The 111,302-nt window shown below is 36.6% G+C and overlaps 4 protein-coding genes across 19 annotated transcripts in view; 3 read left to right on the top strand and 1 right to left on the bottom strand.

Annotated features, from left to right (window-relative positions):
• Positions 1-1,799: 1,799 nt before the first annotated feature.
• On the bottom strand, positions 1,800-29,524 carry SRPK1 (SRSF protein kinase 1). 2 transcript variants are annotated; one of them, XM_034414705.2, is made up of 16 exons: positions 29,080-29,524; positions 28,561-28,621; positions 18,184-18,302; positions 16,161-16,269; positions 14,996-15,083; positions 14,329-14,416; positions 13,834-13,940; positions 12,027-12,192; positions 11,423-11,448; positions 10,083-10,296; positions 9,217-9,624; positions 8,393-8,493; positions 6,371-6,478; positions 5,808-5,877; positions 4,851-4,943; positions 1,800-2,179 (listed from the first exon to the last, which is right to left on the bottom strand). In XM_034414705.2, the coding sequence occupies exons 1-16, from the start codon at positions 29,390-29,392 to the stop codon at positions 1,995-1,997; spliced, it is 2,256 nt and encodes a 751-aa protein (XP_034270596.2). In that variant the 5' UTR covers positions 29,393-29,524; the 3' UTR covers positions 1,800-1,994. The 2 variants fall into 2 exon arrangements, with proteins under 2 accessions (XP_034270596.2, XP_034270598.2); XM_034414707.3 differs by lacking the exons at positions 28,561-28,621; positions 29,080-29,524 and adding an exon at positions 21,049-21,348.
• Positions 29,525-31,049: 1,525 nt separating this feature from the next.
• Positions 31,050-62,812, top strand: MAPK14 (mitogen-activated protein kinase 14). 2 transcript variants are annotated; one of them, XM_034414711.2, is made up of 12 exons: positions 31,050-31,631; positions 38,322-38,451; positions 40,387-40,445; positions 43,213-43,324; positions 45,043-45,072; positions 45,482-45,529; positions 45,921-46,035; positions 47,084-47,155; positions 51,534-51,613; positions 55,552-55,630; positions 58,403-58,576; positions 60,724-62,812. In XM_034414711.2, exons 1-12 carry the CDS (start codon positions 31,516-31,518, stop codon positions 60,789-60,791), a joined length of 1,083 nt encoding a protein of 360 aa, XP_034270602.1. In that variant the 5' UTR covers positions 31,050-31,515; the 3' UTR covers positions 60,792-62,812. The 2 variants fall into 2 exon arrangements, with proteins under 2 accessions (XP_034270602.1, XP_034270599.1); XM_034414708.3 differs by lacking the exon at positions 51,534-51,613 and adding an exon at positions 54,457-54,536 and having other exon boundaries at positions 31,498-31,631.
• A 2,771-nt stretch (positions 62,813-65,583) lies between these two features.
• On the top strand, positions 65,584-94,716 carry MAPK13 (mitogen-activated protein kinase 13). The gene is made up of 12 exons (XM_034414704.3): positions 65,584-65,924; positions 69,530-69,659; positions 71,409-71,467; positions 76,730-76,838; positions 79,767-79,796; positions 82,855-82,902; positions 84,907-85,021; positions 86,453-86,524; positions 88,289-88,368; positions 89,765-89,843; positions 92,265-92,441; positions 94,219-94,716. Exons 1-12 carry the CDS (start codon positions 65,806-65,808, stop codon positions 94,296-94,298), a joined length of 1,098 nt encoding a protein of 365 aa, XP_034270595.1. The 5' UTR covers positions 65,584-65,805; the 3' UTR covers positions 94,299-94,716.
• A 3,855-nt stretch (positions 94,717-98,571) lies between these two features.
• Positions 98,572-111,302, top strand: part of BRPF3 (bromodomain and PHD finger containing 3) — a 46,632-nt gene continuing 33,901 nt past the window's right edge. For 11 of the 14 annotated variants that reach the window (XM_034414699.3, XM_034414698.3, XM_087889563.1 and 8 more), the window contains exon 1: positions 98,998-99,337. The gene's annotated coding sequence lies outside the window, so the exon portion shown is untranslated. Of the gene's footprint in view, positions 98,647-98,997; positions 99,338-111,302 lie in introns of those variants that run through there. The other 3 variants (XM_087889565.1, XM_034414690.3, XM_087889566.1) reach the window with 3 other exon arrangements.

Raw genomic sequence — 111,302 nt, 5'->3', positions numbered from 1 at the left:
TCCTAAATCTTTTTACAGACAGGCACAGAAGTGCTTTTGGGAGGCAAGATACCCCAAATAATGTGGATGAAATTAAAACTTTTGAAACATTTCTCTTTTTCCTTTTAAGATTATGCACAGATAACTTTATTTAAGCTTTTCTAAATGGAAACAAACATGTTGCTAAAACCCCAGTCTTGTTACATGACTAAATTAAAAAGGAGATATGGTGCTTTGATAACACATGCTAACCAGATTTTTTTTTTTTTTCAGCAAAGGGATGCATCTTAAAAGGAGTCTAGATCGGAATTTGCCACACAATGAAAAGAATGGTCTTGCTACTGGCATGTGAACTGAACCGTCCCAAACAGTGCCTGAAACATATCAGTTCTCTAGCACTATCCAGCCTTGGAGAATTTTCTAATCTCAAAAGTCTATTTGGTCCATTGTTAGGAAGGCAACTGAAGTCCCAGCTACCCCAAATCTATCATTACATCTGAATACAGAAGACGTTTAAAAGAAAGTAACCAGGGATAGTCTAGGAGATGCTTACTGTAAAACTAACAAGTGTTTTATACTCTTCTAATTTTTAAAAAAACTGATAAGGTTCAGTCATAACCAGTTCTTCTTAGAGTTTAAAAATTACAATATATTCTGTTGAACAGTATATTTGTAATGATTTTGAAAACAGAATTGTCACTTTATCTCTACTGGAAGAAAATTAAGACTATTTGTCCTGAAGTTAATATATAAGTAAAAACAGCATTCTATTTAAAAAGGTACTTTCTAAAGTCTAGCATTTTAGACTAGTTAACACAGTTGATAACATTACATTCATTAACATTTGTTGGTTCTAGATCTGGGCATATAGCAAGGCTGAAAAGATAGCACTAATACCACCTTTCCTTATTTTACAGTAAGGATATAATCTATCTTTCTGAGAACTGCTCTCTAAAAAAAATACAATTTCACACATGGCCAATATGACACCAATGGCATAAAGCAGACCTACGTAACAAGTGGACTGCCACAAACTTGGTATATTCCTACTTTTGAACTCCAGGTTGGGTTGCAGAAATGTTTTATCAAGCACTCTTGTGCCACATTATCAGGCTGGCAATGACATATTGCCCAAGGCTATGTATTGGACAGACCTGGCATAGAATTTGGGTACTCTGACTCCCCTCTGCAGGCAATAAATGCATAGATCCATACTGCAGAAATTGTTACTTTTACCACATCCTTTCATTTTATTTCCCTTGTGAAACTTATTCAGGTTTATATGGCCCACCTTTGGAGAGCAAAGTTCATTGGACTCAGAACTACCCTGAGCACCAAAGATCAAAAATGCATGTGTGTGTATGTTATATATATATATATATATGTAAATAATTTCAAAAGGTTCAATGGCTAAAGAAAAGTATGTCCAAAAAAATAAGAAAAAAAGTTATCCAAGCAGCAGAGCAGACACCTAAGGATTTAGTTGAGTCTAGTGCTCCTCATGGAGCTACCTCCTTGGTGCCATCTGCTACTTTTCCTCTTACTGCCAGCAACTGAATATGCACTAAGAAATGACTCCCAGAGTCAGTGAGCTAAGGAGGGATTCACAAGCTCTTCACATCCCCCTTGGGATGACTGCAATATACTTAAGGGAGTATATCCCCATGAAGGTTTCCTTCAAGGTAAGGTATCTGTGTAAGGAAGAGACTATGCAATAATTTCACATTCCCATAAAAATTCTTTGGCAAACTCCAATCACTGTAAATCATATTGGATGTCCACTGGCTAATAATAGTCCCCACCAAGTCAAATACACAATCTCACATGAACAGTTAGATTTATCTAAAATCTAAAAAGCCTTCAAGGAGAAGTTTCACTCTGAAAATCAACAAGGAAAAAGTTGACCTGGAAGAAGGAAAAGGGACAGCTGGGACATCTAGGTGTGTGTGTGTTTGTGTGTGTTTATATATTTTATGCCGTAACCCAATGAGGGCCACCGTATCAGACTGGAGTGTTTAGGGGTTGAGCCAGGGATGCCTGAGACACTGTGTTGCTGTAGCTCTTTTTTCAGGATTCAGCTCCAGCATAGGTAGTAAGAAGTCTGTGAATGCAGCTGCATCATCTTGGGACCATTCATATTTTTCCACCAATACTTCAAAGAGACCCCATGGCTTTAATTTAGTAATGTGCTTCAGATCACCTGTGAACAATAATAGAAAGATTAATACAATATGTGCAGGAAGGCCAACCGAACAGTTCACGGAACTCAGTTAAAAGATGCATTTAAAAAAAGAAAAACATTTTTTTCTGCTTCAAAATTCATAATTTGCATTATGGAGGCAGGCAGAGCAGCACTGCATAACAGAATATGTTTTAAGCAATCTAGATTCCAAAGCATGGCTAAGAAATTTGGTATTCTAAGTTTTCTTCCTTATCTTCAAAGAGACCAAATAAAAATATAACCCAAAATAAAAGCTGATTCTTTTCAATATAGAAGAAACACGTGCAGAAACATATGAAATTGGACTTGCTGTTATACAGGATGTCATTACATTAGTGATATTATACACTTTTGGAACATTTAGTTTTCAGGTTCATTTGGCATAATTGCCAGCATAAGTTAGGAACACTTTTCTCTTCATCTCAAATTTTCTTATTTCAATAATAAACTCTGGTAAGGTTTCTGGCCAGGAAAAATATATCTATCAAATTCTATTAGCAGCTCTATTTCCAGGAATAAAAAATGCTGGTTTAAACCCTTCAGGGTGGAATAGGGCTATCTGTTTCATATACAGGTTGTCCTTGTCTTAAAATAGTTCATTTAGTGACTGTTCAAAAGTTACAATGGCACTGAAAAAGTCATTTCCAGTGACTGTTTTTCACACTTACGACCACTGCAGCATCCCCATGGTCACGTGATCAAAATTTGGACACTTGGCAACTGACTCATATTTATGACAGCTTATGATGGTTACAGTGTCCCAGAATCATGTGATCATCTTTTGCAACCTTTTGATAAGCAAAGTCAATGAGGAAGCCAGTTTCCCTTAACAACTGTGTATTTAACAACAACAACAATTTAACAACTGCAGTGATTGACTTAACAACTGTGACAAGAAAGGTTGTAAAATAGGCAAAATTCACTTAACTACTTAACAACAGAAATCTGGGGGTCAGTTGTGGTTGTAAGATGAGGACTACCTGAGTAAGAAGAGAGAAATAAAAGACCCTGACAATTATAGGAAGTTTAGCTTGCTATCTATCTTGGGAAAATTCAATAGTACAAATTACTTTTCTTTGTATTGGCTTTTCCTAGTGGTGCGAAAAAGAATTTGCACACCAAAGTGAGTCTTTGGGGCAGTGAACTCTCATTGCTTCAAGGCTCTTGTAGGCGTGCAAACACTTTCCCCCTGGAGACTGGAACCTTCTGGGTGCCCTGATCTCGCGCAAATCACTCAGTTTCTAAGTGCTCCATAGGTGCTCAAACACTTTTCAACGGGACGGAGACCTGACAGAGCCTGGAAACTTTGTCTGCCTGCAAATGGGGTGCTTGGAAACAGAGCGATTCATGTGAGATCAGGGCACCCAGAAGGTTCCAGTCTCCGGAAGAAAAGTGTTTGCATGACAACAAAAAGTTTGAAGCAACGCAAGTTCGCTGCCCCAAAGTCTCACTTTGGCATGCAAACACTTTTCTATGGCAAGACCGGAAGCCTTTGGAGGAGATTCACCAAGGCTGCCTCCCGCTCCAGAACTGGCAGGCAGCTTCGGTAAGTCAGAGAAGCAGAGCAGGACGTGCTTGTTCTGCTCTCCCTCTGCTCCTGGAGAGGAGACAACTTGCTAGATCTTCAAAAAGTAAATGACTTCCCACAAGCAGGCTGGTGTGGCAGGATGGGAGGGGGAGCAATTACATGAGGTATCTGTGGATCGGAGGCAGCCTTGGGTGCTCTGAACCTGTTCCATCATTAGCCTCCCCCCCATGGCCTTCTCCACTAGCCCCCCCTCCTGGCCTTCTCCCCTTATGGCCTTCTCCACGAGATACGTCATGTGCAATTGACCCACGCATTTGGTTAGCGAATGCATAGGCGAAAGGAGGGAGGGATCACGTCAAGTTACGTGATTCACTCCTATGAATCCTCGGGTTACGAATGTAATTGACAGGCTCCATTACATTCGTAACTCGAGGACTACCTGTAACAACAACCCAACTGCAGGTGATTTTTAAGATTTTTTTTTTAAATGTTCCAAATTGTGTTTGAAACTGTTATTCTCCTGGAAACAGACAATGCACTTTTAAAACAAAAACCTTGTTAATTGCTATTAAGTTCTAAATACATGTTTTTAAACTACATAAAATCCCAAATGATTCTTTTGCAAATTCATGGTTTAAACAGTTGACCAAAGAGATGTTCAGATTGGCATTGATCCTGATTATTTGTATTCCAGGTTTAGATCTCAGGATTTTATTGTGTTAAGCAAAAATTATGGAGTTATTAAGTACAAGAATTAATAGAAAAGCCAAAGTTCCATGTTCATCTGTGACGTTTGGAATAAATTACAAATTTATTACACTTCTCAGCTCCCTATGTATCTTAGTTGTTTACATTAAGTAAATACAGAATATTCTTTTATCAATAATTTTATTTAGCAATAAAATAATAATAAAAAATCATCTAATATCAAATTTTATACTATATTTAGTACTTTGTTATTTGGGGCCTCTGGCCGTAAATAAAACTAGACAGACAGACAGAAGCAGGCTAGAAACAATTTTCATTGCACTTTGAAGTTCAATGTTCTTGAAATGTCTCAGAAACACAGTACAACTTTACAACAAACTTTACAAAAAGTAATGAAATTATTTTCCCACTTGCCTTTTTTGGTGAAAAACTCCTTGGAATATTTTCCAGCTACAATGAGCTTACGAGGTATTTTTCCCAGAAGTTCTATAATCAATGCAATATGATCTGTGCTTCCAGGGAGAAAATAAGGAAGAGACTATAAGAATTAGAATCAACTCATACTGACTTTATTGTGAACTTGGGACTAGATGTATAGTTTTTAGAAATTCTATGGATGAAAGAATGTAGCAAAAAGATCTACCTCCATTTTTCTGGGATATCCTAATGTGCAGAAATCTCATAAACACGGCTTTCCTGAGGACTGAGAGAGATATTGCTCTGGATTGCTTAACAGTTTGTTTTTTTAGTAGTTGTGAGTCATTTTAATAAGTAAAACATAAATTATGATTCCCAGTTAAATATCCTTCTGCTAGAATAACTCAATGTCCTTGTGTGGTTTGACTTTGACTGATGAAATTTCTACTGCATGGCCTTCAAATTTAGCAGCAAAAACTTTTAAGCAATATACAATGATCAATAAATTTAAATCAATTGAAATCCTGGGTCTGAACCCATTTAATTGTGTCCTGAAATGTAGTTTAAGGCATTTTTGTAAACTTGATGTCTATGAACCTCTGAATTTGTCTCTTTGTGGTTCATGTCATTTTGCATGGCTCTATTTTATAATTTTGTCCCAATTACTCTGCAATGTAAAACAAACTTCGCAAAATGCTTATGGAAATATATGTGTCAAATTTGTGTCCTTAATATAGATACAAATATAGCTGAGATCATTATTGCAAAAACAGAAATTGATTCTGCTATCCATGCTTCTAATTTAATGTTAGAAACTTTAATATTCTCCATGAAAAAAATATAGGAGAATCTAAGATTGACTTTCTTTTTTAAAAAAAATCCCAACATATTTCTCTGCTGATTTTCTTACAATCCAGGTTCTGCTACTTAACACAGTTCTGGCATAGCTCTCACCTTCATCCCGAGAGTAATCTTCACCAGAGTGAGGCTCAAACAAATAGTCACCTGTAGCCAGTTCAAAGGCCTGAAGATGAAAATGACAGATAATTTTCAGAAAACCTTTTTGTAACTGTTCTAAGTGCTAAAGCATAATTCTAATTATTCTGTAATGCATAATGACTCTGTAATTTAGATGTGTCTTAGACGTGCTTTGCAACATACTTCAGATTCTCACAAATTTGATTTAAGGCAGTGTCTCTTGCTTACTCTTTTGTTAACTAGGAAAATTACTAACTGGATTTCAGACTTATTAGTGGTTTTGAATGTTAGATCTGAGTACTTCTCAGTTTTAAAGTTAAAATTTTTAAAATCATTTTCATTAAATGAAGTGGTCTGTTAAAAAAAGCATTTAAAGTAATCCAAATATTGCTTTTCAACACATCAGATTTCACGGTGATATACAACATAAAATGATCCAACACTGTAGAAATTCAGTTTTTTATGAGTGGACTTACAGACTCCTACCAAATTGTGAATGAACATTGTACAACAGGTTTAGGTAGTACAACCAAGCTTACCATGCAGGCAGTGCTCCAAACATCAGCTGGAGTGCTATATCCTGCTCCAATCAGTACTTCCAAAGCTCTATATTGCCTTGTCTGAATGTCCTCCGTAAAATGCTTATGCTGTAGAAGAAGAAATGTGTTACAACTTGAAGCAAAGGAAGTTTTTCTATGATTGGTAAGAAGCGTATCTCTAATTTCTAGTTTTTAAAATTTAAGAAGGAAGTTAGGATGATCTGACTCACTTGTAATGTAAACCCTAGAGGGAGCACTAAGATTCTGATTCTGATACACATCTGGGAAAGCCTTGTTCTGTATATTTATAGACCAGTTTTATACCTTTTTAACAAAACTAAATCCCACAAAGTTCACTGATGACATCATAGTATTACTAGCAATGTAGCCAGGGAGAAAGATGATAAAGAATTACCCGTTTTTTATTCTGTTTGTTTTCTCTCATAAATGTATTTCATTCTATCTACTATAGCTTCCATTAAGATGCTGTTTTAATCATTTACCCAAACTGTGTCCTTCTCTTTTAAAATAAATTGCAACTACTTAACATTACAATTTTAAAAGCAGAACAGTTTGAAGTTATTTGTTTTTTTTAAAAAAGCCACACACTAGAGACAGCAAGCAACCAGTGTCCTCTTCCATCATTTTTCAAGGACTAGAAACACAGCTAGAGATGCTAAAGCAGGCCATCCCACTGCTATGTCTTAAACTAGTATTTTTTCAAAACGAAATATGCTATTATTGCTTTCTGATGTCTTGAAATCCTTTCATGAACACTGAATCTGACTAACCATCCCTAGAATCCGAATCTGCAGAATAAAAGGAAGTTAGAAAAGCAATACAAACAATGGGATCGAAATTCCCCATCCTCATTCTATAAAAACATAATCTTCTCAAAGATCAGTGGAATTTCTATGACTAAATTAGATTATTAAAAAATGATTCAATGCAGAAAATGTGCTGAGATGGCATAAACCATGAATCTTGGGATGCATGCTCTGTTCATTAACAGTCAAGAGCAGCTTTCTCGTATACCTTGATGAAGGTGGGCTGCATGGATCAAGACCATGGGAACTGTGGGGCAAGGTTGGGGAAGGCTATCTTATATAAATATTCATACATTTAATTATTAGTTTTTTAATATATTTTACACATGTAATCTTACAGATGCTATAACATTACATATCTTTCCTAAATTAAATGATTGGATATAACATTTTTGTATGTTTTACATGTGAAGTATAACGAAAAACAAGTAACAGAATCAAGTCCAATTTGCCTTTTCTTGTAAGGGCATACATCATGCAAACATTTAACATATTAATTAACTGGCTTAAAAAAAAAATCTCAGGATGCTTTCATATGAATGGCTTTCAGCATTATCCGTGAAAGGGAAAATGGAAGATACTACATCTTTTCTTCCTTCATCTGTGTAGGAAAACTGAATAGTTTCACACAGATAATAAGCAGAATATTGCCTCATACAAATCCAGAAATGATGCAGGATAGCTATACAACAACTGCCTTCAGAAAAGCCATACCTTTATTTATTTTCAGTTCTGAGTAAAAAGTTAATATTCTTCGGTCTAAATATAGACCAAAATAAAAAGGGGGGAATGATCTTCCACCTATGCTATCCATGGAACTAATACCTCTTTGCTTTATAGCAGCCAGAATAAGCTGGTTGCTAGCAGAGATCAGATACTTTTTCCAAATTGAGGGCACTGATGCTGGAATTCGCATTTCTGGATTGAAATTTGGAGTCATTTTAAAGTACAAATTTAGGGTGAAATTCTAACAGTTCTGCTTACATCCTGCCCAATAAAATCAAGTCTTTTGAACATTTGAATGAGAAAAAACTGTTCTTTCCAAGGGAACAAAGAACAATTTAAGAGCTATGAATAATTTAAGTTTGCATTTGTAGAAATATGTTAATATATTTTAAATGATAACTATGTTCATTCCAGCAAACTGCAAAATTAGCAATGTTGGCATTCAGTAGGGAAAGGAAAGTAAACTTACCACCCAGCAAGCATTTCCTAGATCAGCTATCTTCACTTTGAGTTTATCTGCATTCCCAGGTTCAAGTGGATTAAGGAGGAAACTTCCAGCAGCAGCTTTTTCTAGACTCAGCATAAACATTAGTTAGCTCAACCATTATCTATCTATCTATCTATCTATCTATCTATCTATCTATCTATCTATCTATCTATCTATCTATCTATCTATCTATCTATCTATCTATCCATCCATCCATCCATCCATCCATTCATCCACCCATCCATCCAATTTCTACATTGCCCATCTTATTTAAGTGACTCTGGGCAGTTTACAATAAAAAATGCAGTTTGGAGATTCTTTTGTCAAAAGAACTTTGGAACATCTTTCATAAAATCCATGCCAATGAGATGGTTTAGAAATTATAATAAACAGTGGTTTAGCTATAAACCATAGTGGGAATCAAGCTTGCTTAGGTGATCTCCTTGAGACATAGAATCCCTTTCCATTTTTGATTAACTATAGATTTTGTTAAATTCAATAAAGTGTAATTAAACTTAAAGACGATTTATTCAAAACATTTCAAACTGAAATTATGGATTATAAATAGTCTAATTTTAAAAATATTAATGTTGTATAAGATCCTTATAAGATTAATCTCATGGCAAGTGCTTAGAAAAATCTATATAACTATGAAATATTAGGATTTTTTTGTATTAAATGTATATGCCACCCATCTCATACTTTGAGGCAATTCTGAGCAGCTTATTGTTACATATTTTTTTTAAAAAGAATATTCTCCTTGAAAATAAACAATTTATTTCTGACAAAGAATCAATGTGCTGTACCTTTACTGTTTTCAGAAGACCCGTTATTTTCATTCTCATCTTCTGAAGGAATTTCTGACCTGATGCTTTCTTGTAATTGGATGATCTGCTGTGCATTTAAATACTGTTCCTCACATGTGGATTCCTGACAAACCATTGAATCCAGAACCTCTGAAATTAAGGGTACAGGAAGCTGTGATATTGCTTCCTGTATTAGGTTCTCTGAACCACCATTGCTTTGGTTATAAGCACTGCTCTCTTCTTCCTGCTCTTGAGACGGGCCAGTGAAATCATTGGCATTATGAACGTCATCCTCGAGTTTCACAGACACTTGATTGATGGATTTCGAGAAGGTAGACATTTGCACCAATCCATTGCAATTGATTTCTGTTACACATTTTTCAATTCCCTCCATTAAGCTACTTTGCTCTGAAAAAAAGAGAAAAAGCAGAAACTATGTTTATGGGTCTAGGAAAGAACAAACACAAAAGGAATCACAATGTACCCTGATAAGGGGCAACTGGAAATACAGGCCAGTCAACCATTTTTTTAAAAAAATAATTATCACTGCTGCTGATATCCCATTTTTTCCCCAAAAATGGTGTAAATAACACTTCCTCTCATCATTTTTCTCCATCACCATCCTCTGAGATAGTTTGGGCCCAGAGATAACGATGGTACTTAGGTTTAAACATCTATTATACATGTTAGGAAAATTTATTTTAGCCAATTAAAATTTGTATCAGTCCAAATGTCTTGAAACTTTTATCAATTCAAATCTCTATTTTTAAGACCTGCTCAGCTTCAAAAGAATGCATAATTACACCAAAGAATGCAGGATTAGAGTAACAAGTTGATCCAAAACATTTTTTTCTAGAGATCAATACCTGTCTTTGCTGACAGCCCCTCATCTGGGGAGCTCTCTTTTAAAATTAGCTCAACTGGCCTATCCCCTTCTTGTTGTTCTTCAGACTCAGTTTGCAGAGGATTCGTTTCCTTCTCCATCTCTTCAATTTCTTGTATTCGCTTCTCCAACAGTTCAGCTTGTCGTTTCTGCTTTTTTTTCAATTTCTTTTTCTTATTTTTGGACATTTTGTCAGCCTAAGAGATAAATGCAAATCAGCTAACTTTTATGGGTCTACTGTTTACTGCAGTAATAATTTAGTAGGCGTTTTTCCAAACTCATATAAATAACAAAAGTGAAATTCCTTACCAATCATTAAAGAGAGATACTACATATACTGAAAACTAGTAATGGCTAGTAAGAAATATCACTGGGTTCAACAGTGATGGAAGTTCAACAGATGGAAGCTGATATTCAACTTCCATCTAAACAGCCATCATTTGGATTGTAAAGTTCAACTTTATTTCAGTCTCTCTCCTGTTCTCATAATTTCATTGGCTATTAAGTATACTATAGCAAAGATGCTACATGGAAACCAGCGACAGCTGGTTTACTTATAGGTGATTTAATGCAGAGATCCCCAAACGTTTTGGCTTTATGGAGTGGCAGGAAGGGAGAGGGGATGATTTGGTGCGAGCAGCAGACATGCGCACCCACCACTCATGCAAATGGAGCATGCACACACATGCTTGCTCACTGCTTGGACAAGTGAGGATGTGTACACAAATGCTCACTCTCTGCTTGCATGAGTGAGTGCGCACGTAGGTGCACTGACCTGCTCCCTCCGTAGCCCAATTCTGAAAGGCTCAAGGCTCGGTAGTTGGAGATCTCTGGTTTAATGCCACCATTTCAAGTATTAACAGTTTTCAATAAAAGTTGAAAATTACAAAACTGTTAAATTGTATCACTATTTCTTTGTTTGTGCCAATTCTCCCTAATGCTTTACCGTCTTCTATATGCCAATTATTACATAAAGAACCATCATTTGTTCATGAAGTAAAAATGTTATAGGGCTGTGCAAATTTTTGAAGGAACATTTCCTTTCCATGAGGATTTAAGTGAAATGCTCTAAAAGAAGCAATGTGGCCTCATTGCTTTAAAGAACTCTGGCTTTAATAAGTGACAGCACAAAAAGAGCTTTGTGACAAGAAAAAGTGTTTCATTAAAATGAAATCCATTACCTCTTTGCTTTTAGAAAGATGCATGGCCCAAATCTTTTAACTCTTAAAATCTAAAATCCCAGCCACAGCTAATGATAACCAAATTATTTCCCACTCTGTAATGTATCATCTAAATATAAAAAGCAGAAATAATCAAACTTACTGGTTTGGGCTGTGGTGCAGTACTCACTGTGAAGTAAAGCAAAAGCACCATTAGCATGTTTCGATCCTAGGAGCAATGATGCAGTACAAGTTGTACAATACACAAATCTTTATTAAGCAAAATATTATTTCTGTTAAGATGCCAGCAGCATAGAATGTGCATTTATGTATTCACATTAAAATGTAACTTTTAGGCTCCATTAGGGTCATACTTCAAAGACTAGCTATAGTGCCATTAAAAAAAAAAGTTTTAAATGAAACCAGTGTCATATTTGCATTTAACTACCTAAAATTATTAATGAAGTTTAAAAATCTAATATTTTACATTTACAACAATTTTCTTCCTGAGCTTTTTTTATAAAACATATTCATTTTATAAACAAACTGAAATATTCAATATTATTTATTTCAAGAATTTATATCTCATTCTTCAGTTTGGGTTATTAATAGAACAAATTAGATCACCAAAAAGAAGTTAACACTTGCCCTCCATCTTCCCATTGGAAAAACCAAGCCAAAAAAGAATTGAGAAGATTAATGAGAATAGTTGAGATTGTCATGAAAATGAACCAAAGTTGAAGTGTAAACAATCGGAAAGCACAAACCTGCAGAGCCAGAAGGCGGAGGGGCTCCAGATCTTTGCCACTCTGTAGCTTCTGCAGCTAGTTTACGGACATACTGGTCATTAACACACAGCAAAATGTTTTCTGGTTTAATATCAGTATGGATAATCCGACATTTAGAATGCAAATAATCCAGACCTTGCAAGACCTGTAAAACACAAAAGATAAAAGAAATCAAGTACTCAGGTTGCATACAACATAGTACATTTAATGGAATACTAAAGAGACAGAATTTAATCGAGATAATCTCCTTTGAATCAAGCTTAATTTCTAGTTGATTTCATGTACATAGCTATTCAATTTGAGGAAAACAGTACAGAAATAATTTCCCCCTTGCCTTCCTCCTATATACTTTTAAACACATCTGTTCCAAAAGCACACTTATACTGTATCTGACCTCCTTTTTGCAACATTTCTCAATACTTTTTGCTTTTCACTTCCTATTAACTCACATTATTCTTACAGAAGAGATGGCATGCTAACAGATAGCTCAGATCTCAATGCTGCATGTCAGAATATTGCAGTGGTGTCTGTGGTTTGTCCTAGTGAGATATTCCATTTCCCCCTGATTTTTTCTACATAAAGCTACTTACAGTAGCAATGGTCCTGCAGCCCTGCTTTGCTTCTTCTTTGCAAAAAAGGAACAATTTCACAGTGAGATAAAATTATAGCTTAGAAGTACCCTTTGACACTTTGGTTGGGTCCCATTAAGTTTCCTGTCCACTTTACTTCTATATTTTTAAACTGCAATTTATATGTAGCTCAATTCGAAGAAGTCTGAAAGCAGCTAACAAAGAATGCAGGAATTAAATTTATTTATTTAACAAAATGCATATGGCTGCCCAACTCACTCTCAGTAATTCCGGGCAGCTTTCAAAGATAAAACAAAAAAAACATAACAACCCAAACAACTAACACCAACCCTCCGTCCAAAACAGGGATAAGAACAATAATTGCCTACTCTAAGCAGATGATTAGTCTTACAAAGCCTCCCGAGGTTTTCCATAATAGCCAAGTTTGAGCAGCTTTTCTCAGTGACAACAACAGTTAATGCTGACCTCAGTCCAAAGGTGAGAGGTAGAGACAGAAGAGACACAATCCTGTTGTCCCTGATAATAACAATCCATCAGAAATGGAATCTGAATGGTGCCCTCCTTACTAGATTTTATTGGATGGGAAGGTATCTTTGAAAGAAAACAATCCTGCAGGTATATTCAGGTTCCAAGCAACATAAGGCTCTAAAGCTAAAAACTAGCATCCTAAATTGTGCATTTAGAAGCCAAATGCCAACCAGTGCAGCTTTAGCAGTAGTGAGTACTTCAGTAAATTGAGAGATACCCTTAACTACTCCAGTCGCTGTTTCTGGGATCCCCCCCACACACTTTGTGGCTGCTTTCTCTGGACTCCCTGAACTCGTGCTATACTACAAGAACCCCAACTCTGTATAGCCTTGTTGGGCCTCCCCCAATACCCCATGACATCCCCACACTATTTAACCGGGACTCCCTGTGCTTCCTGCTTAACAATGGACTTGTTTTGGGATTACAATAACAACTGAGAATGCCTGGGTTCCATCACTAATTGATGAGGCCATGTGATGTCATGCTTTACAACCGCATTGCTTAGCAATGGCAATGCCAATCCCAAATGCCATTGTAACTAGAGGACTATCTATATCTCACCCATTCAAGAGCATGTTTTGCTAATAAACCCTGAAGATGAAAGTATTTTTAATAAATTTTAAAAGCAAAATTAGTACTGAAATATATCAGAGAGATATGAAACTTACCTGAAGGATGATTTGTTTTACACAAAGTAGTGGAAGCCCCTGATAATTTGATTTGATGATCCATTTCAGAAGATGATGCCCTAAAACTTCAAATACCATACAAATATCTGAGATGAGTCAAGGGTGAATTTCTAGACTATACAGCAGATTAGAACCACGTGGGATGAAATTATTAGTTTTTTAAGCTTCCAATTCAAAAATAAACCTCTTTCCACTATAATCTGAAAGGAATTTGACTTTTTCCCCAGTTTAAAAAAGCTATATATTTTCTTTTTTAAAAAATGTACCCTGGCTTCTAACAAGCATGTCGGCATAGTTGGATAAGCTTCGGATGTAAGTACTAATAATTCTGCTGTTATATACCACAGGAAAGTCAAAGCCCCATAAATTGTAATGGCTGAACAATGGACAGAAATGAGTGTTACAATACATTAAAAGCTATGTAAATTTATTGTTTGAACCCATGCTTTGTGATCTGTTCTATTAAAAGGATACGGGAACCATTAATTCCTGAGATTTTGAAGTCATCTAAAAGCTGAACTACTCTGTCTCGATTTGGATCATCTGGGTCAGTGTTGCGGACCTGTATAAAGGAGAGAAAAAAAATCAAATGACAGAAGAAAATGATTACAGGAAGATCCCTCCAAACCTCCTAAGAATTTTTCCAGTTCCTCAAATGTACTCAAATGCATCATCATTTCTGATTGTCTTAAGATAGCTGCATTCTCACTTAGCACTTTTTTTTCTTAACATGCCAGCTTTTTTTTAAAAAAAGCATATAGCCAAATTATCTGGTCTTAGACAATAATTTATATTCCATCTCATGAAATTGCATTTCCCATTTTTAATCCCTTTATAAAATTCTCCTAAAAACATACTATTAGAGAATGTTAATGACATCTGCAGATGATGACATGAGCAGTATATCAAAATTCCCCACTCTCAAGGATCATTTTAACTAAATCCAACCCTATTTTAAGCACACAAAAACTAAAATTTCTCTTATTTCCTACATCTGAAAGGAAACAGGACATGCAAGGTTAGCAAGCTGTGACAAACAGTGCTTTTTGAAAAATAGATCTGAAAGAACTACCAACCACCTCCTGTTTTAAAAATTATAATTTTTAAGCTATATTGTAATAATTTACTTCTGTATACTCACCGATTTCAGCAATTTAATTTCATCCAAAGCTGTTTCTGTGTAATGTTCAGCACTCTTTACAACTTTCATTGCCACAAACCTCTTCCCCCTAATGGACACAAAGTTTAATTTCAAATTGTTCTTAGGAACCACATAATGCTGATAGATAAAAATATGAGAGCTCAGAACTATGTCCTATGGGTGATGAATATGTGCAGAGGGCGGTTGGAGAGACCTTACTCTAGATCAACGACTCCCAACCTTTTGGGCATCAGGGACCGGTTCTGTGGAGAGAGGTTTTTCTGCAGACTGGAGGGGGTTTGGTTTTGTATGCTTCCTGCATCCGTGAATGGGGCTTGTTGTGGCCCGGCAGCGGCCTGCGCGGATTGTGGCTGATCCCGACGAAGAGGAGGCTGATGTGGTGTCGCGCAAGCAGCCTGCACAGCCAGCATTTGTGTCGGATAGCAAGGAGGCTGAAGAGGTTGTGGTGCCAGAGGCAGAGACTCAGCCAGAACCTTCAGAGGTTCCTTCAAGTGGAGAGAGCGAAGTGGAGGAGCCTCTCCTCAATGCTCGAGCACACAGGGCTGCCAAAAGGCAGGAGTGGCTACTCAGGAGGAGGAGGTCTACTCGAGAGTAGGGTTTGAGCATAATTGGCCATTCCCTTAGCCTATTTAAATCACACACAGCTAGTGCTTTCTTGCTGGAAACAACTCGTATTTTATTATCAGAATATTTTGGTTTATCATATCTTGTTTTCTGGGCTGGTTGCCAACCTTCGCCGGTCTTGTTTATTCTTGCTACTTAATAAATTTGATAAGGACCATTGGTGTGTGTCAATATCCTCGGAAATCCGGAGCTGGGGCAGAACAGGGCTTCATTTCTTTGTGCAGCCCAGTTTCTGGCATGCCATGGATTGGTGCCAATCCACGGACCGGGTGTTGGGGACCCCTGCTCTAGATCATTCTTGAGCTAAGTATCATCCCCAAGGACTATGAAACACAACCATGAACAAATGATAAAAAAAATGGGATGAAACATGAATCCTGACAAAATACAGGATTCTGTTTATAAAAAACAGTAGGAATCCTCTGGATTTCAAAATAATAGGATAAAGAAAAAAATGCTGTTTATCTATAATAGTTGTTGAACAATTAACAGAAACTTCAACCAAAGAACAAAGACTTACTGGATGTCCCATGATAACCACACTGTTGAAAAATGTCCCCATCCCAGTTTTCGGATTACATGGTATCTTCCATTGAACAGATCTCCTATTTTTACTAGATGATAGCCACCTACAAAATGTATAATGAATTATTAAATTAACAGTTAAATTGAGGTTATGTTGTAACTTTAACATAAAAAAGTTAAATTTATTTGCATAACTTTATACAGACTCAAATGCAGACAACTCAGAAAATTTTACAATATAAAAACCAATAAATCAAGCTAAATTAATACAATATGCAATACTGCATTTTAGTAAATCATCATATATATCTGAAAGCACTCCTGGGTATGATGAAGTGGGTGGCAGGCCTGGCCTTCAGTGCCATAGTAGTTTTGCATTCACTGGTGAGCGACTGAGATTGGGAAGGACAGTTGGGGGCAATTGCAGTGCCCATGCAGTGAATCAAAAGGGCAGGTGGATTGCTAAGCATCCAAATTTTCATACATGACCGCGGGGGGCACTGCAATGGCCATAACGTCAACTACCGGTCATGTCCCTTTGTTCAGCACCATCGTTAATTTTAAATGGTTGCTGAACAAATGAATGTTAAGCAAGAACTACCTGTATTTTGTTGAGAGATACTAAAATACTGGATTCATGCAACCAGAATTACCATTAACAGGTGTTCCATAATTAATAGATTTTAGAAATTCTTTTTCACTGAAGAGGAAGAAATGCATTTCAGTGGAAATTTTTTTTAATCTTTGCTATATATCACACAAGTGTTTTTTATATTAGTAGTATTAAATATATTTACATCGTAATTTGAACACAAAGAATTCTACCATTTTTACAATATTTTTTTCTAACTGTATGCCTTTTTTCTATGAGGTGACTGAGATTCCCATGAATCCTTCTGCCTTTCCCACTAACTAGAAGGCAAATCAAGAAACACTAGGCACGTAGGCATTTACTTATATCAAACATTTAAAGGCTATTGACTTTTTTTTTTTCATTTTCTGGGCTACTGAACCATTTCTTTAACTGTGTTTTACTTCTAAAATATTCATGTTTATTAAACTATTTTAAAATTATTTTTTCCCTTTTCTAGTACCTTACAGTATACTTTTAATGAAAGCTTTATGACATGGCTCTGAAACTTTAGACTTTAGTGGCAATATGATTTCCTAATTTACTTCTAATATTAATTTCTGTAACCCTTCTGTGAATAAAAGTAATTATTCATTGGGATATCTTCTGACAGTAACTGAATTTTAAATGTGCAAGAAGCTGGAGCCCTTTTTGCCTGGAGAAATTTGATAGTGCAATTTCCTAGGCCTGTTGTTTTCACCAGGTAGACCTGGAATAAATTCTCACTGCAAGCCAGCTTTGCATACACAAAGCACTGTGCACTGAGTCAGACTCCACTCAAGCATTCCTTCAAAGTGTGTCCAAACAAACTAGTTTTCACCCTGACCAAGCAGAGAGTAAAGTCTGGGTCTTGTTGCCCATCAAAGGGCAATAGCAGCTCCTTCTGCAATTTGTGAACCATTTAAATATTTATTTATTTAAATTTAATTTATTTCTATTCCACCTTTATTTTTATAAATCACTTAAGGCAGTGAGCATACCTAACTCCTTCCTGCTCTTATTTTCTACATAACAACAACCCTGTGAGGTGAGTTGGGCTAAGAGTGAGTGACTAACTCAAAATTACCTAGCTGACTTTCATGCCTAAGGTATATCAGGTATATAAAATATACCTGAAACAACCATATTCCTTCATCTTGAAGTTATTATATTAAATTATTTAGTTTAACAAAGACATATTTTAGGATATAACTGCTCTTATTCTAAACAGTTCTAAATATTTTAAGCCATGATTTCATCTCAATAAATGGATCCTTGTTTTCCTTTAAAAGTAAATTCATAATGTGGTTTATGCAAAGGTTTCATCAAGTCATAATATTAGCCTAGTGTTATTGGCCTAAAACAAACATGCTGAAAATGTAGAAAATGTAGAATTGTAATTTCATACCTTTGCAATAATCATTGGGATCTTCTTGCTCATCATCATCTGACCCCAGTATTTCTTCTTCTTGTTCAGGAAGGTCATTCTCTGCATGGGCAGTAGGGCCACGATGTTGAGTTTCAGGCCTAAGATACAGCATAAATGTTTAAGTTGTAAGTTTATAAGGAGAGGAATAAAGAATAAGTAAGGACTAAAATGCTGTTTAAAGATAAGGCTAGATATATAAAAAATAATAAATCATTTTTTTAAAAAAAAGTCAGATCTCATGTTATTGTCTATAGTAAACTACATTTATGATTCAAAATATTGTGCAGTAATTTTGCAGAGAACGCAAACCTTTTCAGACCCACCCATTTCTGAAAAGAAGCCTTTTGGTATCATTCCCAGTTGGTTTCCCTAAAATTGGGCTTACTTTAAAGATTCTCTGTGTACTAGAAAAGATTTTAATTGAAGGCATAGTGCAGATATACACTAGATATCACTTATCTAGTGATAGGCAAATAGAGGTTTGTTTGTTGTTTTAAATTATTTTGTCACACCTAATTCCAGAATGACCTTGAGCGGTTCACAATTTAAAACAGAATTTAGATACAATAACATAAATTTTAAAAAACACACAGAGTGAGAGAAATACCACAATGATAGTCCAGACAAAAACATCAACAATGAAACAATCAACAAAAATTCAATCACTCCTAACAAAGGAGTGTCACATGCATCCCCACCTCAAGGTCTGAGAAAACAACTAGGTCTTTAAGGCCTTCCTGAACACCTCCAGAATGAGAGCTGTCCAGATCTTGGGAGGGCGGGGAGGGGGAGGGGAATGACTCAGAGATTCATAAACGAATCTGTTCTAAGCTTTTTTCCAGTTTTGTATCAAGGGTCACTACCATTAACATAGGTGCTCACTGGTATTTTTACGAGAAATGGATGGCTTCAACCAGAATGAAAACCTAATTTTACCATAGATTGGCATCAATTCTAGAACATGCTCTTGGCTGGGCATAGCTGTAAAAAGACAGTGTGTAGAAGCCCTAATGACTTTCAAAATTGCCATAAAGCCATTACATATAAAGTTCTACGATGTCTACCACTTTGAGAATGCATCAGAAAGGAAGACTGGCAATATCTAATGAATATATGATGAATATTATTCTTAAATAAATTAAGACGACATATCAAAAAAAGAGTGCGTACCTGATTTGCCATTTAAATCTACATTATAAACTATTTATTTAGCCACAGTTTTATCACAATGTTTTTAATCAATTGATTTTCAAAAATGATATTTCTTAATTTCATTTTATATACTCTCAGCCCATAAAAAAGAGAATTTAGAGTAGTTTCAGACATTAAATAGTATTACCTAATTAAAGAATAGAAACAAGGAAAGCAAATTGATGAACACAATAGTTAACAAATACAAGTTAAGAAACTGCCTGAAGCATCTTGCTGAAAATATAGCTGGACTAAATATAAATATGCTGTCAAATAGCTTAAATCTATCATCACTGAATTATTATTTTATTTATTCTGACATTTTAATCTATTTTGGCTTATTGTTAAACTTGAGATGGTGAACATACCTAATATTCCCAGCTTCTATTTTCCCTCATGGCAACAACTAATAAGGTAGGTTGAGCTAAGAGAGTCTCACCCAGCCAGCTTTCATGCCTAAGGGAGGTCTGGAACTAAGTCTCCTGGTAAGTACCTTAACTCCACACCAAACTGGCTCCCAGTATCAATCTCAGCATCAATATTTAAATTAGTGATACTTAAAGAGCTGCAAATTACATCAATGTTACATTATCAACAAATACAACTGTACTTTATATAGTTCTTATATTTACAAGGTTCTATCTAAAGGTCACTGAGGGAAATTCTACTTTGGGGAGCAAATTCCTATGCTTGCAAGTACCAATTCAGAAGAAAAATAGCATTCAAGAGGGAGTGTCAACTACAGAAATCAGACAGTGAAGTATGGTTTCAGAATGTGGTTTTGTCATTCATCCGGTGTATCTTTTTCATGCAATTCTCTAAGTTATAGTATTTATGAATTACATCATTAATTTTTATGCTTCTCAGAATTACTAGAATTAATAATTAATAATTCCTAGACTAGGAATGCTGGCTCCAAATGCTTGCCGAGAAAGCCGCTTGCTGGTGGAATCAATATAAATGAAAAATTCTGGGACTCTGAATTATTTTCTATAAAATCTCCTTATACTAGTAGTCCTCGACTTATGACTGCAATGGAGCCCAACATTTCCACTGCTAAGCAAAAGAGCTGTTAAGTGAATTGTGCCCCATTTAATGACCTTTCTGCCACAGTTAAGCAAATCACCGCAGTTATTAAAGTGAATTATGTGGTTATTAAGTGAATCTGGCTTCCCCCATTGACTTTGCTTGTCAGAAGCCAGGTGAGGTTACAGGTGGTAATCACGTGACCCCAGCATAGTGTAACAGTCATAAATACATGCCAGTTATCATGTGCCCGGATTTTGATCTCATGACATGGGGATGGCGTCAAGGTCATAACTGTGAAAAACAATCATAAGTCACTTTTTTCAGTGCGACTGAAACTTCGAAAGGTCACTAAACAAGAACTACCTGTAGTGGCTTTGGTTCATTTCAGTTACCTTACTGCAGATTAGGCCTGCAAATTCAAACACTGATCTGAAGTCATTCAAGTCACAAAGGCAACCCAATTTGCTGCTCCAAAGCAAACAGTACAATTTGTGTGACCTGATATCATTACAGGCTTATGCTGAAGTAGAAATCTCCTGTAAGCCTTTTTCTACAGGGCTGGGTGAGACTTTTTCAAACCAAGCAACTTTGGGATTGCCTGCAGTCTTCCTAACATTACCCTACCTAGAAGATCTCCAGCACATATCTTCAGTGATGCACACTGAATACTTTGGCCAGTGTGGCAGAATTATCTTCTCAAATGCATTGCCTGAAGGGCTTCCTGGATGGGCATGAAAAAGACTCTTCTCATAAGGCTTTTCTCAACAGGACTCCCCAAAGGCTTTTGGCCCCATTTCATTATTGGTCATCTTCCAATGGAAAAGGCCAGAGGCATGAAGGGATGCATCCTTTCATACCATTGAGCTTGCAACTGATGAGTAGCTGGGAGAATCCATGAACACAATTCTGGAGTATTCTCATCTGCTGACAAAGATCAGAAAAATGCCAACAATGCAAAAAGATGTATGCTGATGGACTGTCTTAAACATATATCAGCTATCAAATAGTTGGGAAAGCCCAGGAACATACAATAAACTCTTCCATATTCTTCCCTCTCTCATTCACTGGCAGTGATTAGAAGGCAAGGGATGCAAAAGAGAAGACATCTCATGAGATGGGCAGCTGTATAAATTTGATTAATAAATAATTATATAAATAAAAGGATGCACGTCATTAGACTTCCTTGATAGCTTATTAGGAGAAAAGCTTTTATGGTACCATTGGCCAATCTCAACATGGCCAAATAGCTCTAGCAAGTAACTCAAGGAGATTCCAGCCAAAGGGGACTCAGCACATGCTGTAGTGATTCAGTTGCTCAGCATATAATCTTTGAATTCCCCAGTTGTACTCATAGTACAACTACATATCCGAGGAGGCCCCTTAGGTGGTGCTGTAGGAAAAGGATCCTCTCAACCTTTTTCCAGAGTACAATCTCTAAAAGATGGGAGGTGCTCTGGAGTTAGTATAGTCAGTTTCATCTTGAAAGTGAAATATTAGAGTTACTTCTTATATAGACAATGAAAAACAGCATAATAGCAAAACTGACATTGCCAAAACGGATGAAAATCAGGCCTCCCATACGAAGAGGGGACCAGATAGTCCATTATATAAGAACAGAACAAAATATGATTACACAAGTTAAATACTGTTTCTCTATATAAAGCTTAGTCTTAAAGCTGTCATTAGAATTCTTGGAATATGATTTAACCTTACTTCAGTACAGAATTATTTATAAAGATCTCATGGTTTCTTGTGAGCTTGCCTCACAGATTACAGCCCTGCCTGTTGAATGAACTCTCTTGTGAGGGAACCATTGTTGCTTTGTTCAAAACTTCACTGGGAAGCTTCATTCAAATCTTTATTGGAAAGAAATGAAGCTTCTTACATCCCTACTGCAGGTACCTTTATGAATCACAGCCTTGAAGAAACTGAATGGAATTCCAGATATGCAACTACTTATTTGGAAGCTCCTCCAATAGCAGCATTTATTGTGACCAAATGGTAATAAAGATTAATAAAATACACTCATTTCTTGCATAGAAAAATATCTAGAAATATAAAAGCTTAAAATAATGAAATATTTAGAACTATAAATTTATACCTACTGTATGTAGCTATTTTTGTAAAAAAAAAACTCTGGAATATCCAATTCTATATCCATTTATGATTTGGTAAAAAAAATATTCTTTCCCTATAAGTAATATCTAGATACATTAGAACAATGAATAAGCTTTCTTTTATGAACATTCCTCTCTGTTACCTCCAGTGGTTGCAGATTTATTCAAATCTCCTATATAAGGAAAAATAATAAATCTACATAGTAGAAGTAACAGAAATTGAACCCACAGATATAAACACAAAATCAAATAATAAACTATGTAGTTTAATAGGAAATTTGACAGCTAAGAGCAATATATAGAAAAGGATAATTAGTAATTCTGGAATCCAGAGATCAAACAACTAAATAAGATTTGTATCCAACTAAAAGCTACACCCATTAGCAAAGCTTTTCTATTAATTATGCGATAAATACTGTAAAATTGAATCGTTAAGGCACATTGAACAATACTTCAATCAATTAATGATTATTTAGCTGCTGTGGCTTTTGCTAAATCTCAGTAATAATGTTTCAGTCAGAATGCTGTCTGATATTCTACAATCATTTATTTCTTCAACATGCACAACTTTCCTGTAGCAAGGAAGTTACTAGAAAGTCTCCATAAAGCATTTGGCTGCCTTTGTTCTTCATCTAAAGGAAACTAAAGAATCATATCATCTTTGCCTTTAAACATGTTACACTTTTAAAATGACAATTATTGTCAGAGAATATAACATAAGTCTGAACATATTCAGAGACCTATCCTATTTGTTATTCACAAAGAGTGTATACTTTTACAATTAATTCTTAACAATGTTCACTGTGATCTTTGTAACTCTTCCTGCCACTATCTTTAAAAATGCATCCAAATTTACTATTGCTATAGGCCAGGAATATAAATCTACATACACTCTGTAAAATCAAATAATACTGTTAAAAGATTTATTTTAAACAGAGTATAAATCAAAGACAGAATAATCTGCAGATAATTTTGCAACTATTACAAATCAAATTAAAAGCTGATTTACAAGTGGAGACAAAGATATTACAATAATTCCAAAGATTTCATCTCAAGTACTATATTTCTGAAAAATTGATTCTTGAAATCACATTCTCCCATGAGTAAGAAAATGGAGGTGGGGGGAGCTTACCTGCATGAAGCACGTACACCCATTGATGAAGGTATCTCTGAAGATGAATCAACAATTTTCAAAAGAGCCATAAAATCCAAATAGTACACTAGTCCTGGATGCATAAATTGTGAATAGGGTGCTGGCCGTCCCTGAATACAGCAAAGCTTTGTGCAGAAGGAAGAAAAAGCAGACTATGCCTCCACCACCTAGCTGCAGATGTACAACACTGCATTGCAGGTAAATGGCTTACAACATCACTGGGGAGGACTGATTTCAGATTTGCTTCCTGCAAAATTTAGCTACACTTTGGAATGACAAAATATTTATTGTATAACGATTGTTGTCTAGTTTTTATTAAAAAAATAAAATAAAGCTTTTAGTTTTTTGCTGAATAATTTACTTCCTTCAAAACTTTTAAAAAATCCAAAGTAGATAATCTGATTACAAGGGAGTTCTGATTACAATATCAGGGAAGGAGGGACATTTTAAAAATCCTAGTAAATGCTTTGTTATTTCTTGCAACTATCCTAGCTCTGCCTAGAATAGAAGATTTTTTCTGGAATGTTACTCAATTTATGTAAACTAAATATAATTTATGTAAACTTGGAAACTTATACTGAGAAATTAATAAGATTAATAGAAAGTGAAAATCAGTTCTGACCACAGAAAATGTTTATAGCACATAACTTCAGTGACATCCCAAATCACATGCAAGTCCCAAAACAGATCTGCTTGCTAAGAATTACAGTATACTTTGCAAGGGACCTGAACAAAAAAATTTATTGTCCCAAACTTAAATATTAATTTTTAATATTAACTAAATACTAATCAATAGCTTAATTATTTAAAGATTAAGATTAATTACAATTAAGCAGTGGAACAGCTTGCCTTCAGATGTGTATGCTCCATCACTGAATGTTTTCAAGAAAGATTGGACAATCATTTGGACAACCCCCCGTGCCTCATTTTTGCCCTCCATGGCCTCCTGTAGTACTCTGCCAGCCGAAAGTGGGTCACATGGCCCGTTTTTAAGCCATTTTCGGCGCAGTTTTGGGCCCATTTTTCAGCCATCTGGGGCCTGTTTTGGGCCCATTTTTTTGGCCAACAGAGTGCTGTAGGAGGCCATGGAGGGTGAAAATGAGGTGCGGGGGGCTGCAGACGGCCCGTTTTAGCTACCAGAGGCACTGCGGGCCAGTCCTTTGATAGTTCCGGGCCGGCCCTGTGTGCAGGATTTAAGTACCCCACGGGCCAGATGCAGCCCGCGGCGCAGCCTTGAGTTTGACACCCTGATCTACTATGTGTTGAAGTATCTATTTACCACTAATTCCTGGTAAACCAAACCAAATCAATACTGCTGAACGCACTCTAACTATACTATAGAATGGAACTGGAATCTGCTCAAACTACTTAGTTGTTCCCCAAGAATTAAAAGCCAAGAATGGTAACGGCATTGATCAATTTGCCAAAGTATATCATGTCTAGGTCTGAATACACACCACAAATACTCTGTCAATCTTTCTACTCCTTTCTAGTCCTCAACTTACAACCATTCATTTGGCAATCTTTCAAAGTCATGATGAGGCTGAAAAATGACTTCCTATCAACTGTCTATGGTGATTCTCAATCATCCAGGTCATAGTTGTCCCATAGGTGCTTTTTCAGGAGGTAATTGGACTTTCTTGTTTTTCTTTGAAAAGGTTTCACTTCTGATCCAAGAAGCTTCTTCATATATGACTGGATGGTTCTCTGATCCTTCCATTCCCCACCATCCAGCCAGAGATGAAGAAGCTTCTTGGATCAAGATTTTACAGCTGAGCCTTGTTTAATGACCACTCCGCGATAGATTGAACTTGAGAGATATTTTGTACTTTAATACTGATAATTAGATTAGAAAGAAATGTATAAGGGATTCCATGTAATCCTGTACATGTATGCATGTACATACTTGCATCAAATGTGTGACCTTCTTTCCAGAAAATAAACTCTCCACAAGAATTTGTCCTTATCAAATATCACGCACAATACTACAATTTACTGATGATCATTTGCTCAAATATGAGCAAGGCCTAATTCCACAGAAGGGAATTTTCCAAAGTTAGTTCTTTTTTCTTTTAGAAGACATAAATAGCAAAAATATGTGTGGGCAGGCAGAGCAATTCTGTGGTTTATTAGCTATTTGAAAATATTAAAATATTTTAAATATTTCTATCAAATTAATCACTATGTTTCAAGTATCTTTCAGAGATCCTGTCTATTTTTACATAATAAAACACTGCACAAAGTAATTTCACAATTATTGCTTAAAACAAATTCTCATAGTGTAAACTTGTTTCTGCTACAGAGAAGCTTATCTGTAAACTTTACAGAACAATCCTTTTAAAGAATTAACACATTTTAAAAACTGAATATTTAAAAAAGCCACAAAATGAATAAAAAACCCCACGCATACATTAGGGTCAAAATACATTCAATATTTTAAGAGATTTTAAAAAGAAAAATTCCAACAAGTGATTTCTGACAACTTCATGGAGGCTGACAATCTCATGTCCAAGTTTTTAAAACATAAAAGCAGTTTTGTCACCGTCTTGTGTTTTCTTTTTTTTCCTTTTCTAGCATAGACTTCTGGTATTCCTTGATAGTCTTCCATCCAAGTAGTAATCAGGTCCAAGTCTGCTTAACTAAAACCCTGATATATTTATTCCTTTTGATAAACTCTTCTGAATAAACAAATAAAAATGACCTGGAACTACTTTGTTGATGCGTATTAATGATTTATAGCTTTTCACACAAAACCAAGCAACATTTTACTAATGCTCAGAGACTGATTGTAATTTCTATTTCTACAAATTACCATGTGCATCCTAAAGGTGGATTAAATGTTGTAAACCAAAAAAACTATTTTAAAGTTCCAACCACAGAACAAACAAATTACTATAGCTTTGCCCCAGAACTTTTGAATATGTCCAAGTTGCATGATTCATTCTTCTGTTTAAATTCTTCTAAATCACAGAAACTTGGAGAAAGCATTAACCAAATTCATCCCTGCTAGCAATTGCCTGGATTAGTTAAATCCAGGCAATCGTACAGGAGTATGACAGTAAAGAAAAATAAAAATAAAAACAAAGATAAAAAGTAACATTGCTGCATGTCCAACAGACACATTTAGTGCTGCAATTGAATTTCTTTCTGTGAAGAGTTCATTGATTATAACATGGTGTTATCACTACACTATGCACTTACTTTTCATGCAGGCTGTCAAATGCAAAACTATATACTGTTATGATTCTGTAGTTTCAGAATGTCAAATGTCAGAATTATGTTTCATACACATGCAATTGGAAACAGCTTCAAACCAACAGCTGAAAAAGTGCATCTTTGCTTTTGTTGTTTGTGAACTGCAGTAAGGAGACCTCATTGCTATTGCTTCTTTGCAGAGCTCATTTAAGAAGATAAATGTGCAGGGTACAGGTCCAGGGTATTTTATATTCTACATTAACATTATATGAGTGTGTGTGTATATACACACACACCTTAATGGAACTTAGATGCAAGAATCTGTCCATATCTAATCACCATTTCCCATATCCCTGATATATGATAATTTCAAATGCCTAATGACTCATTCCAATTTCATGTACATAGATATATTGCTTTGATGGATATCTTTTCACCTTATTAGTGCAGTAAATTAAAGGTTTACTCTGTTCATAAGCTTCTAATAACTGTTCTATATGGCTTAGGGCTGAAGCACATTCAGGATTGTCTACTTCAAACAGTATTAGCCTAACCAAGAAAAACTGTAGTTTTCCATTATCATGAAATCAAAACAACCCAGGAAGTTTTCTCTGTTATCGAACCCATGATGTGAGATTCAGAGGTTAGACTTGTACTGACCTTAGTGGTTTTCTGGAAGCAAATTAAAAAGGAGCTCTTGTGCATGGTTTTTTAAGTAGTTAGGACAGAGCTTGAAGGGTTATTTACATGTCATTCTGATAGCCAATTGATGACACATTTTAATGGTTGCATTTATTACAGTATTATTTGGACCATTGAATTTTATTCATTGTGGTCATCAAGAGTCACACGATGGTAACTTCCTTAAAAATAAAAATCCAGTTAGTAAATAAATTAGTGTGCAATAGGCTTACAACATTTGCCAGTGTGTACATTACAGCCTTAAAAATGTTCTACAGGGTATTAAATCATAGACAGATAATTGAATTTATTTAAATTTAATTGAGCTCCTCAGCATACAAGTAATAATTTTCTGCTATTCAATAGTAAGTCTAACTGAAATCTATCGGAAGTTTTAGAAGGTGGGAACTGAAGGCAAGGTATAAATCAACACTGTTAAAATGTGGAATTCCTGCTTTGCCCATGGCTATAAAATGAAGCTTTAGAATTAAACTGAACTACGGTATTTAAGTTGCATAAAGTAAAGCCTTTAGCTAAACAATAAGCAAAAAGAAGGGGGGGGGGGGAATGGTGCAAATCCAGAAGGAACTTTAGATATTTCAAATCTTTCAGAGTCAGCAGGTAGGGTTTTCCCATAAAACGCTTAAATGGCTATTATGACCCAAATAATAACCACGAAAATTAAAGTACAGTAGCAGAATACCTAGGGCTGGGGAGAACATATAATGTAAGTCTGGCTCTATGTTTTATATGTGATTCAAATATCCTATTTCTATGATTAATTATATTAAACTTACTTTAGAAAAATTAATAAATGTATTAATAGAGATTAAACACATACTTTTAATACACATGGTTCCATAAGGACAGGCTGGTATGAATACTGGGTTACACAGAAATGTTTACTAGACCTTTCTCCCTTTATTTCAGTTCAGAATATACAACTTTCAACAATTACCTTCATTTGAAACCCAATGGGGGAACACTTACTTTCTCTGGGCCTTTTCTTTCTTGGCTTTGGTCCGTTTCTTTCGGGCTTGCAATGCTAAAACTGAAAAGAGATGGGGAAGCAGAAGAAAGCTGAATCAAAATCGGGTACAGAAAGTTTAATTTTTAGCATCCTCTCTGGTTTACAAATCCTTTAATAGAGGCACCATTTATGTTCGATTTCAATGATATAATATGCCCCCTTCAGATTATTTTTTCTTCCTTAAGAACGTAACCTAAGTGGAGACAAAGCATCATACTCTCCACCTCGTACGCACAAAGGGGAGAGCTAAGCAGACGCTTAGGTACATCACTGTCAACATACCTGAAAAATGCAACAGGCATCTATTATTAAGTATACTGAAAAGAACCCAGAAGCCAGACCATTTAGATCAGAGCAGCAAGTTGAATTCAGATTAAAGGAGGACCAAGAAGAGCAACCCCTTCCTGAGGCGAATTAAGCAAGGGGGGGGAGGGGGGGAGGGAAAAACCGGAGCAAAAAAAAAAGCCCAACGCGCTCACCTTTCCGTTCCATGGCGGCCAGCGACGGCAGCCCCGCTGAGCTCCCGCGCGTGCGCTCTAAAGATGTTCCTTGCGCCTGCGCCTGGCGTGGGCGGGCCGGCCGGCGCGTGCGTACGGCCGGTATCTTCGCGCGCCGTTGTGCGCGCCACCAAATTTCTTCGGCGCCGCTGCTGTCACTTCCTTCCGAGCTGGGACTACTAAGGAAAGCCACGCCCCCCGGCTCTTCCAAGCGCGTACGGCACCGCCCCCTCCTCCTCTGCATGGGAGGGCGAAGCCGCGCGTTAGGCTCCTCGGCCGCCTCCCCCTGTCCCATGTGCGGAGCGCATGCGCTTCCCCCCTCCGCAGCCCGCTGTTTTCCCTTTCGGTTTTCGCCGGATTTGGCGGGGTCAGAGAGCGGGGCAAGGGTTAAAAACTCCGCCTGGCGTGCGGTAGCGAGGTGCCGTCGCTAGATAGAGAATTGTGACGTATCCGCCGTCAATTCTGCTTGCGGGCGAAGTTTCAAATCATAGGCACAGCCGACATGAGATTCAAAAGGGCAAGAACGCCTTTCGGGGTCCCAACTGGTTTCTGATGGGTCCCCATCCATCAGCAGGTGGCGTGGCAGGTCGCAGCGTCCTGCAGAATTGCGAGCCGTTTTGAGACGGTTGTTAAGATGCGTTCCTGATGTGTTTGGGGATCGACTTTTAACGTGAGATTTAGGGCTGTGTTATTTTCGCATTCTTCAAGAAGTATCTTTCCGCAGAGCGGCGTCTAATATCTGATATGTAGCGCTCTACATTGCAAAAGGAGTTTTGGTACTTTTTTTTTTCTTGTAGGTCGCCCTCAGTCACTGTGTGACATGGGTGGCTATGTAAATTTAACAAATAAGTTGAAGGTGATATAATGTATAAAGCGTGATTTCCCCTTACAGATCCTGTTCCTAGGGGTGGGGGAGACGGAAACGACCATTGCCTGTTAGTAAGTTGCCCATTTGCCAAGAGTAGGAGGAAATGGGCAAAACACCAACTCGATTCTGCATACGGGTGAATATATGGCATCAAGACCGGGTCAGTACTAGGAAAAGAAAGAAGCACAGTGGGCGCTTTTGATTTCTTGAGTAAGGCTGGACAACACTGTTGTGGAGTAAAGCAAGTTGGATTTAAAATAAACGGAAATCCAGCAGTTTCAGTAATTTAGGCTGGTTAAACTGAGGAAGCTTCTTGGATGAGAAGCGAAACGTCTTCAAAGAAAACTAGTTGCCTCTTGAAAAAGCACCTTTTATTTATTTATTTATTTATTTATTTAATTTGATTTATATGCCGGCCTTCTCCGAAGACTCAGGGCGGCTTACAATGTACTCAGCAATAGCCTTCATCCTTTTATATATTTATACAAAGTCAGTTTATTGCCCCACAAACTGGGTCCTCATTTCACCTACCTTAGAAAGGATGGAAGGCTGAGTCAACCTTGAGCCTTGGCGAGATTCGAACCCTGCAGTAATTGCAGGCAGCTGGTCTTAATAAGCTTAATAACAGGGTGCCTTAAGCCCCTGTACTACCAAGGCTCTTTGGGACAACCCTGACCTGGATAGACATTTAGGCTGGTGGTTAAGCAAAAACGAGCTGGGGGAAAAAAAGCACTTTTCATTACAGGAATTCACGTTAATCGCTGCTAAATCAAAGAGGCTGCCTTAGAAATGCCGCCATGAAAATTACGGCGCTTCTTCGCCTAAAGCTCCGAGCCGCAGCCTTTCCCATAGCAACGGGGAGGAAAAGCAAGAAGATACAAAAGCGGGCTCGCGCTGTCAAACTAACCCCCGCCCAAGGAAGGCAACACCTACGATTGCCTCAAACTCCGCCTTCCTCTGTTTCTCTCCCTCCCCCCCCCTCTCTCTCTCCTTCTAGATCTCGCGAGACCATCCTAGAGGGCTGCGCTCGTATAGGCCGCAAGAATCGGGTTCCATATTGGGGCATTGCCTCTAGCGATTCCGTGCCGTAGATCTCGCGATACCTCTGCGATCGATTGGTCGAGGATCTAGGAAGAGGTTCGGAGAAGTCAGACTGGCGTGACTTCGTCATTGCTCGGGTCTCCGCTCGACTCTTAAACCCAGCTCCGGTCTCCTTAGAGACCTTGCGTGCTCCCTAGGTGGCCTTTCCCGTCAGGGATTGGGCAGCCTGGAGAAGTGAGCGTTTGCGGTGTCCCTCCCCCCACCGCTCCGGCCACTGTTCCTGCAGCGGTCCTTCTCTTTTCCTCCCGAGGAAGGGCTGCAGCGGTGCAAGGCGCTCGGGGCGAGCCGCGGCCAAGCGACCGAAGTTGCAGCTGGACGCGGGCGACTTTCCCACCTCCTTCCCACCGCGCGGGAAACTCCCTTTCGCTGCAAGGGGAGGAGCCGAGGTCCCCGGTTCGAGGGTCTCCTCCCTCCCGGCCCCACTGGGTGGGGCGGACTTGGGGGTCGAGATGACCCAGGAGCGGCCCAAGTTCTACCGGCAAGAGCTGAACAAGACGATCTGGGAGGTGCCCGAGCGTTACCAGAACCTCTCGCCGGTGGGTTCTGGAGCTTACGGCTCCGTCTGGTGAGTTGCAATCATTGCAAGGGGAAAAGGAGGAAACGTCGCCGTCTGCGCTGCATCCAAAGGGCGGAACGCGCATCTTTTTGCAGCGCCGCCCGGCATGCAGTTGTCCGCATTCTCAGCGAGGCCTGTCACCCCGGTGGGGATCCTATACCTTGGCAGTTTGTTCTTTAAAAAAAAAAAAAAAAAGAGCCTCTCGGGATGGTTGGTCTTAGCATGCTTTCACCCCCCCCACACCCCCAAAAGAAGGTTTCTTCAAGTTGCGGTATCAGAAGGAACTGGTTTGGGCTGTTCTGTTATGCTCTCTAAAGTCCGGGCGTGTAGATTTATGCTGTCTTCCTATTGCTTTATTCTACAATCACATTGTGCTGTCAGTCTCGTTTTTCCCTTGTAGACGCTTTCCACTTATTTTGTTCTGAGCAATCATCTGGTAGGTGGGTTACCCTCTTGGGCTAGGACCCAGGGAAACCAAGTGCAGGCCGAACTCACCCACCCACCCACCCACCCACCCATGGAAACTCGTTAGCCAATTTTGGACTTTTCCTTCCTCAGGTTGCTCTTTTGGCCCAGTTTACCTCCCGTGGGTAAGAGGGGGGGGGATGACAAATTGCGCGTTTTGTACTCTGCCTTGAGCTGGAGAAAAGGCCAGATAAAAATTTAACAAATATGCATCAGCTATCTTGCTTTTCTGGTGCCTAAATGATAGGCTTTGGGAGAGAGGAATTGCTTAATTATTCTTGTCCCAGTTTCAGTTTCGAATTGCTGGGCAGGTTGTCTTAGACAGAGATCTGGCTTTGAGGAAAAAGCATGAGTGCCTTGATGACTTCAGGATCTTTCCAGGCAAAAATTGTTTCTTGTTAGGGTGATGTTGCTTTCTGTTGGGCCTACATCAATAAAGCAGTGACTTCAGCCCTGCATGATGTTAGCCAGCCAAATATATTGCTTTCATCTCCTCTATCCTGAAAGAAGCTCGGGGCAGCATATATCCTTTCTGTTCTCCCATTGTTTTTCTGGGTATGTTAGGCAGATCAGGACTGACCTGGATTTGAATTTCAACATTACCAAACTGAATTTTCTGAGAGTATGCACTTTTTAAAATAAAGTTAGCATATTTCAGCATACTCTTGCAAATAGAAGAAGCTGTGGGTTGTATAGGCTGAGCATAAAGACATTATAAAATAGTTGAAAAGGAGTAATGTAAATTAGAAGAGGAAGTTGCAATGTTTCTCCTAAGGACGTTTTGCACTGTATTTTCTGATCTGCATTATTATAACAAAAATATACAGTAGTTATGCCTCATGGAGAAAGAAGGTTCAAGGAAGCCAGATTCAGTGACAAATCACTATAAATAACACCTATGTTATGTTAAGTTAGACAGTAAATAAAGCAGAGGCAGCCTACATTTTTGCTTTTGTGGAAATACGTAGATTTTGCTAACATTGTAGGCATCTGAAAAATGGTTATAATGATTACTGCCTCTAGTCATAACATTTTATTGCAATAGCTTATAGATTCTATAGATTCACTCTGCCACTTCAACTTTTTGCAATGAGTAGGAGGATACATTTCAAATGAGACAGTATTTTTATTTTCCATGAATGTTTATAGAGCTTAAATAAATATTGCAGGTATTGCTTTGTACAGCATGCCTGAATATTCTTATGTTAGAATCTAAAAAAAACATTAAAAGTCAGTTATGCTGGTAAATCTTTCCTTTTTTTCTGATAAAAAAAATCAGAAGGAAGTAAAGTACTCTTGACAAATACATTGCTTAACAAATGCAGTAGGATTAGTCAATAGACATATCAGTGCTTTTAGTTCATACTCTATTGGTCTCTTATGGCTTCTCTAAATGCTATAAATTCAGCACTGAACCTCCCAGATAACATTGTGCCAGGAGTCAAACATTGAAATAGTATACCATTATTCAAAATGCATCATATACAGGTAGTCCTTGACTTGCGACCACAATTGAGCCCAAAATTTCTGTTGCTAAGTGAGAGACAGTTAAGTGAATTTTGCCCCATTTTATAACCTATTTTGCTACAGTTGTTAAGTGACTCACTACAATTGTTAAGCAAGTAACACATTTGTTAAGTGAAATGGCTTCCCCATTGACTCTGCTTCTCAGAAGGTTGCAAAAGGTGATCACATGACCCTGAACACTGCAACTGTCATAAATATGAATCAGTTGCCAAGGGTCTGAATTTTGATTACATGACCATGGAGATGCTGCAATAGTCTTAAGTGTGAGAAATGTTTATAAATCATTTTTTTTCAGTGCTGTTGTAAATTCTAACGGTCAACTGTTGCAAGTCGAGGATTACCTTTATTCTACAGAAAGGACATTGGAATAATATTAAAATGCATTTCATTAAGTTTTTAAAAATAAATGTACATGCCTACTGACTCTACTTGGGTCTATGAATATTTTTGTTCAATCCATTGTTTCAAATATCTCAAATAAAGGCACATAAAGTTATTAGTTTCTTGATACAAATGTTTATATAGCCATTTCAAATTCAGTTTGGACATGCTTTTTTGTTTAGTACATTTTTAAGAGTTTGTTTATGTAAGTTTTTAATGATTTATTTCAGCCAATCTAAAAGCACTACGTATGTTATAGTCATGGAAAGATGTAGAGAGAGTCAGCTTACTTTTATATCTGTAAAAATGTAATTCAGTTTTTAAAGGTTTAGCACCCAAGTTTTCTTTCTAATGTTTATACCTCTAGAAAATATACTCCTAGTTTTGAGAATCTGAGACATTGTTATATACCAAAATTTCATCACATGAGAAAAACAGTATATTTTAAATTCATACAAATGATTATTAAATGTCCTAATTTAGCATTGTATTTTATGGTGCAGCCTCAAAGATTTAAGTTAGACTTAGATTTTAGTTCCTACTCCTTATTCAAAAAGAAGGCATTCAATGGGATTCCATTTCAGTTAGTAAATATGAATAGGATATAGTGTGAGTTCCTTGAGAAACCAATGTAGTTTTGTTATAGTGTGGTGAGCTCCAAAGTTTTAAATAGTTATATTCTTTCCCTTTCGTCCAAACAGTTTAAGGCAGGGAAATAATTAACTATGACTGGATATTCACTTAATCTAAAGATTCTCATTATTCTTTTACTATACATTTAAGGTTGTCTTAGACTTATGACTGTAATTGAGACCAGAAGTTAATCAGGGCTGCTTTAAGTGAGTCATGGCTAATTTGACAACCTTTTTGCCATGATTGTTAAGTGAATCATATGGTCATTAAGCAAATCTGGCTTCCCCCATTGACTTTGATTGACTGGCTGGGAAGGTCACAAATGATGATCACATGGCCTCAGGATCTTGCAACCATGGTAGATACATGCAGTTGCCAAGAGCCCTAATTTTCATCACATGATCTTGGAGATCCTGTGATGGTCATAAGTGTGAAAAATGGTTCTAAGTCACTTTTTTCAATGCTGTTATAACTTCAGTCACTAAATGAATGATTGTAAATTGAGAACTACCTGTGCTTGTTCCGTCTTGAGAACCATATTATAGTTTTTCAGGATAACATAACTATTTCAGCTAATGCTTGTAGCATTAGACATTGCAGTGTGTTATGTGGTCTCAATTGAATTAGAAAGGAGAAAAAGTCTCATTCTCTATATACCTCCAGGTATAAATTGTTCTACAAGTTCCTGCTTTAAACTGACAAGAACATTCATTTTAAGGACTCAGGATTAACTCAAAGTTGCTTTTTCAAGAGGCAACTGGACTTTCTTGTTTTTCTTTGAAAACGTTACACTTCTAATCCAAGGAGCTTCTTCAGCTCTGACTGGATGGTGGGGAATCCAGTCAGAGCTGAAGAAACTTCTTGGATGAGAAGCGAAACATCTTCAAAGAAAAACAAAACCCAGTTGCTTCTTGAAAAAGCACTTTTGGGACAACCAAGACATGGATGACTGAGAATCTTCATAGACATTCAGGCTCAGGATAAAACAGAATATTTTTGTGGATTCTTCTAACAATTTGGTGTGTTTCAAGGCAGCAAAAAGGGACCTTGTTGTGAGATGGTATTGATTTAATCAATTCCTCACCTATCCAACGTATGATTCTTGACAAGAGGGTGGGACATTACTGTTGAAGGAAATTCTTTCTCTCTGATTCTTTTCATTCTTCAAAGGGCTTTTACCTTCATATCTTGAAATAATTCAAACTAAAGTTTGGAGTCGAGTCCTATGGGTACTTTTCTAGTAGCCATAATTCAGACTTTCAGTCTTGGTGGAATGATGAACATACCTGGAATTTTAAAAACACTATTTTTCTAGTGCCATGAAAGTTGCATGGATATATCCATGGGGTCACCCCGTTGTCTTTATAGCGCAGAGCACCCAAGGATTCTTGCAGTTGGTAATTTTGGAGCATATGGTGCTGAGCACTTCTAAGCAGGGGTGGGTTCTAAATTTTTTTACTACCGGTTCTGTGGGCGTGGCTTATTTTGTGGGCGTGGCTTGATGGGCATGTGACAATTATTTAGGCTTTAGCAGAGGTACTGGTCTACCAGGCTTTTAACTGCTTGCAGAGCTGTACCAATGTACCCATTTATTTTTTGCAGGCACTGGTCTACTCATGTATTTTTACAGGCACTGATCTACTCATGTATTTTTGCAGGCACCGGTCTACTCATTTGTTTTCTTTTAACACTGATCAGCTGTAGGGCGGCCCTTTGAAGCCCCGCGGCAAGAGTTTAAACAGTTTTTTTCCCTCTAGCCATCAGCTGGGACTCAGGAGGCAGCAATAGATTGGGAGTGGGGCCAAATAAAAGGTAAGAATAACGTGGAGCGGGGGGGGCAGAACCAGTTCGGTGACGTCATATCGTCACTGCTACCGGCTCGGGAGAACCGGGAGGAACCCACCACTGCTTCTAAGTCATCTAAAATATTTTACAGTGTATTTGTTGCACAAGTTAAGAGAATTCCTGATTGTAGACTAAATTCCTCTTTGTTTTAGTTTGCCAGTATTATACTTGAACAAATACTATAAGGGTGCTAAGCATTCAGAGGCATCTGGTGTACTATATTTCCTTTTGCCTGATGTAAAACAGTGGCTTTGCAAATATTTTAGCATCAAGATTAAAGATTTATCCACTACATTCAGTATATGATTTGATCAGTTAAGGATAATTAAACGCTATAGATAGGTTGAAGAATCCAGGCTAGCATCCAAGTAAGCATCCAAGGTCTCTCTTCATGTAAGATTGTTGTAAGAATCTGAAACAATAGCCAGAGGAAGAAATTATTGGATTTATTTGCAGTAAATCCAATTTCACTATAACCAGGTCATATAAATGCAGTCCATATACCTGCAAGTCACTTTGCAGCGAGATGGATGGTAAACAAATTTAATAAATAAAAATACCTTGCATAGATCTTCTGGATATTGCACAAAGGACACCCACACACATACTTCTGTGTGAATATTGCACTTCGATGCCCACTAGACTGCCTGCTTACTGGAACTGCCCACCTGCTTATATAAGGGAAGAGAAGATGATTAGATATGGACCTTTCCTTGGGACTAGTTTGGCATGATGAGGAATCAAGTCAATTAGTGGTGTATGACATCAGTTCTTCCTGTGCCAATACAGACATTGCAGACATTTTGCAAGAACACCTGCCAGCTTTAAATAATTGGATATCCATTGTGGGAATGTCTCTTTTTATGTTGCAGTTAATAACACATAAGCAATTATTTTAAAATTTAGCGCAGGCATGGCTGACTCTGGGGAAGAGTGAAAAAAGATTTTCCATTCAATTTCAAGCTAAAATGATATGGGTACATTAGTTTTAGGATACATTTTTATAGAAAACAGACAGAAATTCGAGCTATTTGTTGCCTACATTGGCTTGCTATAATGAAATTATGTACTGAAATAATTTTATTCTGACAAATGCTTTTTCTATTCAAATACAGTAAAATTGTTTCTTACTGAACTGTTGGTGTAGTCAGATATACAATATCTATTTCATTTTCAGATCTGATGGGTGGTTCTTTGTACATTTTGCACTTGTTTGCTAGTTAATAACAATTACAATTGCTTTGGATTTTTTTAATATGTGGAAATGAGTATACAGTATCTCTTTAGTGTTGTCTGTCAATCTGATTAGATCAGAAACCATGGCAATAAAATTTCAACATTTTACCGCTTCCAAGTGTCTGAAAAAAACAGTGTCTAGATATTTCTGAGTTAAGTTATTCAATCTAAAGATCTGAGGATTAGTTTGGACTTCTTTTCCACAACTGGATTGCTGTGAGGCATACACCGTGCTTCAAGATATAAGGAGCTTTTGTTTAGGAAATGTCACAATATGTGAATTTTGAGGTTGAAACTTTCAAGGAGTTTACAGGAAGTCGTTGTCATATCTCTGTGTTATTAGTCATATGATTGCAAGATTTTTCATTCTTTCTTTATAAAGCCAAAATAATTCCCAAATTTATTCATTTAATATAGTATATTAAAATGAATATCATATAATCTTTTTCCAAGTTTACTCAGAGAAAAAATTTCAACTTCTTTTGGAGCTCATATTTTAAGTTACAAAAGTTAGTTATATTCTCTCAAAAGAATAAGATAAATGATAATCTTTTCATAATAAAATGCTAACACTGATTACACCATTAATGCTTTTTAAAAATGATTTTATAGCTCTGCCTTTGATGCTAAAACTGGCCTCCGTGTGGCAGTGAAGAAATTGTCCAGACCATTTCAGTCTATCATACATGCCAAAAGGACCTACCGCGAACTGCGACTGCTTAAACATATGAAACATGAAAACGTGAGTTTGACACAAATCATAATTGTATTTGGTTTCAGAGCGAAGTTGGGTATGAACTGTTTGTTAACTCTGGTTCACTTTACGAGTGAAGTCTCTGAGCAGGAAAGGGGTTGGTCGTGCTCATGCAGAACTACTGTCTGAAAGATTTCTTTACAGAGCCACTCACAGGTACAGTGAATATGATCGTGCTGAATCCAAAGCACCTTTCACACATTGGAACTGAACACTGCAATCCATGAGTTTGCATTTGGCAGTTTACATGTCAGCCATAATGAAATGAAAATGACGTCAGTCTTCAAGCAAAGTATGACAATGGAGGGATATAGTAGTGCAGTATTTATTCTCCTTTTAACTAAGAGCATAGTCAAATTTGAGGAAATAATATAACTGTTAATTCTGCAATCTGCAACTCTGGAGCCTGTTGTGAAATGCCTCATAGCTTCTCTGTATTTCTGAAACGCAATATTGCAAAAACATTTCTTCCTCTAGTGTAGTTGTTTTCCAGCTTAAGCAACCCTGTCAGATGAGTTGTTAGTTCTTATCTTGTTTGATTAGAATTTGGTTGATTTTTTTAAAAAACCTCTAGGCACATTTCATTGTATTGTTTGGAGGTATTTATTTTTTGTTTTTTTGCAGATTTTTTTTGGTTTTAATTCCTTGTTCATTTCTAGAGCCACTGATATAAAATAAGCAGTTGCATAAATCAAATGATTATGCCTGTCATTTTATGCAAAGTTCACAATATTTAATAAATAGATCTATCGTACACAAATTTAATTTGAGTAAAGCCTGCAGTATTGAGGATTAAACTAATGGAGATTTTTGAAATACACTACAGCTAATCTGCTTTTAATCAAAATACTTCTTCAGTTATATTAGTAAATAATGAAAGTGTTGAAAAGTTGTTCTATAAAAGCACCTCCTAATTTCCCTTTAAATGCTAGGAAGAGAATTTACAACAAAATTATGCAGATGAGCCTGTATGATCACATTGTCAACTCTTTGAGCATAACAGTTCAAACTATAGTTCCTGTTGCATTGTGCCTTGTTTCTAAAATAATACATTTTTTATACTGAGCCATAGTGGCCCAGTGGTTAGTATGCAGTATTGCAGGCTGACTTTGCCCATTGCTAGGCTCAAAGTTGACTCAGACTTCCCTCCTTCCAAGGTCAGTATGAGAACCCAGATTGTTGGGGTCATTATGCTGACTGTAACCCACTTAGAGAGTGCTGTAAAGTCTTAAATGCTATTGCTATTATTCAAAGACTATCAGGTTTCATTCTTCTGCAGATAATGTCAGAGCACTGAATGTAGTAAAGACTGGTAGTTTGTAACTGCAATTGTGTGTGAAGAAATTATTAGTGAAATATATTGTTGTGACTGGCAAAACATTAAGCTTAAAAAGCTATATTTGCCCATATATTTATTTTTGATTGCTCATTAAGGACAGGCCTACCTTGGTTTTTATTGCTGACATTGAATATTTAGGAACATCCCAATGCACTGATTTTGGTCCCTTAGGGCTAATGCAGACATATCTAATGCAAGTTGGATAGATCACCGCAAAGTCACCATATTGTGTAAGATGTAGTGAACTGTCCTTCACCGGAGTTTGTCAATACATCTCCATACATCATCATCATCATCATTTTGAAATGCACGTTGGATGCCAGTAGAAGTTCTACCCAAATATAAAATTCCTCTTTAGTTGTTTTACTACAGAGTAGCCATTTTTTAAAGTACAAATTGGTGTATTAAAAACATGGCAACAATAGAACAGTGAAAATAAAACAGGATTTGATGCTTTAAATCATGTATTTACATAGCAGGCATAATAATAAAGGATAATAAATATACTTCAGTTGGGAAAATGGATTGGAAAAAAATGGTTTAATGTATATGCTTACTTAGGAATATCTTTTCCCCATTTACAGGTTATTGGACTTCTAGATGTATTCTCACCTGCGAAGTCATTCGAAGAGTTCAATGATGTGTAAGCAACAATTCAAAACTTTGCAACATATACTTTATATTTTTAAAAACACTAATCCAAAATGTATAGCCTTTATATTGAATTAAATTTATAGTCTTGGTGAAAACTTCCTTGCATGTAAGGAGGATTAATGGGGCAAATGTGAGTGAGAGTATGCATCTAAGGACATGAATAGTTTAAGTTCTATACCTGCTTCAGTTTTGTTACTGTAGAAGTATGTGAGCATTGAAAATTCTTGCATTTGGAATGAAAAATAACACAAGGACTGCTTCACACTATAACAGTAAAATCATAGATTAAGTGGCCTGAGTCACTGATATACTTTGTTTGATTTTGTTTTATGTGTTGTTCAAACTCAGCTATTGTAGTTTGTGAATTATAGTTTATAATTTCGTGCAGATGTTCTCAAACCTGATGGTATTGTGTCCTCCCCCCTCCCCCCCAAAAGATAAATAAGCTCATGCTGGCTCCTCCAAACCTACCTACATGCCTACCTTACACAGAGATATATCCTGGAGCATGGGGCCCAGGATTGAAGCCTGCAAGATCACACTCCAGGTCCTCTAACCAGGTTGTAAAAAATGGTCCAACCCCACATGCCCACAGTGTGTTTACCTTGGCTGGAGTCCTGCAGGACAATGCTAATGCCCTGATAGACAACATTCCCACTCTACTGGACAAGCACCTGTCTTTGACCAAGCAGAGGAAGAGAGGTTCAGGCAGCAACTTTAGCCTACATGTTCAAACTCCCTAGAATTTGTGGCTTCTTTTTCCAAAGTCATAACTTAATATGATGTGTCGCACCCAGTCAGTATTTATCAGGATCATAGAATATATAATTTGCTAAATATATTCATGTCAAAGGGAAGATAAAATACTAGAAACTGCTGTACATGTGTTAACAATAGTTTCTAAGCCATCTTCTCTCTCTCTCTCTCTCTCTCTCTCTCTCTCTCTCTCTCTCTCTCTCTCTCTCTCTCTCTCTCTCTCTCTCTCTCTCTCTCCCCCTCCCTCTCCCCACCCCCAACTCGTCAACTTATTGAGCTTTGTATCTCCTTGTTTATGTTGTATACCATTTTGAAGTTGAGGTTTTATCATTCGAATAACAGGTGTTGGCAAAAATATTTACTTTCTGAGGCAGAACTGGCTACTTTTCTTTCTGGGAAAAGGTGGGGGCGGGGAGGATTTAGAAAAAGAAAAGCTGAGCAAAATATTTTGAATGTCTGATAACAGGGAGGAATAAAGTTCCTTGGTTTTATTGTTGAATTTTCAGGCTTGTCTGTTCCATCATTATTTTGCATTAAAGAACTCATGTACTTGTAGCTGTATGATGAGAGATAGTAGATTGAAGTGGCAAACATTTTAAAGAGCTGTGTTTTAAACTTGTAAAACTTGTATGTAACAGTTTTCATAAGCATGTTGAGACAAGCTTCCTGTTTTAATAAGTTCATTTAGATGGATTTTGTTAATAGATACTAGCATGACTAAATGTTTCATATAGCCTGAACTGTACAACCTTTTTACATTTCTTCAGAGAAATCGAGAAACTGAATCATTGTAAAGATCTCCTTAATTCATTGTTAGGAAGAACAACTAGCTTCTGAAAAATCTTATTTTCTTATTATAATTTCTCTGGGAAGTGGTTTATTATGGCTGCAGTGAGTGGATGGGTTGGTTAATAATAAAAGTTATGTGAACACGGAGAATGTCATGAGATGTCTTTATCTTCTCACATTTATAACATACAAGCCAGAACCTATATGAAACAGCCTTTGTTTTTATTATCCTGTTTCCATTTGAAAGGAACAATCTAGAATATTTTAGATATATCTCCCAAATAATAAAAATACACAAAATTTTATAAATACAATTTAATAGATGCACAAATCTCATATTTTTGGATTAAGTGGATAATGGTGCTGATTATGTACTTACAAAACACATCAAAAGTTATATTTCTGTAAAATAAAGTTCTCTCTGTGAAAAAATTGAGATAAAGTTAACTTTTCAGAGCTAAAGAAGCTTCTTGGATGAGAAGCGAAACATCTTCAAAGAAAAACCAGAAAGTCCAGTTGCCTCTTGAAAAAGCATCTTTGGGACAACCATGATTTTGATGACTGAAAATCTCCATAGCCATTTTCTGAGTATACTGAGTTGGAGTTTGACAAAACTAATTTTGTGTACATCAACTTTTGCCATTGATGTCAGAGGATTTGTAGTTCAACTAATGAAGGGTACACTTTACTGTAAGATGGTGATTAGTAGATATGTAAAACATAGTTACATACATATCTTGGATTACACCACACATACTGTTTATAATTAATGATTTTAAGTGGCTCTGCTTACGTTTCTTTAATCTCAGAAATGCTGGATTGAGTTCTGCAAAGCATTAGAAGGGGATGTTTTGCAAAGAAAGTTACATAGGCAAAACTTTCCTTCTCAAATATTAAAGCAACCATGTTTTCTGGAAGGCTTCAAGTCTGCTTTGAAGGTTGTTTTGGGTTGTCTGTGCTTACGTGTACACATGCAACTGCTTTTCTTTGCGTACAGTTCCATGGAAAGTATTGCTTGCGCATGTAAATGCAAAGAACTGGAGACAGTCTTTCAAGAAAGACATGACTGTTTTAATACTTCAAAGAAAGATAGTTCACTCAAGTCATTGATTTCTATGGCGCATACTTCTGGATATTTTTGCAGAGAGTTTTCATATTCGTTTAGGTGTCTTACAAAGAAGTAACATTTTGGTTTGACTTCTGTTTTCCAGATACCTTGTAACCCATCTTATGGGAGCAGATTTGAACAATATTGTAAAATGTCAGAAACTCACAGATGACCATGTACAGTTTCTCATCTATCAAATTCTTAGGGGTTTGAAGGTATTTCCACTTTTATAAGCATAGTAACTCCTCTGTACACTTACTTTCTCTTTTAAAGAGAACTATAGAGGCAAATAATGTATTCAGGCAAAGGCAGTTATTGCATTTTTGCTCTTCTGAATTATGTAAAGTAATTTCCTTTAAATAGATTTGAACATTTGTCCTTTCTGAAATTTGGGATGGAAGCAAAAATGTGGTTGCACCACTATTGAATTGGCTCTGCTTCTTGCACAATTGAATTTGAATTGGCCCAGCTTTGGCTCTACATTATATTCAGAGGCATTAATGTTCTTAGCGCATGGCATTTTTTCATTTGCTTGTACTGCATATGCTGTATTTTTATTAGATATAATGAAGAGGAGACTGTTTTTGACACTTGAAGGAAGGGAGTATAAAAAAGTCTTCACCTAATCCCTTCATCTGCAATATCTATAGGAGAAGAGATCATGCTGTAAATAACATTGTAAAGTACTCTCTCCCACACGCCCCCCCCCGTCATCTAGACAAAGACAGGAAAGATCTCCAACAGGCATGAAAAACATAATTTTATAATGTAGCCAGTAGTAATATTTTCTCAACCATTTTATTAAATTCAGAAACATAGTTTTCCTCCCCCCTAACATCCCATAAAATGAGTTCAGGAAATATTCTACATTTTTTTTATTGACACTGCCCATCATGTGATTCCTGTTTAACTGCACTCAATCCAGGAAGGAAACACAGAGTTGGGAAATGTCCTATATTGGCGCAGATAAAAAGTGGCCTAGTTGAACTACATTATGCAAAGCCAAAATTCAGCTCTTTGTTTTGGTTAACAAAATGGGCAGTCCTAGAAGAAAATATGTTTTCATAGTGGGGGGGGGAATTGAAAATATGTTTTGATTTTGGTTTACAAATTGAGGCATATTTTAAACATGTCTTTGTATCTGGATAAATCTTGATTTGCCCATTTATTTTTTTGGAAACTATAAACTAATGAAAAAATATGGAGTGACAACAAAAGAAATCAGCCAAATAAACCATAACTAATTTGCTCATCTCAGCAACTTTTTATTTTTGATTGATTCCTGGTGACTGCCTGGACAAGTTCCTGCAGGGTTTTTGTTTTGTTTTGTTTCTGGGCATCTTTTCAGAAGAATTTCTAGGCTTAAAGAGAGTGACAGGCCCAATCACTTTTGTGTCTAAGATAGGACCAGAACTCACAGTCTTATCAGTTTCTAGTTTGGTTTAGTACTAGTTATGATAACTCCAAAACACAAACAGTAACAACTTCATTAAGGTGGAATTGGATTACAAGAATTTGACTCTCCTATACAGGCAGGTTTAATTACCATCAACTTTCATTTTATTGAAATCTGTCCAAACTGCCAGACATTCCCTTAAAATTTTATGGTGTGATTTGTGATGAGATTATCTAATTGCTCAGATTCCAAGACACTTTGCACTTAGATACTTTGAATCAAAATGTAACAAGAAAGGATTATATCTAAAGAATGAAAATCTTACATTACATTATTGTTTTTCATATAGGCATTTTAAAAAATTTCTAGTTGCAGATATTTGCTTTCCTATAGAAAAAAGCTGAGAGCAGGGCAAAAAAAAAGTACAATTACTATATCATGAATGCTGTAGTAAATGGGGTAGGAAAAACATTTTTTTTTTCATAAGTAAATTGAAAATATTGCCCTAAATCTAATATTTAAATTTTTATCTTTCAGTATATCCATTCTGCTGATATAATACACAGAGTAAGTATTATTGAATTATTAAAACATACAATATTTATAGTATATTTTATAGTTTTTCTGGAAGACAAAATATTGAAATTTTATAAATGAAAATAATTAAACATATCCATATAAAGGAAGACATTATACATCCAACTTTGTTACAGTGTTGATTCCACTTACCTTTCTCACTCATTTTCTCTGTTAAAATGCAGTATGTCTTTGGTAAATTTTTATAGTAAATGCAATATTGTATTTTTATGGATAATCTTATACATTTTTGTATAACATTTGTTGCTGTTATACAGGCAACCTACAGTACAGGTTATAAAAATTATTACGAATAAGATGTGACTGTATTTAATAGCTTGGTTTTGAACAGCTATTTTAATATGGCGGGCTGATTCTCTTTTTCTCTTTTTTATTTTAGGATTTAAAACCTAGTAACCTAGCTGTGAATGAAGACTGTGAGTTGAAGGTAACTTGGAATTAGTATGCCACATTGTTTATGGAAAATAAGCATTTTTAATCTTATAGGTCAAGACCTTGATAGTGAAGTATAAGTACCTGTGTATATATGTCCATAATGTTCTTCTGGGTATAACTTAATCATTCTTGTGTGTGATTCATTAATGTGATATAGTGTTACTGTTCTTATGCATACACTGTCTCAGATGTATTATAAATCCTTGATATCTGTTGTATTTTAAAATTTTCATTTCTGTCTGCCTGCTTAATCTCAGACTTCTTCCTAGTGTAGCTTGCTAGAAAAGTGTGCTCCTTCTGTCTCACCCTCCTTTTTTTTGTCTTCTCTTGCTCACATTCTTTTTTAATTGTGTCAATATAAGTCTGTTTTTCTTATTTTTCAGATTTTGGATTTTGGGTTGGCACGGCATACAGATGATGAAATGACAGGATATGTAGCAACCAGGTGGTACAGAGCTCCTGAGATCATGCTGAACTGGATGCATTACAATCAAACAGGTATGATGTTTCATTAGCCTAAACCAGTGTTGGCAAACCTTTTCAGCACCGAGTGCTGAAACGGGAGTGCACATGCATGCCAGAAACCAGAAGGCAGCCCTTGCCCCGGGAGGATGATCTTCCAGTTTCTGGTGCACACATGCGCACAAAGCCACCTGGTCTTCCAATGCACCGGAAACCAAAAGCTCATCTTCCTGGCGCGACGGCTGCTCTTCCAGTTTCTGGTGCTTCCGTGCACGTGAAGACCAGCTGGCCAGCGTGCTGGAATCTAGTCATAATGTTACATTAAGCATAATTAATCGTTTTGATTATATTTTTGTACACACACAGTATAATCTGAGATACGAAATATCCCTGATCTCTGTGCTTTCCGCCGTGCCCTCAAAACCCTGATGTTCCAACAGGCGGGGCTAAACATATGAACATGTGAATGTTTTTAAAATGTTATCTAATTTTAGGTTCTATTTAATAGGGTCAAACTATGTTATAATAATAATTTAATTAGCAATTTTATGATGTTTGTGTATCTATATTTTTCTTGACTACACCGCCTTGAGTCCTACGGGAGAAAGGCGGTATAGAAATAAAATAAAATAAAATAAAATAAAATAAAATAAAATAAAATAATAAAATAAAATAAAATAAAATAAAATAAAATAAAATAAAATAAAATAAAATAAAATAAAATAAAATAAAATAAAATAATAAAATAAAATAAAATAAAATAAAATAAAATAAAATAAAATAAAATAAATAATCTAAATGGTACCAGTTCATGGTTTCTGATACCATCAGTTTCATTCATAATTTAACTTACACAGATACTTCTTTCTATACTTGTGTTTCTGTATGCACGCCTCTCCCCCCGCCCCCCCAGTGTGTGTGTATTAATTAATTAATCCTACCTCTTTCCCTTAGTTTTACAACATAATCTGTTTTTTTCATTAATTCTTAATAACTACATGCACATTGTATAGAATTTTTTACCAGTAGAATGTTTTAGTTGAGCTTTGTAAGTATTAATTTACTTTTATTTTATTATCCTCAGTTGATATTTGGTCAGTTGGATGCATTATGGCTGAACTTTTGACTGGAAGAACACTGTTCCCTGGTACAGACCGTATCCTTCAGAAGCATCTATAAGTAAAATAAAACAACAGGTTGAACTAGAAAGGATATATTAATTAATATGAAGCTATGATATTGAACTCCTTCTTGTGCAAATTATTGCAGGGCTATTTTGTCAATCTTGGTTTAGGAAAATTAATTCATCCTCTCTTAAAGAAAGCTCTTTTTTTAGTATGTATTCGAAATGAATTGTCGTGGCCTGGTATTTAACGGTGGTTGAGAAGAGAAAATGCATTGTTGCCATAGAAATTACATCATTAAGAACATCCAGTAATGTTCTATTAAGAAAAATACATATGTATGGGGAATATTCAGTGGGAAGGTAACAGCATTCCGTGTGCCTTGGTGTATAGTCATGCTGGCTACATGACCTTCGGAAATATCTTTGAACAATACTAGCTCCATCAGCTAAGAAATGGAGATGAGCACCAATCCCCTAGAATCAGACATGACTGGACAGGGGAAACCTTTACCTTCATGGGAATATTTATGAGAATAATAGTTTAATGCTTATATTGTTCTTTGACTATTCTCCAAATAGTAAAATATACATTTTTATTTCTAACTAAATTAAAGTGTCTTAAAGTCTCTTTAGTCTTAATGTTTCAAAAATAATGTCTTCCTAAAGAGAATACTAGGCTTCTCAAATGTTAAGTATATCCCGTTAGTTTAGTGATAAAATGGGTTTATCTATTACTTGGTAATCAATCTCTCTTTCATTTCTTCTGTGTTAATGCCCTTAAAATAGTAAAACAATACAAAGCATTTATTTTTATTTTGAAGACTTACACTAAAAACATCACAGTAACTAAGTTATATTTTTTATATACTGTATTTTTCAGACTATAGAACGCTCCGAAGTATAAGACACACCTAGCTTTTGGGGAGGAAAACAAAAAAAAATCTGCCTCTGCCTCCCAGCAATTTGCCTCCTTGCAATAAAAGTTTCTTGAAAATTATTGATTCTCAATGCATTTATTTGTGGTGATAGCCATAGCATTCTTACCGTATGCTATGGCTATCACCACAAATAAATGCATTGAGAATCAATAATTTTCAAGAAACTTTTATTGCCAGCATTTAAAGCCTGATTTCCAGGTACAGTTGAACCTCTGCAGCCTTTTGACGTCTATTTAGTGAATGTGGCTGTTTTAAATTTTTATGATCATCGGATCTGTTCTCTATGGCTTTTTTTCTTTAATATTAGATTTTACTATTTCATTTATATTAGATTTTACTATTATAATTTTTAATAAAAGGAAATTAAGTTGTGTAGATGCAGTTTGTTAATATTTGTTATACAAATCTGGATTACATGTTTCAAAAATTTAGAAGAAAATTGGGTACTTAAATTTAAGCATATTAATATGTTCAGTCAAGTTTGTGTTGAGTAAAATCTAAGACTAAAACTGATGGATAAATTTTAAATATTCCTTCTTCTACCCTGACCCCGTTCAATGTAATATTTCAATTGTGAAGTTGTGTTCTGGGAAGTGTGTGATTAATTTAGTTGAGGTGAACTTTTAGGCTGTGTTTGTACAGTGTAGTAAACCGTTCTAACATATATTTTATTGAGCATAGTTAAGGTGACCGTAAACTGGGATTTACAAATTATTACGGTGGTTTCAAATGTCACACATTAAGCCCAAATTATGTACACTCAAACATGTCTAAGTGTGATGTGTGAACTAGACCTGAATTTAAATTCTTCTCTCAGCATAAAGTATTATAAGTAAATTGTCTACACTGGCACACAATTTATATTATGAAAATAGTCTTTAAGTTATTAAAACTTTTGAAAAGATAATTTCAAAATATTATGTTGTCTTGGTATTTGCTTATTGATTACTCACTCTGATTATAGATCAACAGTTTACTTTATCTGAATAAGATTTGGCTTTTACACAATTCATTGCTGATGATTTTGGCAAGCTTCAGTTTTGGGACTTCCCGGTCCTTAAAGATGAGTCTTACTGCTACTTGCATGTCTTTTAATAAAATTTGTTTTGGATAAATTCTTCTTATTTTAGTTTTACTTCTGCTAATTACTTAGGTGTCCTTAAATTGGGACTTTGATGATTATATGGACAAATGCCACCCATCTCTGCCTGACCGTAATTGGTAACTCTTTCAATGACATTTCAGTGACCACTTAGATCCCTTCATCTACTTTATCCATTGTTTTCTGCTCTTCTCAACTCTACTTAGGCTAGTAGCTTTCCTAGTACATTATCCATTCATAGTGAGTTTATGCTTCTTGGTTATTGTCTCAAGAAAGCAGTTTTATTTTCTCCAGGACTAATTGATTGTTTTTCTTGCAATATGTCTTTCTCTTTCCCCAGTATCCTATTTTCACAGTTGTGGTATTTACCAGCATAAAATCATTGCTTTAACTATTCCTCATTGCTTTGATATATCTTAATTCTGAAACGGACATTATGAAGTTTTGTCAGTTCTATTTTATATTTTATGTTCCATTAAGTCACACTTTTTGAGTCATATAAAACTGATTCACTTATTCTGTTTTCTTTGGCTATTGTTTTAACTTTCTGGTCATTAACTGTATAGTAATTAAATGAAAAATCTTTGTCATAAGTTTTCCCTTATCTATCGTTACCTTGTCTAAGATGCTCGTTGCCTTCTCCAGAATTAATCCTCTTTCCTTCTTCAGCAAGTCTAAGAAAATAAAAATATCTGTCCCCTTATTTCTTTACATCATTTGGTAGTTTGCTAAGCATGCTAATTTTTGTTATATTTAACCCAGATTTTTGCTTTCCATTTTTAATTCGCAATCACCTCTTCTGAGCATTCTTTACTTTGAGTAACAAAATGATACTATTTGCGTATCTCAGATTGTCCATGTTTTAAGATTCAGATTTTATTCTATCTATCATGTCGTTCATTATTATAAAAGATTGATTGTGTAAATTAAACAGATTGATAGTAAAAATTAAACACACTTTGTCTCTCTCCATTTGTTACCCAAACAAATCTGTTTCTTCTAACTTGATTTTTAACAATACATTCTTGTTCATTGTAGCTGCTCCAAAGAAGAAGAATCAGGTATTTTGAAACTGGTTATCTATATTATATTCCACATTCTGCATAAAAAAGAGTTTTACTGTTATCAATAGAGAGAGATAAATATCTGTCCACTGTTTTTGTTGACCATCTTATGACACCTGCCTGTTCATTCATCTCTCTGCTTTTTGTGAAATATGATTATTCATTTGATATTTTTATCCATGTATGACTATAAAAAATGAAGTAACATTTTGATTGCACTTTATGTTTATTTTGACAGTCTAATTTTTGCCTAGTTCATGCTTCTCATATTTCAAGCTTCAATACTACTATACACCCTTGTAAAATTAAAAAAAAAAACCTCTTTCAATTCTGGTACCAACTGTGATTTAGCTTTCTTCCACCATTGATCTGACTACGTCCTTATGAAAGTTTGACATTCTTTGCCAATAATTTAGAGGGATGCCTTCTAAGAAATGGAAAAGTGGAGTAGCTCACCAATTATTTGGCACCCTGGTTGACATTTTTCTTATTAGTTTTGGATAATATATTTGTAATACAAATAATTCACTAGTTTGGGATAAACTGAGGGAGATAATTGAATTAGTGGGCTATAAGCAAAAAAAATTGTTCTGTATTAAAACTAGTCTCAACACTACTTAACGTAGGCTTTAGAAGTAAATAATAGTAATTATTACAATGAGTAGCACCTGTGCATGCCAGTTTTTGTATTTGATGTTGAACCTTCATCTTGCTAATGACTTTGAGCTAAGTACATTTAACTTAAAACCATTTCAGTCTTCAGTATATAAATTAGATATTCTATTGCAGAAGTGCATTGCATTAGGAAATGCTTTGAATGAGGTGGAGGAAACCTAAATTAACTTGGAAATACTTTGATAGCTAATAAAAATGCTTTATAGACCTCTGTTAGTGAAAGGTTGATCTTAGAACTTCAACTATACTCTTGTCATATTTTTAATCCTTTAGACAAAAACCTAATTATGTCAGCTGTACAATTTTATACTGTCTATAAGACATGATTCTCAAAATTTGGAAGAAGGTCTGTATTCTACATTACTGCTATTGTATTCAGAACTATGTGTTACTTTCATGAACAGGAAATTGTGTTGCTCTGATGAGTGGCCACACTTCCAGTGTTCCATATTACTTAGATATATTTGACCAAAGAATTTCCAGGAGGTATTTGGGATATTTATTTATACATAAGAGGTATGCTAATTTTGCTTATAATTATTTGGTTGAACTTTTCCCCTTTTATTTTATTGGGCTGCTGCTTTTTCATTTTATTTGTCCCAGAATTTTCCTTTATGGTCCGTTGTTAGATATTGATCAGTTGAAGCTCATTTTGAGACTCGTTGGAACCCCAGGCCCTGAGCTTTTGAAGAAAATCTCTTCAGAGTCTGTGAGTTTAAAATTTGATTGTAATGACTCCCTTATGTGGATTTCTTTTATTTTATTTGCTCTGCTGTCATGAAGATTGTCTCTATATTTTTTTATGTTTGGCTTTTTTTCTTCTTTATTTCTATAGGCATCTTGATGTTTCACTGTTCTTCCTCTATATTGTTTTTCAGTTAACTAGGTTCCTCATATTATTCATTTATTTTGTTTCTCTGTAGGCTATATTAGGCTTAGCTAAACATTAAATATACTTTATTATGCCATTAGTATACTAATGCCATTAGTATAGACATTTTCACACATGCTATTGAGAAACTACATGCAATAGTGCACGTGCAAACTCTGAAATGGGTTTCCTTTTCCTTTATTTCTCCTATTTCCATGCATGTCCTACATTTGTTCAGGAAAATCTAGCTCTCCACCTAGGAAGAATCTATTTTTTGTTCTATCAACCAAAATTTGTATCAATAAGCCATGGAATAGATAACATAGTGTGCCCTCTCTATTAAATGGATTGTGCATTTCTTAGAGGTTGGTCTTTGTAACTTGAATTTGTATTATCACAGACTTAACAATCCATGAAATGAAGTATTTGAATTGCAATTATTACTTGTTTCAGACCAATCTTCACACACCAAACTTGAGTGTTCTTCATGCATGCAAGAATTCCTTACCAGGGAATTCTGAGAAATCTGAATTTTACCTCATGTAACGATGCTTCAGATTGCATAATCCATTTAAGAGTTCAAAGCATGGTGTCATAAAATTGCTGTCTAATGATTTTAGTCCTTTTGGTAAGCAGAGTTAAAAATACATTTGAGCGTAGTAGCTAACACATTTTGCCTTTCTATATGAGTAGTTTTTTAATATAATTTCAATATAACTACGGTAGGAATGGTTGAAAAATGCTTAATTCATGTGGTCCAGGAAGATTTGATAAAAGAGGAATGTATATATAATGTGGATGTATAAAACTCTTTTTTTAAAAAAAATCTGAATGAACATAAAGGAAATACTGCAGATTGTAAAAAGAATAATGCTCAAGAACTTCCAGGGAAATGAGCGGTTAAGAAATATGAAATATAAGTAAGTAAATAAACTTACTATTTAAACAGGTGAAAACATGACAGTTTGAAGAAAACTATGTAGTCAAAATTCTAATTCTGGAGAGATTTAGAAGAACCGGCTTATTGAGAAAAGGGAAAATAGCTGTCCTCTGAAAAGCATGTGCTTCAGTTTGGTAAAAGCATGAAAACTAATTTTCCCTGTATGTTGTGTAATTAAAAAATACTTGTCTTTGTGCTTGACAGCTTGGAAATCAGGGTCTACTTTTCAGGTAACAGGGTTTTTTTCCCCTTACAGCTTCATTGATTGCAACTGTCACATCAACTCCTTTATGCATGCTGGGTTTTGCTCTGCTAGTTGCCAACTCAAGATCTCAGGAAAGAGCATGCTGAATAGTGCAAAATGTTGTTAAAGAGTATAGCACATCGATAAACAGCATCTTGTTATCTGAAAAAGCTTTCAAACAAATAATTGAGATAAAGATTTTGGTTAGCTTAGTCATTGGTTTGAATAAGTAATGTGACATACAGATCTGATAAACATAACATTAACATACACAAAGTAGAAGACTTATTAGGGATTGATTTTTCTGAGAATAAATAAAAGACAGTATTGAAGATCAAGGTGTTCACAGAACAATTAAAAATTCTAGCTCTCTAACCTGGAATCTGTGTTTCAGAGATAGGAAAGCCAGTTTTTTTTCCCTGTAGCTCAGCTGATCCTTGAGAATAGATAAGTCTTGCTGCTCTTGTCAATATTAGTAATATCTTACAATAATATCATGGTATTTTCCTAAGTCTGGTTAGGACAAAGGATAGATTTTCCTCTTTTCATGCTCACTTTTTATATGGCTAACAATATGAGATCTTGATTGTTAATTATCAGTTGCCTTAACTTGCATTATTTGTTAGTATGGAAATTGGCAATACCAAGGCCTTATTCTTTGATTGAATTTTTCCCCAGAATTGTTCAGTTATACTAGTTGTCCAAAGAAGGATAAAATAGAGTCCCTACACTTTCCAAGATGTGTGTCAATTCCCTTTCTAATTAATCTCATCATATACAGCCTCTTGTTTCTACTTGTCTTATCTGGGAGAAAACAAGTTGCCCATCTTTTCCCATGTGACTTTTAGTTTGATAACAAAAATTCAGCAATGAGAGAGTAATTAATCTGATTTCTCCTTGCAGATAAAGATATACATCTGCCATAAAAGTTAAGGAATTGAGCTTCTACCTAAAGGCAAAATATTTATTGGCTGTCTAAAGTAATGATGTTCTTTAAACAAAATTATGATAATCGCATATTTTCTTAGAGAAAGTAATATTAGATTTTCAAAAGGACTGTACATTGTAGTACCATTTTGAAGTTGAAAAATTTGAAATCCCTTAGTTTAGTTTGGTATTTACAATATCATGACTTCGTTAAAATCTCTTTTCTTCCTTTCCTATACAGGCAAGTTGTGATTTAGAATGAAATGTCATACATGGAATTAAATAGACTAATGTGTGTGTGGTTGTTTTTCTTTTGTTTGTTTTTTGCTAGTCACTTGTGCACACTTGGCTTTAGTTGATACTAAATCTATTTTCTTTTATTCACTGACAAACTAGTATTTTTGTGCTTTTTAATATTGCATGTTTGCTTTGAAAGTTTGTATCTATAGGAACTATTCTTACATGCTGTACCCTCAAGGCATTCTATTATGTAGCAAAAGAGTGAAAGCTAATTTGAGCATTGACACTGTTGTTGAAATAGTAACAAAGCCCTTGACAAGGCATTTTAAGATATTAACCAGCTTCAGCAAATCATGCGTCTGACGGGGACACCCCCTGCATATCTCATTAACAGGATGCCCAGCCATGAGGTGAGATCTTAGGAGGATGTGCACATTGGTCTGCAATTTAAAACATTTGATTATTTTATTCACTTTAATATTTTTTAACTTTCCAAGGGCACCCAAATTTAAACAATCATAAAGGCATTTATAACAATCTACTTCCAATCTAAAAGTACTTACTGGCCTGAGAATCTGGTTCCTCCACTTCTCTCCATGTAATTCCAGCATTTCGTGTTCTAGTAGTAGGTACAATTGAAAAAAAAATCTTTACAATGTATTTAAAGGATAATACATATGGAACTGTGTATATTTTTAAAGGAAACAATTCATTAGGTATGGATAATGGGAAAGATGTTTTTGATACCCACTAGTGTGAGGATCATTAAGGCAGTTTTGAGGAAGCTTATATTAGTATAGCTAGTGCTTCAGGTGAAATCTTGTCCCACTTCATTAAAGGTTTAGTACTAGAAAACCAATAACAAATCTATACAAATTGTAAAATATTAGAGAAAGGTGCTGTGAACATGTATTTCCCAAGAACTTTCAAAAGCTGCATTTTATACCAACTGAGGTTTTCAAACCGTCTACACAAGAAGCTTTACATGTAGGCAAGTTACTGTAGTTCAGTGAAGACGTAACCAGAAGCAAATCTAAATTGATGAAAATCACACATTTTTGTCTATTCTTCTTAGTACAATTGTACATCTCTCATTTAATTGGTACACTTGTCCCATGCAGATGTTACTCTGCTGTAATATGTTGCAATGAATCAATGTTCCAACCATCTAAGATCATTCAAGTGCCATTGCTATCCTCTATCATATCACAGGTATTGCTTATGCAATGTATAGGACCCAAATTCTACCCTTTTTTAATAGCATCACTATCATGCTGAGTATATAAATGAGAAGATAAAGGTAGATAGTAATTAAAAAACTAAAATCAGATGAAATCAAAGTAAAAAAAAAACAGGCCTACATAGAAACTTGCAGTGGTTAAGAAGCATACTGGTAGTTTAATAATATGTTTTATTTTCCTCCAGGCAAGAAATTACATACAGTCCTTGTCTTACATGCCGAAGATGAATTTTGAAAATGTATTTATTGGTGCAAATCCTCTCGGTAAGACTTAACAGTAGTTCCACCACAGTGGAGAATATAAAATGCATTTACACCAAGTTCGTGAACACTGTTTTATAATGGTGATAAAGATAAAGGCCTTGAAGCAGTTTTTCACATACATAGTGAAGATGACTTTGGTTTCATTTGTATGCAGTCATTCAGGCTTATTCATAACACTAAATCTCTCCCACTTCATTCCTTCTGCCAGAAGATAAGGATAAGCAACCCAGATATTCATTTTGTGGTTCCTTTAGCATCAAATATGAACCAAGAATTTTTGGTTTATTTTATTCATTTCATACTGATACTCAGAACTTTAATGTAAATGCTTGTCTTTCAAATGATGATACCAGAGAATTTCTGGATAAAATTCCTTTCTGAATAGAATTTTGAAAATTGCTAGTGCATTTTGTTCCATTTATTTTTGAATTTGTTGTCTAGTGTCATTGACCTGTTTTAATAATTTAAAAATAGATTCTGCACCGTGCAACAAATTGTTTATTCATCAAAACACAATTGTCCATTCAAATGAGAACTCAGGAGTATTAGGACCTTCTATGGATAGAGTCCATAGATAGAGACAATTCCAATTGTAGCACTAAATAATTTGGAGGAAACTAGAATGAGACCAATATATTAACTGAAAGTCCTAAACCCAACCTATACTTTCTCAGATATATTTATTTTTCTTACAAACAAATGCTAAGTTGATAATTTTATTATGGCTGAGACAACCAATCTGAAGGACCCAGAGGGCAGTGTCCCTCTGTCTGTAATAAGCCCACTTAAGTTTTTAATTTGGTATGGCCTGGGGAGGGGGGCAGTTTTCATCTGCAAAGTTCTAATGGCTTTTCAAGGTTTTGAACCACAGTTAACCAGATGGAAGATCCTGTGTCTGAAGTTAGGCTTTAGGAAGTAGTTGAATTGTTGCTGCTGTACCAGCTTACCTGCTACTCAATGAGATCCCTACATAACCTGCTTGGCTTTGTTGCCAGTTAATAGTGGAGTCTCAAAGACTTAAAGTCCTTTCTGCCCACATCTGATGTAGAGTCTGGCGCAGCCTAGTAGTTCATGAACTTCATGGCTACCTCAGTGATGCTGTCAGCATTTGATCTCAGGTCCTGGAGTTGCTGCCCTAGCAAAACCAAGAGGCTAGCTACGTAAAGATTGTCTGGTTCCGGGGATTTTTCATATGTACTTCTAAATGAGGCTGGAGTTTCCCTGATGAAACTTAGGCGCAATTTGAAGGTCTTCTTGAATTCTTCCTATAGTTCCTGATCAAAGAGTTGTCAGCAGCTGTTACCAGGAAGAAATTTGTACAGATTCATATTGTGCAGCAATTGCACATGTTCCTGAAACTTGGAAGGCTTTTTAAATAGCTATTAAGCCATGATTACATCATATTTGGACTACCAGAGTGCACTCTATATGAGGTTGCCCTTGAAGGCAATTCAGAAGGTTAGGTTGGTTCAGAATGCACCATTATGAACAATTAAAGACATGCTATGGGATACCCATGTAACACCTTTGCTTTGCAAGCTGTACTGGTTATTGGTTACCATTAGGTTCCAGTTCAAGGTCCTAGCTATCCTTCAAAATTCTATACACCATAGGGTCTAGTTGTTTGAGGAACCACCTGTCTTCCTTTGTATGTGCACATCCTGTAATCCTGTATTCTACTGTACTTTATGCAAACACTGAAGACTTAGGTCTTTTCTTAGGCGTTGGGTTAGGAGGGGATGTAGACCCCATCCAGGAGAGAGTTTTATATCTATTCTACTAGGATGACCGTTTCCTTTTCTGTTGTCTGGTATTGTTTTGTGTTTAATTTTTTATATCATCCAGAATCATTTGTTATGTATGTCTGTCTATGTATATATGTTTATGTTTTGTTGGAGATTGCTTCACCTCTTTGCATCTATGAGCTGCTTTAACTACTGGGTGAGTGATAAATATGGGGAACAGCTGTCCCTCTTAAGATTTTCATCTGGCCTTTTGTTAATTAAATGAATATTTTTGTTTAAGAGACAAAAGAGAACTCCGCACACTTCCTCCTCTCAAAGAAATGTTTTAGATAAAAGTGATTTTTTTCCCTATCTTCATTTATTTCTTATGTTTTATTTCATATATAATTAATGTCACTTAGTTTTCACTGATAGTTAGGTTAAGCATTCAAGATAACTAAGCCCATAGTTGTGTTCTAAGATAGGTGGCCATACAGATCTTTTAAATAAATATTATGAACATTCTTCCTTTTAAATGTGATGCTCTGCCTCCTAACTACTCAATATTTTCTGGATGTGAGGCAAAGTCGGCAGAAGAAAGCCTGATGACCCGACATACCCCAAACTCTGCTTGCCAGTTGGTGCAAAGTTAGTTTGCCCCCTTGGTGCACTGTGGAATAGTTTGCATCCATGAACTCCCGGTAGTCTTAAACTGCCAGAACTACTTTGTGGTAAAAAGCATTGCAGATTTCCTTGGCCATGTATGCCCCCCCCCCCAGAAGCCTCAATACTTTTACCATTCACCTTTATGCTCAGAAAGACAACCAAGGGTTCCTGCTGAATTCAAATTTTCAACACTTTTCTTAGAAGCACCTTTTTCTTAGACTGTTGTTTTATAGATATTAAACTCATATTCTTCTTCTTGCATATAAACTGAATGGCAGCATATTGGCATTGGGAAATACTGATTTTCTTTAAGTTGAGTTGGGACTTTATGAGGAATTGCACATTAATCCCTCTTTTTCTTTTCTTCCCTTGGCTTCTGAAGCTGTAGATTTGCTGGAGAAGATGCTGGTGCTGGACACAGATAAACGGATCACTGCTGCTGAAGCTTTGGCCCACGGCTATTTTTCTCAGTATCATGACCCAGATGATGAGCCAGTGGCAGATCCTTATGATCAGTCCTTTGAAAGCAGAGAACTTGATATTGAGGAGTGGAAAAGTAAGTTTTCTGGTAGACTGATGCCATTCACCAACATTATTGTTGTAGTTCATGTGAAAAGATAAAGATGTCAGGAAGTAATGAAATCTGGTTTGCAAAATAGGAAGGTTGTGCAGAAACATACCTTATGAATAGAGAAACTCAGAAAAGTTAGTATAGTTGCATAAAATGAGTCAAGGCTTCTATGACTTACCATCAATATTAAAACACTCTTGATGATGCTCAGTGAAAGAACATTTCACAAAATCCTTCTCTTCACTATAGTTTTTGCATTCTACCGAAACGAAAAAAAATAGGTTTTTTATTTTGCATTCACTAAGAATTCTGTAATGGGAAGAGGCAGGTAAAGGAAAGTTATGGGGGAGGGGACAGTTGTAAATAAAGAAAAGAAATGGCTGAAACAGAGACAGAAGAAAGGGAAATAGTTCAAGGCAGATGGGAACAAGCACACTAGCTTTGTCTTTCTCCTCTGGCTGAGAATATGATGAGAGAAACAAGCTGTGGAAAGGAAGCAAACGGGCAGGAAGCTGAAGCTGAGGCAGGAGAGAGGGAGGAGTTGCTTCTATCAGTTAGGAACTTCCACTGTCGAGACTGAGTGAGTGTAGTGGAGGGTCTCACTAATTATGGAGGCTCCATGCAAACAGGATCCAGGAGAATCCGAACCTTCCATGAATGGAGAGTTTTAAATGGATAGAAAGGGAGCCTCAGTTGTTGTAGACACTTGCTGCATACTTGTGGGATCCTGAGCACACTGACTGAAAGTAAGAGCCATTGAATCAATGGGATGTAATACAGAGCAAGTATACTTTGTGTGTGTTTGCACAAGTGTGCTTGCAATCCAATTTAAGGGCCTCTGTCAGCCAGTTTTCTTTAGCAAACAGAAGGGAGAAAAAGGGTATCTCAAGAAACTTTTCCCCAATTTCTATCTAGGTTGCTGGAATAAGCTAAAACGCACGTGTACGCACGCACACACACACAAAACAATAGTCTATGTACATTTATCTGGAATAAGAGCTATTGTTCAATAGGACTTACTGCAAAGTAAGTGTGCATTTTGCTTTATACTTGCTGAGTAGAGATTTTTAGTTTACAATTTTGTAAAACAAAGTTACAATTTTATAATTGCCCACTATATATACAGGTAACCTTCAACTTACAACCATTTATTTAGTGACCATTCGAAGTTACAAGTTACTGAAAAAAGTGACTTATGATTGTTTTTCACACTTAGCACTGCTGCAGCATCCCCATGGTCATATGTGATCAAAATTCAGATGCTTGGCAACTGGCATGTTTTTATGGCAGTTACTAACTTAACAACTGCAGTGATTCACTTAACAATTGTCACAAGAAAGGTTGTAAAATGGGCAAAGCTCACAATAACTGTCTTGCTTGGCAACAGAAATGTGGGGCTCAATTGTAGTCATAAATCAAGAACTTAATGTATACAAAATTTGTATATCTGTATACAAATGGGTTAGAGCCACATATTTGTTAGGAGATTTTTTTTCCCCCATGTTAGTGTTTTCAGTGGGAGTTGACAATGCTGTTGAGAAGATAGGGAGGTTAAGTTGTTCGTTTCTAATTTTCCTTTGGGACAAATACAATACTTGTAATTCAGAAAGGTTTAAGATAGTTTGCACAAAGGTAGTTGGGATGTGGCTGAAGTATACTGTATATCCAGATCCCTGTGTGTATTTCTCTACTCACATGTCCACACTGAATATTTGAATTAGAACTTGAGAGACATCTAATATCATGAAAATAGGACTGTATTTGCTGTTATCTAGTTTGCCATTTTCTTCTAAAAAACATTTGGGTCTTACTTATAATTCTACAAGTCTACAAGGTTTTTAAAAATCTAGTAACATTCTGTCAGGAGAAAGGACTCTTTAATCCATTTTCCAATGTGTTTTAGAAATACAGCTGTTCCAGAGATTAGGGAGAGGCCAAGAAGGAGGGAAAGTCTTTTCAGGCAATGTTGGATGTGGCCTTTATCAGCATCCTTTTCTAAAGAAAACTATGGCTATCTCGACAGATTGAAATAACTTTAGAGTCATTTCTTTTCATCATCTGGGGTAGAAGAGTGGGAAGTAGTTATCTCTGAGCTATTGAAAGCCTTTACCCATCTTTCTTTCTTTCTCCAGGCCTGACCTATGATGAAGTGGTTAGCTTTGTGCCACCACCACTTGACCAGGAGGAAATGGAATCATGAGAACCTGTTTCTCTTTGTCCCATATCACTGTGAGGGGAACATCTTTTTCATAGGAATTCTCCACATATTGTTCAAGTGCCTCTTGCCATGAAGATTCTCCTTGGGGGAGGATGTGTGCACGTGTGTATGTGTGAGTACGTGTGAATGTGCTGAATGAAAAGGAAGGAAAAGAAAGATTCAGAGGGGAATATTTATACAGAACCTGTATAAAATTGCATGTTCTCTTGTATTTTTGTACACAGTTTGGGACATGTTTCTACAGACCTGTTTGATTGCTTTTTCGCCTTTACTGCTGATAATCAGCTTTCATTGCTCTAGGTCTAGGCAGATAGTATGCAGGGAAGCTGAGATTTCAGATGCTCAGTAGAAATTGTTGCCATTAAATGGCTCTTCTACCAAGAAAAGACTTAGAAAATGGAAACTGAACTATTACTTGAACTGTGCTCCCTGCTTTCCAAGGTGAGGGGGTAGCAGATTTATTTCAGTTACTTATTCCCACAAAGTCTCCCCACTATTTTCTAATAGCAGAAAAGTTGACTCCTGAATGTCTGGCTGTCTTTAATATGAAACAAGTGTTGTTACTTTTTTAAAAAAAAGTTCGTGCCTTAAATCAGTGTTTCTCAACTTTGGCAGCTTTAAGGAATATGCCTTCAACTCTCAGATTTCTCCAATCTACATTCTGGCTAGGGGATTCTGGGAGTTGAAGTTACACATTTCAAAGTTTCCGAGGTTGAGAAGCACTGCCTTAAATGACTGAGAGTAAAACTAAGTCTAAGTTCATGGTCTCAACAATGGAATTTGGAGGTTGCGTCTTTTTGAAGTGCAGGCTTCAATATACCTAGGTATCCCCGCCTGACTACTGTAATCAAGACACAGATATTCCAGCCATTCCTCATGAAGCAATTTGGTCATTTCTCTTATTTCTCTCCCCAACTCTGAGATGTCTCACCTCTGCTATGCTACTGTTTTCTATACCATCTTCAGATGAAATGTGGGTTTTTGCATGTTGTAGCTGTACAAGCATGTAGGCTTGCTTATATTATTTTGGAAGAGGCAACTCGGCCAATAAATTAATGTATTCAGTTATCAGAGTTAGAGCCATACAATTTAGCATCCATCTAACTTTATCCAATTTATGGTTTAATATTTTGGGCACTTTTAACAGGAAAGGAACTGATAAATATGCATCTTTCTTTAACTTTCTATCTGTGACTTTAAAAATCAGTTCATTTATCAACTGGTATGTGCCTGAAGAAGAACTCAGTTCATTGTATTCATGAATTCAAGAAACATTTCCCTGCACAAGGATGAGTGGGAGGCCTCAGTTCAAGTATTTTGTGTTCATCAGGTATTCTGAATATCCAAGAACCTATTTTTAAAATATTTCTTGAGATTTATATAATGCAGGCATCATGCATGAATTGTATGCCTATTTGAAAGCTCTGCAATATTTTTGTTTTTTCTGATGGATTTGGGATTTTGTGTATTTATCCCTTTTGTACAGAGAAGCTGTTTTTTTAAAAGGAAAAGGAAGGAAGGAAGAAAGAAAGGGGTATGTGGATAATGAAGCCATCAGATCCTTCCTTTCTCTTCAGTTCAGACCCCTCTGCAAAGAAACCTTAGCTTGGGGTCCAGAGAACAATGTTCCTTCATGCTTCTTGTCCAGAGGCCTTCTGTAAACTAAACAAAATCACCTGTCTGTTGAACCTGCGGTCTGGGAATTCAGATGGAAATGTAGATATATTCTGTCAAATATACAGGAAGTTTATTTTTATCTGTCATTTTATTGTAGCTGTGACTTTCATGCATAAATACTACAAAGGGAATTAAAAAAAACATGTAAGTTTATATGTGAGTGAAACTCTCAAAGCTGAGATTTTAGATGGAGGGGCCCCTGTGGAGTGCACTCCTTGTTAGAATGATAGAAAATACACACTTTAAAGAGGAATTCTGCTCTAACTGGTTTTGCCAAATAGGACATCGCTCAATGGTTTTAAAATAAAGTTATTTTTCAGACTAAACGGACTGATGGTGTTTATAAATTGCTGTTTAATTGTGATAAAGTTTCATAATGATGCATACAGTTGGATCCCAATATTACACATAACAATTTTCCTAACTAGCCACATATATTTTAATTTGCTTTTAAATGCTGCACTTGCTTTGCTTCATCCCTGAAAGTAAGCTGTGGAATAAAAATCCAAGCTAAGACTATTTGAAGTTTAATCTAATTGTAAAAATGATTAGAATTTTTTTAAAATGCCATGGGTCCATGTTGTGCATGGTGATAAAGGTACTGTAAATAGATACTGGTGGTCACACCTCTGTAAGCACAAAACATAAGTGATTTTTTAAAAAGGTTTCTGTATCCAGTTAAATGTCAATTCTGCAAGTGGGTTTTTTTATACAAACCTGAAGAAATTAACATTTGCACCCATGACCCACTTAGTTTAAGAAAGTGTATTGCATTCCTATTTCTAATCCTTGGCATTGTCATAAATTTGTCAAAAGTAACCTGGCTTCTCTTTTTTCGATGAATGCTTATTTAAACATAAATAAATGTAAATCTTATCATTAAAAGCAAAATATTTCATTTGCTCTATCCATATTATTCAAACTATAAGCATACAAAGGATTATAATTTTTTAGGGTGAAAGTTCTTCAAACATCTGTAGTGATACAACCCTATAAAATGACAAATGGAGCTGTGTGATGACTTCCTACCCCTCCCCAAAGCAATGTTTATACTTGGCCAATTAAAAAAATAACACATCACCATGCTCACTAATCAAATTCCAATCTATAAACCAAGCCAAACGATTGAAAACTTAAGTCTCACAAAACAAAATATTTTTATTAACAAAACTCAAAACGCTACTCAGTGGGAGAGATGAGCCCATTTGCTGCCTTCCCTATAGCTTCTGAGCATCAGGCCCCATCTTAGAGGCAGTCTCTCTCATCTCACCCCTGCATTATAAGGCTGCTCCAATCCTTTGGGCCACCAGGCCCAGAAATGATTCAAGCTGAAGGGCTCATCCCCCAGGCACCCAAGGTTGGATCTCTGGAAGACCATATCCAAGTCCTGAAAGATCACAGTTGCACTCAACCCAGACAATTTGGAAATAAGTTCTGGTACCAGTTCTACCCTGTGTGTTCAAGATCTCTCCTATGTGCGATTCCCTTCCAGCTTCTGGATCTCAGAAAATTGCTGACTTAAGACTTCTTTAACCAGTAAAATCACTATTTTAAAGACACACCATTATAACAAATTTCAGAATATTTTATGAAGCTTAAAAAAAAAATACCATAATGAACGTAAGTAGTATTTGTAACAGTTTTTCATCGCAAAACTCAACAGTAGCACTGCCACCTGTGATATTTGGAAATATCCTTGCAGTTTTGCTGGCAACTGCGTGGAAAGGGTATGCTCTTTTTTTCCATTAGGTGTTTTTACCCGACTTCCCTGTTAAGTTTACAACCCTGGAATTTCCTGGCTGCGTTCCTCCAAGAATTAACTAGGTGTGATTTTAGTTTTGGAATTCAAGCAAGGGCAATCAGGTGCTGCTGCTGCTGCTGCTTTCGTGTCTAGATCAAAATTTAAGTTGCCAGAATGAAGCCACCTTCTTTGTTGTTGGCCAAAAATAATTCATTGTTAGTACATGTTTCTGGTAGTAGCTGACATACCAGCAAATGGGCCGGCCTCAACATTCACACCACCTGAAGAGTCTCCACTTGAGCATATTGATTTTCCAGGTGCTGCCACCTGCTGATATAAAACATTTCCTTTATATTTAAAATTGGCTTTAAAGGCACTTGTTGCATATAAAGTAGACTAAAAAAAAAGACCTTTTCACTCAATTGCAAAGCAGAAATTCTCGAAAATACAGCCCAAGAATAAAAAATAAATTTAGTTTATTTGGCCTTTGGGATACAATTTAGATATTCAGATATTACATGACTATAAAAAAAACTTTCCATTCATGACAGTCTTCTAAAAACCTGGCCTACACACATGCTAATGTTAGTATAAGGTGTGCCTTTTATAAAGCACTAGATGTCCTCAGTTTAAGAACAAGGATGGTACAGTCCATGAGTATGACAAAATTGTCTGTGATTGTCATTCTCTGCAGGAACCCATTAACTGCAGACACACATTTTTCAGAATGACCAAACCTCTCATAATGAGAGGCTGCATTAATTTATCCACCTAATTGCAAGCTCTCGCAATCGGCATGTGATTATGTGATCAAGGAAACGTACATGACTGGCAACTCAAAACAACTACCAGCAATGGATGACAGGCAGGAAAGTAATACCCTGTCAGCTGATTAGCTTTAGATCATGGCTGATCTAACCTCTTACAAGAGAACACATTTCTCTTAAACTAGAAGTATTGTCTATTGCCTATTCAATCAACTGTATCCCAAATAGACTTATAAATTTCATATATCAGAATTTTTGCTACAGAAAACTATCTTTTGCCTTAAACTTCCAACATTCTCTCATCAACAAGTATTATCTATCGTTGCATTAATTGTATTTTATACTTTGATAAGTTTAATAAAATTATTAAAGAACTTTTAAAAAAAAATATCCAAGGAATAAAAGTAAGTTACAGTATTGTCTTTACTCATTTATACTGCAAGTTTATTAAGACTTCAAAAAAAGTATTGGTAATAGCAGTAAATCTGTATTAGGCAGGCATGGCTGCTATTTCTGTTACTATAAAGGCTACCTTTCACATAGAAAAGGTGAGTCCTTTGAAAGTACCTGCAAGGGGAGTGTCTAATTTGAAACCTGACTCCTTCCTCCTGAGCTGATGTGTGGGCAGAAGGAGGCGGGCTATAAGTCTCCTCGTATACACTCATTGTTCACAACACAGTTGAGAAGGAAATCTACAGTTGACTTTCCTAAGAGAAGTTGTCTGCCTGACTGCGTGTGGTAAAATCTGGATTGGCCCTGAGTTTCTTTGGAACTTGGTGTACTGGAGAGTTCTACTCCAGGCACAGAGGAGATGAGCTCTGCCAGGCGAAAAGGCTTCTTCAGGCAAGAAGTAAACAAGACAATTTGGGAACTTCCTAGACGATATACTGCTATCATCCCTGTAGGATCTGGGGCTTATGGCTCTGTCTGGTGAGTGACTTTCTGGATCTCAGGGCTTTGGCAAAATGGGAAGTGGGGATGGATATTTAGGATCCTGGAATCCTAAATTTTGAGGAGGAATCACAGGGAATCACTTTATTTAACTCTGGTGAATATACATTTGCATTCTGGAAAAGAGATTTGGTTTCCTTCCGGCCACAGTTTTCAACGTCATTCTAAGCGTCAGCTGATCAGATATTGAAAGTTATCTGCGTATGGAAACCTGAGTTTCCAAAGGTTCTTTTTCTGCAAAGCCCCTTATTTTACAATTATTTGGTATCTTGATCTTTAAACAGGGTGAAGCACAAATACTATGCTGTGCTGTTTGTTTGCAGTTGGAAGGAAAACAATTCAGATATTGCTGGCATGACAAATTAATAAGGTGCATCTTCTAGCACCATTTTATTTTCAATTAATGGTTAGGTGCCATCAAGTCATTTTTGATTTCTAGAAACTACGTAGCTAAATTATTTCCAATACTCTACTATGAAAATGTGAAGGAACACTTAACAGTTCACGTGGATCAAATACACATAGTTTCCTTTTTTCTTAGTAAAGGAAATCTGCTTAAACCTTCCAGTTTCCACGCTACACTTTTTCAAGTTAGTTGGACTTGGATTACCGGTATATATTTGACATATAGAAAGTGACTATAGCAATGCATGGAATGATGTCTTCTTTTCACAAAACATTTATAGCCAGAGAAAAATGATAGTAATCTGCCAAAGATTTGCAGTATGATTATGCTATGCTGTTATATGAAAAACACTTTATGAGCTGGGAATAAATTGGGGTAACTCCCACAGTTTTCCTCCAGGTTGGTCGAAGTGTTATAGGGCCTGGGATGAGTGTTGAGATAAATAAGAAGATGATATGGAGGAAGGAAGGGACTCTTTCCTTTTGTACTTCCCAACACAGAGTCCAACAGTCCCAGTTGCTACTGTTATCAGACAAATCTTGTTTACATTAAACTATTCTTTCTAAACTACCCTCTGTGCTTTGGTTAAAGTGCAATGACTTTTACACCGCACAGGTTCTTGGGCTGAAATGCCTGGAGCAGACATGCTGTAACAGCCAGAGCCAGTGAGTCAATGCTTTTGTCACATAGAATATATATGTGGGGTGGGGTGATTTTGTTTCTTTATATTATGCTGGCTTCTGAGCGAGATGTATCTAAAGTTAAAATTTACATCCATGATTTTTGCAGATATTTTCACATGACAGCCTAATTTGAAATGTTAATTGTGTATTGACTTATTCTGACTAATGTCAAATGTAATATTTTGTAGCTACAGGCGGATCCTAGACAGATTTAAGGCATTTAAATAGTTTGTTTATAGCCATTCCTTTGTGTTTACAATCAAGGGAATAAAAAGAGCAATCATTTATTTTGGATCTTTAACAGAGTTCAAATTCCTGGATATATATCTCTTCCTTAGAATCAAATGAACAAATGCCAGGTAACACTGTCAAACATTAACTTCAAATATAATAATGTTGGAAGGAATTCCTTTGGGGAAAGACCCTATTGCTTTTTCTCAGGGCTAAGGAAGCTGTCTGTCTGTCCCACATAGATCCAATCTTACATGAGAAGCAATGAATGAAATACGACAGGTTCATTGAATGTCTAGCTTCTTTAGTATTGGTCAGCAAATACTGTATTACAGGAAATACAAAACTGATGTATTGATTTTTATCCTGCTTCTTCTGAAAAATGAAACAGGTGCTTCACTCATTGCATTTAAAAAAAAGTTTATGGCATGTAAAATATACATTCCCTTTCCAGTGAGTAGTGTCAAAAATCTATCAACAATAATAGCAATAAAGATAAAGAATATTAATTAAAACAGAAATAAATCCAGACTGCAGGTGACTTTTAAATGAAATAATTAAATTTATAATTTAATAATAATAAATAGCAATCATTTTTATTTAACTATTAAAACCAACCCAAGTCCTGTATTCCAAAGGTACATCCTGCTTTTCCTCTTTTAGGTAAGAAATGTTATAAACATTATAGGTAAGAAAATTCAAAGAGTGAGAACCAGTGAGTTAAATAATAATAATAAAGGTAAGAAATTAAAAGAGAAGGAAATCTAAATGTAATTGAGGTCATCATAATACACTAAAGCTCTCCACACCTTTCTGTCTTTGAACTGCCTTTAAATTCTTTTTTCCACCACATCCATACATAAGTCCATCATTGTCTTTTGTTTTCTAAGATTCTCATCTCTCTCTCTCTTTTTTTTTTCCAGGATCTCATCAACTTCATCTAATTACAACATTCTCTCTGCTCACATACTCTTCCTTGATTTAGAATTATTTTTCCATATGCATTCATTCCTCATTTGACAAAACTGTCTGAGCGTACATGATTTCAACAGATCATTTTGTACTCAATTTATGCTAATTCATCACCTATTCATTCTTAACCCTACCCCTATCTCTTCTTGCTTTACGATCTCTTCTTCAGTAACTCATTCCTACCTCATTCACCTTCATTGACATTTCTTTCTAATGGTAAGGATATTGATAGTCAACTCAGGCACAATTTGGCCGGAATGTCACAAGCACAATCAAAACTCAGTTTTACTTCAAGAATTCTCACACTATTCATGCAAACCAGGATCTCTAATCTAGAAACTAACTTCCAATACTGCTGTTCACATTCCACTTTCATCCTCCTCTTCCTGCTCTTCTTCCCTGTTATACAGAGTTATATATTTATTAAGTTTTAAGTGAATATTAATACTAGATGCTAAGAAATTATAGTTCAACAGTTTAAAATCTCCCCTTGAACTTTTTGATTGGTGATGTTACAAAGTTCCCTGAGAGATGGAAGAGTTTTTGAAAGTTACAATTTTTGGTATTGAATTTGTGTCCCATTATTTGGGAAGGTTGTGGTTCCCAAACCTAATATTCTCCAGATTGCAATACACTAATGCTGGCAGAGAATTATAGTAGTTTCAAAATTTCTAGAAGGCATCAGTTGATAAGGACTAGTAGAGAGCCTCATACATTTAGTTTATAACATATATGTACAAATAAGTTTTTATAGATGTATGCATTCGGAAATAAAAGTGTCTATGTAGATATGCTCCCCAGGTAACACAAGATCCAATTTATGTAGACTCAACTTTATACAAATGTTTCTATAAGACATATCTAAAATGCATAAAAGTGCATTTTTCATGTGTAATGCAAATTAGTAGAGCTTGTAGATGAATCTACACAAAAACTAGATTATGCAGTTTTCCAGAACAGAATGGTTAAATAAATCAGGAAGCATCTGCAGTCTTTGGTTCTTCATCATGTAAAAATGCAGTGGAAAATACATTTACCACTATGTGTTAAGAACAAAGCCTTAAGTTTATATGGCAGTGTCCTTATGCATATTGATATATCCAGAAATTCATTGAATTTTCATCCAAATACTGCAGCAGTACAGCTAAAGCTGCAGTCCTAATTATGCTTCCTAGACCATAAACTTCACTGAATAAAAATTCTCTTACCTATAAATATGGTTAGGACTTCACAGATCAGCATAATGCTTCCATGTAATTTCCTTCTGAATATTTTTCTTTGTTTTGCCATAGTTCTGCAATTGATAAGAAAACAGGAGACAAAGTAGCTATCAAGAAGCTCTGTCGCCCATTCCAGTCTGAGATTTTTGCCAAACGAGCCTATCGGGAACTCACACTGCTAAAGCACATGCAGCATGAAAATGTGAGTAGTTACTTCTCTGTGTATGTTTGCTTGTACCCAAAAGAGTTCTCTGTGTTTTACACAAATAACAACTGAATTGGAAAGAGAAAAGTGAGGGAAAGTAAAGGGGGAAAAGAAAGAAAAGGCATAATTTCTATCTTCATCTGAGACAAAAATTCAAATAAATAGCAAAATATGCATGGCCAGAAGAGTAACAGCTTGCAGTAACAGCTTCTCTGTAATGACAGATTCATCCCTGCATCTGATAGACGGATCTCATTCATTCAAGTTGCTACATTGATTCAAAAGTTATAAATTGGTGCCATACTAAGTTTGGACCATCAGTTAACCGTACTCGCAAAGATGGAAGACAACCAGCCAATCAAGTTCTAATATTTCCTTTTTCAACCTGATTGAGTTTGAGATATGTTGGATGCTTTGGAATTCTGCAAATTGTAGCCCTGGTACGTCTGAGGCTAAAATTAGATGCAATAAACATTCTGTCAATCGGATGAAAAGAGGGATAAGTTTATAATATTCATTTTCAATAACAAGGATAACTTGTCATGATGTTAACATAGCTGAATGCCCTGGTCTGCCTACTGATAATCATATTTCAGTTTTTGCTGAAAGATTGAAGAGCCACATAATTGGTTGAATAAATTATACTTGGCAAAATGTAATTATCTACAATATGCTATGAATAAATCAAATACTTCCAGGCAGCCCCAAAGTGTAAAAACAAGCCTTCTTCACACTCTGCTGATGGGTTCCTAACATCCTGATAGTAATAGTTACTTCTTAGCCCATTTTCCTTCATCCTTCCACCCCAATTTTCTAGCAATAGTGGACTTATAGTACTGTATACAAGCTAGGCATTGCAGTTACTGCCTGATACAGGTACTGAATTTCTGTATTTCAGGTTTAATGCGACTGCCTGATTTGTGGTTTGGGTAGAAATCTGGTCCTTTCATGCTATGTATTCATTAAGCTACAGGTTGTTGTTGTTTTTTTTTAATTTAACTAAGCTCTGTACCAACTAGCACAGCAAAAGTTTTATCAATTGCTAACTTACTGTAGGGCAAGTGTAACATAGTCATAAGTGGCTGCAAATGACATCTAAGAAATTCCTCTCCTGACACCTTCTTTCCTGTGTCTCACACTCTGATTTATTTTATGTAAGTAAGTCCTATGCACATGATTCCAGCAAGGAGAGACATGACACATCCCTATTACATGGCATCTTCTTGACATCAGTCTAGTGTATTGGAATCTCCTATTCTCTACATGAACTAGATAGGAAGAGTGCAGCATCATTTTGCATGACACTCTGTTAATGGAAATGTCTTTCTTTTCTAAATTCAGTAGTCTTTTGGGAATGGGACTCCCGCCTGAGTTCTAATAAGAATGAAACCTGTGCAAACAGATATGCTGGCAGTTTTCTATAATTGCTGTTTTCCCAGCTACAGTAAAGTGTCACCTGTGGTGCAGCAGGCTCTAATTAATCTATAAAATATTGATGCATCCAGAATTTGAAACATACATTCTGTACAACTATCCCTGGATTTATTCCCTGGTCTTGGAGCTTCCTATGAGAACATCACAAAATATAAGACTTCCCCTTTCCCAGTTTATTGCTTGGAAAGGCCTCAAGTTGCCAATTAACATGGCTTGGTCTCTGGTTGGGAAAGCAGAATATTTTTATCATGTTAGATAGATATGTTCTTGTACTCTGTGTAAGCTAACATTCCAAGTCTACCTCTGCTGCAGGTTATTGGATTGCTTGATGTCTTCACTTCAGCTACTTCATTTGATGGATTCCAGGACTTGTAAGTTTGCATTTTCTACCCTATGATATATTATAGCTCTACTGCAGAATTATAACAGAATAACAGAATGGGAAGGGACCTTGGAGAGTTTCTAATCCAACATCCTGCTCAAGCAGAAGACCTTGCTCCATTTCAGACAAATGGTTGTTCAATCTGTTCAGTGTTGGAGTATCCACAATTTCTGGAGGAAAGTCATTCCACTGATTAATTGTTCTAATGGTCAGGAAATTTCTCTTTAGTTCTAAGTTGGTTCCCTCTTTGATTTGTTTCCATCCCCTGCTTCTTGTTCTGCTTTCAGGTGGTTTGAAGAATAGGTAGATCCACTCTAAAATAATTGCTTTTAAAGAAGGCACAACAGCTTGGTCCCTTAATCGTTTTCTCTCAAAATATGTGTTTTCCGAAGGTCTTAGGCGACCCCTGTGAAAGGGTCGTTCGACCCCCAAAGGGGTCCTGACCCACAGGTTGAGAACCACTGGTCTAGCTGATTCAATCCTGCAATCTTGATGTGCTCCAGATTCCTTCAATGAAACAATGTCATCTATTGGAAGCATGTTTCCAATAGATGGAAGCATGTTTTCTTTGTAGCAGTTCCTGCCCTCTGAATAAGGTGCATTCCAAGATCCAGATTTATTTATTTTATTTTATATTTGAATTTATATACCGCCCTTCTCCCCCTAGGGACTCAGGGTGGTGAACAGCTGAAATTAAAATACATACAATATAAAAGTTAAGATAGCTAAAATAAATTAAATCAATCAGCCCCCAATTTAAAACCCCAAAGCTATACAATTAAAAACTAACCCATAAAAAACCTAATTAGGCTAGGCTGGCTTGCTGAAATAAAAACGTCTTCAGGGCCTTACGGATAGTGCGGAGATCCGGGATCAGTCGTATTCCGGGAGGAAGCTCATTCCAGAGGGCGGGTGCCCCCACAGAGAAGGCTCTCCCCCTGGGGGCTGCCAGCCGACATTGCTTGACCGACGGCACCCTGAGGAGGCCCTCTCTGTGAGAGCGTATTGGCCGGTGGGAGGTTATCGGTAGCAGAAGGCGGTCTCGTAAATACCCTGGCCCTAAGCCATGGAGCGCTTTAAAGGTGAGAACCAACACCTTGAAGCGCACCCGGAAGACCACCGGGAGCCAGTGCAGCTTGCACAGATGGCTCCTATCCTACTATTGTTTAAAAGAGTTGTGAAGAACTGACTCTTTTTCCAGGCCTTTGGTTAGGAAGAGTAATACCTCTCACTTCACTGTGTTTGTCATTTTTATCTTTGTCTTTTATGTTTTAGTGATCGTATTGTAATGTTTTATTACTGTGAATAGTTGACAGTCAGGTGGTATACAGGTTTAATAAATTATGGTTGGTCATATAGTCAGCCAGAAGTTTAGACTGGATTTGGCATTTTTATTCACCTATTGAGTCCTTCCTAAGGACCTGGAATAGGCAGGTGTTGTTGTTTGATGATATTAAAGATGATGTCACAAGATGTAAGCAGTTTCAAGTAAAATTGCCTTTTACAATTGAGTGATGATGATTTTGTCAATGCTGATTGTCTTCAAGTGATGCTCCAGATGTTTTGGGGCTATATTCAAGGGTGACTTTTGCCGCAGTCATTCTACTTCTATTTGCAGATATTTGTATTTTGTGATTTTCTCCAGTTTTTCTCTACTATTCTATTCTGCTGTTGCTATTAAATAGTGGATCCACTATTTAGATTTTATTGTCCTTCTTATCAACTTATCAACAGTCTAAGGTGTTGTGTGGCAGGTGTTGATCTGGTTGAATTCTAAAGTTCCAGAGTGTTTCAATTTATTCAATTTCTATTATTTGGTCTGTTTTGTGATGTCACCAGTTTTTGCTTGCAAGCAGATGGTATTTCTTGCAGATATTCCACTGCACCATTGTTACTTCTTTGTCATGCCATTCTTTGTAGTCAGGCTGTGTGATTTTCTTGCAGCAGCTAATTAGGTGTTCCGCTGTTTCTTCAGTTTTTATTATGATGATGGTTGGTTGCATAGTCAGCCAGATGTTTATATTGGATTTGGCATTTTTTATCTACCTACTGAGTCCTTCCCAAGGACCTAGGATAGGCAGATGTTGCTTGATGGTATTACAGTTGGTCGCATTGTCAGCCAGATATTTATACTGGATTGATATATTTTTATCCATCTATCAAGTCCTTACCTGGAATAGGCAGGTGTCATTGTTTGATGGTATTAATGATATTGTCACAGGATGTAAGCTGTTCCAAGTAAAGCTGCCTTTTGCAATTGACCGATAGCAATTTTGACAATGCTGATATTCAAATGGTGCTCCAATTGTTTTGGTATTGCATCCAAGATGGCTACTACTATTGGTACTATCTTTGTTTTCTTTTGCCACAGTCAAAAGAATTGCAGGTCTTCGTATTTTGTAATTTTCTCCAGTTCTTTCTCTTCTCTTTTGCTATTTTCAGGTAATGCCATCTCCATTATCCAGACTATTTTTTCTTTTTTAAATCAACAATTTGTTAAGTTTATGGTGTTATATGGCTTATCTGAAGTCCCAGATACTTCAGTTTCTTCATTTTCTAACAACAAACATGATAAAGTGGCAAGAATGGTGCATTGGGATATCTGCAATTATATATATATATTATAATATATGTAAATGGCAATATAGAATATTGCTATTTATCCACACGTAAGAACTTGTGGGACCACAGCACAGACAAAGTGCTCATTATTATCAAATACACAAAAACATGAAATCACAACTGCCAGTTCTTTAGTTAGTGTTGGCTTTCATACATATCGAGTTCTTACCAAGAACTTTTGTTGTAATGTAACAGCATATATATGTGTGGATACAAGCAGGGTGGAGTTTCGCAATTGACAGATGGACATTTTGTCAATACCTAGTTTGTTTTTGTTGCTGTTAGTACAAAGTACACTTTTTACATACAATTTAGCATCCTGAAAATTCTGTCTTTAACTGTTGCTTTTAAATTAGAAACTTTCTGGGGCCAATCTAGTGAAACAATTGCTACTCATAATCAGATGTTCTGTTTACGTTTTTTTAAAACTGCTCCCATTGGATCTCAATTTCCCAAATGAAGAAATGGTATTTTCACCCTGCCGTGCATTTTTTCCAATGGAACTTTGATGACAGATATTTACATTTGAAAATAGATGACATTGGAGGAGAATATGCTTTCTGCCAGAATTGGCATCCCATAACAACCTTTTATTCTTGTAATGTTTTAATATTTAATATTTATACAAAAAAATTGCCTGCTGAGAGCAATCTGTGTTACACAAAAACCAACCAGGACTGTGAATACAATCTGTATTATGGGATGGGCAATATTTAATAAAATCTGAGATGATTGATTGGGGAGGTATTTATAATATGTTCATTAATTAATCATAAAACATAATTGGAAAAGACATTAGAGGTCGTCTCATGAAACTTGCTTGATACATGATTTAAAATGCAAAACATTTTACACTATGTTGACACAATTTAGCTTCTGCATAAATGCCTTTAATAAGACTACCACATTTAGGGCAACGACTAGCAGAGTAAAATCTACAGAGATGCCCCCCCCCCCACATTTCAAGGCAGTTACTTTTTTTCCATAAACAATTGGTACAGTTACTTTTAATATTTAGTTTAGGATTGCTTTCTGGTAATGTTATGCACCTGTCTTTTTTATATTCCTTGATGGAACAATGAATACTAAACAATTGCACAAAGTCTAAACTAATCATATAAATTTAAAAGAAAAACAACATATCAGCATCACTAAAGCAAAATATGAAGCTATAATATTCAAATATATGTAAGAACGAGCTAGTTGTTTTTTAAAAGTCTTTATATAAAACAACATGTTTAATGCACATTGTGCAGAGTACAACTTGTGAGTACATTTTTTAAAAAAATTGCTATTGTTTTCTGATATTCTTACCAGTTCAACTATTTCGAAACATGCATTCTTCTGAAATTGGGTGGAAGTGGGGCATAGAGTGAAATAGGAAGGGACAATCAATAATTGGTTTTAATTAGTAATAAGAGAGAATGAAACTGCTGTCAACAGGGCTTTCAGAAGTAGACAAAATAATGAAGCAGCAGTCAAAATAGAACTCATTCCCCTTGTCCCAGTGATAGAAACAATAACATACAGAACTACACAAGATACCCATCGGCAGAAGATCCATAATGCACCCAATGTTGACACAACTAGCAAAATCCAACTCTCTTCCTCAGATTAAGTCAACCTTCTCTGCAGCACCGAGGAGCAATTTTGTTTTTGAAAAATAAGTCTAGTGTTCTTTCAAAAAGGCACTAAGCCTGTCTTTATAAGAAGCTTGCATAACATCTGACAAATATTTCAGGAAGTGACAATTGACATTCTGTAGACAAGTACCTCTGTGGAAGCTATGTCTCTGGTGATTACTGCAGTCCAAATTGAAATGACCATGGAGGGCAGTCCCCGTGATTTGAGGGTGAGAGGCTAACCTAATCCATAGCAGCTTAGATGGCCACTAGAAGATGGACAGGTTCCAAATCCTGACCATCACCCATATCATCAATGAAGCATGCTAGAATGTATCCAGAGCAAGAATTATGTTGGGAGGAGATGGAGAACACCATTTTAAGTTGAAACAGTTCACTTTAAGATTACTTTAAGCTGTCATAGGTATCATTGGGGATTAAAAGCAGTATCATAAGGAAATGTTTGTGCTACAGTTTGCATCATAGTTAAGGGTTTCAAAGATGACTCTTACTTCTATATAATTAGTAATTACATAAGAAGTCAGTGCAAATCAAGTGGGCCTTAGCTGCCAGTCAATAGTTATTTTATCTGGTAGTCCCTTGTGTTGTATGGATAAATACAGTGCCAGAAATTGAAAAGCATAGATTAAATGGATCTGAAAACCCAGCAGTGTGAGTCTCACATCAACTAAACTATTAAATTGACAATAGGCTTATTTAAAACAATAGATATAGTGGTTTCAGAGAAGTTCAGATGATTTTGTTATGGGCTGCAGTAAAAAGATTAAGTTACAATAATATTGTTTGCTATAGTATTTCGTTTAATGAGATAAACCTATTGTTCCCATTCCTGGTTCTAAAATACACACCTGCACTCTTATTTCAAAAATGGGATTTTATAAAATCAGTAAGAGTCTTAGCATGAATTAGCTACTATTTCTGGTGAACTATATAACTCCATTATACCTTATATCTTTCTCTGATACTTACTTTTAAAAAAAATTTAGTTACCTGGTGATGCCATACATGCAGACAGACTTACAAAAGATAATGGGACACCAATTCAGTGAGGAAAAGATTCAATATCTGATCTACCAGGTTTTGAAAGGCTTGAAGGTAAGTAACTTCAGAAAAATTCAGAAGAGAAATAAATTTCTGCCACTTTTGCCATTTCTTTAGCATCTTTGTAGAGACATCTTTTAATAGATTTTGAACATATAATCATAGGATTGAAAGGAGTGAGAGAAACCTTAGCGATCATAAAGTCTAGCTCCCTGCCTAGTACATGGATCTGTACTTTAGCACCCCTGACCAAAATCCATCCAGCTTCCATTAAAGACCTCCAATCAAGCAGTGTGTGCATTGGTGAATTTTACTATAGTCTTTCTTTGTAACGTACACCAGTTTTTCTTATCCTGTCTTCTGGAATGACTCTAAATAATTCTGCCCTGTCTTCCATACAATAGCTCTTCAAATATTGAGACAGCTACAGTATCATATCTCTCTGCAAACTTTTCTTCTCAAGCTAAAGACACCCAGCACCAGCTGTTCCTCCAATATTTTTCTATCCAAGCCATCTTATTGTCTTGGTTGCTGTTTTGTGAATAAATCTCTTAAAATGTGGTACTGAGAACTATTCAAGGTGCAGTCTAACCAATGCAGAATAGAGAGGAATGATTTTCTTAATTTGACATGCTACATCTGTTGATGTAGCTTTTATTTTGGGCATATGCCTTTTGGCTCATAATAATTTTATAATAAATCCACCAAGACATTCAGATTATTTTCCATGTCCTGATGTTAAACATGCTCCGTTATTTGCTATAACCAAGCCTTTGTTTTTTCCTACATGAATGAAAGATTTTACTTCTGTCCCAGTTGAAATTAATTGTGCTTGTTTCTGCCCATTTACCCAATTTTTCAAGATGCTCTTGAATCTTGATATTGCCCTCTAAGGCATTTGCTATCTCTTATATATTTATTATCTACAAATATGATAATTACTTTTTTCTAACCTCTCATTCTAGACAGTTATAAATATTTTGACAAACAGAGCCTAACCCTGGTGATATGCCACTTGACACTTTCCCTCAACACAACACACAATCACCCTTTGTGTCTATCAGATCTTTGATAGCTGCCTTATCTGAAAGGGATTTTTCCTAAACATGAATCTCTCCAATTTCTCTTTAGGAAGCTTTATTAAAATGAAAGCAGATGTAGTAAAAGAATAATGCACCCCTGCAATAATTTCTTCCAGCCTGATAGGGAGTCACTGGCATGATGGCACCCATGGGGTATGATTGTACAAGCTCTGTTTCTGTCTAAAAACAGCATAAGCCAGTCAACTTTGTGCCATTTTCTCTATTAAGGTCTTATGGCAAGCCTGGGCTAATGGTTTGCTGAAATCAAGGTACATTCCTACAATCAAATAAATTACCGTAACCACTTTGTCCAAAAATATCAACTTCATTTGGCATGATTTCTTCTTGATGAACACTTGCTGGCTTCTGCCAAGTAATTTATTTATTTTTAATTCTCCTTAATCAGCTTTTTAATAATCTATTGCAGAGTTTTATCATGTGTCAATTACAGGCTTACTGGTTGGTAATTATTCTGGTCCTTCCCTTCCCTTCCCTTCCCCCACCTTACTCCTTTGTGAAGATCAGAACAGCATTTGCCCTTCTCCATTCTCCATAATTTCTCAAAGATCACAGAAAAGGGCTTGGAGGTAACATCTGCAAGCTCTTTCAAGATTTTCAGATGCAGCTGGTCTGACCTGGAGATTTAAACATGTTCACAGAAGTTACATGCTCCCTAACGGATTGCCACTCCTCCCTTGAGGGAATTGTCTTTTAATAGAGCAAGGAATAAAAATATCACAAGGAAGATGAAAGAGAAAAAAAAAGAGATTGAAAGGGGCCTTTTTTCTGCTTGTCATCTGCTACTACATTACCATTTCTCTAACAAGTGGTCTCAGCTCTTTCCTTTTTCTTCATTTACTATTTAAATGGCGGCCAGAAAAAAACCCTTCTTGTTGCTTTTACTTCCCTTATTATTTTAAAATTCTTTTGTGCTTTAGCCTTTTGGACTTCCACGTACCTCTTGCATGATTATATCCAGGGATGTGCTTGCAAGAGCTGATTGTTAAACTTTCTGGAATTTTGATATATAGATACACTTAAGTCCTTGGTTTGCTTGACCTATTGCTTTGCATATTGATGTCCACATGAGGTGGACCTCATCATTTACAGGACCTGGAGTTTCTCATCTCAGAAGCATCTCCCATTTCTGAAGTACAAATCATTTCCATCCACAGCATCTGGCTTGTAGCCAAGATAACTTGGTTAGAAGCAAGATGGCTATTATCTCTGTATTGAATTGTTCATTATCCGTGTCCTCACTTTGGTTCACACCTCCTATCTTGCCCATCCAGTGGTGACCACACCTCCTGGGGATTCTGGGGCTAGCCGTTCAGCATATGAAAAGGTCATCAGTAATGGAAGATTGCCAGAGCTCATGATTTAGCAAAAATAAGGAAAAGGAGAAAGTTGCAAGGAAAGAGTTTACTTCACCAGAATCACTCTCACAAAAAAACAACAGGCCTCATCGGGGTTCCTTGTGCTTGTTGACAAGAAGCTCTGAGGAATTCTAGAATATTTCTATTGGATTATTTTTCTTTTCGGTAGAAAGGGTGTTTCCACTTTCTAAGGGTTGTTTTGAGATAATTAATCCACATAGAAAGATATTTTGTATACCCTATAGAACAGAGGTCTCCAAACTTGGCAACTTTATGACTTGGGGACTTCAACTCCCAGAATTGATGGGAATTGGAATTCTGGCTGAGGAATTCTCTGTCTGAGGCATTCTCTGTCTGAGAAATGCTGGCTGAGGAATTCTGGGAGTTAAAGTCCACAAGTCTTAAAGCTGCCAAGTTTGAAGACCTCTGCTATAGAACATGCTCTATCACAGGGAATCTTGATTAATATCAACTATGGAGGAGGCTGTCTGTAATCTTCCTGTTGTCTTTTTCTTCTTTTGCAGTATATTCACTCTGCTGGAATCATTCACAGGGTATGTTCTTTTTAAAGTTATTCCTGTTCTAGAATGTACAGCTTACCAGTGCAGCCTTCTACAACCTGGTGCCTTCCAGGTGTGGCTCCCATAATCTCCCAGCGTCAAACGCCTCTGGCCCCAAGCTATGGAAGACTGCACTAATGCATATTGCTAAAGTTCTTTTGTTGTCAACCTTTTCAAGCCTCTTTGGTATGTAAAAAGATCGCCTAATCTCTATTGCTATGCTGAAACCAAATGACCTTTGTTTTCTGTCCCCCCCAGAAGAGAACCTGCACATCTCCCTAGGCATAGAAGCCTCTTGGCAGTTGGTGGCAATGTCCTAATTCTGGCTCACTAGCATGTTGCAAACAACTACAGCCCCTCTTATCCTATTCAGCTGATATCATCCTATCTCCAACTTTGGAAATTCCTTGTTTCCTTTGTTAACATTAATGTGGAGAAACACATTTACAATATAAATATTTTTGCTTTATATTTTGCTATATATATATTTGCAAGAATATAGAGAGAGGGGGGATGTGTGAAATTGCTAAATTCTTTCTTAGCCCACTGATTCTTCCTTATAAAATAACTCAGTAGTTGGAAAACAACAGAAGAATTAAGATGTTCTCCTTCCATATATTTACAAATATAGAATTAATTAATTAAATCAGGATTTATTTAGCAATGCTGGCCAATTGTACATATCTGCCCTCAGAAAAGAAAAAAAATAATTGCGCCAATCCAAAACTTTTTGCGGTCAGGAACAGGGCCAAGATCATACGCCACATGATGCTCAGGCCAATGTTTTAATAAACACAAGTTTTGGTGCAATGTTCATGTAAGAATTTCTGCCTCTCCAGTCTCTCCAGTTTCCTGCTACTGGTGGAAGCTGGTAGCTACATGGCATGTCTCACCTTAGGAAATACATTCTATCCCCACTGAGATATACTTCATTTGACATTTCCCTCATGCATTTCAGGATCAAACCCTGTAATCCAACTTGTTGGCTCACCTTTTTCTATGGCAGTTGAAAACTGCCTGAGGAAAACATATTACATGTCACCCAAGCAGAAGACATCATTAGACAGACCTCGTGCATGCCCTGAGGCCAGTTTTTAAACATAGAAATAATCCAATGAAAACATTACAGAACTGAGAGAGAGAGACTTTTACCCTGTTTCCCCCAAAATAAGACATCCCCTGATAATAAGCCCAATCAGGCTTTTGAGTGCATGGCAATAAGGCCAAGCGCTTATTTCAGGGTTCAAAAAAATATAAGACAGGGTCTTATTTTCGGGGAAACACAGTAAGTACCTTTCAAAGAGGAAGAATATTTACCTGGTTGAACACATTTAGCAGAAATGTTTCACACTGTCCTATTAGTACATATCATGCAATTGCAGAGATAGTCAAATGCGCAATACTTGGAGTCTCAGAGAATATTTACCGGTACATTCTCATTAATTGTGGAGAAGGGGAGGAATTTAATTCTTAATAACTACAACAGAGGAATTGGGAAATGAAAGGCCTTAATAGAATGACTACTATCCTCTCTGTTTTGTCATTCTGCTGCAGCAGCACAACAGGGAGAGATAGAAAAACAGGTTTTCTTCCCTGCCCCCCTCCTGTTGAGTGAAGTGGAAGGCAATTTGCCAATGTGGCATCGGGTGTTTGGGAGAAAATTGTTAAGAAGAATAAGGAAATTTGGATCTGGCAAATCCACTGCTGTTTTGTGACACCCGCAGCTCTATTGGTAGAACATCTACGGCAGTGGAGCATTCACAGGAAAAGCAGGAAGATTCCTGCTTGGTGTTCTTCCCTCCAAAATATTGCTAGAGCTGTTAAGTGAGTTAAAAACTCTCTGTCAACCAGCAAGAAGAGTGCAATGTAAATTGTACCCAATTTTTGAGCTTAAAAGAAAATTATTAAATTAGTGGGAACTGGATTACAGTTTAAGAGCTCATCCACACAGTTCCTTACTGTAGCACAAGCATACCCCATTACTGTTTCCCCAAGGACAGCCTCCATCTCATAGTCAGCCCATTGCTTCGGCAGACAGACGTCATGTATTACCTTCCTTCCCTGCTCCAGTACCTTTGGGTTGGCAGTTCTGGTGTGGGATCCTTCTTTTCATCTGCTTCATGTGGGTTGCACATATATTTTCTGTGCTGTTTTAGCCAAACCTGGCCAATTTAGACTGTGTAAAGACCTCAAATTGACTAGCCTATCCCTGGTTTAATGCACCTAACTGAAAGGTTAACTGAATAGACCTGGCTCTTGCACCTTTGCAGCCTACATTCCCCTTTCCAATGGACAGCCTGCTTTTGGGGAAGCCCTGCCTCTCTTTCTCACAGGATGTTCTTTGAAAAGTTCACCCCATCCCAGAATGTAACCTAGAAGTGGTATGGCTTCCACGTACAGTGATGTTTGCATGTACAGATCCAGTTAACAATGAGATGTCAGCAAAGAGACCCAAACGTGGCAGATGGCTTGAAAGGGTGACTAGCCAACAGATCCATGGGTCACAAACATTTTGAGAGAAGTGATGTGGATGTATGTAAGAGACACTATAATTCAACATATGTCTCATACACACTAACATCTTTGGCTTCAGTAATATTTATGTGGGGAGCAGGTGCATAAAGGCCGTACAAATCCAAGTGACCATTAACATGCAATTAAGAAAAACAACCTCTTTGGTGGCAGCCAGTAGTCATGAAGTCAATAGATTAACAATCATTTGAATCAAAAAGTATAAAAAAGATTAATGGAATAGAATGACTAAACCTTACAACACGTCCCTGGTAGACATTCTATATACTAATCAGTAGCAGATTTTTCATTTGAATATTGTGGCTGGTCACATTCAAATTTTTAGCCAGGGAAACTGCTTTTTCAGTGCTGAGGACCAAGTGGACATCGGACAGCCTGGATCATGTTAAGTGCTTGTTAGGGAGCAAATCCGATGCGTGGCTCTGGGATGGGAGGAAAGAATGTGCTTATTATGTAATTATTTACTCTAGGATCGAATTGTGATAGCGACAATGGAGTTTTCTAATTTTGTATACTGCAGGATCTAAAGCCAGGCAATTTAGCAGTGAATGAAGACTGTGAATTAAAGGTAGGATTTTTGTTTTTGTTTAATGAAAAAGTAGACTGCATTGTTGGTTTGACCATGTTGTTCTGAATCTTCAGTGCACCTTCATCTGCAACACATTATTTGGAAATAACACCTACTTATTTTGATGGGATATCTAAAGATAGATTCATTGAAATCAGCCAATTTAAAGTGCACCTGGGTGATAACATATTTATTTCATTTTATTAAGCAATTGCTTTGTTTGAAATGGAATTTTAGATGACATCATCTAAATTTCCCATTTTTCCTATTATTTCCTCCAACTATCTTCTCTCCTTCAAAAAAAAATATCTATTTTTTATTAATTAGGAAAAAAAGTATGTTCACAAACTGCCTTCACCTAGAAGAATCCTTATATTACGTAACAGTACATATAATTAGAGTTTAATTATGTTCTCTGTTTTAAACCTATACTGCAGAGCCTCAGAATTCAAATGCACGGTAATATTAAGTTTACATCCCACTCTCAGTTTTAGACTTGCACTGTAATGGCATCTTGAATGATTTGTCAGTACTCTTTCTATAGTAGAATGGAGTATATAAGAAAGACTCCTGGTGGTATAGAGGTTAAAATTCAGTATTGCAGGCTAACTCTGTCCACAGTCTGTAGTTCAATCCTGATGGGGCTCAAGGTTGACTCTGCCTTCTGAGGTCAGTAAAATGAGAACCCAGATTGTTGGGAGCAATAAGCCGGCATTGTAAACCACACAAAGAGCACTATAAAGACTATGTTATTGCTATATTTTCTGCCCTTGATTTATAGCTAGCCTTGGCAAATCTTTAGAACATGAGTTTTGGCAAAGTATCTGAGTCTTGGTTATCAAGATTATAACACTCAAAAAAATGAAAGAGAACTGGTTTCCCTCAGGCCTTTCCCACCTGTACTTAGTCATGCTATAAACATGCCCTGGCAATGTTGCTCTTGCTTCTCTGTTCCCATTAGGTTGTTTTCCTCTTGTCCCCAGCCCATGACTGAGGCTGGTTTAAATTATCCTCAGCTAAAGCAGTGTTTTCCCCTTATACCAACAGCATCCAATGACAGTCTTAAGATGGGCAAAATTTGTTATGTTTTTCCACCACTGTATGACAGAGATCAAAGATGTGTTCAGAGAATTATGATTGATCATTTCAGGTGATGAAGACACATCCTCCCCCATCCTGTCACCCTTTTCTGCACCAGTTCTGCTCGAGCAGCTGGACATCTTAGTGTAGTGCCATTGGCTTATTAGAATTGCACAACAGCACTGCGCAGTACTGAAATTTCTTTAATTCTATGCCTTTACTTTGATCCAAGGCAAAATTAGCATGGAATGATAGGATCAGGATTGCCTCTCATAACAGAACATTGAAAGGAGGAAGAAGAGGGCAGCCCTGAATAAGTGCTATTTTTTGACTCAGAGTTCTTCTTGATTCCAGCCTGTTTTTTTTTTTTTAATATTCCACATGGATTATGACAGAATGGGATGCCAGAGGATAGGGCACAGGTAGGAGAGATGACAAACATTGTCCTGCTGCAGTGCTGTGACTGGTGACATGCTGAAGAGGGAGGTCAGCACAGCCAGAGGGATCAACTAATTGTTGGCTTATCACATGCTGTACCCACAACATCAAGATGACACAAGTTGATGGTGACTTAGAACAGATGGCAACAGAGGCAGCCTAGGCATTGTAATTAGGCAGCACATTTCAAGCCAGTGTAGTTTCCTGCTGACTCAAAGATGGGTGGATTGCCTTTTGGCTCAACAATGGGGAAAGGCCCTCAGCTGACATCATTAAAGCTAACGTGCTTTTAGTCACCACTGTGTTAAAAAGAAGTGATGGCTTTGTAATAGCAGTCTATTGCTTCTAGGAAGCACTTAAGAAACTTTGTGGAGCCTTCTGAAAAAAAACAAAAAATTATTATTATTATTTTGCTATTGCTTTGGATGCATGGCAACACTGTTCTGTACATTTCTCATTGCACAAAACAATTTTTCATGTTTTTAGATCTTGGATTTTGGCTTAGCAAGGCATACAGATACAGAGATGACAGGCTATGTTGTAACTCGTTGGTACAGAGCACCTGAAGTGATTCTGAACTGGATGCATTACAACCAGACTGGTGGGTTAAATTCTTTATTTGGGGAGGGGGGGGGTGTTGGGAAAATCTTAGTAAATTGTGGATTAATGGCTAACTCTGGAGTTTCTATGTGATGTTTAATGTATTTAATTTCCCCCTTTTTTCAATAAGTACAATACAAACCCTCACAGCATGACCTGATTCAGATTATGTTAAACTGTGGCATTCAAACTGCACGAGCCCAATAATTAGTTTGTAAAACATAGTATATAGCTTTGCAAATGAAATGCCCAAAGTATGCAGTCTGCTTTTCTTCAAGCAAACATTAATTAAAGTACTATGGCTTCTCCTACTTTGCTTACTGAGAAGTTGTATTCTTTTCAGTGATGTCTATACCCAGATAGATGCACAAAAGAGTTCATCTAAACTGAATTCTCACCTTCCATAAACTGCAGACAGCTACCATGGACTGTGTTACATAATTTTATTTTCACCACTATTAATTTCTAAAACTCAGATTAATTCAGTCCAATGATTTTGCATAGAATAGAACAGAATCTTGTTCTGTGTCTCCTGGTTAATTGATCAGCGTGAGTAATTTCTTACTCAATTGCATTGTGATATGTGGACACATGTGCTTCAAATGCAGCTGTTGACAAAACTACTACTGTGAAAAAGTTGTTTCGTTAGTCTAATGCAGGGGTGTCAAACTCACATCATCACAGCAGCATCACTTGACGTAACGGGACTAAACCGTGCGTAGGCATGGCCAGTGCATGATGCATCCGGCCTGCGGGCCACAAGCTTGACAGCCCTGGTCTAATGCATTTCTCCTGTAATAACACCTTTGAATAAAAAGAAGCTAAAATATCTGAAAAAACCATAAGTGCCAGCCATATATTTTGTGTAACCAAATTAGGATAGAAAAAATCTGAATACACGCTTGCCCATTATAGTGTCCTCAAAATGGATTGCTCTTCAACACCCCGATCCTCTATAAGCACGATCAGAGAGTTGCTGGCTAGGAATTATGTTAGACATAGCCCAGTGTATGTGTGTGTGTGTGTGTGTGTGTGTGTGTGTGTGTGTGTGTGTGTGTGTGTGTGTGCAGCAAGTTGGGGGAAAACTTCTTTTGTGCAAAATAGCTCATTGCCTTATAGCATTTAAAGAGGATTTCAAAACCATAAAATAAGAATAATAAAAGATAATATTACAAGATGGACTATCAGTTTTATGTTGAAAAAATCTGTATGACCACAAGATAGCAACAAAGAGTTAGACTTTTCTGTATCTCTTTACTGCAACTTGTCTGGATTTTTGCACCCAAGCTCTGATAGCTAAAGGTACAGTAATGTAACTTGTAAACAAGAAGATCTGTTACAAGCATGCGTAAAATGTGTATTTTAGTTTCCAATGCTGCTATTTTAACTTTAGCATTAAATCCTTTCTTGTATATTTCTCTCTTTCAAACAGTGGACATCTGGTCTGTTGGTTGTATCATGGCAGAAATGTTGACTGGGAAAACTCTGTTTAAGGGTAAAGACTGTATCCTTCTCTGTGCCCCTGTCTGAAACTGATGCTCTCATAGTTTGGACTGAAAATATAGATAACATAGAGGGTTTTTGGTAGGAAGAAATCTAGTATGAAAATTCAAAATACTTATACTTGCAAAAAATAAGTACTGTGAGTACTGTTTAATCTAAAAATCTATTTTCACATATTACGGGATTTTAATTAATAGCATAGTTGTGTCAAACAAGGTTATTTAATGTTTCTCTCTCCCTTTGATGCTTGATGTTCATCACGGGTGGATCTTTAGCTGTGTTCAAGACAATGTATAAATAGATTGTGCAAGGCTTCACTTTCAAAAGCAAACATTACTTCAGGAAGCATTGAGCGCCAACATAGCTCCTGTCTGTTCAAGTTGGGTAGAAATTAGGGTTTGGGGGGAGGGGGGAATGGGATTAAGAACAAGTATGGGGGCACATGTTGTATTTGTCAGCAACAGTTTAAAACTGTTGACTCTATTCCTAGGTTTTATGGAGTTGCCCTCAGCAGCTGATGCATGATCCTGGGAAAAGCCATGCTTAGCTGAAGGTGCTCCTGACATGCACGCCCTTATGTATGTCCACATGTGCTCCAAATCACATTTCACCCATCACATCTCAATTTCTTCACAGCTCTGTCTGCAGCTCCTTAAACCAAACAAGTTTTTTTCTGTGAAATGACACAATTCTACTACCTTTTTATTTATAAATTCTTCTATAAATATAGCCACAACTTCCAACATCTCCTCTCTCTGCTTCCTTCTCCGCAGAGTTCCAAGATTCACTAGAAGGAAGGCTAAGGTTACTATATACACAAGAGTTCTAGCAACTGCTGTTCTTTCAAACAAGACATGTATGAATAGTCAGTAAACCTTTGATGGTGCCTATGGTGGAGGGGGCTAGGAAGTGGGAAGAGGCCTGCTGTTTCTATGCAGGTGAGGCAGCCTACATCTGCTCTTTGCTTGGAACTTTTGCCAATCTCTTCAGCAGTCTGAAAACTGACATGCACACCGCACACTTATCTCTGTTGATGAAGCGGCGTTTAAATGTTTAGGCAGGAGATCATAGATTATGCTTTAGACATTTCTGATATAAACTGATATTCTGAAGTTGTTCCTATTATAGGTAGTCCTCAATTTATGACCACAATTGAGGCCAAAATTTATGTGGCTAAGCGAGACATTTGTTGAGTGAGTTTTGCCCCATTTTACGACCTTTCCTGCCACAGTTGTTAAGTGAATAATTGCAATTGTTAAGTGAGTAACATGATTGTTAAGTGAATCTGGTTTACTCATTGACTTTGCTTGTCAGAAGGTTGCAAAAGGAGATCACATGATCCCGGGACACTGCAGTCATCATAAATATAGTTGCCAAGCATCTGAATTTTGATCCCATGACCATGAGGATACAGCAATGGTCGTAAGTGTGAAAAATGGTCATAAGTAACTTTTTTCAGTGCTGTTGTAACTTTGAACGGTCACTAAATGAACTGTTGTAAGTGGAGAACTATCTATACTTTAACACAAATGATTGGGGGTTGCAGGTTTTATTCTCCCTAACTATCAATGATCTAGCAGGAAAGATTCAGTATCTCTCAGCCTAATGATGCCAACAACAAGGTATGGAAGCAAGCTATATAGCTTGCCCTTTTATAGAAAAAGTAGAATAAATATATGGTAAATGGAGCCATTTATGAAGGGTTTTTTTTTTTGTCAAATTCAATGTCTGGCCTCTGTTGATAATACTTGATTCAGCCTGCCAGATCTTGATCAGCTCACCCAGATCCTGAAAGTGACGGGAAGCCCTGGAGAAGAGTTTGTGCAAAAACTGGAAGACAAAGCGGTAAACTCATATGTTCTTATTGTTTTAGAAAGTTTAACTTTCTGCCCAACTTTTATCAATGATGTCAACTGTAATTGTACATATGTATCCCACCACTCCTCCAATTAACTCAAAGTAATGTGCTTTCTCATAGCCCCATTAATCTTCTCCAAAACCCTGTCAGATAAAATAGAGAAAATTGATGTGATGGGTATCTTCCTAGCTTTAATCTAGTACTTTAAGCGACCACCCTTGTAAGCTTCTCTGACAAGAAAAAAAATGATATTATACCAGCATTTTCTTTTAATAATCTTTGAGTTTTATAACATGCATTATTAATATTCATTAGTACTTGTTTATTCCTGCATCGCTGTTGAGGATTGTTGGGTGCACTCAGCTCCTGACAAAAACCATTGAACACTAACTCTGAAATTAAATGAAATACTGGGGTTGTAACAGCTGGAGAACAACTTCTCTAAAGCAGAACTGGGAGGGAAAAATGGCCCTAGGTTGCCTGTTCTGTACACAGCCTGATGAAAGACGGCTTCCCTGCCAGTATAGGAAGGTTTTTCTGTCATGGAAAGGATATTGCATTATAAAAATTGAAAAAAGGAATGACAAAACTGTTGAACAAAGGCCAAAATAAGCTGGAATGTGCTAGCTATAAACATAGCACGAAAAAGTATCTTTATAGACAGACAAATTCTTCTTATGAAAATGGCAAATGAATGTAGTTATTCAGAGATAAGAAAACTGAAATATTTTGTTTCCATAAATTGAAAATGGAGTATTATGCATGTTTATTTAGATGCAAATCCTACTTTGGTTTGACTTTTGTTTAGTATTGCACCTTATTTACTTGAAGAAGTCAGAACAAACAGGCAGAAAATGTCATCTGAACCATAAAAGTATTTTTTGAAGTGCCAATCATTGCTCTTAAGATGAGCAGCACCAAAGCCAGATATGAATGAAAGATGCCCTTTCTTTCTCTTCCTCAAAGATGCCCTTTCTTTCGTTTTCTCTGTTGCCCTCCTTACTTAGTTAACTAGCAGGGGCAAGAGGCTGCTCTTTTTAGATGGCTGAATAGTCTCTCTCCCAGTTGTCTGCCTTCTGTACTCTCTCATTACATGAAATTAGGCAGCATGTTATACATTAGATTACAAGCTTCCATCTTGATATAAAGAGAGATGCAACTATTAGGAGCCATGAAGTCATATTATTATTTTTACTACAGTAAAATTATTACTTTGTCTTATGTACAACACAGCTCAAAGGAGGCTAATGCGGACCTTTTACTTTGTATAAAAGAAGTGTATGGCCAATATGTGGGCTTCTAATCAATCTATAAAGAGTAGATTATGATGTAACTTTTCAAGGTGACATTTATATGGCTTTATGAAAATGTTATTTTTTTTAGGCTAAAAGCTACATACAGACACTTCCTAAAATTCCCAAAATGGATTTATCTTTGCTTTTACCCAAAGCCAGTCCTATGGGTAAGTTCTTTTATAAGTTTTAATTTACGACAAAACTAATATTCCTCAAAAAGATTATACAACTGAAATGTATTATTTAACTTTTATTCGGATGACAGATGAACATGTCAAAACAATCTCTTTTATGATTCTAGCCGAGCCAGCATATTCTGTGCGACTTTGATAACAACAAAATCTTCAAAATGTAATTAAGCATGAATAATGTATTACCCTCTGGATGTTGTTGTGAAAATAAATTCCCTTGAGTATAATGGGAAATACCCTAAAGTAAATGTTTTATTACATGCCAGTCTTCTCTAGCTTAGCAGCCACAAGTGGCATTTTTGGTATTCAAAACAAAACATGAGTTGCAAGAGTTTGGATCCGATCCCAGAGTAAAATTTTACCATTTCAAGTAGTGTCATTTGGAATGTTCCGAGTACTGCTAGCTCTCCAGCTGGGTAGCTCTATGCCTTGTGACAGGGGGTTGCCTTTTCTTACCCACATGTTTTCTGGTCGAGCCAGTATGACAGCAGGAACCAATCATGTCCCTGCTACAATTTGCATAGACTGGATCTGATGATATGGGAGAGAGTGATGAGAAGCAGTTAAGCACATGAGCAGACAAAAGATTGATCTGAGCCAGATGATTGCCCAATCTGATTTTTTTTCTTTAAAATAAAACTGTTAAGGGAAATTAACATTTACAAGTGAATGGATCCCAGTTAAGGTTCATGCATACTGTGCTTAATTTTGCAAGCAGGCAAGCCAAATGTATCTGCATATGTATTGCGTACGTTTCACACAAGTTTTGTTAACAATATCAATATTAGGTAAACATTAAGAATACTAGCATAATTTTATCAGATTGCTACATGCATAGAGCCATCTCAAACTGTGAGATGGGCAGCAGATAAATATAATCATGAATGCATTTAACAATGAATAAAATAATGTTGTTGTGGATTGTTGAAGTTTGGCAGGCACATATTGAAAACATTAAGGAAACCTGATAGGGATTTATGGAAATAGAGTCTGTATACTTGGTCGCCTTATGTCTTCAGATTGGAAAAAAATATTAATTGAAAGGAATACCAGAGATTAGCTCAGTACCTCAAGATTTATTTAAAGAAACTTCCCTGCTGAAACAAGGTGTAGATTTTGCTAACATTTTGTAAACAACTGTAACTTTCTGCTCAGTGGATAAGAGCAGGGCTGTATTCTTGTTTTAAGTGGGGGATTTGTTTTTTTTAAAAAAACTATACCTTGATCATTTTTTCTGCCAGTTGGCTAGTAGCAGTCAGTATGCACTGCACTGCACTGCAATTTTCTCTTAGGTTTGTGGTAAAAAACAAGGTAACAAGGGAACATTGATGATGATAATGATGATTATGTTGTCCATTCAGTCATGTCTGTCTCTTAGTGATTCTATGGGCCAGGTCTCTCTGCATCTTCTGATCTTGCACTACTTCTTTGAGTTGTTTTAAGCTCTGACTGGTGTCAGCTTTGATATTGTCTAGTCATCATGTTCTTTGGCAGCCTTGTTTCCTTTTACAGCTAAATCTTCCAGTCATAATTGGTTTCTCCAGTGAATTCCCCCTCATGCCATGGCCAAAATAACTGAGGTACAGTTTTGTGATTTTGAAGGGAACGTCAGGTGGTCCCATTTTCACTGTTTAATTTCAAGAGCACTTGAATTTTATTCTGACTTTCAAATAAAAAGTATTTTCCATTTCCTACACATTTCTAAATTTTACTCTTGCCTCCCCACTACAGTCTAGATAAGAGCACTTTTCCAAAACTTCTACTTGTAGTGAGAAGAAATTCTTCAGTGGCTCCATGGTGAGAACTGACCTGTAATGTAATGGTAAAGATTACAAATATACATCAAGTCACTTGGGTTTCACCCTGCCTCAATTTCCAAATGACAAAGCTTACAATGTAGCTCAGCTATTGCTGAGCACATTGTAAACCGCCCTGAGTCTCCGGAGAAGGGCGGCATATAAATCAAATTAAAAAAAAAAAATTAGATAGAAGGATTCGGCTTGATGTATTACAAAATGACCTGGAACTTCAACAAAGATGTTTGAAAAGTTGGACTTTGTTGAAGTTACAGGCCACTTTACAATCCATCAAGCTGAATCCTTCTATCTAATTTAGCTATGTTGTAAGCTTTATCATATATAGGTCAAGTGACTTGACCTATATTTGGGCTCATCTCATACTGAGATTTTTCAAGGATATTGTTTCAAGTTCCTTCTACAGTACGTTTCAACTACAGTAGTGAGCAACTTATATTTGTTTACTGAAATGTGAAAACTGGATGAAGCAAATATAGCCAATTTAGTTCAGCAGCCATCTTAAGCTTTTAGATTTATCCTTCCTACAATAAACAATTACAGCATTCTTTAATTTTTACAATATTTATATCTTTCCTTGTAGCCGTGGACTTGCTCGACAAAATGTTGCAGCTCGATGTAGAGAAACGACTCACAGCAACCCAGGCTCTGGCCCATTCCTATTTCGATGCATTCAGAGATGTTGAGGAAGAGACAGAAGCCCAGCACTCCTATGATGATTCCATAGGGAGTACAAAGCTTTCAATAAATGAATGGAGAAGTAAGTTCAGCTGGACAATTTTTAATATATCCTTGCCCCTAGCGCAGTCCTCATCAGAGTTTAGGAACCTGAAGTCGCCCAGTTCCTGCACACATAATAACTAGCTATATTAATGTTGAATATAGTCTGAACTGAAGTACAGGTTCACTCTGAAGTAGATAAAATTCATAACTAGGAGTATAGACTTCAATTTGACCTACACAAATACTAATTAAGAAAAATTATGTGGGTAACTCCCCCACTCTTTTTCACCGCTGTTAGTTACTCTATACTTTTTTGGGTAAGAAGAAACACAAAACATTCAGCATACTTTAATATAATATGGAAACATCACTACACTGCATTTTGTTGTCACTGTGTTGAGGGATACTTAATCCACCAACACATTTCTCATTTTAGGTTTAAAACTGTGTCAAGAAGAAGCACTTGGGAAATAAGTTTCCTAAAGAATAAAGACCAGGGACTATTAAAAAGGGGGAAAGAAAAAGAAAAAATAATGAGTAATAAAAGGAATACCCTTCTTTCTAAAGATACCACTAAATTATATGCCATAAACAGCTCACCAGAATACTTTTTTTAAAAAAAAAAAAACTCCCATTAAACTTAGGAATTTTGTGGAGAACAGGACATGATGGTTATTGGACTAGTTGACAACTATGGGATGTTAAATTTCATGTATGGAAATAATATAGTTAAGAACTGGTTGGTGATATCTTTCTAGGAAGTGAAAAAGGAAATGAGGCACTCTTCCATTTTCTGACTAATAGAAAAATTCTTGGCAATTTATGGATAAACCATACTTGGAGTACTCCTCACATAATAGAACATTTTGTAATGTTAAAAGTTAAATAACCCTAACTGCTTAAGCCTGGGGTTATGCAGCAAAAAATGAATCTACTAGATAAAAGTAAGAGACAGCAGGTAATGGCCTAGTTTGAAGGATAAGTTGAAAACTTAAAGAAGCAAATGTTTATTTATAATCCTTTCCTCTGAAACCTTAATAAAGGCAGGAAACAGCCCACTTTGCAGTGGGTACATTCATGGGTATATGATATGGAATGACAAGCTAGAACACTTATACTGAAGAGATGAACTGATAAATTTTTGCTTAGCACATTGCTTAGCACATTGTAAGCCGCCCTGAGTTTCCGGAGAAGGGCGGCATATAAATCAAATTAAAAAAAAAAAATCTAACAAATAGATGTTTAATAATGACAGGTCCATTTTTTTTTAGTCCACATCTAATTATTAAGTATTCACATATTGGAAGCATTTCTTAGCCATTTATTGCCTGTTATCTTCAGGGTGGCAGTCAAAGCAGTATAAGTCTAATATACAATTCAATATAGTGGGTTCATAAACTTATAACATTTAAATTAGGTTTTAAAAAGCAGCTAGCAAACTAAATCCATACCTAATAAAAGTAACAAATAATGCCACCTATAATAATGTTTTTAAATATCATTTAAATAGAGCAGGAGAAATTACCCATCTCTTTGTGAAATTCAATAGAATGGGATACTACTGGTAGTAAGAATTGATCTTTTACAACCTTTAAAAAAACTGAGCAGTTTAGGAAGGCCGATATAACATGAAGTGTTGCCATTTGTTACTATTGTTTTTGTTGCTGTTCAAAAATTATACTGGGCTAGCAACAGGTATTTTCAGCTGCATTCAATCTTCCATCCATTATGGTCTACCAAAATGTGTTCAGCGTGCCTTTATTGTTTGAACAAAAATGCACTTACATGTATGTAAATTTTGCTTATCTTTAAAGGGCACATTTACAGTGAAATACTGTCATTCAGCCCAATTGCTCGGAAAGATTCCAAGAGGAGAAGTGGAATGACCTTATAGACTCTTGTATGTCTAGAGCTGATTGACCTTTCCAATGATACATAACCATCGGTGTTTTGATCCTAAAGAAGAGTAAATATAAATCAGGATGAGAAAGGCCATATACATATAGCACAATAATAGTGAATCAACAGAGGCCAACTTTGCTCTGAACATCAGAGTGATACAACAACCTTGAGTGCCACAAGTCGAAATGATTCTCATTAAATCTCTTTGTGATAAAATGTGATGGCTATGTTTTTCCTTTTCTTGTACTTTTTGTAACTGGTTCCATAAACTTGGTCTAAAAAGTTAAAGTAAATATTTCTACAAGTGAATAAAATCTTCTTTCTTTCTCCTAATATCTCCAATTAAATAAAAAAGCATGTTTCAAAAAAGAAAAATATTTATATAATAAAGGAACAGTTGCAAAGAGCAGTTACATTATGTTCCTTGTGATTCATTCTGACTAAATATTTTACATTTGAAACATATCTCTCACTTCTTAATGGCCTTACATTGGTCTTATAGTATTGCAAATGGGAAGTATTAATATTTACATCTTTAAGCATTGATAATTCCCAACTGCCATGATTTTCACCAATATCCCAGTATGCTTCTTTGCAAATGTTAACTCTATTATTGTTATTTTATTTGGGATATGGGATTTGGGATATGTGTGTGCACGTCACATGTTCACTCCCACACACACTCCCACACACATATAGGAGAGCCAGGGATTTACAATTTAAGATAAAAAGCAGAAGAACTGAATAGCTTGTTGGATTATAGATCAGACTCATTTGGCAATATTTAGTACTTTAAAATGATTGAAATGTATAATGCAATGAAATGAAGGGTACTTTCATATTACTGTAATTCTCAAAAGCATTTTATGATAATCCATGTTTATTTTCACTTCTGCCAATTTGAAATGCTAAGAAAAAAAAATGAAAATCAAACTGCAGAATATCTTTTAATTAAAAGTCTCCTCACCCCTCATTTTTATTTGGAAATGCGGAAGATTCCATTAAAAAAACTTTCAAAAAAATTTATTATTCTCTTTATGAACACTTTGTTCTATTATCACTAGTGAGCAATATATTTCAGTGTTGAAATCTTGTAATTTTTCTGTTTTCCTTCCAGTATGTTTTATTACTGATTTGTAACAGAGAGTTTCAGAAATAGAAAAAATGATTCTAAATTGAGATGGCCCAATAATTACAAATAGTTACATTGAACTAGTGCATTGAAATTTAGCAGCATTCAACTTGTTGCATTTGTCATATTTTGTGTACTGATAAAAGACAACAAAACTCTAGGAACATTCATCTTATGCTGCTGTAAAGACATGATTCAGACAGTAGGCACTAATTATTTACACTGTGCAGCAAATGTATTAGTTTTTATTATTTTGCTTATGTGCCTCAAGTCAGCATTGTCTCTTAGCAACTTCATACATAGAACTTCTCCAGCATGATCTATTTCCCATTTTGCCTATTTGATCTTTTGAAGCTGCACCCATTGCCACTGAAATTGAATCCACCCAGTCTGCTGGTGGTTGTCCTCTTATTTTTTCTTCCATCTTTCTCAGTATTAGGCTCCTCCAGAGAGCCAGGTCTATCTGTTAAGTGGTGTTTTTTAGTATACCAATTCAAGCATGGAACCTCCATTTGAGTTCAGAGATTATTTGTTAAATTTTGTTTTTCCATTCCCAATACCATGTTCAGTCTTTTTACACCTCCTTGTAGAGATCAATATAACTTCTGCACAGCCACTTTAATTTTTAGATATTCCATCTGATAATGTACACATATATAGGCTTGTTGGAAAACTAAGTTAACAATGAAATCATTCAAAAACTGCTAAGTTTTTCTCCAGATCCATTTCTGTTTCTTAGGCAAATAATGTTTTCAGATGTTCTTCTTTACAATTTCTAACTTTAGCATTCATCTCCAATAGAAGCACACCTTACATGTTTTCTTGATGTCAGATTGAACCTGACCATAAAACACATCAGAACCTCTTCTACATGTGACTGGAACATAAACATAGATAACTATGTCAGAGTTGTCTGTGAAGTCTGATATTATTCAGCCACTGACTGCATTGTACCCAAATAGTTCTTGTTCCATCCTTCCTATTAAAGCAACACTTGATCTTTGTGCCCCGGGTAGTAAACTGAATTGTCAATTTTCTGATGCCTAAAATGTCAGTATGAAGCCAATTCACTTCATCTTTCATTGTGTTGAACTTTCCCATGTTTATGCTTACGCTACAGTGGGAACACTGTAATGTCTCTGTAACTTTGGGTTTACTTTTCCTGCATGACAATAAACCAACACAGCAATTGGATGTTCCTAAGGCTTTCATCTAACCATGCCACAAACACTGGTAGCGGTAGTACTCCCAAAGAGCCTCAGCTCTTCTTTGGGAACATATGCAGTGCCATCAACCCAAGAAACTCAAAATCCAGCACAGAATTACATTATCTCTGTGCCTTTATTGGTTAACTACAGTAGTTTACCATTGCTTTCTTTTATGCAATACAAAATGCCTTTGCCATTGTCACTAAAGTGATCATCCACCTCAAGTGGCCTGATACAGCTACTTGTTTGCTTTCTCATTTCTGATCAACTTGTTAGGAATCTATCTTCATAATGTACACTCCTGGTGTTCTTTGCTCATCTCTCAAGGACACATACCACCACCACACAATGAGAAAGCAGGACTCGAGTGATGTATTAATTCTATTCTTCACAAAACAATTATCACCTTGGCAGTAAAAATATCTGAGTTGCAAACCAATCTTTTTTTGGAAATGACTTTTCTCTCCAGAAATTATTTGGAAATATTTCTCTGAAGTCTTTGTTCTACTCTGTATTTGGAACTCAAAATTATCCCTTTTTGATACCTAATTTTAGTTTTACTTTAGTTCAATAGAAATATCTATGAAAAAACAGTATCAACCAATTATTAACAGAAAACAAGTATTAACAATTGTTAGCTGCTATCAAAGAAACTTAAATTATGCTATTGCATCAGTGGAACATTTTCTTAATGTGTACTTCCAAATCTGTTTCAGAGCATTGGAAGCAAATCATCACTGGTATTGAGAAAATAAGCTTAACTCTCAGCCACTGAAGCTCATTGGTTGATTTGGAGGAAATAATTTGCTATCAGCAAATCCTACCTCAGAGGGTAATTGCTGGGGGGAAAATAGAAGGATAGAGCACATCCTGTATGGTGTGCCTTTTATAAACTCTTGCACAAAAGGTGGAATATCGTTCTAGTAAATAAATAATACAGGTGAGAGGAGTATAGTAACAAATAACAAGATTGTTTTTAATTTTAAAGTAACTTTTATTAAGTTGTATACATTTCATAAAAATTCAGAGCTGAAAAGAAGCTGAATTTTTTAAAATAAAAACCAGATTAGAGGTTAAATTTCTAAATTGCCAGAGTGCAAGTTCGGGATAGTTGAGTATCCATATTTACTTTACTACAGCCTGACTGAGAATACTTCTTTTTCTATAATAGCAGCTGCCTTTTAAGGCAGTGCATTTTTATTTTGAATCTGCATTCAGTAATAGCATGAGTAGTTTTAGCCAAATGATTATACTATGCCTGTAATAAAGGTATAGGCATGTTGGTGAGCAAACTATATAACGATTTCAATTTATCGTTTTATGCTGTAGCTTGCTAATAAGAGTATAAGAATGAGTACCCAAAGTTCTTCCTCTTCCTTCTACTTAGCATTCATGAATTGAACACCACTGCAATGTAACTTTTTTTTTTTTCATATGAATCACATAGCTTATACTGTCTGGCTTCTTTATGTCACTAGCTAACTCATATATTTGGAATCCTTGTAAATAGCATGTGGCTGCAATTTATTTATTGCAATTATAACAATTAGCAATGGGGAAAAAGTTCTGTACATGCAAAATCCATCCTCTTCACAAATCAAAGTTTAAACAGCACAGCAGTACACATCTTTCCTATTTCCATGTACCCAAATGGTATAATCCAGGACTGCCACCTTCAACCTGGTGTTTTCCCACATATATTGGATTAAAATGCCAGTGATAGTATTGGGTGGGTGGCTGGGCACTTTTGGAGCAGATTGAAGAGACTGTCTCAGATCCAGGTTCTTTAAATTTATGGGAAACAGGCTCATTTATTACAGTGTGGCACATAATGTTAACATCACGTGTAGTTCACCAGGCCATATTCAGACACTTGTCATTTTGCTGGGCAGGGCCTCCCAAAGCATAAGCCTGCAGCAAATTGCACACATGCTCCAATCTACATATAGGATACACACGTTCTTACACGGAAGTGACTCTCCCTGTAGGAATTGGATCAGGTATGAACAAGCTCTTCCATTTGCTGCCTCAGAATGATTCCCAGCACTTTTCCTCCCTGCATGTCGCCAGAATTCAACTTAGTCCCCCAAACCGGCCTCCTGAGGCAGCCAGTTTCAAGAATTAGCCCCCCACCCCCATTCCCACCCCAGTGTGTCTGTCAGCCGCCACCACACAGGGTTCATTAGCCTATCTCGGTCACTCCCCCCCCCTCTCCAATCCCACCGCTACCCCCAGGCCTTCCCAATTCTATGTCCGGAGAGGAAAAGCGGAGGGGGGGGCGGTCCTTGTCGGGGGGGCCCCGAGAGAGCCAAGCGCGGCTGCAGCCCCCTCCCTCGCCGCCTCCTTCCCTCCCTCCCCCCTTTTCCTCTCCATCGTTTGGCCGGGCTGCGCTCCTGCTTTTTTTTTTTTTTTTTTTTTTGCCGCCGCCGCCTCCATCTTGCCTTTCCTCGCTCCCTCCCCCCTACCCACCCCGCAACAGGAGCCGGAGCCGCGGCGGAGGCACTGAGGCAAGAGGCAGCGGGGCCGAGCGGGCTGGGAATCGCAGGCATGAGGGGGCGGCGCTGAGGAGATACGGGCTGAGCCGACATCTTGTCCCCCCCCCACTCCACCCACCCTTTGCCGACGGTGCAATCCCGAGCGCCCCGCAGAAAGCCAGGGGCCCCCGCGGAGGAGAACAAGGAGGCGGCCCAGGCAAGTAGAGAGTCAAGATCTCCCCCCTCACCACCCTCTCCGTGCCGCCGCAGTCGCAACCTCCTTCCCCTTCCCTTCTCCTCACGGTCCCCCTAGGATCGCATGAAGGTGACCGGCTTGGGCGGGAGCTGGGTGACAGAATTAGAAAGGCCTGGAGCCCTCCGAGATGCGGGGCAGGGATCCTTCCACAACGCCTTATACCGAATTTGAGGGGAAAAGGGAGAGCAACTGAGAACGCGGGGGAAAGAGGGAACCCGCTCCCCGCCATCTTGTTTGCCCTCATAACCGGGACATCATTGGCCACGCCCACCTTCCCCTTCATCATTGGTCGAGGCAGGGACACGTCGCTCCTGTTTGGAACCGGGAGGATGCGATTGATTCCATTGACGGATGATGGACAGCGCCGCTTTCCAATCCGAACACGACTACGGATGATTCCTTTACCTGCTATGCAATTAGTGGAGGGATTTCCCCCCTTCCCCTCCCCCCCCCTCCCAGGGCCTTGGAGACATTGATAAATTCATATTCAGGCCCACTTTTTCTCCTCCTTTTCCCCCCCTCTTCCCTCCCCCCCCGTCCCTTTGCTGTTTGTTTTTTTTTTTTAATCTGTGGAAGGAAGTGAGGCGGGCTGGCGTTTGGAGAGATCAAAATTGTTGCCTTGTCGGTCGGTCACGTGACAAGAGCCTCACTTCCAACAGGGTTAATGAAGACCGTTCCCCTGGGAAAGTATTTTCCGTTGGAGGGGCCTGGGGGAATTTTGGGTTGGGATCCGATACTTGACGTCGTGCAATGAATGCCTCGTTCGGTGGAAAAAGCTTTGCGTAGACCCCAAATTCCGCCCAGAGGATTCAGAATTGGCAGCGAGGATTCTACCAAGACAGCTTTTTCTAGATACAGCCATGCCTGTAGTAGTCCAACGTTACACGCTTCTGCTGCCTGATATCAGTTAGTTGCTAGAGAGTCACTACTGTGTTGAAGGAATCGAGAAAGCCTTGGCGGAATTCATGGCTGCCCTTCTGTATTCAGGCAACAGAATAGAATAGAATTAGGAATTAAGAATGAGAATAGAAAACAGAGCTGGAAGGAACCTTGGAGGTCTTCTAGTCCAACCCCCTGCTTAGGCGGAAAACTCTATATATCATTTCAGACAAATAGTTATCCAATCTCTTCTTAAAAACTTCCAGTGTTGGAGCATTTACAACTTCTGGAGGCAAGTTGTTCCACTGATTAATTCTTCTAACTGTCAGGAAATTTCTCCTTAGTTCTAGGTTGCTTCTCTCCTTGAAAGTACAGGGTAGACTTACACGAGTCTTGGAAAAGATGCACCGAGATGACAGAAAAGCTTTCATGCGTTACCTTGAATATAAATGACTGGTAGAATGGAATTAAGTAAAATGTCAGTTTAGGCTTACTTTCAATCTTTCTGTAGAATTGTAGAAAGAAAGATTTGGGATATACTTTAGAGATCATCTAGACTGACCCTCTGCAAGAATGCGCCATTACAGGATCTCAGGTGGATAACTATCCAGTTAATTAAATATGGCAACAGTATAATGCTTCTCAGACATGAAAACAAAAATGAGCCCCCCTGTTTGAAGTAGTGTATTCATTTTGAGGTTGAGAAAACCCTGCCACTTGAATATATTCAGTGCTCAATTGATTTCTTCTGAGGTATAGGGCATTTTAAAAACAAAGTGGAACACAGTACATAAGCATAATTCTTTTCGTTAGTCTGTGCATGCAATGCTTTGATTGGTTTTGTCTGGTGCAGAAAAGTCCTGCTGTGAAAGTATAGCCTTAATGTCTGATTCATTGGCTGCATTGATACTTCATTCTAAATCCAAGAATGTTTTCTTTAGTTTTGATTTAAATCTGTTGCACAAACAGGTATTATAGCGGCTAAAGCAGGCATGAATATAGTCGTCTGTGCATTACACAAATAATAATATATTGGGAAATATGAATCCTGTCATCAGCACATATTTCATCAATTAGTTCAAAACAGTTCTCCACTTCTTCCCCTTCCTTTGTTGGTCGTATATATTACATGTCCCAATGCTTTAGTAACTGTAAACACCAGGAATGGCAGATTTTCTATATTATGGTGTCTAGATCCAAACATCTGTTTCCTCCCTTAGCTGCCTGTTTCCTTTTTGCTAGTAAAGCCCAACTCCAGTCCTATAGCTTTAACAAGGATGTACATGCTGCTGTCTTAACTCCCATGTCTAACTTTGGGGCCTGAGGTAAAAGAACTTAGAGGTTTAGTATGCCATTTAAACCCACCAGATTTGCAGTATCTAGAACTGAAAAGTATTTGTTTCAAATTCTGCTTTCCACAAATCCCAAAAGGTAGGGGTGTTTTTTTTGTGGCAATATATCAACTTTTACCCATTGATGAATGAGCTGTGCAATACAAAGGAAGCGGAGTGTGAAGTGTTTGAAAACTATATCACTAGTCCTAGGTAAATTGGCATTAGCAAATACCATATCTTATTTAAAATTTGGAAGGGTAGCTAAGAGGCTGATAAAATTGCTTGAAAGCCTTAGTAGATTCCTTATTAAATGGAAAATATTACAATATTCAACTGTAAATCAAATATTATTGCAACTTAAAGCAATATTTATTTATGTATTTAGTATTTGTATATTCTTTTTGTTTTCATGTTGTTATTAAGCTTGGACATGCTTTTACTAGTCCTTAAACTGTAATATTTATATAATTAAATACGTAGATGAAGTTTTCCCTAACCATTTTCTCTCCATATCTGGGAATATTTAAATGAGAGAAACAATACAATATGGGGTGACAGAGAAGAAGTATAACTCTATAAACCTCTATAACTCCATTAGATTTGTAATGTTTGAGAAGAAAATGTTATATAGATTTTAGGCATGGTATGAGAAAGAATAAAAGCTCACTGGCCCCCAAAGAGTCAAAATGGCCCCTTACCTTCTCTGAACCTTCACTTAACTGCAAGTTCCTATATAAATAATCCTTAATGTGGTTTATGAGCAGTCACATTCAAAGTGTAGAAGAATAAAAAAAATAAACCAGATTTCAGAATTCACCGTAGGGATAAATCTAAAGTTGCATACATACAAATAGTTCTGAGCCTTGTTTTTAACCATATTTTATGTACCTGGCTGTGGAATTCTGAGAGTTGAAGTCCATACAGTTTAAAGTTGCCAACATTGAGAAACACTGAACTAGAAGATTCAAGTTTCTAAGATCTGAAATGCATGATTAGATTCAATGTTAGATATTAAAATAATTAATAGATATTGTAGGCTTGAACACGGTGAAGTCCTTGATGAGCTACAGATATTCTCTTCTGTTATGAGGTTTGGTACGAAATTGTTAAAAATCACATGCATGCTGGCACTGAAATGTCAGTTGTTATCTGTCCAAACTATTTCCAGGACCAGTGGTTTCTTTGGAAAGGAAACTCTTCCCTCCTATTTGCATAGCTGTATTTGGGGTCCCGCTGTAGTTGTAGTTGTGGAAATCAAAGAAAGTATATATTTAATATTATTTTTAGTTTGACCAACTGAGTACACAAAAATCAATACTGATGATTGGAGCCATGGAGAACCATTCCCCCTTTCACAAAAATAGACAGTCAAAAGAGGCTATTCAGGGGGCAGCTGTCTTTGCTTTCATCCTGAATTTCTCAGCTAGGGTCTACAGGAAGCAATAAAACAGGCAGAATTTACAGGCAGTACATTTTGAATTCCAGAATCTTGTCTCTAAGTGGGACTTACTTGTGAGGATGATCTTGGATATGAAGGACATTGCTGATGGAAAAAAAAATAATGCTGAATTAAAATGATACACAGAATAAAGTACTACTGCATGTATCATTTTAATTTAGCATTATCTTTTCCATCAGCAATGGAAAAACTTTATTCTGTTAACTATAAAAAGCAGTGCAACAGCAGTACATAAGGGTACTTATAGCAGGAAATCCTATATCATTCCAGACAAATGGCTACTCAGTCTCTTCTTAAAAACCTCCAGTGACAGACCACCCACAACTTCTGAAGGCAAGCCATTCCACTGGTTAATTTTTCTTGCTATCAGGGAATTTCTCCTTAGTTCTAGGTTGGATCTCTTTGATAAGTTTCCATTTGTTACTTCTTGTCCTGTCCTCAGGTGCTTTGAAGAATAGGTTGACCCCCTATTCTCTGTGACATCCTCTCAAATATTGGAAGACTGCTATTATATCACTCCTAATCCTTTTTTTGTTAAACTACAGGTAGAAACACCTGGTTCCTGTAACCATTCATCATATGTTTTAGCCTCCAGCCCCCAATCATCTTTGTTGCTCTTCTCTGCATCCTTTCTGGAGTCTCAACATATTTTTTCTACCATGGTGGTCAAAACTAGATGCAGCATTCCAGGTGTGATCTTGCCAAAGTAGTATAAAGCAGTACTAACACTTCATGGGATCTTGATATTATCCCTCTGTTGATGCAACCTAGGACCGCATTGGTTTTTTGGCAGCTGCAGCACACTCATATTTAAGTGTTGTCCACCAGGACTCCTAGATCCCTCTCACTATTAGTGCTGTTGAGCCACATACCACCTATTCTATAGCTGTGCATTTGGTTTTTCTTGCCTAAGTGTAAAACCTTACTTTTCTCACCACTGAATTGCATTTTGTTGGATAGGGCCCAGTGTTTTAAGTGCTGATGCACTGTCTATCTTCTAAAGTGTTGACTACTCCCTTTCCCCCCAGCTTGGTGTTGTCTGCAAATTTGATGAGTTTCCCTTTTATCCTCTAAATTGATCTAAATCAATTATAAAAAAAATTGAAGAATACTGGGCCTAAGAGAGAAACTTGGGATACCCACTGCATGTAGATGTAGTTCCATTGAGGACTACATGTTGAGTGCAGTTGGTCAGCCAGTTATAAATCCATTTGGTGGTGAACTGATACATTAGAAAAATCCCACATTTTTCTAATGTATCGAGAAGTAGATTGGTCTACTTTGTCAAATCCTTACAGAAGTCCAAGTATACTATGTCTGCAGCATTTCTCTGGTCCACTAATTTGTCACTGTCAAAGATTGCAGTAAAGTTTGTCTGGCATGATCTGTTTTTAACAAAGCCATGTTGACTTTTAGTAATAGGTTTGCTTGTTTCTGAATCATCCTTGAGCAGTTTTGCTATTAACTTCTAATTTTATATTTCCAGAATTATAAAAGAGAGAAAAGAAAATTGGTTGATTGTTCCCAGCAAATTATGGGAGCTCTTTGGTTCAAGTTAATAAAACTTCTGTATATTATGAAGCTCATGTGCACAACTAGATTATGAATGCTTTCTAAAAACATGGATTGATCATCATACATGATTTTTTTTGTTCTCCTTTTTATGGGACCTTTAACTTTTCTCCCTGATGAACAAGTCTTAGAAAAATAAATGGTTAGTAACTATTTTGTAAACCTTTACTTGAATGAATAAAAAAATTTCCTGAACAAAAAAATTGTTTTCAGTCAGCCAGTCACAATCTGATGCCACTAGTACTATAATTCTCAGAGTTTCTGGAAATCACCTGATACCGGTAGGTAATGCTGCTCTTACCTTATGCCTTTCCCTTCCTCCACTTCTTTGCATGATTTCACTTTTTTTACTCGCATTTGCTTTCCATTTCCTTTTTTCCTTCTTTAACAGAAACTTTAGAGGATACATTCCTTTGCTGTATCATCTGTATAAACAAAAATCTAGTGACACCATAAACAGTAACAAATTCATTTTCACATTACCTTTCATGGATCAGAGCTCATATCATCAAGTCATGGAATATAGCCCTGTAAGAAGCACATTAGAACTCTGTGAAGCTTCAGTTTGATCAAACTACCTAATTAAATCATGGAATCAGTTTAATGCATCTCATTGGGTACATTTGAATTCATACAGCTATTTGATAGACTTTTGTGCATCAAATCTTGGACAGTTCTTACATTCCCCTCTATAAAATATTGTGCTGTCATGGTAGGAATGAAGGGAGAAATGTAAAATGGAAAAATTGCTTTGGAATCTTTGAAGCTTTATAGTCCTTCCTTCAGTAAAGCAGAATATTGGTTTCTTATAAATGTTGCTTTTAAGCAATGAGATAATTACATTTAACTATTCAATAACTAAACTCCTTGACTAATGGCTAACCCTAACCCTATACATAGTGCCAGGCATTTCTTCATCTTTCAGAATCTTCTATTGAACCTGATACTTAAAATTGCTGGCATTCACAAATTTATACTACTGCAGTCTTCATTTTGGGAATGAGCTGTAGTCATCTGTGATTTATCATCTATACTTGGCTTAATAAATCATAGTTCATTTGGCTTTGCACAGTAGCTACAAATCCCACACTGACATGTGTAACCCATCACTGTTTAAATTCAGGCCTTGTGGTCTAATTTATGTACTTTGGCTGTTTTCTCTCAGAATGTTCAAGTATTAGAAAATGTGCACATTATTTTGTAATATATGTTAGTTGTTCTTAGTAAGGCTATTACCCAACTCTGTATTTTGTAGTTTTTGGAGCATCATCACTACTTTTAAATCTAAAATCAATTCTATATAACATGAATACATCTAGCAAAAGCACCAACCAATATTTTAGCAAGTGCAGAGAATTATAGGGTTTGAGGGGATCTTAGAGGTTATGTAGTCCTACCCTCTGTTCTGTTCAGGAACCCCGTACAGCATCTCTGACAAATGAATATCCAATCTCTGAAGAATTGCAGCAAAAGAGAACTCACCACTTCACGTGGCAGTCTGTTCCAGTAGCAGTCAGCTCATATTACTGGGAGATTTATCCTAATGTGTAGCCTGAAAGCTTTTCCTTATAGTTTTAACCCACTCTTCTGATCCTGCCTCTGGAGCAATAATAGAATAGCAATAGCACCTAGACTTATATACACTGCTCAAAAAAATAAAGCAGAACACAAGCAGAAGACATCCGAGATCTGAATGAATGAAATAGCCTTATTAAATACTTTGTTACATACAGTAGTTTTGTGTTCACTTTAGTTTGAGCAGCGTATAAACTACTGTATGTAAAGAACAAAGTATTTAATAAGGCTATTTCATTCATTCAGATCTCGGATGTCTTCTGCTTGTGTTCCGTTTATTTTTTTGAGCAGCCCTCTCTAAGTGGTTTACAGAATCAGCATATTGACCCCAACAATCTGGGTCCCCAGTTTACCCACCTCAGAAGGATGGAAGGCTGAATCAACCTTGAGCTGGTGAGACTCGGAACTGCCAAACTGCTGTAAGCTGGCAGTCAGTAGAAGTAGCCTGCAGCACTGTATTCTAACCACTGCACCACCACAGCTGTTAAACATAATTCCGCTCCCTCTTTGTGTGAAAGTTCTGTTGTAGTCCTTAAAATCATTGGGTTGTTGTCCCAAGTTCTGTGATAGGTTAGCTGTGCTGCCTGTCTCTTTGGGGTTCTTCTTTTTTAACATGAAACTTGGTTAGTTGGATGTTTCAGATTCTTCCTCTATTGTTTTTCTGCTTTTAAATGGTAAAATATCCAGAGTAATTCTGGAGTTGAGTAGCCTTCAAATGAAACAAACAGACTGCTATAATATCTCCTCTCGGTCTTTTATGTAGGCTAAGCATACCCAGATCCTTTAGTGCTCCTCATAGGGTTTATTTTCTACACCCTCCACCATCTTGATACCCTTCCTATGAACTCGATCCAATTTGTCACAGCTGCTTTTGAAGGACAATGATTTGGATTTGCACTGCTGTTAAAGATAATATTTGCTTTTTAGCAGCTGCCTCGTACTCCTGGTACATGTTCAATGTATGATCAATAAGATCATCCTGGTCCACCCTATTGCATTCTGTAGCATTCATTTTGGCCGAGTGCTCAAATCTATCTATATAGTTTGGATCTTGTTTCACTAAAGTATTAATTATCATTCCCAGTTTCCCCTCATCTGCAAACTAGCACAAACCAAGTATAGTTTGTGTACAATTGAATTCAGAAGAGAAATATTGTACACACCTTACAACTATGCTTCCCTCTCTTGCCATCTTGCTTGAAGCCTCCCACCCCATTTCTTTTTGGAAGTTGCCTAATTACTAGCTTAGATTGGAAGAAGAAAAAGAAAGAAAAGTACTTTGGACTCCCTTACTAATCTCCTGTTTCATGTTTGCTTATTTGATGAAGTAATTCAATCCTTGAATTATCAGCAACACTATTCTTTGATTCCTTAGAATTATTTTTTGTTCAGTAATGTAGGCAGACTATGCCCCAGAGATCTGACTGTGGAGTATAAAGTATGTATTATAAATATCTTTTAATTTGATATTTATGAATTTATCTGCCCCCTTACTATTTATTGAACAGATTTTTAGGTTATTCTTTAGTATTATAGTCAGAATAATATGAAGTGCTATATCATTGTTATTTTCTTCCTAGTGTTTTCCCGCAAGTGTAGGGTCAACTTTTTTTTGAATCAACTGAATATTGATCTATTGATTACAATGGGATTTGATCAACTGGCTTGTCGCTCGAGCCTGATGTCATTGGTTGAGAGGGAATGACTGGCCCGAAGTCACCCAGCTGGCTTTTATGGCTAAAGAGGGGCTAGAATTCTAGTTTCCAGCCTGATAACTTAACCACTAGTACAAACTGACTCTCCTGTAGGATAATAAAAATCAATCAATCACAGAAAACCGCAATAGCATAGAAAAGCTAATATAATTAATATGTGTGGATAAGATTTGATCAGTCAGTCATATTCCTTGCTAGACTAAGTTTAATAGTGAGAACTGATTACTAGGTACTAATTGAATATTAGAAACTGAATGCTGAGAATTTCATTTATTTTTCAAAAAAAATTATTCTTAATATTTGGACCAATTTTTCACTATGAAATGATTCTGTAGAGTTATTTCTTTCTGCTGGGAGTATTGTTGTGTTTTCACTTAAATATATGAGGCTTGAATGTGAGAATTAAATACCGTGTAACTTGGAATAAGTTGTTATTGCTAATCCAAATCCACTTCATAAAATTATTTTGAAATTGAAATGCTTTGAGTTATATGCATGCAATTAAATAATATATTATTGATTGCCTTACCCTCTGCTCTTGAAGCAGTTATCTTTGTAGTTGTCTGAAATACTGAAAGATGAGTTATATGATTAATGAATTTAGGGAATTACATAATAGCTTTTTGATTATTTTTAGACCAAGAAATTAAAAAAAACTGCTATATTTTATTTATTAGACAAATGCTGGATATCCCTTTTATGCATTACATTAAGTACCATCAAAGATTTGGAGTTTTCTAGACAGAAATTAATAAGAGTACAGATAAAATCTAACAAACACATACAAAGCTGCAGAATAAAAATAAGACCAACAGCAGAGCACTAAAAAAGTAGAAAGATTCTAGAAAAACATTAACACTGTGTTTAAAAATTAACAGCCAAAGAATTTGGGGGTGCCCTATTTTTATTTGCTTGAAGCATTCTGAGAAAGATACTTAAGATAATTTAACAATCTCAGACAATTTTTCTGATAATTTGTCCCTAACTCTGGTAGTTTTAACATCAAGTCTTTAAATTGGTTCCGCAAACAGCTGGAAGCTGTTGAATAGCACAAAGCAGTTAGATAACATAATGGCCATCCTTATTAACAATTTCATTCTGTTTTGAATACAGTATCTCTGTCCATGTCAAATTTGTATTGGAATATCCATGTGATAAATACGCTTAAGGTTACGTTGACCCAAATGACAATACCAGCTCCAAGAGCACTCCCAAATGATAAATAATTTGTTAGGGAGAATCCAATCTCCTGGTTAAAATTTACTTAACCGGGCAGAGTAACTAAATGGCTTGGATAGTGCATTATTTGCATTTGTTTTAAACATTATTTGTTGAACAAGTGATATTGGCTTGGTTTACACAATGCTAAGTCATAATAACTAAACCACTTTGTGTAACATCAGAAACATATTACATAAGTGCTTAGTGCACCATATAAAGTTATTCCATGTTGCCTGAAGTAGCCTAAAGCTTTATTTTATGGCTATCAGATCTAGGCTTCAAAAATCTGAATATTATTAGAGCATCTAAAGAAAATGCTATTTCTTGCTGATCAGATTATCTGATTTTTGCAGCAGAGATCCGGTAGCCCTTGTTTATTTATTCTGTTTGATTACTGGAGCCAAGTTCAGCCATTGATTAAAGAGGATTGAGAAAGCTGAGTGTAGTCCAATGATGGCGAATCTACAACACCCATGTGACAGGCCGTGACATTTTGGCTGACACACCACCATTCACCAATTCCCAACAACTATTCTTGAAAGCACACTTCATTCTCACAAGATTTTTGGAGGTTGCGGAGACTGCACAAGAATATGGTGTGAAACTACTTAAAGAACAAAGGCCTTGTGGAATCTGGAGATAGTTTGGGTAGGCCTGCCAATAAAAAAGAACACTGCCTGAAGGTAAGTGGTGTGCCACAAATCTGGAGATCACATAGTTGGACTGTATTTTTAAAAAATAAATACGGGTAGTCCTCGACTTACAACAGTTTATTTAGTGACCATTCAAAGATACACCAACACTAAAAAAGATGACTTATGACCATTTTTCACACTTAGAACTATTGCAGCGTCCTCTAGGTTATGTGATCAAAATTCAGATCAGTGGTGGGTTGCCCCCGGTTTGCACCGGTTCTATAGAACCAGTAGTAAAACCGGCGGGAGGCTCCGCCCACTGACCCCGACATCATCAAAATGCTTCGCATGCGCAGAAGCTTCTGCGCTTGTGCAGAAGAGTGCATGCGTGCGTGAGCGAAGCAAGCGCACACGCACGGCCCCACTGTGAACCGGTAGTAAAGGTAAGTAGAACCTACCCCTGATTCAGATGGTTGGAAACTGACTCATATTTATGACAATTGCAGTGTCCCGGGATCATGTGATTACTTAAGTGATTCACTTAACAACTGTGGCAAGAAAGATAATAAAACAGGGCAAAATTCACTTAACAACTGTCTTGCTTAGCAATAGCCATTTTGGCCTTAATTGTGATCTTGAGTCGAGGACTATCTGTGTGTAAAGAATTGGGTTTTTGTTCTTTTGTTTTTTCTTCAGTGAGGGTGGGAGCCTCAATTGGAGGCTTTTAAGAACAGCCATTTGTTTGGAATGGTATAGAAGTTGGACTAGAAGTCCTCCAAGGTCCGTTGCTTCCAATTCTGTTACTATGTTATTTACTGAATTTTTGACATGCCGAGGCCAAAGTTTGGCCATCACTGGTATTGTCTATAGACATTTCAGTCTATATCCTTAGATATCTTTTACCTTGTTATAAAAGAAGACATTAAATTCTCTTATTGAATTTAACTCTTGATGACAACATACAGGCAGTTTTTATGACTACGTGATAAAAGTACCTTTTTTTTTCTCAGTTCCCCAGCTTAGTTACCTAAAATTCCATTGTGGTTCTCATACAATATTAACTGGTGATTTAATGATGTGGCTACATTGATTGTAACATTTAACATTCTCTAGCCTTTTAATAATAATAATTTTTTAAATTGTGGAATATTTTTAATATTCCCTTTTATGGGGTTTTTTTGGATACTGCAGAGAATCATGGTTTGTGATATGGATGGTCATATAAATAGGATGGATAGTAGGATGGAAAGAGACAGACAGACAGAGAGACAGACCTACCGACCACGGCCAGCACTTTAGCACTTCTGAGAGTAAACTAATTCAGCTCAGTGCTGCCATCTGCTGAGGTAGTAGAATCCTAAAGCAGAACATTAATTTCCAACATAATCTTTGGAAATGGACTTTCCCCTTTTGGGGATGGAGGAGGTGAAATGTGGAAATCACATCATATTTAGATATTTCCAAATCAATTCTGATACTTTTAGCTACAGGAGAAATCTTTATATGCTACAGAGTATCGGTGGAGGATACTTTTTA

The sequence above is a fragment of the Pantherophis guttatus genome, chromosome 3 (assembly GCF_059756535.1).
Source record: "Pantherophis guttatus breed Tessera chromosome 3, ASM5975653v1, whole genome shotgun sequence".
NCBI classification, from domain to species: Eukaryota; Metazoa; Chordata; class Lepidosauria; order Squamata; family Colubridae; genus Pantherophis; species Pantherophis guttatus.
This window is presented reverse-complemented; position numbering and strand designations above follow the sequence as displayed.

Bases quoted from the DNA above. Each gene is read 5' to 3' on its own strand.
- MAPK14 (XM_034414711.2), top strand. From the start codon at position 31,516: ATGACCCAGGAGCGGCCCAAGTTCTACCGGCAAGAGCTGAACAAGACG. The intron at 40,446-43,212 runs GTAAGCAACAAT...TCTGTTTTCCAG, and splicing joins TTCGAAGAGTTCAATGATGT to ATACCTTGTAACCCATCTTA. The intron at 43,325-45,042 runs GTATTTCCACTT...TTTATCTTTCAG, and splicing joins AAATTCTTAGGGGTTTGAAG to TATATCCATTCTGCTGATAT.
- SRPK1 (XM_034414705.2), bottom strand. From the start codon at position 29,392: ATGGGACAGGGGGAGGCGGCCGAGGAGCCTAACGCGCGGCTTCGCCCT. The intron at 10,297-11,422 runs GTAAGTTTGATT...TTTATCTCTTAG, and splicing joins CTGCACCACAGCCCAAACCA to GCTGACAAAATGTCCAAAAA. The intron at 4,944-5,807 runs GTGAGAGCTATG...CTGGAAGCACAG, and splicing joins AGATTACTCTCGGGATGAAG to ATCATATTGCATTGATTATA.
- MAPK13 (XM_034414704.3), top strand. From the start codon at position 65,806: ATGAGCTCTGCCAGGCGAAAAGGCTTCTTCAGGCAAGAAGTAAACAAG. The intron at 69,660-71,408 runs GTGAGTAGTTAC...CCTCTGCTGCAG, and splicing joins AGCACATGCAGCATGAAAAT to GTTATTGGATTGCTTGATGT. The intron at 85,022-86,452 runs GTGGGTTAAATT...TCTTTCAAACAG, and splicing joins GATGCATTACAACCAGACTG to TGGACATCTGGTCTGTTGGT.